General features: G+C 39.1%; 12 protein-coding genes across 16 annotated transcripts; 9 read left to right on the top strand and 3 right to left on the bottom strand.

Moving 5' to 3' along the window:
- The first annotated feature begins 34,535 nt into the window (after positions 1–34,535).
- Positions 34,536–35,746, top strand: LOC111594867 (rhythmically expressed gene 2 protein). Its single transcript, XM_023308347.2, has 3 exons — positions 34,536–34,955; positions 35,008–35,096; positions 35,177–35,746. The coding sequence occupies exons 1-3, from the start codon at positions 34,798–34,800 to the stop codon at positions 35,713–35,715; spliced, it is 786 nt and encodes a 261-aa protein (XP_023164115.2). The 5' UTR covers positions 34,536–34,797; the 3' UTR covers positions 35,716–35,746.
- LOC111594868 (mitochondrial assembly of ribosomal large subunit protein 1) lies at positions 35,740–36,589 on the bottom strand. The gene is made up of 3 exons (XM_023308348.2): positions 36,299–36,589; positions 35,985–36,245; positions 35,740–35,927 (listed from the first exon to the last, which is right to left on the bottom strand). Exons 1-3 carry the CDS (start codon positions 36,576–36,578, stop codon positions 35,770–35,772), a joined length of 699 nt encoding a protein of 232 aa, XP_023164116.1. The 5' UTR covers positions 36,579–36,589; the 3' UTR covers positions 35,740–35,769.
- Positions 36,590–36,720: 131 nt separating this feature from the next.
- Positions 36,721–44,810, top strand: LOC111594866 (tyrosine-protein phosphatase non-receptor type 61F). 2 transcript variants are annotated; one of them, XM_023308346.2, is made up of 7 exons: positions 36,721–37,256; positions 40,518–40,691; positions 40,771–41,033; positions 41,096–41,462; positions 41,845–42,407; positions 42,477–42,602; positions 44,665–44,810. In XM_023308346.2, the coding sequence occupies exons 1-7, from the start codon at positions 37,143–37,145 to the stop codon at positions 44,699–44,701; spliced, it is 1,644 nt and encodes a 547-aa protein (XP_023164114.2). In that variant the 5' UTR covers positions 36,721–37,142; the 3' UTR covers positions 44,702–44,810. The 2 variants fall into 2 exon arrangements, with proteins under 2 accessions (XP_023164114.2, XP_023164113.2); XM_023308345.2 differs by lacking the exon at positions 44,665–44,810 and having other exon boundaries at positions 37,098–37,256; positions 42,477–43,201.
- Positions 44,811–44,957: 147 nt separating this feature from the next.
- LOC111594883 (tumor susceptibility gene 101 protein) lies at positions 44,958–46,926 on the top strand. Its single transcript, XM_023308369.2, has 7 exons — positions 44,958–45,127; positions 45,225–45,309; positions 45,386–45,451; positions 45,512–45,787; positions 45,843–46,060; positions 46,131–46,486; positions 46,548–46,926. Exons 1-7 carry the CDS (start codon positions 45,083–45,085, stop codon positions 46,732–46,734), a joined length of 1,233 nt encoding a protein of 410 aa, XP_023164137.1. The 5' UTR covers positions 44,958–45,082; the 3' UTR covers positions 46,735–46,926.
- LOC111594885 (transmembrane protein 258) lies at positions 46,915–47,403 on the bottom strand. The gene is made up of 2 exons (XM_023308371.2): positions 47,311–47,403; positions 46,915–47,245 (listed from the first exon to the last, which is right to left on the bottom strand). Exon 2 carries the CDS (start codon positions 47,242–47,244, stop codon positions 47,008–47,010), a length of 237 nt encoding a protein of 78 aa, XP_023164139.1. The 5' UTR covers position 47,245; positions 47,311–47,403; the 3' UTR covers positions 46,915–47,007.
- A 77-nt stretch (positions 47,404–47,480) lies between these two features.
- On the top strand, positions 47,481–54,213 carry LOC111594881. Its single transcript, XM_023308367.2, has 6 exons — positions 47,481–47,615; positions 47,677–47,989; positions 49,159–51,168; positions 51,232–51,431; positions 51,577–51,714; positions 51,771–54,213. The coding sequence occupies exons 1-6, from the start codon at positions 47,604–47,606 to the stop codon at positions 54,099–54,101; spliced, it is 5,004 nt and encodes a 1,667-aa protein (XP_023164135.2). The 5' UTR covers positions 47,481–47,603; the 3' UTR covers positions 54,102–54,213.
- Positions 48,302–49,123, top strand: LOC111594884. The gene has a single exon (XM_023308370.2). It carries the CDS (start codon positions 48,363–48,365, stop codon positions 49,038–49,040), a length of 678 nt encoding a protein of 225 aa, XP_023164138.1. The 5' UTR covers positions 48,302–48,362; the 3' UTR covers positions 49,041–49,123.
- An 80-nt stretch (positions 54,214–54,293) lies between the features above and the next one.
- LOC111594882 (dnaJ homolog subfamily C member 16) lies at positions 54,294–57,112 on the bottom strand. Its single transcript, XM_023308368.2, has one exon. It carries the CDS (start codon positions 56,803–56,805, stop codon positions 54,466–54,468), a length of 2,340 nt encoding a protein of 779 aa, XP_023164136.1. The 5' UTR covers positions 56,806–57,112; the 3' UTR covers positions 54,294–54,465.
- A 252-nt stretch (positions 57,113–57,364) lies between these two features.
- Positions 57,365–61,425, top strand: LOC111594874 (E3 ubiquitin-protein ligase sina). Of its 3 annotated transcripts, none has more exons than XM_023308356.2 (2): positions 57,365–57,811; positions 60,014–61,425. In XM_023308356.2, exon 2 carries the CDS (start codon positions 60,152–60,154, stop codon positions 61,094–61,096), a length of 945 nt encoding a protein of 314 aa, XP_023164124.1. In that variant the 5' UTR covers positions 57,365–57,811; positions 60,014–60,151; the 3' UTR covers positions 61,097–61,425. The 3 variants fall into 3 exon arrangements, with proteins under 3 accessions (XP_023164124.1, XP_023164122.1, XP_023164123.1); XM_023308354.2 differs by lacking the exon at positions 57,365–57,811 and adding an exon at positions 58,006–58,311; XM_023308355.2 differs by lacking the exon at positions 57,365–57,811 and adding an exon at positions 59,643–59,735.
- A 1,193-nt stretch (positions 61,426–62,618) lies between these two features.
- Positions 62,619–64,746, top strand: LOC111594873 (probable E3 ubiquitin-protein ligase sinah). Of its 2 annotated transcripts, none has more exons than XM_023308352.2 (2): positions 62,619–62,739; positions 63,682–64,746. In XM_023308352.2, the coding sequence occupies exon 2, from the start codon at positions 63,703–63,705 to the stop codon at positions 64,720–64,722; it is 1,020 nt and encodes a 339-aa protein (XP_023164120.1). In that variant the 5' UTR covers positions 62,619–62,739; positions 63,682–63,702; the 3' UTR covers positions 64,723–64,746. The 2 variants fall into 2 exon arrangements, with proteins under 2 accessions (XP_023164120.1, XP_023164119.1); XM_023308351.2 differs by lacking the exon at positions 62,619–62,739 and adding an exon at positions 62,919–63,170 and having other exon boundaries at positions 63,682–64,745.
- A 651-nt stretch (positions 64,747–65,397) lies between these two features.
- LOC111594872 (coiled-coil domain-containing protein 22 homolog) lies at positions 65,398–67,260 on the top strand. The gene has a single exon (XM_023308350.2). The coding sequence runs from the start codon at positions 65,418–65,420 to the stop codon at positions 67,092–67,094; it is 1,677 nt and encodes a 558-aa protein (XP_023164118.1). The 5' UTR covers positions 65,398–65,417; the 3' UTR covers positions 67,095–67,260.
- An 18,662-nt stretch (positions 67,261–85,922) lies between these two features.
- Positions 85,923–87,680, top strand: LOC115483476 (peptidyl-prolyl cis-trans isomerase CYP95). Its single transcript, XM_030225605.1, has one exon. The coding sequence runs from the start codon at positions 86,030–86,032 to the stop codon at positions 87,557–87,559; it is 1,530 nt and encodes a 509-aa protein (XP_030081465.1). The 5' UTR covers positions 85,923–86,029; the 3' UTR covers positions 87,560–87,680.
- The last annotated feature ends 17,453 nt before the right edge of the window (positions 87,681–105,133 follow it).

Consider the following 105,133-nt stretch of genomic DNA (forward strand, 5'->3'; position numbering starts at 1 on the left):
ATATTTTGAAGCTGCGCATATTGCGCCTTGAGCTATTTATTATGTATTATAGTTTATGGGCTTTGCAAACAATACAGAAGCGCAGTGCAAGAAAACAACAACAATGGCAAAAACGTTTTTTGCGCACTACTACAATTCAGAGCGTCAGGTGGCAACGCCGCGCCATCAAAGCACGTGTGGCTAATTATAAAATAAATGCAAATAAATTTATATGCATATCGTCTGCTAAATGCGATTAATTGATTTCCTTTAATCAATCATTAATAATTTATATTAAGCATCGTCAACTGTCTGGCAACGCCACGAAAAGAGCGTAAGAGAACGGCAGCAAAAAAAAAAATGAGCGACAAACACAACGACAACTTGTTGCGCCTGCGACTGTGTGGGTGAGCGTATGTATGAATGTGTGTGAGAGTATGTATGTGTATATGTGTGTGAGAGCGTGAGAGCGTGTTTTTTGGCAGGCTGGCCTTGCTATTGTCTGGGCTGTATGTCTGTTCACTTTGTACATGTGTATATGTGCGTATTAATTTTTTGGTGCGCAAAAAACACAAGCAGCGCATAGTTCAGGACACATGGCCAGCGCAATGTGCGCACGTGTGAGCGTGTGAACGTTTGAGTGTGTGAGTGTGGAGGACTCGCTGTCTGGCTGCTTAAGCTGCGCTGTGCTGCGCCGCTGCGCAGCTGCTGCACAAACAGCTGTTTTCTGTTGTCAGTTTTGTACTGCATGGCCGGACAAACGCAGTCAAAAACAGCTGTTGCGCTGCCGCAGCTGCATTCACATATGTATCTAGATATATGTATGTTTATATATATGCAAATGTTAGATATATATATTTATATATATATATATATATATATATATATGCGTATGTGTATGTAAGTAAAAAAGAACAAGTAAAAGTTTAAACAAATTGCTTGATACTTACATACAAAGCCATTAGTCGGCCAGGCGATGGCGATGTCGCTAGATTATATAAGCACCGCACTCATACACACATAGACAGCAGTCGCGCTAGTGTGGAGCTGGGCCTGTGTTGGTGTGCTGTACTGTGCTGTGTGCGTTTGTATTGGTGTGCCAGTTTAGTAAATACTCAGCACACGCACCAAGTGTAACGTCGACGTAAGCGGAGACAGCGGCAGCGGCAGAAGCAGCGGCAGCACTGACAGATAGTCGAGTTTGACTTTGTTGTTGTTGTTGTTTCTGTTGCTGTTTGTGTTGTTGACTTTGTTGTTGTCGTTGTTGTTTTTGTTGGTGTCGGTGTTGGCGGCGGCGACATTTGTGTCGTATCTAAAACATTTGCGCTTTAAATAAATATATAGAGGTATTATAAAAAAATAGAGGTAACTACAACAAATTGGTTCAATGCACGCCGCCAAAAGAGGACAAATGCTTATCACAGATGATATCAGCCATTGGGAGGAGACAAGGGGCGGGGCTCTGACTTGACTTGTCTGTAGAGTTGCTTCCCGTTTCCAATTGGAATTGAAGTATTAATTTTTTGATTTAGCCATCATCACGATCATCACGATCATCAAGATCATCATCGTCATTTGTCACTTGGCCAAAGTTCACTTGTTTTTCTTTTATATGCAGCACATGCAAATATTTAAATTTAATTTAAATTTTTTTTTATATTTTTCCTGTTTTTTTTTTGATTGTATAATGCGCCATTTTTTTTTGCATGTCTATTTGCTTCTATTTCGATTCTTTTATTTTTTTAAATATTTTTTTATTTACTTTTCCGCTTCTAATTTTAATTATTCAGTTGCGAAGCTCAAAAGTCGCGCGCCAGTTTGTTTTTAATGCTTCTTCTTGTTATTATTGTGTTTTCCCTCTTTCCATCTTATATACATATATTTTTTATATTTAAAACGTCGTTTAAGCATTTACGTTACGTGAGGCTACGTCTTTTGGTGGAGAGGGGGCCTTAAAACTGCGTCGCAAAATTGCAAATTATTTTTTTTCTCTTCTTTTTTTGTTCGTTTAACTCGATCGAGTTGAAATGGAATTCAGTTTTTAATTTTCTTTATGTTTGTTTAGCAATATAATTAAAGTTAACTTAAATGGCGACACACACATACATACACACACACACAAAGAAGCTAAAATACACACTCACACACACACACATGCACAGACGCCAACACCAACACCTTTGCACAGTTTTAATTGAAAATAACTTTGATGCCGCCGCCGTTGCCGTTGCCGTTGCCGTTGCCGTCGCTGCTGGTGCTGCAGAAACCAGGAGAAGAGCCCAAGCAGCTTAGCGCCCAGGCAGAGCAGTTCACCGCCTCCTCCTTCTTGACGTTGGCGCTGTCGGTGACGTACTGAAAGTTTTACCCAAAGTTTAGTTTGCGCCGCATGGTTACGCTGACGGCGCACACATAGGCAGAGCACACAAACCCACACACACAGCTATAGCAATAGCAAGAGAGCAGCAGAGGCCGAGAGAGAGAGAGAGAGAAAGAGACGCCGTGAGCAACCGCAACAAGGTCCCTTAGTATCAATGAATTGCTTCGAGTTGTTTTAGCTTTTGATTTCGATTAGCTCTGACAGCCGCTGCTGCAGTCGCAGTCGCAGTCGCAGCAGCAGCAGCAAGTACAAGTATTGGACGCATAGATGAAGCGAAGTTTTTTGAACGACGCGCGTTTCTTGAGTTTTTTTGAATATTGAATGAATGCGCTGAGCAGAAGCTGCTAGCACTGTTAGTGTGACTTTGCATGTAATGGCTATCTGTCGCGAACAATAGCAAAACAAACACACACACACGCATACACATACGCACACATACAAGCAAATCCATGCTCTGGCGCTCTCAAAAGCTTGAGCCGTTTGAGCGTGTGCGTGAGCGAGAGCGATTGCCTTGGCACGGTAAAAAATTTTATTATCAAAGCAAGAAAGAAAATGGCGGCGACTAACAAATATCGCAATTTTATAATACAAAATGGCATTTTAAAAACATTATATATACATATATATTAATATTAAATATTTATTGGAATATATTTTTTATACGTAACAACATCATACGAATATATATTATTAAAAAAAATAATTATACTAACTGCAGCGATCGCGTGAAAATTAAGCTAAGCAAGTTGCATTTTCAATTGCATTAAGCTAAATAAATCCGTTTTTAAATGTTAGAATTAATTGTCTATAGTTGAAGCATAATTAATTTATTTATATAAATAAATAATGATTTTTTTTTTAATTTAAGCTATTGTTATTTATAGTCCCAGGTTAATATTTGGGCCATAAAGTTGCTGGAATATAGTTACATGATTTATGTACATTATTTGTACCACGTTTTAAGCTAAATAAACAACAAAAATACTGTCTGAAACTATTTAGATATTTTCGAAATTGACACCAACAAAAAACATGAATTCAACCGATTTTGAAGTAAATTCCAACTTCATTTAACTTTTAACTCAGCACATTCAGTTTGAAACCAAGCCAAGTTTTGTGCACAGTGTAAATCAAAGATATTCACTCGAAGCACACACGCACATATACGATCGAAATCAACGAAAAAACACAAAAAAGAGCAGCCAAAACACTAACGAAATCTGTAGAAAACAAGTAAGAGTGTGGAGTAGACACAGAAGGCCCAACTAAGAGATGCCCTGTAATTGCAATCGCAGATTGAAAACAGTTTTCGAAGCGATTTTTATATCATTTATTGTTCATTTTTCAACTTTATTCACGCCTCATTCGCATTTTTCCTAGGTGCAAAAAGTCTTCTTCTCCTTTTTCGGCTTCTTCTGCTTCATCTCCTGGTTGGTTATACCTCTTTTTACGTTTACAATTCCTGAGCTAGAAAAGCCTATGCGCGTGTGTGTGTACGTGTAGAGCAAGCCAAGAGGAGCGAGCAGCGACTCTATGTGTGTGTGTGTATTATATGAAATGTATAACATCCACAATACTCAAAAATACATAGATACACGCTATATGTGAGTGTGTGTCTGCTGCGAGAGCTGCCTGATATGCCTACGAGTGTGCGTGTGTATGCCATGGGGGCAATTTTTAATTTCATGAAATTGAAATGAATTTAATATCAAAAAAATGTACTTACATTCGAATATGCAATTAAATGGGTACAATTATTTAAGCCGAAAATGAGCAACACTTTAACAAGCGACAAATGCTGATACGGAAAACGGAACTAAAACGCACACTTATAAACATATATAATAAAAACTTATGTATATATATATATGTGTGTGTGTGTGTATTTGTGCCTATTATGAACGACTTGGGCCCAACCTTTAACCGCACAACTGATATCATTTTACGAGTTGTCATCCTCCAGCTTAGAGTCAAATCAATGCGAGACAGAGAGCTAGTGAAGCAGCCCTTGACAGCAGAAGCAGCAGCAACAACAGCAGCAACAAACATTGCTCCCCCCTTTTCGGCCTTTCGGTTACATTGTCTCTTGACACTTTCAATTATGCATTAATTTGATCCTAAATGCTCAAAAGTTAATTAATAATAGTCCACGCTTTAATAATAGTCCACGTGCTAATGCTGACGTAAGGGTCGACAGTCTACTCAACTTGTAGGGGCGTGCACAATATCACACACACACACACATGCACACACACTTATAAAAGTGAACGTTTTGAACGCAGCTATTTCAAAAACGTAACATTTCTCTCTCACTCACACAACAAAGATCAGCAAATTTCTTTCTATAAAGATCGACACACACAAACACACACAGACATACATATATATATATATACTATATGCATATATATATATACAAAATGAAGAGAGCCTCCACATGACGTGCCCAATATCGAGCATAACTAATAGACAAAATGTCGTCGTTTTGCAGCCAAAGGTCAGACTAACTTGGGCAAGCAGCAAATATGATTAACCAATATACTTAAGCAATATCCTTATCCTATGCCACAGGAAACTCCTGTTTCCATGCGCAATAGCTACTCACATATATATATATATATCTACTTTTTTGCATGACTTTTTTTGGCGAGCACCAGAAAGAGAGACAAAGAGCAAGACATAGCGCAAGTGCCAAAAAAAAAAACCAAAAAAAAATCACATGTTTTCTATAGCATTTTACACTATGCTCAGCAACAGCAAAAAGAAGAGCGCAAAAAAATTATATATATATGTATATAAATATACATATGTGTATACAAATGTACCAATGTATATATAAAACGAAAACAAAATGGCCGCCAGGTGGATTTGGTTGACGTGGTTTTTGTGTGCTTTTTCGCATTCAATTTTTCAACTATATTTAAAATTTATTAAATCGATAATAATAATAAATTTCAACTTGTTTTGCTTGCGTGGAAAATAAAGTTTAGAGTTTAAATTTGTTAAATAAACAAAATGGCGTTCGTCTAGTATACGAAAAAAAAAACATTTTCGATGATTTTCGCTACTTTTTAAAGTTAAAATTGAATATATTTTATTTAAATATTTTAAAATGAATTCATATTATTTTAATTATTTGCATGTGAACATAAGGCTTGAGTAATGATATCAGCTATACTTATATAAATTCGTTAACTTGGGGCAAAAATTATGAAAACGTATTCAAAATTCTGTTGAACTAAGCTAAAGCTTAAATTTTTAAATTAAATTTTAAATAATTTCAAACTTTTTGCTAATTGTTTTTACTTGAAAGTTCGCTTATTAATAATTGAATACATTTATTAAGATTATTTTTAAGCATAAGAGTTCCAATTTCTATTTCTAAAAGCTTAAATTTTTATTTTAATATCTCTTTTACCTGATTTTGAGAACTTTTAACTAGCAAAAGACATTATCACCATTAAAATGCATACCTGATTCAAAGTTTGAAAAGATGTTCTTCAAATATTATAGATTAGTATTTAAAGTATTAAGGAACTTTATTTTTATTTTATTTCTATTTGTAATTTAAAAATTTTGTTGTCTTCATATTTTTTATTATCATATATTCATATTTTTTATTATCATATATTATAATATAAAAATTGTAATATAATATAATAAATATTGATCTACAAAGGCTACACATTCTGTAACTCAAAACCTTTAAAAATCCCTTTAAATCCCATTACTTAAATCCTACATACCTTAACGAATTCTAGTAATTTCGTAAAGAAAACCTTCAAGACAATCAGATAGAGTCGAATTCCTATAGATAACATCCAAGAGCTGATATCAAAGAGATATTCAATTAGATTTGGCCTCAATTGTGTGTTTGCTAGCCTAAGCGCTCAACGTGGCTGGGGCACCTTCGCTGGCATGATGGGGCGGAGGTGGAGGCTAGGGCGCCATCTAAGCGAGCGACAGCGTCCATTAAAGAGGCTGCACTAGCTGCATTCCAAGAATTCATAAGTCAAAGATCGAATGTGCGGCGCTGCAACGATAGTGACGCAGCACGCCACAGATACCCCCGGTCAAATAATAACCCCACAACACGCTGCGCCTGTTGCAAGTAAATGTTGCATTGTAGCTGACCAGCAGCAGCAGCAGCAGCAGACAACAAAGACTCAAATTGAATAAAAAACTGCGCAAGATTTATGCATACGAAATTAATAAATTGATAAATGTTTGTGTTGTACATAACTCTATATATATATATATGTATATATATATATGTATATATATGTATATAAATATGTATATATATGTCTATATATCATGTGTGTTTATATTAGACAAGTGCATTGGGCATTTAATTTTAATGCCTGCTTCGCTTTATCTGTGCCCGTTGCCACCCAAGAACCCCCCAGGCTGAGGCAACCCACAGCAACGACAAAGGAGATTAACAAGAGTAACCATCAACCAGATATGAAATATGCGCGATAAGACCAAAGTGCATTGGTGTCAAAAAAAGAAGAAAAAGAAGAAAGACAACAACAACAACAACAACAACAACAACAACAAATAAAAAAATACTTACCAGAAGAATGCAGGCCAACTGCTACGAGTACCAATACTTATATACCCATTCATTTTATACGCTCTCTAGAGGGTATCATCAGTTCGCCAAGCAGCGTGTAGCACTTGAACTGAGGAGAGGAGAGGAAGTAGTTGAAGTTTCTTATAGCTGCTATATAGAGTAGATCTGTTCAGTCTATTAAGCTTGCTTGTCTAGAAGTTGTCTTTGTTTCTCATTAAACACATTGAACTGTTTATCTTATAGATAGTTTTATGCAACTTGATATTTCCAAGTTTTTTAATTCACGAACTTCACATTTACCCAATCTGCTGTCTATATCAAGCAATATATAAAACAAAAACAGTTAAAAATTGGAAATTCTAGACTAAATATAAAGCCAATCCTATACAGTTTAGTCTACTAGATCTTTAGTTTCTTATAAAGATAAGTTGCAGAAATTCATGGCTTATAAGCACTATAATGCGCTGCCTGAATATCAAGCAAATCTTATACAATTCAAGCTACAAGATCTATAGTTCCCTATATTTTATTACTTATTCTATTTAGGATATTATGATTAAACGTACTCTATAAGAGTTTGGATTGGCTTGTGCTACATAAATCAAATTTTAATGAGTTCAGAATAGTTCAGATCTGATTAGTTTAGTTTAGCCTTATACATTATTATATAAATTCATTATGATATAATAAATGATATTTTATCTACAAGAATTTCTACATCAAATTTCAATAGAAATCGAGCTGTTATAACTATATTCTAATAAGAAGATTTTTTCTTTAAAACCCTTAATTTTCAATATATCTTAAACAACATTTTTCAATAACAGTTTTACCATAAAGCAATACCTATAAAAATTATATAATTTATATTGGCTTATTCAATGTTCCAATTATACCAATCTTAAGTATACCAAATACTAATTCCATTTATCACATGAACTTTATAATGAATTCACATAGTTCTTCAGCTGTGATAAATGTCTAAACACAGTTGTGAAGTTCATCTATAAGGTCATCGCAGAGTTCACAGTGTGCTCGTGTTAACCCTCATCAGTTCTAGGCCCTATATAAGAGCATATAATCTTCGGCCTACCTCCGATAGTGTTTGATTCTTGTGTTATTTTGTGTTGAGTGGCAAAGTGATGAAATGCACTGCCACATACTACGTGCTCACACACACACACACACAGAGTCTCACTCACACACACACACACACACAGACAGACATATGAACCAAGCAAGCCCCGTTCACAGTCACAGTCACAGTCACAGTCTTGTTTGTTGATTTCATGAATGGGCCCTGGGAGCTGCAGCTATAGCTGAGCTGTTGCTGCTGCTGCTGCTGCTGCTGCTGCTGCTGTTGGTTGCATGAATGAATTGCCATGGCGCCCGGGTGCATAGATCGAACTTTTGTAATTACTATGAGATTATGCAAAATGCATATGCAATTAGTTGTGGCTGCTGCTAGAGTCTCGTATTCGAGTCTGAGACCTGGCCACCGCAGTCAGTCACAGTCGGCGTCTCCATCGGCGTCGCAGTCTCACTCTGAGTCATGGGTGCAACTGGTTTGACTTGACTGAGAACAAGTACCATCGAACTTACTAGCACTTGCATTGCAAATAAGAAGTTGCCAGACATGGCTGTAGTTGCATAACTTCAAGATCGAAGGGGTATTAAATGGCAGATATCGTTTGCCTGGGCTCAGCTGTGCTCGTAGCCTAAGGTATGCCAACTCCTTAGTTTATGTGGTATGTTTAAGGCAAACTGCATTTACCTACACGACTTTTCCTCAGATCTTCAATTGGAAAACTTTAGATCTAACATATTTTAGCTCGTCCTCAAATGCTCTGACTCTGAAATTTGTGACATTTATTCCACTTATAGAAAGCCTACATTAAATTTCTATAAGAACTACATGTCTTGGTTAGTTAGTTATAAAATAGTTCTTTCAAATTTGTGCTAAAATATCAATCATTCATAGCATTCTCCTTTAGCAGCTGACTCTGTAGACTCTGAACTTTCACTAAGGAAAACTTTTTTGATATGAGATCAAAAATTTTAACTCTTTTTGCAGCTAAAAATTTGAGCTTTGCTTAAATTCTGCGCAAGCTTTCATACGATCTTCGACTAGGCGCTGCTACGTGTTCCTTGTCTTTAATGTTTACTCCTGTAAAGTATACATAATTAGCTTATATAACCTTGCAGCTCATAGCCTTTAAAGTAAATTCTTAATGAAAGTGCTTTAAATATTGCTTGATCTTTATTAAATTTAGACCACATCGCTGCTAGCCATAGGTTGTCCCACCAGTTTTTAGTATAGTATAGTTAAAGTATATAGTATAAGTCTGCTTGCCTGTATAGTTAAATATGTGAAGGATTCCCAAGTGCAATTCTGCTGTTATGCCCCTCTTAAGTATATAGAAAATGTAGAATATCTATAAAATTTGTTCATAATAGCAAAGCTTTCAAATCTATAAAATTCAGGTCTTATTTGCTCATCCAACCAGTTAGTAAAACTATAGCATCTATAATATATCTAAACTGATCTTTCTAGCTGAAGATATGACTAATGTGCGCATTCCAAGTCACAAATTCTTCGATTCTTTTCATCACGCTTCATTCTCTCTCACCTGATCTGCAGCTCTTGAGAAACCCCTTCGCTCAGTCGTGCCATTTCTAAAACAACGCCTCTGTGCAAGCTGTGATTGTGATATGAAGTCACGATATTGGAATGTGTGTGTGTCTTGATGATGATGATGACGATGATGACGAACGAATTGTGTTGTGCAAGCCACAGAACTGCAACCTGTTGGCATTTAGCAATTAAAGCGTCTGAGCCCAGGTCCACTGAGTGTCTATCTATAGAGTTTGTAGAGTAAGCCAATATAATTAATTTGATGGTCCATTCTATTGTTTGTCGACATAAGCATTTAGATATGCATCCATAAGCATATGCCGGCATTCCAAGCCTCATTCTCCATTCATACATAATATGAAACGGCGTTCGCCGCTGGGAACCGAGCTGCAAATGTCATCAGCATCAATATCGACATTGACTGCATCGACTCCATCAACTGCAGCGCGTTGGCTATCAGTAAGTAAAATAATGTCTGTCCCATAAAGAAAGAGCAGAGAGAAGAAATGAAAAAAAAAAAAAAAAACTGATAATAATGTCGCCTGCGGGAAATTCCTTTAGCGGCATTTAAGGCCACTTAATTATGGCCCAAACCGAACGCCGCGCACTGATCGGGCCCGCTGCTCAAGCCGAAAAACCAATCCTAAATTCCTGGAATTTTGACTCTTGTTAAATATCAACTGCTGTATTTGTACACGCCGGCTCTACGTCTCGCTGTCCCTGCTGTGTCTGCTCTGTCTGCCCTCAGTCCCTCTCTCTCTCTCTCTCTGTCTGTCTGCTCTGTGTCTGTATCTCTCAGCTCTCCCCCGCCTTGCTGCATTTCGCCTTTGCTCCGTCCGTCTGTCTATCTGTTTATCTGTCTTATGGCGCTCCCTGCAATGCATTTTGATTAGTAGAGTTCTAGATGATATAACCTATTGTTAGAGCATCTCAAATTCGACTTGAATTCCTTGGGCAAATAGTCTGAAGAAGTTTATTTTGATTGCAATTTCAGGCATTTTGATGAACAAAAACAATTTGGCTTAAATAGTAATGGAATATGCATCTTAGGTTAGTAATATAACTGTAAATAGTATATATAGTATGCCGTCTATAGCTTTTAAGCAAAGAAATTTCAGAGTGTAAGTTAATACTCAAGTAATTTCTATATACTTCTCCATTATATCGATTTTTTAAAGTCACTGAATTTTAGGCTTACTTATAGCTGAAAAAAGAATGTGTTATGTAAGTTTATGGATTTTGGATTTAGTTTTGGCAAAAAAATGAAGAGCTCAAAAGCTAAAGTAAATGCTCTTTAAGTTCAGTTAAGATAAAGTCAAGTGATCTATGATGCTAAACAGATCAGCTATAGTTATTTGATTTTTATGTTTAAGTAATGTTATGACAGAAGCTGATACTAAAGATATATTTATACAACATCACTGAAAATGCTCCACATATTCACTGAATTTTAGGCTTACTTATAGCTGTAAAAGTAATGTGATTTGCAAGTTTGCCTAAATCAATGGCTAATCTAGAATTTTACTGCTCTTGAATCCAAAGAATGTATTATTATAAATACTCTATTAGCACAGCACCTCGAGTTGGCACTATGAAATTGGCCAAGTTCATTGGCTGCAAAAGGAAATTTGCTTTAAGCTGCTATTAACATTTCTAGCAAATGCTTAGCAGGTAGATGCAAACGCAACTTCCAGCAAATCAGCTGCAATTTTTTACATACAGCTAAAGATCATGAAAGATCGCCCCGAAGAGCTCGATGAGCGAGCGAACCAATTAGATCAAACGTTTACTCCTGAGTGGCAACAACTCATGCAACAGCAGCAGACCATCTCAGCCCCCAACGTTCAAGCCAGCAATGTAAATATGTGCACACACACACACCACACACACACACACACACACTACGGTCATCAACATTCAAGAGGGACGGCAGAGGCATCGATGATAATATTCATTCATTTGATCAAACCGCCGAAGACGTCAACAGCAACAACAACGAAACGAACGACGACGACGACGACGACGACGACGACGACGACTTTCATTATTTCATTCATTTCAACTCCCCACGTAACCCTCGGCCAGCGCCAACTCCTCGTTCCTCTGGCAGAGCAGGCGAACGGAGGATCGCCCGAATGCAGCTCAACATCAAATTGAAGCAACGATAAGAAATAACAAAATCAGATTGCCAAAGTACAACAACAACAATAACTGCAGCAGCAGCAACAACAGCAACAAAATCAACATCAACAACCGCGCTGCACGTCATTACACTGCGAGAAATGCAGCGGCGTAAGCCAAACTGAAGCTGCTCTTTTCTGTTAGCTAAAATTGCTGCAGCATCTGTATTTTGCTATAGATATTACTTATCTAGCTGATAATACCTAGGCATATAATCAGTGCAATTTCTGTCAATTGCTTTCGGCTTGAGCTTGGCTTGTCAATCTAAAACTTTTCTGCATGAAGTCCTGAAGGCTGCTAAAAACTTTTTATGCTCTTGAATAAATTTATAACTTGCATAATTTGTATAGTAAAAAACATTAGACGTTGATCTTCAAGGATCCTTTCGATTAGCTTAGTATATACCAAGTGTAGCTACTGTCATTATTCTCTAACTGTCTTTTAATAAGGCTGTGGACAAGTAGATCTAAGCTTTGAGTAAATAGAGGTTAGAGTCGGGAGCTATAAAGCTTGTCCTTCTGCAATCGCAAAGCACTTCTCTGCCTCTGCTCTTTCTTTGACTCTCTGTCTCTGTTCATATATCTCTGTCTCCCTCTCTTCCGCTTTCACGCTTTCTAACCTCTTTCGCCTTCTGTTTTTCACCTTTTCTTTCTCTTTCTTCTCACTCTCTGTCTTAGTCTCACTCTATCTCTCCCTCTTTTACTTTCTGTTTTTGCTCTTTCTCTTTCTGTCTCTTTCCCTCATTCTCGCTTTTACTCTCTCATTCTCTCTCTTTCTCTCTCTCACTCTCACTCTCTCTTTCCCCCTCTCTCTCTCTCTCTCTCTCTCTCTCTCCCTCTCTCGCTCTCTCTCTCTCCCTCTCTCTCTCTCTCTTGCTCCCTCTCTCTTCTTTAACTCTTTCATTCCCAGTCTCACTCTATCATCACTCTCCATCTCTTTCTCCCTTGCCCTTTTACTTAGCTACTGCAACTTTTCTCTCAGTGCAACACATTCACTTATAGATTTAAAAATCGATGAGAAAAGGAATATGTTGAACGGGCGTATGGTCTGTAGCACGGCTCAAAAGTGCTCTCCGTTGTCCGCCCATGCACACACCACACACACACACACACACACACACTCACACACACACAATCAGACGAAGCAAAGACCTCTTTTTAATGTATTGCGATTCCAAGAATTTAGGAAAACGAACGTGAGAAACTTTGTTTTTTTTTATTTTCTTTTCATTGCATTTCATTTCAAGATACGAAGCCTGTGTGCTCCAACCTTATAGCAGACATACATATACATACACAGACACAGACACACACACAGACACATACACATATATATCTGCGTCTCTGCAGCTCGCTGCAGTCCCTAACCAAAAGTCGACGTCGTCGTTGGCGGCGGTCCTCTGCATTGGGCTCGGGCCATGGCCAATGTTTGATTGCAGTCGCTGCCGCAGCCGCTGTCGCTGTCGCTGTCGCTGCTGGAGTCGCATTCGCAGTCGCTGCTGCTGCTGCTGCGGTTTGTTGTTGTTCTTGTGGAATTTCGTATGGCAGCAGCCAAAACGTTCGCATTTCAAAGGTGCAAAGCGTGCGGGGGCAAGTTGTTGTTGCTGCTGTTGTTGCAGTTGCAGCACTGTGCCAGACTTGGCTAATAAAGCCGGCTGATCGGGAGAAAGCCACAAAAATTCCGCGACAACATTGTGGCACTTCTGCTTTGGGTAGCAAACCCAAAGTTGGGGGCGGCATTCGGGGCATGCAACAGCCGCAGCAGCAGCAGGGCTTTAGTTATTCTGTTTGCTTGCCACAATTTGTTTGTATTGTGCCTGTCTGTGTGTGTGTGTTGCAAGCAGTCCATTTCTTTTGGGGCTCTGCTGCTGCCGCCTCTGGAATGTGCGCGCCATCGACGATGGCTGCATAATTTTTAGCTGCTGTGGCGCAGGGCAGCGACAAAATAGCAGAATCCTGTTGCCATGATCGTTAACAAGATGCCAAGACAACAGCGAGAGGGCGTGCAGAGGGGATCGACTGCTGCTGCTGCTGCTGCTGCTGCGGCCCAAGCAGGAATCTGGAATCTGTGGGAGCTTCGAACTGGCAGCCAAATTAAATAGGCGCAAGCGCTTCAGTTAGCCACGAGAGCAGCCACGTTATTGTTGTTGTTGTTGTTGTTCTTCATCTGCTTCTTCCTTCTTTGCTGTTTCCTCTTGTTGCCATTTTTGTTGTCGGCCGAGTTGATTGTCCTCTCACCTCAAGTTTTTGGCCCGAGTCTTTGAGGCTCTCGCACTCTGCCTCTGCCTCTGCCTCAGCCTCTGCCTCTGCCACTGCTGATGCTGTTGTTGTTGCTTTTTGCATGGAATGCTGCCTTACGAGTAGAGAAAATCTTCTCACCTCCAGCAGGTATCATTGCATTGCATTTGCGAGCCATGTAGATCCGGATTCCGCAGCAGCAGCAGCAGCGGCAAAAGCTGATTTATTACTTAAGCCAAATAGTAATCCAATAGGCTTTAATTAGCACTTTGATTTCTATCGGCTATGTTTTTTGTGGAATTCCTAACTGGGTTAGAGAAGAATTTTTAAATATATTTTAAAGGTGACCAACTTTTACTACAGATCTCTACAAAGCAAGGTGTAAGCTATAAAATCTTTAAAGATCTTTTAGCTGTAGTTGAAGGAAGTATCATGTCTACTTTTATAACTACTGCCAAAAACTATGTTTTCACGCCTCACTCTAAGATAACTCCCTCAAGAACTGCTCCAACAACAGCAAAGTATATGCAGCTCTAGCTTTGAGCTCTTTAGATCAACATCTATTTGTATAATAATAAATATATATTTTATTATCAACGATAAAGTGCTGAATGCTATAAAGCATCTATGGCATGTATAACTAACTGAAATACCTCAGAATAGGGAATCAGGTGGAGCAGTAAAGCAGCAAAGATTAGAAGAAATTGCACAGCTTGAGCTATGTAGCACGATTCTGGCTAAGGATTGCCTGGGGCAATGCTTGAGCTAAATTTGATGACAGACAAAATACAAAAAATAAACATGGATCTAAGGATCTATATATAACTTTAAGGATTCAATACAAACAATTCTTAATATAAACAATTCTGGCTTTTGCTTTATATTATTGAAATATTATGGAAAACTTATTCGATATATAAGATATAGTTTACGAGCTATGCACCCAATCATTCACAAAGGATTCAAGCCTGGAGGCTGTTAAGCTCAATCACAGATTCGTCTGTGAATGGTTAGATAAGAAGTCAGATGAATCATTCAAACTGTAGATCCTTGACTGATGATGACTGATGATGATCATCAATCAGCTGTAATGTTCTAATATATTTATGCCATTGATGATTTCGATTTAGAAATCCAATCTATGTTTAAGATAGTTAATATGGCTGTTCTTAACTGCATATCATACTCCTTCTTATAGAGTATATATGCTATATAAACTTGCAGAGTATAAAAACAAAGTATTCAAGCTAACACAGTGTGATCGATCCACTGGATATAGTGCTGTATAGTATTAGTATATACAGTCTATGTACTATATATATACTATATACTATATACTATATATATGTATATAGCATATAACAACAATATTTTCCAGCTTATACAGTATTAGTAATATATATTTTAGACCTGTTTATGCAGTCCATATTCTATAGTATAAGAACCATATACTAAAGCTTATACAGTATAAGCTGCGCATATACAGCTGCAGCTTATACTTTACAAGTTCTAGCAGTATAAGAGTAATGTATTCCTGCGCATACTGTATAAGATCTATATGCTGTACGCCTGCTGACACAGCATCACTACAGATACCTCGCCTATTATATAAAATCAAGATGATTCGACTTGATTCCCGAAACCCGCAATTATCACATTGATAGACAAACTAGGATGTGCCGTCTAATGTGTGTTCATTATGGCCATCAACGGGTTTAGGTGCTGTTCATTAGGCAATTAAAGCCGTGCAGTTACTCAGCCAGAAAAACGGGACGTAATGAACTGCAAGGAGCCGCAGCAGAGGCATCTGTAGAGACAGCAGCAGCAGCAGCAGCTGAGACAGGAGCCGGAGCAGCAGGCAGCAGGCAGCAGGCAGCAGGCAGCTAGGCATTCCAGTTTTTCTTTTGAATTCGGCTTTTGGCGCATGATTCGAATGGTCCAAATGGTTGGTCAATCGGTTAGGTCTGTCGGTCTGCTGTTCCCGTGGCTTCTGGTCCGGCATATTGTTCATTATGATTATTTGTGGCAGGCATTTATTTAATTTTTTTTTGGCCTGTAACGGCGGCTGCGACGCCGACTGCAAAAATCCGCACATAATCTGGCAAAACCAGTAGAACAACAACAACAACAACAAAAGCAACGAGGAGCTGAAGTTGTGAACGTGGACTTGGACTTGGAGTTGGACGTGGATTGCGTTGGATGAATGCGAACGCAGCGCCTCGGCTCATTTATAATGGGAAATGTGTGAGGCGAGGCGCAGGCGCAAATCCCTTTTCGTTACCTTTTCTGTCAGCTCTTGTTGTTGTTGTTGTTGTTGTGGTCGTCGGGGTCGGCGCTTCTTGTTGTTGTTATTTGTTGTTATTGTTGTGCGTCTTCGGTCTTGTCTGCTTGTGTCTGCAGCTCAGACTGAACAGCATCAGCAGCATTCGCAGCATCAGCTTCGGATGCGGCTGCGACTGCGGCTGCGGCTTTGGCTTTGGCTTTGGCTTTGGGTCTTTTGTCCTGCGCATCGTTCATTCGAATTTTCCCAGAAATGTTAATTATAATTCACATACATAACACACACACAGACACAGACACTCACACATATCTTCATACATAATTACTCGCATTTTTGCCATGTGCATATCCTGTTTATGCCTGAGTTTTGTTAATGCGCTAAATAAATTTGCATGCTATGCGATTTTTTGTTGCTTTGGTTTTTTGTTTATTTTCTCAGCTTTTTTTGCGCATTAAAAACAAAATAAAAAAGGGGCGATCGCAGCTTGTTTCTTGGTCCGGAATTCGGGTTTGTTTTGTTCTTCGAAATTCTTTCAATTTCTGCCCAAAGGTGTTCACATAGTTCTATTATCAAATTTGGCTATGGGAAAAGGATGTGAAATGCCGTTATAGCTAGTTTTTAAGTGAATTCATTTACCTGATTGCCACATGTCAATCAAATCTAATGAGCAATTGTTCAAAAAACTCAGTGAAAATAGTCTGCCAGTGATTCCCAAAGAAAAGAAAAGTGAAGAAATTAAAGATAATAATGAACTATTTAATTATGATGTAATTCTTGGGGAACTCAAATCTCGCCTGAAAGACATTAGCTGAAGTCAACGAAAAATGTATTTCAAAATATAAACAAGTCAGCATATGTATAGTATTAATTAATATAAATAAATTAATATAAAAATTACACTTTAATACGCTTTTTATGTAATCTTACAAGTTTCATTAATGTAAAAATAAATATTTTTAAGTGAACTTTAAACATGTTCTAAGTATTAAAAACATAAAAAATTGGACACTAAAAAATATTAAGTGAAAAAATAGAGCAATAAAAAATATATATAAAATGTGCATGTAAATAAGCAAGTAATTTAATTACGTTGTAAATAATGTGAAATAAAATTTCCAAATCTTGCTTTTCATATATGCGCATATTATTAAGCCTGAATAATTTGAGAACTTTTCTTAGGTCGTAAACATTTAATTATATAGAAAATATATAAAGCGCTGACAAAAATGAAAAAGTTTAAACAATTTGCCACAACGCAATTTTTAAATTTTTCTATAACATTATAAAATTTCCGCCATTATGTTTTTTTGTCGCTCTCGAAAAGAACAACAACAGCAGCAACAAGCTTAGCAGCAGAGAGCGAATGTGAAGCCCTCCCACTTCTCGTGCACCCTATGTCTAAAAACGACAACAAATGTCAAAACTAAATCTATCTCGTACTCACAAACACACACACAATTCGCTCCCGCACACGACAGCACAAATACATGCAATCATATACCCACACACACACACGCATTGCGCTAGCGCCAATTGATCGCTCACACGCGCACATGTGTGCCAATTTCTCACCTATACAAGCGTACGCTCTTTCACACATACAGACATGCGCGCGCACGCATACCAAAGCGCACTCTCTCATGCTCATACTGAACGCAGTGGGAGCGAAACAGTGGTGGAAGGGAGAAGGAGCGCGAACCTTTGACTGCGAAGCACACAATAATGGAGAGCGCAATACATACATACAAGCGCGCGCGCATAGGGGCCAACGCCACCCAAAACACGATCAAAGCTGCGACAGCGACGGCGACGGCGACGGCGACGACAACGGCGACTGCGACGTCGATTGCGACGACCAGTGACACATCGCACAATACTGCATTCCAAGAGAAAGAGGTTAGACCTCTGCCGTCATTTCATTCACACTTTTCAACATTGCAAGCGGCAGCCGCAGCCGCAGCCGCAGAGGCAGCAGCAGCAGCAGTAGCAGGCGCAGGCGCAGCAGCAGAATGCACATTTTTAAAGTGGTGGCTAGTGCTGGCACTTGGCTTGGCGCTTGGCATGCGACAGCAGCTGAGGAAGGCATATATATATATATATATAAAGAGAGAAAGAGAGACGGAGATAGAGGGAAGCTATTTTAACTATGCTTTTAATCACTCTCTCATCTATCGATCTATCGATATTTGTTGAATGTTTTTATTTCTTCTTCTGATTTTGAAATGTTTCTCGTCCGTTGCGTTGCCTGTGGCTTGGGTTTGGCCAATTCTTTGCACAACCTGCGAATTACAATAAATTCCTTAACCAGCCGTGTAATCGCGTTATCATCATTATCTACAATTACAACAATACAATAAATAAGTGCGCACACTGAGCGAAAGGCAAGGGTTGAAAATAAACTATGTAAATAATTTATTTCACATTATTGTATTTGGCTGACAAAATCTTATATAAAAGTTGCTAATATAATATTAGCAAATACGAAATATTTTAATTTTAATTAAATTTCATTTGGAAGGTGTGAAATTTTTTAATAATTAAATTCCTATTTTTGGCTTGAGCTGAGCTTTTCAATGTGATTTACTTAAATGTTAGTAGAAACAGTTCTTCATTATCTAGGTATAAGTCAGCTTAATCCTATAGATAGATAAGAATATATAATATATAACAATAAACTGATAGATGAGAAGCAGAGATATAGATAGAGAGATAGATAAAATATATAAATAAATAATAGTAAATAGATAGAGAAAATATAGTTAGAAGGATGGTTAAATAGCTTGTAGTATTTGGAAAAATATAAATAAAAATATTAAATACTATATAGATAATATAAATATATAGCTATTGGTTAGACAAATAGATACATATATAGATATATGAATTGGTTAGATTATATAGAAAGAGAATTGTAATAGCTTGATGGACATATAGATTGATTGAAAGATGGATACACCTATAGATAAATATATATATATAGATTAATTAATAGATATAGGGAAACATCTATAGATGGATAGATAGATAGATATAAATTGATAAACAGATACGTCTATAGATAGATATATCTGTAGATGGCTAATAAGATAGGTACATAGATACATATATACAAAGATAAGTAGAGATATAATGGTTTGATTAATAGATCAATAGATGAATACATCTATAGTTTAATAGATAGATAGAGAGTTAGACAGCTAAAGATAGTTAAACAGATTGGAAATTATAATATGTATAGTTGAAATGCATTATATAGAAATATATTGCACTTCAATGCTATATTAGATTTCTGAGCTGCATTTTCCACACATTTTCGCTCAGTGTAGACATGCGTATCTCTATTAGATACTAGGTCTTCGTTTTCATGCGTTAGCTGCGTGCTAAGAAGCAGTCGCTGCAATTTGTGGCGACTCTTGAAAGCTACACAACAACAACAAGCAAGGCATGCCAGACGTGTGTACATACCTACACATACTTCAATGTTACCTAATTAGAGTTTACAAGTAGAAGTAGACGCTGTCGCAGTTAAAGCAACAGCAACAGCAACAACAGCATGATTCATTGGAATGCGAAGAATTTTTATATGTTTCTATCTACATATGTACACACGCACCTACATATGTGTGTGCGTGTGCGTGAGCGTGTGTGTGCTGTTGCCTTTTACAATTTTAATATGTACGATGAATGATTTTGTAACAGAAAAAAAATATAGGCAAAAGAAGCATAAAAACAGCAACAATATCAACACCCTAAAAACATCAAGGCAAACACTGCGCATGTGGAATGCAGTAATGTGGCCCAACCATACGCAGACGCAAGAGAGTGCGACAGAGACAGGGGCAGAGTGAGAGAGAGAGAGAGTGGGGCAGAGACAAAGATCGGGTGGTGGTAACCAAGCCCCAACCAGGCTGATAGACACGCAGACAGACAATCAAACTGACAACAGTTAGGCAAATAGACAAGACACACAGACAGACAGAGAGAGACAGACTGAGAGACAGTCAAACGAGACAAACAGCCCGCAATAGATAGACAAATATTCATCATGGCATCAACGCTTGTAACTTTCAGATGCCACACATGTCGAGAAGAGCCAAGAGTTTCACAATTCCAATTGGAATTACTGGATTCCTATTGGCAAAGTAGTTCAGTGCAAGAATCTAAGCTTTACCTAAGCTTAGGACACTATGGCTAGTGAGTAACAGAGAAGAGGCAGAGAGTTTATATGGGATAGAGAGAGATAGATATGAGGCATATTCCTCTATATATGCATTGATCCTTGATGGAGTTACTATTTGACAGCCAAAGCTTAGCCCTTAGCTACGCAAGATATAGCACAATTATGTGTAGAACATTAGTTTTATGCTCAACAGTTGGTTTAACTCAAGCCTTGAACTGACTTATGAAAATTTACAGACAGAAAAGTGGAAAATTTCTGAAAATTTTATAAAAAAATCTTCAATTCTATTTATCAAAAATCAATTCAAATGTTTGAAATTAATTTTTATACATTATATTAATTATTCATTATTGGTAAGCTTTGAGCTTTATCAATCTTACGCCCTACTCTGCGATTCTCAAGCTTGCAAGCTAGGTCATACTTTTTATATGTAAAGTAGAATATACTTGGAGTCAAAGAGCAAGAAAAAGGAATTGTTTTTAGAGAGCTGGAGAGGTTAGAGGGTTAGGCTTAGGGGATGAAAAATTTCCAAAGCTAACGCGGATATCAGAGGAGTTCGATAGATTGATAATGAAACATTATTTTTATTATTTATTTATTATTATTTATGAATATATTTTTTAGAAAACTATCTAAGGGAATGCCCTATATATAATGCCTGAAATTGAAGATACAGTAATGACAACTAGACAGATTTATGCACATTCTTTAATTAAAACTTCAGTTCAACTTTTATTATATTTCATAGAATTATCACTTACCAATTGATTCTAACTTATGTTCATTTTTAGCCAGCTGAATGAAAGTAGTAAGACTAAGACAACGATTCAGCTATTCCTGAGACACAGCCAGGAATTTGTTTAGCCTGTGAATCGCAGTTGGGCATCAAAGACACAAACTCAACTTGCCTTGAAATTAATTCGAATTACAATATTTTTTGCTTTTATGATTCACTTTAAGTGGTCTCGAGGCATGCCAGCATTCAGTTGTGCAGTGGGAACTCCCAAGAATTTTCAAGAAACCATAATGCCAAAGAGATACGATTGCCATAGTGGGAAATCCCAGCATCAGCTTTCCACACAGAGCCACAGAGACAAACAAGCAGACGATCGACGACCTAGAACGGTCCAGACTATAGAAAACTCAAGTGTCTGGCTTTAATAATGGCATTGCATTGTAGGCGGCGTAACTTCAAAACAAAAATAAAACTGCATAACAAACAAATTGGGCATATTTCTAGATAGTTTTTTTTTTTTTTGGCCTGCGTGCGACAGGCCAAGTGGCTGGTGGCTGCTGTCTGCTGGCTGGTCAGCACTCAATTTGGCATTTAGCATTAGGATAGGGTATCCGGGGTATCGGGCCGGCATCGCCAACGCCAGCGGCATCGATGCATTTTGCAAAATTCGTAGAACCCATTGAGGCAGGCCAGGCCAGGCCAGGCAGACGAGGCAGGCAGGCAGGCATTTGAAATAGGAGGCGCAACTGCCAACTGGGATTTTCTTGAGAAGAGGCAGCGGTCAGTTGCATTTTTGTTGCTGTTGTTGTTGTTGTTGTTTTTCTTTCAGTTTTGAATGCATCGATTCCTGGAAGAGACCACCACCAGGGGCCATTCCATTTAGTCAGCCAGGCCTGCAATCATTTCTGCTGACAACAACTTCCTGTGTGCCACAGATTACCCTACAACACATAAATGTCAAGCGATTAGTGTGCGACTCAGTCTCTGCGTGTCTGTGTGTGTGCGTGTGTGCGTGTGTGCGTGTGTGGGTGGGTGTGCCAATATCAAAGTGAGAATGCCGCAATATTGTGTCCTTGTCGCCCTGTCTCAAGTGTGGGAAGTGATGTGTTGATTACCAAACAAAGCGAATGGGAACAAGTTGAGCTGCTCTAGTTCGAGGTGAACGACTAGGCGATGCCCTGGCTCGAGCTATGTCCTCTATATGTAGTATTTCTTATCTGAGCAAGCCTTACAACTGGGCTTACAAATACTTATCAAGCTTATACAAATGGGGAAATTATAGAGGGCCTTTTGTAATTACTCTTCTTTTATCTTCTGTTTTTCTTTCTTTCTTCTTTTTCTTTTCTTTCTTTCTTTTCTCTAAATATTTTTTTTATTTATATTATTTATTTTCTTCTTTTTTTTCTTTTCTATTTCTTTTTCTTTCTTCATTTTTTTCTCTTTAGAGTCTTTGCTTTTCGTCTCTTTCCTTTCCTTTTCCTTTTCTTTTCTTGCCTCTTTTCTACTCTTCTCTTTTCCTCTTCCTTTTCCTGCTTTTTATAGTCTTATCTTTTCTTCTCCTTACTTTTATTCCTTTACCCACCTATTTTATTTCTAGTCCTTTGTCTGCTCTTCCTCTGTCGTTCTCTTCTCTGCTCTTTCCTTTATTCCTTTCTTCCTCTTTTAGTTGTTTCTTCTCTTCTTCCTCTTCTATTTCCTTTCCCACACTTCTTTGTTCTTTTCCCATTTCATCTTTCACTTCTATTCGATTCTCTTCACTTTCCATATTTTCGCCCGCCTTCCTTACGCCTATCTTTCGCCTTCCTTTCTCTTCAGTCAGACGTAGAAGTCTAGATCGGCTCGGCATACGATCGTGATATATATATTAATATATACTGTATGGAATCTGTCCTACTCCCTCGCCTGTTACATACATGACAAACAAATCAATATACCCTGCGAACACATGCAATCAATGACCGACTTAAGAAGGACATCAAAAAGTTAACCGTTCGCATTTCCAGGAACTGCCCTAGATAGGGAGGAGTTTACTGTAAATACAGTAAATACAGCAAATATGCAATCAATTCTTATCGATCGCTGCAGCGTGAGACACTTTCAATTCTCACCAAAGAAGTTGAAGAAAAATCTATTGCAAGAGAAACCATTCATGGGCTCTAGAAATCTTGGAACTAATTTGTGCTCTGTTATCGACTCGACTCGACTCGACTCAACACAATAGCCTCGATCTATCAGCCCTAATAAAACATGTGCTATGGGGGAACAAAGATGCTGCAGCAACAATGCAATCTTAACACTATGAAAGGGCCCATTTAAACGTTTGTAATCCAATATTTGGCTGCTTGGCTCAAATGTGGGAAGCCAAGCTAAGTACTCAGCGCTGCAACGTTACATAAATATGTAAAAAATATAAAAATAGAAATATAAAAAAAATAAAAAAATATATATAAAATTCAGTTTATTATCAGTGTTGAAAGATTTTGCCTGTTGCACATCAATATATGTTAATGAAACTGTATAGCAGGTCAGTAGATCAACTACTTAAGCTAGTCAGTGCAGCTCTTAAGACAGAGCTTGCCACGCTCAAAGCTAGCACAGTGAAGCCTTTAAACTGGTTAAAGGTTCAACTTAGGTTTGGAACAGCTAGTCAGCAGTTAGCTCTATGGCTTGCTTATAAGCCATATATAGGAAAAGGCTCAATGAGAGTGGTTTCTGCTTTAGCTTAACATAAATTTGTATTATTTTTATATACAATTTATATTTCTATATATTTTATAAATATTTATTTAATTGCATATGGCGCTGAACTACAACAGCTCTCTGGAACAATTTTGTTTAGTGATTTACCAAGGCATGTGTGCTAGCTGCATTCATAGAGCCACTGGCTGAGCAGCTAATAAACTTAAACTCTTCAAAGGCACAATGCCTAGTCATAGAATGCACAAACAATATTTTCAGTTTACTTCTAGAAATATTTAAAACTTCTTTGTCAAACATTAACAAAATCAAAAGCTTGCACTGAAGTTTAGTTACAATAATTTCCATGAATCATTTAGCATATAGAACAAGATAGAGCAGAATAAGCAGATATAGTCTTTGGGTATGAGGCTCATGCACCTGCCTGTCATGCGAGCTCAGCTGCCTCTAATAACTAAGCCAGCTCAGACAATTCATCTATCCAGGATATAGCCTAGCTTAGCTTAGCTCTTATAGAACGCATTTTCAGTCTTCTTTTAGAGATCTTCAGGCTGAGCTTTGATCAGTTCCACATCAATCAACTAGTTCTAGCTGCTTTGCCTGCAACACAATTTTGCCTCTAGACGCCACATGAGCCAGCTGCAGCTACATCATCCTCTCTCTCTCTCTCTGACGCTCTTCTATTTGCTTAACTTTTGAAGTTGAAGCGACAACATCATCAGCATTGCCAACGCCATCAGCAGCAGAGACTGCGTCTCCATTTGTCCACTGGAGTGCATTGTTGTTGTTGCTGTTGCTGTTGCTGTTGCTGTTGTTGTTATGTTAAGTGCGTAGCGCGTTGGGTCTGGGCCACGTCGCATTTGAATATGAAAAGCATGTGATATGCGGTCGGCTGGTATGCCTGGAATGCAGTCAGGCTGTCAGCTCGCTCCGCTTTGCTCGACTCTGTGCTGAGCTCTCATTGTTATCAGCCAGCATTAGGGAGTGCCACATAGTTTTGCCTACCTTAAGCAACCTGCAACTGGCAACTGGCAACATGCAACGGCCACTGCCACTGCCACAGCAATGGCAACACCAACAACTGCATCTGCCATCTGCATACAATGGCTCGCACAAAGGCATTGGTAATTTTTGCCAAATAAGGCTGGCCACATCAGTAGCTGCACTTGGATACCAGTATTGCTGACCAGGTCCACACACAGCCACAGCCGCAGCCACATCCACATTCAAGTCCAACGGTCATTTTCATCCAAGAATGCGGAAGAATGACTCAAGAAACTCGGCGCAATAATTCCAAAATAAATGCTCAAGCAAAACCAAAGAAAAAGCAAAGAAAAGAAAAGCGCTTAGCGTTTCCATCTGCATTTTCACAAGCAGACAAACGTACACACATGCTCTTGTGTGTGTGTGTGTGTGTGTGCCAAGAGTTATGCAGACTGCTAACTAATGGCTTCTTGACAAGCGTTAGCTGTGGCATCTATAGCTGAAAGCTTAAGACGATTTTTTAGCTAACTTACATTAAATGTAGAATATTTATATATTATAACAAATATAATAATATATTAAATAATATAATATATTCTATTATTTTTATTTTTATACCAATTTCAATTCTCATGCTGCTGAGCATCTGTGTTAATAGACCATAAAGTTGAATCAGGCTGTAAGCCTTGGTTAACAACTTTGCTTGAGTATATATCTATATATAATGATGTCTATAAGTAACTAACATATCTGTAATGCAATTATAAAAGCTTAGAACTCAAGGCTTGTAGTTTCTCTCAGATTCGCAAGCTGCTTTCAGGATCATCTAAGCAAAGATCATCTGTCAAAAATCATTGAAAAAAATTTCCAAAAAAAGATAAATTCGCTGCTTTTTTATACATCTCTAATCAACTTTAAAATTAGCAATATTTTAGGCCCATTTTTATATATACATTTAAAAATCCACAAATTACATATGTAATAGAATTTTTATCTAGTTTATTTCAAGCTTATTTTGCTCTGTTAAGCTCTGATCCCCACTGATCCCTAGGCATACAAAGCTTGAATTATTTGCAGCAAAGCTTTGATCTGGCCTGTGCTTTTGGGGCCAACTAAAAGCTCGCCTTGTAGCCAACTCTGCTTGCAGTTGCTGTTGAGTTCTTCAATTGGAGCCTGTGGAGCGCCACCTTGGGGCAGCTGCGCTGTTGTCTGCCCAACAATCAATCAAAACATCAACAGTAGCAGCAGCGGCAGCTCTGCTACGGCTCCCGTCGCCCATCTCCTGCTGTTGGCTATGTTTAGCCAAACACTCAGACACACACACAGACACACACACACACACACACAGGGAGACAGCGATGTACATCTGTGATCTAACAGTCTGTGACAAATTTTATTTCTGTAGCGGATCGGCGACGTCTGTCTCGTTCCGTTCAACCCCTCGCCACGCCCCGCCGCCTCCTTGAAAAGCGCTCAAAAGCTAATGTCACTTCGCAGCATATTTAAAAGCACATAAAGATGTTTATACCAAAAATAACATGCACAGCCAAGAAGAACGACCAGCCCAGCACACACACACACACACACACTCATACACATATAGAGCACACCAACCCCCACCCCAGCGGCAGACGTGAACGAAAAAGTCAAAAAATAGCCTAGCGACAGGCCGAAAATAAACGAAGCAGCAGACGATGCCAACGTCGCTGTCGCTGTCGCTGCTAACGATGCAGTCGACGTCAGCGTCGGACCTGGCGATAATGTCGCAATGGTGGCGCTTGCCGTGCACATGAACTGCGCCAGCTGCGCCAGTTGCGCCAGGGCTGCTATCCACCCAAAGAGGTGACTCATCCCATCAGGAGACTGCGACACGCCTCGCCAGATCCTTGCCAGCATGCGCTCTGACCCACATTCGTTGCCTACTTATGGGCGTGCCCAGCAGCTCATATAAGCTGGCTAGCCTGGCCCTAGCCTAGCCCTGGCCGCCTGCAAATTGGATTCTGTCTGGCGTCGCCTCGCCTGGCCCGGTCCGGTCTCGTCTGGTCGCGCCAGCTATTCAGCTCGTGTGTATCTGCTTTTTGAGTAATGGACTCTGCGACTGCGACGAGCGTCGGGATACGGAGCAGATCTCTGGGGCAGACACAGACGCGTACGTTTGCGGACAGTGAAGCGGCGCTAGATGGAATCGAAGACAATTGAGAAAACCTAAGCTGCTATAGGGATATGGATATGCAAGAAGATCCTTTGACAGCAGAGACTAAATCTTGGAACTTGTAAAACATTTTTTAAATAAGTTTAGTTAATTATTTTTTATAGATTGGAAAATGCAGAAAATATTAAAAATATATTGAATAAATGAATGCTAAATAAACTTAATATTATAAGAAGGGATAACTCTTCTTCACTTATGGTGAGCAGCTGCTTTGAGAAGTATTGCTAATGTATATAAAGACATTATAGAGAAACTTGATGCTTAGCTGGAGTCGAATATGCATTAAGATTTGTGATGTGAACCGACTTTTCAACCTAATCAATTCAGATTTTGGCTTAAGTCTTTATTTAGAATTAATATATAATATTAGATATATATTTTCAATACATTTTTTTATATAAATGCTATATTTATATATACACCCTCATATAATTTTTGCTTATTATTTTGATATATATTTGGAGCAACTATTGGTGTTAGCATGGAAATATATGCTACTCATGCTTTGAAGCTTGATTCTTTAACTCAAAAGTTTTCTTGATTAAATAAAAAATATTTAAAATCTCAGTTTGGGATTCAAGTTGATTATAGTATTCAAGTAGACTCTGATATACAATGACTCGACTTAACTGATCAAGCTTGAATTATTATTATATATTTTATAAATAAAACTTTGTAAATTGTATCTAGAAATATTATATCTCTTTCTGCTAAATCTATAACTAAATAATATTATATTCATATATTTACATCCATATCTTTTATACTTATATCTGTTATATCTATATTTAAATTTACATAGGAATTTAGAAGTGTATCTATATCATTATCTATATCTATATCTATATTTATATCTATATCTATATCTATATCTATATCTATATCTATATCTATATCTATATCTATATTTATATCTATATCTATATCTATATCTATATCTATATCTATATCTGTATCTATATCTATATCTATATCTATATCTATATCTATATCTATATCTATATCTATATCTATATCTATATCTATATCTATATCTATATCTATATCTATATCTATATCTATATCTATATCTATAACTATATCTATATCTATATCTATATCTATATCTATATCTATATCTATATCTATATCTATATCCATATTTAGTATATATATATATATCTATATATCCCTCTCATTATACATAAAAGAAATCAAATTTATAATCAAATTCTAAGCACTTTTCATATTACACCCTAAAATCGCATTACAAAGAGAAATTCCTGAGATTTTTCAATATCAGTTTGAATTTCTCAAGCATTCGCCATAGCCATGTCACACTGTACATCCATATGTATGTATGTAGACTACATGCTAGATCATTTCTACAGCGTAAATTCAAATTCAGATTCACTTGCCCACAAAATTAGAAATTTAAACCAGCAGCAACAGCAACAATAACAACAACAACAATAACAAAATAGCAACATTTTTGAGCGTCTAAATAAAGTAGCGAAAAAGAAAGAAACTAGGAAGAAGCAGAGAGCGGCAAACAGAATAGAAGATCCGAACAGAACTAGAAAATTGAGGAGAAAGCTAAAGAAATCAACAACAGGGAAAATCCATCCTAAGCAAACAAAAATTTGTTGTGCGTGTGTGCGAGTGTGTGTTGCACAGCAAGCAAAAGTTTTATTTAAAGTTATATGGTATACATATATATATATAGAAGCTATAAGCAGACTATATAGATCGCACAACCTTTGCCTCTCTTACTCACTCTCGCTCTCCCGCTCGCACACACTCAGTCTGTCCCGCTCTGGCTAGCTGCGTGGCGTTGTCTATTGGGGCATTGTCTGGGAATGCCCAGTGCCCGCCGTATTGTGGCAACCGGAATGCGGCGTCTGTCGCTGTCTGCCCGTGCCGTGGCAGGCCCTTTGTTTGAAGAAGAACTGGGGGCCGCAGCAATCGAGAGTCGAGACAGACAAAGTCGTACATATGCATTCCATATAGCTATAGCTATATGGGCTATATACCCTTAATCATTGCAACTCAATCATCGCTCGAAAATAGCAAAGCACACACACCCACCCACCCACACACACACACACACACACACGGAAATCTCTAAACGCATTTCCGTTTATTTTTGGGTTGCCATTCAACGAGGGGGAGGCCCCACTGTGCCGTGTTTCCAGCGAGAATGAAAGAAATCCCAAATGGAATTTCATTTCAACTAAAAGCTCTCAAGTATAAGCCTTAAGTAGGGGACTTACATATCCATTCTCTCTAATATTGTTTGTCTTTCGATTTGGCTGATCGTGCAATGGGCATTAGGGTGGACCGCACAGAATACTAAAAACTCCTAATCACCTGTCCACCCTAAATCAGCTCAAAGTCCCGACTTGAGTACGTTTTTCTTGTGCAACTACAAGTTCAGCTACAGCTCTGCCTTTGGGCCACTTTTCTGGTCGCGAGTGCAGCAACCAGCAGCAGCAGCAGCAGCAGTCGCCGCACCAGAGCGCAAAACAAAACAAGAAAAAAACTCAGCGGCCAAAGACAAATTCTTGCGTTTTTCCAGGAATTCTCTCAATAAACTCAAACAAAACCCAAACATTTAACAAACGAACGAACCGGCAACAACAACAAGCTGCAACAACAGCAGCAACAGCAGCAGCAGCAGCAGCAGCATCAGCGGCACTCAGACAAAGGCCAAGATAGAAGAGCAAGTCACAGACCAAGAAAAAGTCCAAGACGCAGCCGAAGTTGCAGACGTAGCCAAAGTCGCAGACGAGTTGCGAGCAAAGCACAAAAAAAGAATACAAAAAATGAGAAAAAACAAAGCAAAACAAAACAAAAACAAAAACAAAACGAAACCTTAAAGGCGAGCCAGGAATTTCAGTGAAGAAGACCAAAGAGAGTTCCACTTGGAGTTGGAATGGAGAGGCTGGAGTTGAAGCTGTAATAAGAAACATATACAAATTATATACTTAATTATAGATTAAATATTAAATTTCATAAAAATAATAAACAAAAGTAAAATGAATCCAGCTCTTTAATCAGTTAAGCTTTTAAAATTTTTTGTCTAATTTTAGCCATAAAAATATTGACAAAAATTTTGAAAAAAAAAAAATTTGGTCACAAAAATGTTAAAATTATATTAAGAATTGTAGATTAAAATTTGAATGCTAGAGTGTAAAAGCAAACAAAAAATGGGTTCAATTTAGATCAGGTAGTGCAAGTTTGTAAGGATTTGAAAATTTTAGAAGAAATTTCAAAACATTTTTGAAATTTTCAAATTAAATGAAGAATCGATGGATAGCTTTAAGGATATACCTATTAATATTGAAGCGTATTTAACAGAGTTATAGAGTTTTGAAATTTGTTTTCTAAAGAACTTGCTCAAGTGTTTTGATCCAGTTGTATATTTTTCAATTTAAGTGCAGAGTAAAAATTAAGGTGGAAAATATTATTTGTTATTAAAGTTGATTTAAGATGATGAAGTTACAAAAGAATAAAATAAATTGGATATGCTTAGTTCAAAAATGTTGAGCGAGAAAAATTGAAAAATAATTTTATTTGCATTTTGATTAAGTCTAAATAAATCTGACAATATCTTGGCATAGCTATGATCGTTTAAGGGCCTTAACTAAGCACTGGAACTAATTATGTTCGATAATTCTTACCTATAATAAAATTATATATAGCATTTGTCTGAAAATTTTGACAATTGACCTTTAGACTTGATTGATATTACAATTTAGGCAAAGCTATAAAAGTTTTAAATTTCAAATTACATGGAAGAATGAATATGCATTAAATAAACTTACGAATCGAAAAAGTTTGAAAACTTTTGATATTTATATAATATAATATAATATAATATAATTTAATATAATATAATATAATATAATACAATATAATATAATATAATATAATATAAACTGATTGATTAAATATTTTAATCTTTGCTGTTTTTCCTAGCATACTTTTGGGCGAGCTTTTCACAGCATAGTTTTGAGCATGAGAAAAATCTTTGTGAAAATTGCTCCAAATTTTACTTTTGATTAATAGCTTGAAAAACTGAGAATCTATCGAAAAAGCCTGCAATATAGTTAGATATTATGGATATGAAACTGAATTATATATATTTGAATTATACGAATCGGAATCTGCTATAAATACAGAGTTTATAGACGAATGAACATATAAATATAGAGTGAGGCCTTATAATATTGGGTCGTATCGAATATTTTAAATGGGTTTTATGATGTGGATGCTAAAGCGTGAATTGGACTGCTTGGACATGATGTGTGGACAATGAGTGTGGAATTTATGTGGATATAGTTTCCATACTGAGTGTGGATTATATAGTGTAGAGGAAGTGTTTTGGATGTGAAGAAAATGAGCTGTGATTATGAAGTATGTATTAAGTAGAAAATATGAAATCTGACTATGGAAATTTAAATGTGTAGTTCGAGTGTGGACTATGAGGAATGCATGTGCAGTCTGAAGTCTAGAAGTTGTGGCACACATAATCAGCAAGCATAACAAACTGAGCCAAGAACTGCCCATAGCCAGAGGAATCTAAGCTGTATTCCAAGTCGAAGACGAAGTCGAAGTCGAAGTCTAAGTCAATGTCATCGCCGTCGTCGTCGTCGTCATCGTCATCTGCGCTTGCTACTGATGGCGCTCCTGTTGCTGGCTGACTCCTAAGCGCACCAGGCGAATCCTCTAAAAATTATTTATTAACATGGTAGAAATTCGCAAACAGGTTAAAACGACCAATCAAAACAACAACAACAACAAACTGCAACGACAACAACAACAAAAAGCGGCGGCAGCCAAAGACCCAAAGTGCAGATAATATTAAAAGGCAGTCAGGCAGCCAGTCAGACAGACAAACAGACAGAGAGACAGAGAGACAGACGGGCAGACGGCCAAGCAGCCAAGTTGGAGTTGGAGTTGGAGTCGGAGTTGGGCCGACCGACTGGCAGACACATTTCGAAAAGGGCCAACATGAAATTCCATGAGAGTCATTGACTTTATTATTATTGGTTGGCTGGCTGGCTGGCTGCTTGACTTGGCTTGGTTTGGTTTGCTTTGGCTCGCCTTCGCCTTCGCCTTGCCTTGGCTTTGAGTCGAGTTGAGTTGAGTTGAGTTGACTTGGTTGAGCTGCTTGCTTACTTAATTTTCTTGGGAAAGTTTTTGTTGAAAGTTGGGCGGCCTTTTTATTATTTTTTATTTCTTATATATAACTATATATATAGGTTTTTTGCAACTGAAGTAGTTGGCGAAACGTACTTAAATACCTTGTAATCATTGGTTATGGGACATGTGTCTGTAGATATCTAGCTTAGCTTTATTTAAGTGCAAATATTTGCAGTTATCAGTCAAAGTGGGCTTTTAGTGTTATTTCGGTGGGGGCATATGCCTCTAGTAAGAAAGATTGTAGTGCTTAGACTGAGATATAAGATACGAGAGATATTTATAGGCTTACTTCTGTACACAGGAAAAATTGTTCTGTGTAGACCTTACCCTAAGATTTGCTTGTTGAACTTGACTTAGTAAACGCAGAAATCGTGTTTACAGTATATATATATATATACCTATAACTGTTGCAGTTTAACTATTTATATATTAAGCTGTACTATATTGCCTCTAGATTTTATTATATACATTTTTTTAATAAAAATAAATTTGATTTTCTTTAACTATTTTCACATTTTTAAAACTATTTACAAGCTTTCATTGTATATTAATATTTTATAAATTGTCAAACCACCCTCGCTCTATTTTGACAATCATACCTCTGAAATATTTAAGGTAGTCAAGGCCTTACTAAAGCTGCTTCTGTAGCCTTCAACTGCCAGCCTCTAGCCTCCAGGTCAAGCCCTCTTTCTAATTAATTAGTTCACAATAGATAAAAATCTTCAACTGCCCTTACTTACTATAAAAACCTTTAAATATAATTTATAAACATTTTAAAAAGCCATATAAAGAATATTTCATGCTGGCAAACAAGCATCTGCCGCATCTCTCGTCCATTCCTCTTGCATCCCTCTGAAAATGAAGTTTTTAGCAAATTCCATTCATACCACGCCTCATTTTTCCTGGTATCGCTGATTTGGCCCAAATAAATAAAAGGCTGCATTTCGTGGCCCTGCAAACGAATGACAGCCAAAGGAAAAAAGCACATTCCCTAACGATCTTTGGCATTTATGGAATTTACAGAGTATTTGCGCCCTCACCCTCGCCCTTCCATAGAAATCCGAAGCCCGAAACTCTGAACGAGGGAAATTGATACTTTATTTATATTTATTTATATATAAATTGGGCGCAGCAACGAAAGCTTAAATAAGCAGAAAGTTCGACGTTTTTTGCAGCTCTCCTTCTTTTTTTTGTGGGCGCGCAAGTCAACAGAAATCAGCGTTGCGATTCGATACCCTGCACCAAGCCCCGCATGAAGCGTGTGAGTGTGTGAGTCCGATTTGGCCAAGCACTTTTGGTCCATTGGGTTTTAGGGGGAGCTGCCTCTATTGTTGATGGTAGCTGTCGGTGTCGCTGCAGACGCAACCGTCGTCGCTTCGGGTGTATGAATGAATTTATGCTTTTGTTATGTTTTTATGTGTTTGTCTTTTCACCGGAATTTCATTCGAATACCTTATATGGCATTTTATTTGTACAGCTGTGTGCGTCTGTGTGTGTGTTTACCTTTAGTTATTATGTTTTATGTTTGATTCCTCTCATTTTGCCGCAGCTCATCAATAAAAGGATACAAATTTGGATCTGCCGCTACTTTAGCCTCGGCAACTGTCTTAATTTCTTCATTTTAAATAACTTAAATATCAATAAATTACCAAAACTAATACTAAAAACATATTAAATGTCACGCAAATACCTTACTAACTACCAAGCTTGGCTGGTCACACTTCTTCCAAATCACTCACTGTTTACTGCAAAAACAAAAACGAACACAAAAAAACAAAAAGTAATCAGCAATTCCGCAACTTGAGGCAGGTAGTCAGACACTTTGCTAGGTCAAAACAACAGATACGTGCAAGCATTGCTGTTGTTGTATGCGCCTTGTTATTGCTTCCCACGAGCATTAATAAAACTGACACGTCTTCCATATGCCAAACTTCAGCTGCGCCGAATATTTTGGCAAAAACGTAGTCGACCTCGAAATGACAGCACGTTGCAGCTTGAACTTGAACGTTACAAGTTTCAAATTGTAATTCAAATCTGCGCGCGCAAAGCCGACGGGTTGTTGTCTTCGCTAAACGTAATCATTTGAAGCTGGTGAGACCGTTGCCAATGGCTGCCACTAACTGCAACCAGTCTGGCAACACCACGCTACCACTCGCGCGCTTTTCAAGCAAAAAGCTTAGCTGATAACAGCATTTAATCAATATTATTTGTAATACAAATCAATATTATTAAAATTGAGTTCCGATAAGCTCAGTACTTTAATAACAAGAGACAGTTATGTGAATTGTCAGTCGTAAAATTACTAACCAGCTGTTGATATACAGGCACAACAAATAGCCAACATACACATACAAAGATTTATACAAATCTGTAGCTGATAAGAAAAACAGCAGCAGCAGCAGCAGCAGCATATATACAAAACAATTATGACCGCTGCTCACGTAGTACACAAACAGCGGTCGTTCGCAACGCAACAAGTTTAATCGCTATCAGCATATTATTGAGAGGGACCCCACCGGACAAAGCAAAACGATGCGCAGCCTGAATCGCTTTCGTTTGATAACCTTCGATGTGACCAATACGCTGCTGCAATTTCGCACAAGCCCCGGCAAACAATATGGCGAAATCGGAGCGTTGTTTGGTGCGCGCTGCGATAACAATGACTTGGCCAAGAACTATAAAGCCAATTGGTAAGCGCAGCTGAACTACGCTTGATCCACAATTTAGTATTCCTTTTGGCAGGTATAAAATGAATCGTGATTATCCTAATTTTGGCGTGGACACATCGCCGCGACTTGAGTGGCAGCAATGGTGGCGTCAGCTGATAGCAGGTAAGCGATAAACTGTGGCTGCCCCTCAGCTCTAGTTCAAAGTTCAAGAGCTTAAAATACATTCTTTCTGCTCTTGCCAGGCACCTTCGCAGAGAGCGGCGCAGCCATACCCGATGAGAAATTAGATAATTTCGTTAGCCATTTGCTGGAACTGTATAAAACGACGATTTGCTGGCAGCCATGTAATGGCAGCGTGGAGCTGCTCCAACAGCTGCGCAAACACAATCTAGCGGATAAACAGCTTAAAGTAGGCGTCATAGCCAACTTTGATCCGCGACTTGACGCGCTGCTGCGCAACACAAAGCTCGATCGTTACCTGGACTTTGCGCTGAACTCATATACGGCAAAAGCGGAGAAGCCACAGTTGGCTATCTTTCAGCGCGCCATGGAGGACTCGAAGCTGGCAAATCTGAAGCCAGCTGAGTGTCTGCACATTGGGGATGGGCCCACGACAGATTATCTGGGCGCCAAAGAAGCCGGCTGGCATGCAGCACTGGTGCACGAGAAAAGCTACTCCTATCTATCCAAGAAATACGGCACGGACATCAAGCGCAATCATGTCTTTCCCAGTCTCTATGACTTTCACAAAAAGTTAACAGACGATGCTGTCGTCTGGTGATGAACAATAATAAAATTCTGCGCTTAAAAAACAGCTTCATATGTATTTAACAAACTACGTTTCGGGCTTGGGCAGCTGGGCCATAAATATGTTGCCTAATGGATCCTGAGGCTTCTGGCTTTCATGATCGTATTGAGGGCCAATGGCCCATAGGGATTCCAGATCGTAATCTTCGCGAGCTTTGGGCGAAAAAATGTGCAGTGCAATGTTACCTAAGGAAGAACACCGGTATAAAAAGTGTAGTTTTAGAAAGCATACTGACTACTTACCCAAATCCATGGCCATCCAATCGCGACTTTTCTCGCCCTCAATGCGAGGCAGAATATCTCCTTTAGAACGCTTAATCTTAAACATGCGACGTACAAATTCTGCCGTGGCCAACATGTGGCGATAGCTGCGTGCGCTGCAAACAACCAGATGATCCACATACTTCAGCTCCTCTGGCACATAGCAAACAAATATATCATCTACATTCTCCTTGCGCAGCAGCTCAACCAAATCCTCAACATCGAAAACGCCGCGAATACCTCCTTGAAAGGAATAGGTATAAGCAATATGTAGTCAAGCTTTACAGCTGACTTACTCTTCAAATTAAGACCCATATATTGATCCTCTTCGGCATCCAGAGGCAGCTCTTGCTCCTGGTAGCGCGCCTCCTCTACATCGAAAATTTCCATTGCTTCCTCATCGCGAAAGACTTTGTATTTATTTTGCACGCCACCGGCCACAAACGATTGTTCTTTCACATCAATTTTTCCATTTTTTTGCGGTTCGGGTTTGCTAAATTCGTGATGAAAGCCACGCAAAATAGGCACGCTTAAGCGTTTGTCACGAATTAATCGAAAAATGCGCGTTTTTATCATATTTATTTTAGCCAACAATTATTACGCGACTAAAAACAGCTGTTTGCAAATTGGGCATGCCAACTTGCTTCACTTCTTCATCAGTGTGACCGTGTCACTGAACAATATTTTGCCAATCGATAGTGCGATAGGTTTTGTTCTCATCGAAACATCAATTACTGCTAATTTTGCGGAAAGAAAAAAGGCGAGAAGGAGAAAAACATTACTAATCAAGACTAAACGCACGCATTTGGTGTTTTAACGCAATATACATTGAATAATGTGGCAAGTGCTGACCGTTTATAGTTAGTTATTTATATACAATCGCCACCAGCATTCGCGCTATAGCGTGTTAGCAACAGACGAACAACCAACCAACCGTCAGACCGTCGCCGCAGTAGTCAAATTTTCTTACGCACTATTTGCTCGGTTGTTTCAGAGTCGTTTCTGTCTGTTGGTGTGTCGGTGTGTCGAAAACAAAACGCAAAACGTAAGGAAAAGAAAAGCAAAGCAGCAGTAGCAGACATTACAAATAAATCCAAATTCTAAAATAACAACCAACACACAAACATAATTAAGTGTACCATGAGTGAGAAACGGGCAGCAACGCCGACAAAGGATAATACGCCCGCCAGGCTCAAAATCGAACAGGAATATAATGACAAAAAAAATGGATCGGGTTGGAATCGATACTACAAGGTAAGTGTACCACCATATCATTGTACACCTAAAGAGGAACAGCTACATACAGGCAAGAAGCAGAGCACGAGCAAACACGCGCACATGCATGTACCTTACACACACATGCATACACACTCGGGCGCACACATACTATTTTATTCCTTTTTTCATTCGATTTCCACGAAAATGTGATGAGTGCGCAAAAGGCTTCTGCAGATGCCGATGCCTCCAACACCACCACCAATACACACGCACATACACGGCAAAAAAAAACAACTACACATGTATGCGTGTGTATTTGTGTAGTGTCTGTGTAGACACGCCGCTCACGGTCAGACCCACTGCGCTATTATTTATATTGTTGTTGCCATCGCTGTCATGTGAACGTGCGCCTGTATTTGTAGCTTTTGGTGTCGGCGTTGGTCAGCAGCCGCAGCAGCAGCCCAACTCCGGTCTTTGGCTTTAGTTTGTGGCGCTCGCGCAACGTTTGGCCGAAAATTTCACAGGCACATTCTCTCAAACACACACACACACATGCACAGACATTGAGTCGCTCACTCACGCACACATGCATGCAAAGCAATGCTAGCGCTCACCTGCTGCACTTTGCATGCGCTCTCGCTTGTTGCTCTTGGATGCTGTTGCTGTTGCTGCTGCGCTGCTTCTTCTTTTCCTTCCCTGAAATTCGCTTCAATTCTGATTACCTTGGTCATTTTCTGCACTCGAATTTTGAATGGGCATGCAGTGAAGCGGACTGTTACGATTAGGATTGCCAAAAATTGTTTCGTTATTACTATTATTGATAAAAACAAAAAATAAAGAAAAATAAAATCGACGTACGCGTCGCGAGCGTTTGGAGTTCTGCGAATTTGTTGTCGGTATTTGTACACAATTCTTGGAAATACATACGTATTTGTGTATGTATATGTATGTTTTGAATTTCAATTGTTTTGATTGCGGCCCACAGATATTTGTAACTTTTGCTTACATATCTGCAAATGCATTAAACAACACTTACCACCCATTCATAGTGTTGTAAAGCAGGAGAACAGATTGATGGAAAATCCGTCAGTGTAAATAAGATTGGCAATGCACAGGACTTGCCAATGCAAGTTGTTGTAGAAGTCTCTCTCTCTTTCTTTTTCCCCTCACACACACACGCAAATACATATAGAATGGGCAGAAGTCTCGGTGTCTGGGCCTGGGTTTCTCTTCGGGTTCCAGTGCTGCTGCTGCTGCTTCGTCTGCCAGAGCTGGAGTTTCTGCTTTATGGCCAGTTCCGGCGAATTGTGTCTTCAGCTGTTGCTTCAGCCCGCTTCTTCTTCTGTGGCACTCACTTGAATTTGGATTTCACGGAATTTAACTTCGCAGTTAGGATGACATTGCCTGCTGCGTATCTGTGTGTGCGTGTGTATAAATTTTTGTGTAATGAACTCAATTTGTTCTGTGCCAGCTCATCCTTTGTGCGAATGTGTGTGTTGTATGTGTGTATGTATGGGTCCTTTGTGCGCTGTGAGGATAATCTAACTTTCCCACTAACTCGACGGCAGCGACTGCCAAGCTTGATGAAATATCCAAATTGTTTTTCGCTTGAAAGCATTTCCTTTGTACAAACGAACATTTCCATTTAATTATGGTCCTCCTCCTTCTCCGCCACCTCCTACAGAAACATCAAAAATATATGTATAATAATAATAGTAGCAGAAAATGTTTTTAAATTGTTTGTTATGCTTTATGGGCACTTTAAGCCACAATTATTTACCGTATTGTGCTGCTTTCTTATGTTTGTATTTGGTTTTTGCCTTTCTTTTATCACCTTTGCTTCGGCTCATTATGAAAGTAACACCAACAACAATCGCACAGACTGTGACGAGCTCGTTGCCCACATTCTATGTTGTACGTTATTTGTTGCAATGAAATTCATGCAGCATGCAATTCCCATACCCCGTAAAACATGTGGCTACAGAAGGTGTATATTAGCTGTAAAGCTTTGTCGATTTTTAAGCGAAAAGTGAACGCAGTTCTCCAAGATTCATTTAGAAGCCGTATATGTAGCCGGTATTCAATGGAAAGAAACCATATTTGTTGAGCTGCGAATGCAATTCAACAGATATATTGGAAAAACAAATTGTACATCCTTTCTTTGCGATTCTCATGAATTGTAGTAAGAGGAAACGAACAATGCTAATATTAAATGTAAAAATCTTCTGAAACGTAGTTTAAATAGACCTGGCTGGTGATTGGTATTCATACCTATTATACCACACACACACAGAAATGCATATATGGTTGCTAAATTGGGTATATAAATTGAATCTGGGTTTTTTTCTTTTCGGATAAACAGTTGCTGATAAGCAAGGAGTGCGCTGGTAACAGTTACACTACTGATAAGAGTATTGATGCTTATCGCAGATATTTTTGGCTTATACGCATATATTGTATTGTTCCTGTGCCGCTTATCTCTTCTCTCGCTCTCCTCTGTCAGTGTCTGTCTCGGCCCTCTCGTGCCTCTCTTTCGCACTCAAGGCGTTATCGGACAATGTTCTTTTCAATTAAATTTCATAACACTCGCCGCAGTCGTCAGCCTCAATTTGTGCTGATTATCGAGGAGTGGCTTGACGACTTAATATAACTGATTCACCTACTTAATGACGAACTGACAATTAGCAACTGATTTTATTTTTTCGCACTGCAATCAAAAAATACAAAAAACTGCGTCGCATACAATGCTACAAAAAGAAAAACTGGAACATCGGCAATAAAAAAGTAACTGCATTAATGCCGCATGCCTCGTTAGTCATAACTCATCTGCCTCCCCTCTCACTCACTCCCAGATTTACTCATCATACAGACTGAATGCAAATTGCACTACTTAGCCAAGTGGGCAGCAATTGGCTTTGAGCTAAACTAGAGTGGATCAGTGGCATTGAACTTGTTGTTAGGGGTGGGTATGATATGAAGAGTGGGCTTATAGCTGCGCCAATTGATAACAAATAACAGTTATCAAGATGATACCGTTGGCCAAGCAATTAGTCATGGCAGCTTTCTCGACCTGGCAAAGAAAATCGAGACAGGCAAGCCAATCAGTCGTTAGGCTAAGATAACAGAACTTGTTAGAGAATAACGGCTGGCGAACACGCTATGTATGGGCAACCCCCAAAAAAAAAAAAGAAACAAAAACACTATCTATGTGCATTTTACTCTCCGCATAATCATGAATCACACTGCGAAAATCCACAATGTCATAATTGATTGTATTCATTTTATGTCTGCTTACAGGAAATATGTGAAATATGCGAACGCGTGGCCAAATCGCAAGAGTATACCACGCTGGAATCGGAGCGTTCACAGAATCGAGGACTGAACCGATATAGAGATGTCAATCCCTATGATCATTCGCGCATTGTGCTGAAACGCGGTAGCGTTGATTACATCAATGCCAACCTGGTGAAGGTAAGTGTGAGACATACCAATGAACTATCCGAAATCAAACTAATGTCTGTCCCTTCCTTGTTGTATATATAATCTACAGCTGGATCGTGCTGATCGTCAATATATACTGACACAGGGTCCGCTGCAGGATACGGTGGGTCACTTTTGGCTTATGGTCTGGGAGCAAAAATCACGCGGGATTCTAATGCTTAACAAGCTAAAGGAGAAGAAGCAGATTAAATGCCATCCCTATTGGCCAGATCAGCTGGGAGCCAACAATGCGCTTAATCTAAAGGATGTCAATCTATCTGTGGAACTTATTCGCTGCGAGAACTATCAGAACTTTGTGCGGCGGTGGTTCAAGTGAGATAACCTTACCAAGAAGCCAACTGTAACAACATTTATTAACATATCTCTTATCTTAGGTTAACTGATCTCGAAACGAAGAAGAGCCGTGAAGTTATGCAATTCCATTATACAACCTGGCCGGACTTTGGTATACCTAGTTCACCGGATGCATTTCTAAAGTTCTTACAGCAGGTGCGCGACTCAGGTGCACTCAAGGCGGATGTCGGTCCAGCTGTGGTCCATTGTAGTGCCGGTATCGGACGATCTGGCACATTTTGCTTGGTCGATTGCTGTCTGGTACTGGTGGACAAGTATGGCGAGTGCAATGTGTCGGAAGTACTGTGCGAGTTGCGCACCTACCGACTGGGACTAATACAAACGGCCGATCAGTTGGACTTTTCATATCAGGCAATAATCGAGGGCATAAAAAAACTCAACGATCCTGTACGTATATTAAGCACCAATAAGAAATTACGCCTGAATTTCAATTTCAATTAGACAAAGAGTTCATAAGAGCAAGCCACATCGACCATCACAATTTAAACAGACCTTTGATGTGTTAATGACTATATTGTATAGAAATTGTGTTGCAAAACTAAAATGTTATGAATTAATAATTGATGAAATGTAGGTAAATGTTTAAAACAAAATCAAACATTTGTTTTATAAAACCATATGCTTTATATCAAATATGTTGATAATTTGTAATTTTTTTAGCTTTGCTAAACGCTTTTTTGAACTTTTTAAGTTTTTGAGTGAAGCTTGGACGAAGTTGCTTAGTTCATTAGAGAAAGCTTTCCCTAATTTTCCGTCTTTATATTTACAGAGTTTTCTTGGTGCTGAGGAGCCAATCATTAGCAATGAGACGGATCCCCACGTGCAGGATGAGCAACCGCCTCCATTGCCTCCACGTTCTCATTCGCTTAACTTGCCTCTGGCGCCCAATACAGGTGGAGTACTCTCACTGGACATGCGTGCAGCGCAGGCCAATGGCGAAAATGTGCTCATAGGAGAGGACAATGGCATCATTACCACCGATAAGCAGACGCTAAACAGCAAGGATGCTCTCAACAATATCATAAGCAGTCAGCCTGAGATCATAAATGCCGAAGTGGCAGATAGTTTGCTTAACAATCGTCCTCTGCCGCCACTGCCCAAGTTGCCAAAGCATAGTGAACTGGAATCGGATAGTGAGGACGACGACGAAGCCTATGATGAGAACGAGGATGATGAGGATGAAGAATATGAGAATATTAATGAACACAAATTGGAGCCAGCCAATGGTGATGTCACAATCCTACAGCCACATGAAGATGATGTGAATGCCAACAGCGAAAAGCCAACGGCAATGGATCAGCATAAGGTCAACGGCATTGATTTGACAACGAGGTATATATATATATATATATATATTGATATTGTTAAATAAAATTATAATTCTTATTAAAATCTTTTTAGTACCGGGGACGAGCTGAAGCGGCGAAAACGTAATGAATACCAATCAAATCTGGAACAGAAAGTCAACGAAATTAAGCGCAAACAACGTGAGAACGAGGACAATCAGCAGGCGGCGAAAAAACGAAGGTCATTACTCACATATATTGCCGCTGGTGTTGTTGTGGGCGTTATTGCCGCCTACGCGTACACAAAGCTAGGTTAAGTCCTTGCCGTAGCCACAAACGAAAGTAGTAGCCTGTAGTAGTTGTAGCAATTGAATCAGAATGTAGTGGCATAGTAGCGTGACAGTGATTCCCAGTTCTGGGCATATGTATCTATGTATGTGTATGTATATGTATGTATGTAGGTCTTATCGAGCTAACATCAAATGTCAGCGCGACACAAATTCTTGCACACACACACACACAGACGGTGACAGACAGAGACACACCCACACAATCACGAGTTGGACAGCGAACAATGCGAAAATAGTCGCATTAATTAAAACGATAATGACAATGCATATTAGGGAATTTTTTTATATATAAAAAAAAAACAAAACAAATGAAAAAACAAGACAAAAACAAAACTACAGCAACATTTAAAACTTAGGAAAGCACAAAAGTTAGATTCTTGCGCAATAGACTGACATTTTAGAACAAATTTTTTCTCGATACACTTAACAAAGAAAAAAAGATGAAAAACTATAATAATGAATGAAATACACATAAACAAAAAAGGAACAGAACAAACCTTAAAAAAATCATATATACATATATATCTATATATCGACTTGAAATATTCGTGCAAATGCATTTTTATTTTGCGCTCGCTAACCTATGTACAATTTTTTCACTTATTTGATACAAAATAAAACAAGAAGATAAAGAAGAAGAAGAGAAAGAAACGTTGCTATCTAAAATATTTTATATGTATATTGTGCACGAACGACCACGCCCACGCCCACGCTTCACTTGTTGTTAAACACTTACGTTTCGTAAACATTTTCAAATATCAGACTGTGCATGCATATATATACATTTATATCTATGCATATATGTATATGTATGTGTATCTGTATGCGATGTGTTGTTATTTATGAAGAATTATGATGAAACACGCTTGTTTTACTAATCTAACGGCAATGAATGCATTAATGTGCCAAAAGAAAAACCAAACAATTGAATGGAAAATTAATTGAAATTATGAAGAAAATTAAAATAATTGGACAGCTAATTTGCGCGCTATTTTTAAATTTACTTTACCAAAAAAAGGAGGAATATAAAAATGAAATGAGCAAATTAAATTTAAATTGGAAAATGCAAACGCCGATTAAAGCAATAAAAATAATGCAAATATGTAGCACAAAAAATAACATAAAATTTATATATATATATTATACATATATAAAATAATGGAAAATCTATATATAAAATAATATATGATTCGAGGGAAACCATTTTGTATTCTAACAATAGCATTAAAATTAATGTGAACTTAAAACATATAAGATGATAAAAACAAAACAAAAGAATGAGTTAAACTATTTAATGGTTTTTAGTAGTAAGATACTATCTCTGACCTCCTCCCTCCTTCACATTTTCCAGCATATACAAGAACATAATTGTATATTATTAAAATACACATAAATTACGTGTAGCGTAAGAGCGTCAGAGAAGGAGTAACACAAGTAAAACAAAATGAATTATTTTTATATGTGTAATTCACAAATTTAACAACTAAAATCTAACCAACCACCCACAATGAGAAAGCGAGTGCGCTTAGAACGACGGCGACGGCGACGACGACGATGATGATTTTTATAATATACATACATATATAAACCTATTGAAAAAATACATATTTATATAAAATATATATATATATTTAAAAACAAAAGTAACAAATGAACAATACCTATAGTAATGCCTAGTTAACTGAACATTGGCTAAGTACACTGACACAAATCCAACAAAACACACGTAATATATATATATATATATATATATATATATATATATATATATATATATATATATATATATATATATATATATATATATATATATGCCTAATGAGTAAAGAGACAAAAAAACGAAAGTATTCAAATAAAGTTACATTTAAGATACAAAGCCAAGCCAATGAGGTGACGTTTTCTTTTTTACTATTATTAAAAAATTATGATTTAAATGCTCTTATTTGTTTACAGACGCCCCAAACGCCACAATATGAATAAGACAAAGTAAACTGCCTGCGAACTATTTGTCAGTGAGAGGCATCTACAGCAAGAAACGCGATGAACATATCATTTCCCATATCTGTAGCAATTAATTAGAAGAGAAACAAAACAATAAACAAGCATTTTAAAAACATCGTTTCTTAAATTTGTTTAAAATCTAAAATATAACGTTTTGCAAACTATCACGTAACGCAATGAATATCGATGCCTTTAAATGTTATCGAATATGTGCGATAAGAATAGGCATGTACTCGATTCTATCTGAACTCTAAAAATACTCAATTGACGACTTTGTTTTCGTTTAGCGACTGTAAAGAAATTTATTTTAAAATAATTGTTAAAGTAGCAGGTGCTGATTCTAAATTCGATTTAATAACTACGAAGTAGAATGCCTGCAATAGAAGAGGCACAACTAACTAAATATCTATCCAAGGTACGATGAGTCATAATTTTTGTCTGTGTGCCTTATCCATCCTCTACTGTCCAACACGCAGTAATAAAATATTTGATTAATTGAATCTCGTTAACAGTATAAAAATGTTGCGGCCACTAGGAAAGATGTTGTGGATGTCGTTACCTCATACCGCAGCTTGACATACAATCTAGAAAAATTTGGTGAGATTAAGCAAAATTTTCTGCTGAATAAGACTTACAAACACAAACAAATAAACAATTTTTTATTGTCCCTTAGTTTTCAACGATGGCAGTGTAAAAGATTTGCTTGCGTTGCAAGGCACAATACCGGTAGTCTACAAAAGTAAGTATTGGTTTTAGTCTATTAGACAAGCTTTTGTACTGAAAACACTTGACTTCACAGACAACACATACTACATTCCGATATGTATATGGCTGATGGACACCCATCCGCAAAATGCTCCAATGTGCTTTGTGAAGCCAACGCCAACAATGCAGATCAAGGTATCCATGTATGTGGATCACAATGGCAAGGTGTATTTGCCGTATTTGCACGACTGGCAGCCACATTACTCGGATCTGCTATCGCTAATACAAGTTATGATTGTGACATTCGGTGATCATCCGCCCGTTTATTCCAAGCCTAAAGAACAAGTCGCTGTGCCATATCCAGCGAATTGTAAGTGTAAAGGAAACTATCTTTGATTTTTAATTTTTAAGCTTATCATTCGCAGCTTACATGCCTCAGCCAGGAGGCCCTAGTGCGTCCAATCAGTTTCTACCTTATCCAAACGCAACTGGTGCTAGTGGTGGCAATTTCCCGCCTTATCCTACTGGGGGCGGTAACTTTATGCCTTATCCACCGACTGGTGGCCAGTCAGGCAGCTCTGCTGGCTATCCGCCATACATGAATTATCCCCAGCCTGGCGGATATCCTGGCGGTGTTGGATATGTAAGACCTATGATATACTACAAAGCAATTCATTCATAGATAGATAAATGTATTAATATTCTCGGCATAGAATCCAGCTGGAGTTACCACTCCTAGCTCAACAGGCACCATAACGGAAGAGCATATCAAAGCATCACTTATTAGCGCCGTTGAGGACAAGTTAAAACGTCGTATACAGGAGAAGGTGAATCAGTATCAAGCTGAAATCGAAACATTGAATCGCACCAAACAAGAGTTAGTAGAAGGTAGTGTCAAAATAGATGCCATCGTTGCTCGACTGGAACGCGAGGAAATTGATCTGCAAAAGAACATAACTGTACTGCGAGACAAGGAGGAGGAATTAAAGAAAAGTCTAGAGAACCTTGAGAATGCGGAAGCCATTGATCCAGATGAGGCAGTAACCACAACTGCGCCTTTATATAGACAGTAAGTAATTGAAACTATATTTAACTTTTTCCATTGGGTAAACGATTATTTTATTTTATAGATTACTTAATGCCTACGCTGATGAAGCTGCCACAGAGGATGCCATTTATTATTTGGGAGAAGGTCTGCGTGGTGGTGTCATCGATCTGGAGACGTTTCTGAAGCATGTGCGCCAACTTTCTCGCAAGCAATTCATTTTGCGGGCCACAATGCAAAAGTGTAGACAAAAAGCTGGATTGGCTGGCTAATCGGATGAAATGGAATGCGTAGGCCAGTCTGTTGCAGTTATTATTTCATTTGCAGTTTTTCAAGTGCAACTAATTATTCAAGCCGCACACAATTTGATATGTTATTATAATATATTCGGTATTGCTTTAAGTTAAAATTGAATCTTTGAAATTATATATGTATATGAATAAAACCCAACGTACGTTCACACATCCTCATACCATTTTATTCAATCATGCACATTAATATATATATATATCTTAAAAACGGAATGCTTGCTCTTGTCTAGCCTCTCATACGTAAATACCAACGGTTAACAAGAGGAACAAAATTCCAAATCCTAGGAAAATCGAAGCGCACAGACTAATCAGAAGCTCCTTAATTAATGTGCTTTCCTTTGAGCTCTTCCGCGAGACAACAAATACGAAAAACCAAGCAGTGAAGAATGTTCCAATTATGAGTAAAACTGTGGCTAGGTGTGGAAAGACCGCTGGATTGACAGGTGAAACGTAGCGCTGCATTTGCTCCATTCTGTTAAAGCAAGTAAAAACGTTATTTCATTTGTTATAACGGAACAATTAGTTTGTTTAGCTTACATTTAATTTGTTTTTTTTTTTTTTGAGTTTTTGTTAATTTCCTGCACTTGTACGTGGCCCGGCTTGCAAACAGTTAGGGTTGCTGTTTTGCTTATCGGGTACGTAAGTTGCCCCACAATCGTGTTATATCGATATGATTGATAATATTGCCGATATATCGTAACAAGAACAACAATTCATTCATCTCTAGTCAAAACGTGGTTTTGTGTAAAATTATAAAAAGGATTAAAATAAGATTTGCTTTTTAATGTTCAAAATAAACATAGCAGTAGGAAACTACTACAAGCACTGGCATGATGAGCGATGTAAGTATATGCATGCTATAATAAGTATACTGTGTAAGCAAATTGTTTTCTTTGTTTGCAGCTTGAAGAAATGGACAGCGAGCAATTGAATGAGCTGGAATCAATTCTTTACGCCTCCATACACTACAATGATACAACCAGCGAACAACAACAGCACACACTGGATGTGCATGTGGATGTGGATATGGACGCACAGAGTATGCCACCACCACAACAGCAAATAGAACAACAGCAAAAGCAACAACAGCGATTTGTTAGCAACAAGCGAATTATCAATAATGCAACTGCAAAACCTCGCTACTGGTCTGATAACAATACCGAAACTGCAACGGCAAATGATAATTGGAAATCAAAGGCAAAAACCACAGCAGAAAGTGAGTTTAAATTTGTTTACATGTACATATGCGTATACTATGATATAAACATGAAAGAATTCGCTGTCAAATGCTTTACATATATATATATATATATATATATATATATATATATGTATATTTATATATATATGTATATATATGTATATATATATATATATATATATATATATGTGTGTGTATGTATATGTATATATATATATATATATATATATTTATTTATATATAATTATGTGCTTGTACATTATATCAGCAATTTGAGCGAGTTTTTTGGGGAAGATACCGAATTTCGTATCGACGTTGCTTAGCAATTTGAAATTAATTTTTGTAAAACAAGCATCAAAATTACGTATTGAATTCTCAGGCTAGCGTCATGCTCCGTCAGATAAGGGCCATTTCACGTTTTCTATTTAATCATATAAGTGACATTAATTACAATATTATTGTTCTAATAATGCTGAAGGTGCTGTGCACTATTATATTAATGGACTATTATTATGTTTATTATGGATATGATCTGCTATATTGGTTGGATGAGATAGGCCAAAATCCAGTAGAGTATCTATTTTCTGGCATTGTCCTCACTGTGGCCGTTCATGTTGTGATGTCGTGTGTGGAGGTTATAATACTCTCGACATTAATTAGGCGCAACACGTGCCGTTATAATAAGCCGAGGCAACATTTTGAGGAGCGATATAGGCGATTTGTTTTGATGCGTCTGGTGCAGCAACTGGAGAATGCATTGCAAATTCAGAAACGTTGTTCGGGGCAACAGGACCAACATAATCAGCAAGAAGACATGACAATGCTTGAAGATTTGCATTCATCACATCAGCAGATCCATCTTGCTGTAAACGCTTTTCGCACTTCAGTGGCTGTGTTGTTGTGGCCCAATCGAGCAGATCTACAAATGGACGCATTTATACTTTATCATATCGATGAGGGACAGCTGACTGAGCTTAAACGTCACGGCTACAGCTTAAGTCAACCCGATAACAGGGATATTCGTAATGAGCACCTCAAACGCTTACTCAATCCGCCAGGATATTAAGTAAAACCCAACTTATAATTGTATTTCAATGATTTTGGCTCTAATAGTTCTCAGCAATAAAAATATGTGTCCCATAAAAATTAATACTATATATCTTACTCTCTCACCATTGTAACAGCTCCTACCACAGATGAGCCGGGCGCAACTACCGAGCAGGATAAGCGAGATGCTGTTCCCACAAAGAAGCTCAATAATGCCAAGAAGTCGTCTCTTTTGCCTAAACAAACAAAAGCTCTCAATCCTGTTCAACAATTGCTGCAGCAACAACAACAAATGCGTCAACAACCGAAAATGCCGCATAAAAAACAGCCACAAGTACAAAAACCACCGAAATCACAGCAAACCTCAAACCCAAAAATTGAGGACGATGAACCTGAACGTTTTGATCAACGCCTTCTGGTGGCCATACCATCCAATTTCCCAACCGGCAAACATGAGCGGCATGGCCCATTTGCGAAAGCAAATCGTAAGCTCGAGCAGCATCAGCGTCTTGCAGAGAAGCGTCAAAAATCGAAGCGTGTGCAAGCAAACAAGAAACTTAGGCAAAACAAAGAGCAACCCATGGAACTAATCAATCTTGTTGACAGTGAGAAATCGTCAGATGCAGACGATGTGGTGATTGTACCGCTCCCACCGGTACCCATTATAGACGTGGATTCAAGCGATGAGGAACAGGAGCCGCAGACGCCAGCAGTTTCCTATTTGGAAGAGAACGCAATGGATGCAGCGGATGTAAGCTTAACCGGAGAGCAAATCACAGATCAAGTCACAATGGCTTCGCAGCTCAATTCACCTTCGAGTTCCGTTTTATCCAGTGATGATTTCATTGTACAAAAGGATACGAGTCGCCTGCTCGCCGAACGTGCCCGAGCTACAGATGAAGACTTGCTAGTGCTTACAGAGAACGCCATACGAGATGCAGCCGAGCCTGCCAGCCAAGAAAAGGAGCAGCCGGCAGACACCTCCTCGGAATATGAGTTTGTGCCGCCTTCCAGGCTTGAGGAGATCAAACAAAACTATCGTGTGGATGAACAACAATTCCGTGCTCTGGATGTCTATGAGAGCGAATCAGATCTCACGGAAAGCGGCGTCTACTGCAAAGCAAAACAGAAGTCTGTGCCAACAATTATACGCAACGTGGACTCCGACTCGGATTCGACAGACATCGAACGTGTCGTAGAACCCACCGTGAACAAAACTAAACGTTTACGCAAGCGACGCGCTTCAAGCACCAACCAAAGCCAATCGGATCCCAACAACGAGTGTGATCAGGGTGACACAGAGAGCGATGATGCAGGTGTGCAAGCAACAGGTGTGCCAGGCATAGCACGTGGTATGGCTGTGGAGCGTTGCAAGCGCAAAATACGTCGCATAAGTCAAATGCGCAACTCAGAAAGTGTAGCTCCAGCAGGGCAGCATAAGAAGACATCCGTTGATGACGCCAGCTCAGAGTCAGGTGCTGAAGAGACGCTGCCCACAGCGCGTCAAATCGCTGAACGATTGCTCCAACAGGAGCAGGGCAAGAAACAGGCTACACCTGAGCAACATCTTCCACAGAACGGCGAGCCAATGGACAGCGTTGGCTCTGATGCAAACACAGAAGATGAAGCTGAGATGAGTAATGCGATAATCGAAGTCTGTACGATTGATGATGATGAAAGCCGCGCAAAAGCCGATCAACATCTTCCGCAGAACGGCGAGCCAATGGACAACGTTGGCTCTGATGCAAACGCAGAATATGAAGCTGACATGAGTGATGCGATAATTGATGTCTGTATGATTGATGATGATCAAAGCCCTGCAAAACCCAATCTGAATACCGAGAATACCAAGCAGATGCAGGAGGTAAGCACTACTAACACGGACCCGGACCCGGACTCTGAACCGGAAACAGAAGCGGAGAATACTGAAGAGAATGAAGCTGCAGCTGAAGTAAATAATATGGAAATACAGCGGAAAATGAAAAAAGTATTGGCTGAAGTTCAAGTGGAGCCCAATTTGCCGGAGCTGGAAGAGCAGCTACGTGTGAAGGATTTGATTGGCTGGAATGAAGAAATGTGTCGTTTTTATAATGATAGTTGGCATGGAGAGAATTTTAATCTACAAAAGATACTGAAGGGCATGTCGGGTAGGTGTTTCACTTTATTAAGTGAAGGATGCTAATTTTAAAATATTCTTTGTAACTTTTTAGGCCAACGCAGCGAGTGGCGCATTAACCACGCAGATCGCTTTCCGCCTGCCCGCAAACGTTCAAATCTGAAGTGCAGTAATTGCTTTGAAATGGGACATATACGCTCCAAATGTCCACGTCCACGAAAGCCCGTCATTTGTTATATGTGCGGCATGACGGGGCATGCAGAACCCCGCTGTCCAAATGCCATTTGTCTGGGTGTAAGTCGCGCATTTGAATGAAATATACGAATAGCAACGGAAGCTTAAATAGTAGCAAAAGTTGATATGATATAGCTATGTATTCCGTATTTTTATATTTTCATTGTTCTATGTTCATTATACTTATATATCTTATCTCTTACAGTGTGGCTCCAAGCAGTCTATCTATGTGCAGACGTGCAACAAATGTTCGTTTCATAGCCGGATGATCTGTCAGCTGTGCAAGGTGCGTGGCCATAGCAGCGACAAGTGTCCCGACCTGTGGCGTCGTTACCACTCCACAGTAAGCTAAAGTAATGTAATTCAAATGCAAAAACAATAACCTCTGTTTATCCTTAGACTCGCAGCAATGCAGTCCTAAATAGCAAAGTGCAATATCGCCCAAAGCACTGCAGCTATTGCTCCTTACGTGGTCATCTCTTTGAGGAGTGTCGTCACCGCTTTGGCGAATTTCGGAATATGAACCATACCAGCCGTATTATATCACATCAGAAGGTTTGCAAGGATCGCAGCGAACCCATCAGCTATTTGACTGATTTGCGGTCCTCCTTTGCCATCGATTTGCATTTCCACTTTAATTGGACTTCAGAGTTTTCAAAAAATAGCTGCTACGCACGTTTTCTCATAGCAGTTGGTTTGGCTAAGCCGGCAGAGAAACGCAAGAAGAATGCCTCAGTTCAGCAGTTAAAAGTCTATACAAATGATTATGTGCCCAATCCGCAGGCCAGAGCAGCCCGTCGCATTACATCAGCTACAACTTCCTCTACGATAGTAGAGGAGCTGCCAGTAGAGGATAAGCCCGACTCTGCTTCGGTAGTAGATGCAGAAGTTCTAAAAGTAGCGGAACCAGAACCTGCTCCTGTACAAATACAGCAGGAGGAGATTAGCAGCAATTTTGACAACAAGTCTCCAACACCGAACAAATCCATCAGCAACAGTAGTCTGACAGCCAGCAAATCTACTGTCACACCACATGACTTGGACTCGGATTCGAACTACAGCTTTTCGGAACATTTTGAGCTGCCTAGCTCGACGACTAGGCCAAATGAGCAGGAGAATGAACCGGAACAAGCAAAAACAAGACCTATGGAAAATCTGCCCGACATAATACCACTCAGCACAACATCTAATGAACAAGATGAAGACAATGACATGACCATCGGCACGAAAAGTCAGGGTATTTCGATGTGCGTGAATAACAAGGCGCCTCCAGCAACAACAACGCCGCTGCCGGAAAGTTTGCCAGATGTACCATCAGAAGCGAAGATTCTCATGGCGCGCGACCAAACCGAATATCTATTCAGTCCAGAGGGTCGGGAGTTTTTGACTGCTTCGGCCAAGCAATGTAATGTCAATGTCCGCATGGACTTCAAGGAATACGGCTATGTACTGGTTATATATGGTATGAAGAAGAACCAGGAGGCTCTTCAGCTCATGTTGTTGCGTCGCAACCAGGATGTGAAGCGCAAGAGCAACGAATTTCAAAGCCAAAAACCACCAAAGCGTATCGATGTGCTCATACGTTTTATACGTGATGGCATCACCAGTTTAGCTGGAGATTTGGGTAATGCCAAGACCCATTATTTCCGCATAAAGGAGCTGGAGCAAATGAATACCAAAAATGGCTACAAGCTGGCCGAACGCAAGCGTCGCCTGCTCAATATGATATTATTTGGACAGGCTGGCTTGAGCAATGGCAACATGCATTTAGATCAGCTACTGATCATACTGAAGCGTCTGTTGAATGAGCATGCGGGCGATGAGAATGCCACAGCTGCGATGCGCAATGAAATCGAAGAGCATTGGCGCATAATATTCAGTGCCTATCCGCATCCTAATTATGAAACGCTGCTTCAGAGCTATGTCAAGTTAGATGTTAAGAATCGCATGTCAACGCTTAATATAGAGCCTGCTCTGCTGGGCCAGCAAATGATCAATAAGAAAAGAGAACGTCTTGCCTCACCACCACCTGCTGCAACCGCTGAGCCTAGCAAGACTTCCTCGCCTAACAAACGTTCGCTGCTTACTGCCAAATGGTCTGATCAGCAGCAGAAGCAACCACCGCCGCCGCCTTTATGGAAACATGATGAGCGCGCACAATTATCATCACCTGCCATGCAGCCAAATAGTAATTCTCGCACAGCTAAGCAACGCGCACAGCCACATGCCAAGTCGCTGGGGCAACAGAAGAGGCAGCTGCGTCCTCTGCCGCCCGTTTGGCAGCACGAGGAGCAGCACAATAATAACAACAAGCAACGCATACCAAAGCAGCAGCGAGACAAATCTCGCCCCGTCCCACAACAGTCGCAACAACAGCAAAAGCTTTTATTACCCTGCAACAATATGCAGCAACGTACGCCAGCTGGCAAACTGCAGTTGCAACGCAATCGTCCACTGCAATCTGAATGCGTTCGCCTGCTGGCTGGCATGGAACGTGGTGATTCCCGCATCAACACAGATGCCTCGAAGCCCTCTATGTTCTGGTCACGTGAATCGCTTAAATATCTTGATGATCTGTTCAAGCTAACGACAAATCCGGAGACTTTGGAACGCCTGCAGCGCGTGCTAGATCGTTCGCGTCGAGGACAGCTGTCGCACAACGATTATCGCGCTGTCATACGGCTGCACTCGCTTATGGGCGGGGGATCATCTTATCAACGGGGGACTTAGTTTAAGAAAGCTTAAATAATGGAATAATTATATGGGTATATATCAAAGATAATAAATACCCAGCAGCGAATAAAAGAAATCTTGACTTAAGTTCGTCTAATGTTATAATGCACTTAACTTTTATTTATTCTTTGGTTATTAAACATAGATTATGCTTAGATTGATAATACAAATAGTTAATACACCATCATGTGGCAGATTTCTTGCTCTAATCCAAATCAATTGCAGCGCAGCATAATTATTTTTCAAGGAAAGAGTTGATAATACGTAGATTGTTCTTTTTATTGACTAGAAAGGATTTACAAGAAATTGCAGGGTGACAAAGTAATTTACACATACTTTAATACTTTACGCGAACTTTTCTTTACTTTGTGGGAAAATCGGGCCAATAGTTGATGTAATATCTGTGTGTTGTTCCCTCGAATAAACGATCTAGCCAGTTGCTGAGGCCATCTAACAAATTGTCTTCGAATAGCACATTCGATTCGGTATCTGATTCTTCGGAGTAATTAACACCAAGGAAGTTGCCAATTTCTGGGTCATCGTTACGATCCAGCAATTGTTTGGTCATCTTGATCATTCGCTTGGTGCCGCGTGCGCATTCTGGATGCTTGGCATGATATACGCAGAAATACTTGCGGTGCCCATTTAGGGCTATAACAGTTCCAACACAATTTCTGGGATTGATTTGTAGGCTTTGATTTGTGCATAACGATAAGCGTAACAGTTCTGAGTACCAGGACAAGCCCTTTTCAATGAGCATGTGGCCAAAGAGAAGGGTTTTGGTCCGCCTATATGGCCAAACAGCGCGATGATAAGGTGGAATTAACTTGGTACGGCTCTGCATATCAGTTATTAATAGTATAGTACGACATCCGGGCTTTAGCAGGCGGACGAGACCATTATATTTCTCTGCCCTCAGCTCGTACAGCTTTAGCTCCGGCACGTGTTTGCTTTGCTTATTGCATTGTCCCTCATTCAGCTGTCCTTGAGCTTTAAGAGACTCCTCCTCTGCGCGCACAAAGTACATCATAACATAGCCAATGCCAAACATAAACGCAATCGTGCCCAATAGCGATAAGGCAGCAAAGAGATGTTCGTCTTCGATATTATCAGATAAATAATCGACCAGATAGAGTAGTCTTGTGATCCATTTACTCAACATGCCTTGTGCATGCTCATCTAGCAAATTCTGCACGAATGCCTCATAGGTTAATGCCTCTGATGTCTTTAACAGCCTTTGTATAGTAAGATTAATCTCATGTTTTGTGGCATTGATGGCACTATTGTTCAAATAGTCGGCTGTTTTAATGTCCAACTTGGCACCGTCGACCCATTCGTATTTGATTTGTGTGCTATCACGCCTCCAGATGACGACGAGCCTCAATAGATTGTCCTCAAAGGAGCCCTTCGAAATGGCATTAAGGAAATCTGCCTGCTTCTCCTTAAACATGTACGCAAATCGAACTCTCTCCAAACTATAGCCAGATTCTAAAGCTATATGTCGTAGTGCTCCTCTGGCTATATCATATTCGGGAGAGTTTTCTGTAATAAGTATTACACACAAACGCTTTCTAGGCCTATTCCATTCAGCTGGACAAACACCTTCGAGCACATCTTGGGAGGATAGTCGGGGTAGGGAGAGAAATTGATTTGTTGAGATGATATTGTCCAAGGTTTGTGTGGGTATATCGGCCATGGAAATGCTGGCAACAGCTCGCACGGAATCCTCATTGAACAGAAAGAGTGTGTCTAATTTGGGATTAACTTTATAGCGATCTGCCATGAGGCTGGAAGCCTTGCTCGTTAGATCCACAAAGCCAAAAGCCACACGATCATGGAAAGCAAAGGCGCTTATCAAATATCTCAGTCTGGTTACGCTTCTGGGCTCTAAGACCAGAGCACGTACCCGATTATCTGTCCAACCGTTCAAAAATTCATCAACATTCTCGTCATTGATGCGCTGACCAATCTTAAAGGGCATCTTCTTGCGAATAAACTCCGCCAACTTCTGTTGGGTGTAAATATTCTCTCTATAGACATAGCTATGCCCACCAAGAACCAAAACCATTCTTGGTATATCATCTGCTCCAGTTTTACGCAAAATGCTTGGCTCATGTGCTGCATTGATGGTGACAAAAGATATTCCCAATGGCTCGAAGGTATCAATCAACTTCTTAAATGCTCCCACAATTCGTATACAGCCAAAGCACCAATCGTTGTAGAACATGATAATATGCAACTTAGTCTTGCTCTTTGGTACGATGGTATGCTCAAAGTAGTTGGACGTCACCGAGAGTTTGTGATATAAGCTGATGTCTTGGTCAAATCCAAATTGCTTACCAAAGAACTCTTCAACTGGATCGAAGCCAAATCGATTATAGCCGCTATAATCGTGCTTTTGCTTTAAATAATGAGAGTCCTCGCTGGTAATGCCATGCCTATCATAAATACGCCGCCGATCGATGTCACTCAACAATTCGTAGGCCTTTTTGATCTGTACAAATTTTCGCTCAGCATCCGGATGATCACTTTTATCAGGATGCCACTCCTTGGCCAATTGTTTATACGCCCGTCGAATTTCCTGTGTGGATGCTGTAGAGCTTACACCGAGCTCCTTGTACGGATCACTAAAGGCAGCCACACAGATGGCAATTAATGTGCAAAATACTAGCACATTGAATATGCAAATTTGCTTCATCATGACGAAAGTTTTCTCACACAATTTATACAATTTATATTTTTTTTTCGGTTTTTTTGCAGGCCTCCGTCTTTGGGGGTTGGTCCGTGCTCCAGATTCAAAGAATGACAGATGAGCTTATTGATTTTTAATGGAATATATATTATACATATATTGAAACGTTTAGTCTGTGCTGGTAACGCACATGGCGTTCCAATTAAATTTGTTTTGTCTTTAACGCTTAGCAAAATCTTTTGAATTAGTTTTCTGACAGATAAATTATTACGCTACACCCGACAGGGTTGCCGCGGAGTATGAAACTGCATTATTTTGATACCATTAACAAGAGCAGGGTACGCTGTTCATTGAGTAAGCTTAATAAGCTTTTTGCGCATAGGTAATTCATAATTTCTTAAAAACTTCTTAACTTCTTAAAAGTATTTATTTTTTTAGTATGTTTATATACCATATAATTTTTAAATTTGGTAAGCATTTGACACAACTCTATAATTTACATTTAGCATTGTTGCCACCATGCTATCAGAGTGGTATTGTTATTAATATACCAAAAATACCGAATACAACGTTAGTCAACACTGTTACGCTTGCCCAACACTAGGCAAATTAAAGATAAAATTAAATAGCCAGAAATACGCGTGTGTGACGTGCTAATAGTTAAATAGTTGCGCTTGCGATTGTAATAGCCTAAATAGACAACATTTTAAGCAAGAGCTTGGTGCAATAAAAATACGAACAGCGTTTGCAAAGTGCAGAATAACACACACATACATTAGAAACAAATTTTCAAGCTACGGCTACGGCTACGGCTACTGGCTACAGCACAAGCCACTGCCCCCGCCCCCGTTGTCGTCGTCGTGTGTCTGCCTTTAGCGTTGCGTCTCCCGTATGTAAATTGTAACCCGATGGACGACGAAGGCGACCCAAACAGATGATATTCACGCTGAGAAAAAAAACAAAAACAGCAACTACAAAGCGCAGCAAAAACAGCAGCCGCAGCAGCAGCAAACATGTACATATAGCCATATTATTCAATGAGTGTGTGTGTGCGCGAGCGTATAAAAGAAAAATTAGATAAAAAATAAAATGAAATTAGCGCACGCCTGAATTTCGAGTTTGGCGCAAGGTGAACTGAACCGAACCGAACCGAACTGTGAATGTATATAAAATAAAAAATTAAATATAAAAAAATACCGCTGGTGGCTAAAGACGAAAACAATTTTCAATTTTCTCCCTCTCTTTGTTGTACGTTTGTTGTTGTTGTGCGTGTGCGAACCTGAAAGTGCGGCCACCTGCGATTGCAATTGTAAATGCATTGATTTACGCACACATGTATATCGTCGAGGATACACATATGTATATGCATATATACAGTGGTATATAAATACATACACTCACACATTCACACACATGCTGGCTAACTGACTGATAAAAGCCTCACACACACACACACGCAAACAAAAACACAAACACACACACACAGATACAGTGACGCCTCACATACAGAGCTTTGTAAGTTTACGTTTATGATTATTTTGTAGCTGTTTATTTTTACATACAATTTCATTGTTGTTGTTCCGTTTTAGTTGTTGTTGCTAACGTATCTGCTCTGCTTTCCGTTTTCTATTTGATTTTGCAAACTCATTGAAAAAAAAATAACTTAATTACATTCGTGGCTGCAATAGCAGCAGCAGCAGCAGCAGCAGCAGCGGCAACAGCAATAGTAGTCGCAGTAATTGCCCCCGCCGCATGGAAATTTCTTACGGTACGCAACCAACAGAGCCAAATGTTAATTATGTGCCGCTACCAACTAGGCCCTCGTACCCCTCTCTCTTTGTCCTCTGCCTTCTACTCCTACTCACTGCTCATTGCTGCCACAAAACAAAAATGAAGCCCATATTGTTGACGCAGCTCGCGTCACTTCTTATTTGTTTATGCTCCACACACGCACACACATTCAAAAAACACTCACATATGCAGCCACCAATTTTGGATTGTTGCACAGTGGATTCCTAGTTCAGAAAGCAATATATCGATTTTCTTATAGGTCATTAAATGTTAAAAAATTTGATGAAGGCTCCACTCTTTTAATGATTTTCATATATCGGTTTAAAAAACGATATATAATAATTTAAACTGGTATTCTCTCTAAAGAGCTTTTACTGTACATTCTCAACTTGCTAAGCAAAATTTCCCATGATGAAATTCCCATGCAAATCTAGAATGCATTGAATCTGCATTTTTCAACACTAGAAACTGATGTTTCAAATATTCGTAAACACTTCTCAACACAGCATTAGATGTTATTAAATCGTTGTTTGAATCTTGCACCACTGTGCAACACTTGCTCCTGCTTTCGCCTTGGACACACCAGCCAGCCTAATGAGCTGCATTTGTCATCGGCTCTGATAAGACGAGTTTGTGCGACATACGTGTATTTGCGCGTTTCTACACACGCGTAAACCCGTCCAACTCTTGAGCAGTTTGAACCTTGGCACAACAACAATAAGCATAACATCAGCAATAACAAAGAAAGCCCAAATCAAATTGTTAATCGTGTCGAATATTTCGACATTTGTGTTAATGATAGCTGAGCATTGTCAAGAGAATTGGTCGACTTTAAGGTCGGTTAGGATTCATTGCGGAAAGGCCTTGAGCAAGGTTACCATTAATGGAACATATAGCGTATTTGACAGGCTTAGCTTAGCTAAAGTGTTTGTTTTCGATATGTATAAATATATGTTTTTAAGTGCAGTTGGAAAAACAGAAATGTTTCATTTTTTCATTTGATTTTCGACTACGAAAGCTGAAGTGTCTAAATGATTTATTCTATAGATTTTTCTATACATATTGGCTGCGAGTGGTGTCAATTAGTTACAAAGTTTTACTCCTGTTTTCACATACAATTTTCGACGGGCAAGGGCTGGTTTTACAACGTGCGTAAAACATGTTTATTATTATATCTATTTCTCAGGACTGCAAAACCTGTTTCGCCGAGTTTTTACTTTCAATTTCTGTTCTGGCACATGGCAAAAATCCATTCAGTCGCTGTAACTGCCATATGCAGCTAGCTTTCATTAGACAATTCATTTAATAATAGCATTCTGGCTGGATATTGCATGACTAAAAGAAATATTATCAATATATATAAATCATGTTTGAAACAGTCACTGTAATTAATATGACACATTTGTTATTACCTATCCCATTGCAGTGACCCAGAGGCAGGTGACGTTAGAAGACTTCGATTGACTGGATTCGTCGGGTCGTCGCAATTGCTGCAGTTGCTTTTGCACTGGCATTTGAAGTGGAGGCAGACCCATCTGGTAGATAGAGCAAGCAAGCAAGTCCAATGTCAAATAAAATCAATCCAAAACGCCGTGAACCGACAGCAGCAGCAGCAGTAGCAGCAGCCACGGCAGTGGTGGCCACCAACACGAGCAGCTCGACCGGCTCCAGTGCTGGGAATACATCATCAGCAAACACATCGTCCTCATCCAGCTCTTCACTGTCGTCCGCCGGTGGCGGTGATGCAGGCATGTCCGCCGATCTGACATCACTGTTCGAATGTCCCGTTTGCTTCGATTATGTGCTGCCACCGATATTGCAATGCTCGAGTGGGCATTTGGTCTGCGTATCGTGCCGATCAAAGCTCACATGCTGCCCCACATGCCGTGGCCCGTTGGCCAACATACGCAATCTGGCCATGGAAAAGGTCGCCTCCAATGTGAAATTTCCGTGCAAACATTCGGGCTACGGCTGCACAGCCTCACTCGTTTATACAGAGAAGACCGAGCACGAGGAGACCTGCGAATGCCGGCCATACCTTTGTCCCTGTCCGGGCGCCTCATGTAAATGGCAGGGACCGCTCGATCTAGTCATGCAGCATCTGATGATGTCCCACAAGAGCATTACCACGCTGCAGGGCGAAGATATTGTATTTCTGGCCACCGATATCAATCTGCCCGGCGCCGTCGACTGGGTTATGATGCAGTCCTGCTTCGGCCATCATTTCATGCTCGTGCTGGAGAAGCAAGAGAAATATGATGGACATCAACAGTTCTTTGCCATCGTCCAACTGATTGGCTCGCGGAAGGAGGCTGAGAACTTTGTCTATCGACTGGAATTAAATGGCAATCGACGCCGCCTCACCTGGGAGGCAATGCCGCGTTCCATACACGAAGGTGTTGCCTCTGCTATACACAATTCGGATTGTCTGGTGTTTGATACATCGATTGCGCAACTGTTTGCCGAGAATGGGAATCTGGGCATCAATGTAACCATATCTCTCGTCTAAGATGTGTGGCGTCTGTTGGGTACTAGAGTAACTAAGATGAATGAATATGGAATATGAATCGTTTCTAAAACGATTATTAACTCGATATAATTATACAAGAACATGTTATGTATGTGCGACATCATTGGTACATCATCAGTTTACATCATGTCATGTATGTACGTATGTATGTATGTATGTATGTAGTAAGGTCGGTTAGGTCAGGTCAGGTCTGTCTGTTTCAGTGTCAGTCTCTTAATTGCTAGATTCTAGGGTATTCTTTTTTCCAAAAACAAAAAAGGAAGAAAGAGTGAAACAAAAGAAAGAAAACACAAACACACACATTTAAATATATATATATTCAAGATCGATTTAATAAGATTTTTTTGTGGGTTTTTTCTTAGTTTAATTTTAGTTTGTAAGACGAGCGAACACACAAACAGCCAACACAGAACGTACATCCATAGCATTCATACATCATCCATACATCCACAAATACATACCAATACACACAAACACACACATAAACACACACACATTTACACTATGCAGCCTAAGTTTAGTTAATGTAAATTATTTTATACAAAAATAAAAACAAAAGAGAAATACTTGTAAATGCTATAAAAGTAAACATCACTTTTAACGAAATTAACAAGAATAAAACAAAATAAAAATATATATATGTATATATATATACATAAATAATAAAAATATAAATATGTAATAACTCGAGAGTTGTAAGCGATTGCGACAATTTTTGTTCATGCCAAAACGAAACGTAAAACACAGACACCTACACCTACACCTACACACACACGCAACGTTTTCTTTTATAACAATAACAATTACAGTGTGCCCCCTCTCCACATACAAAAAAGACAGTAAAAAAGAAAAGCAATCTAATATGTTTAAATTTTATATAATTTAGATCGATCTCCCGTACAAGTTGAATTTTTGTTGTCTCTGAATTGCAATTGGAAGTTGTGAATGAACTGGTTTCTGCCCAAACTTTTACTGCTTGATCATGCAACTGCAATGTATTTAGTTTTAATAACAAAATGAAACACACACACACACACACACTCAAATACACACACACAAATGCGACAACTACAGAAGAAAAATAAACGTGATTAGTAAAAAAAGTTGTAAATTTTTATCAATGAAATGAAAGCAATACATTAAACAAAAGTTCTAACTGTAATATGCTGACAGCCAGTTACAGTAAAGACTGCCTATATAAGTTACTTAAAATGTGGATAATGTACATAATTTCAATTTATTTTACTTAACTTTTAACATTTAGAAATTGCTAAAATTGTAATGCTTAGCACGTTATTTTAAGGTAAGTAAGAACTATAAGAACTATAGCTAAAATTTGAACTGTATATCTACATGATGTAGTAGGCAGATGTTAAGATTTTAAGACGGGGCTTGGATATTTTCACATTTTCTATGAGAATAACTTGCACAACTTTAGTTTACACTGCCTAAATTTCTTATATTATTTAACTTTCACATTCATTAACCTTGTCTATATGTCTGATTCATACTAAAGCTTTTCTTAATTCGAAAATTGTGTCTCCTTTCTTATACTGCTGGGATGCCTCTCCTTGATATCTTCTATACAAATTGTTCTTAAAAGAAATTGTGGAGTAGACGAGGTGTATTTCAAAAGTTAATTACTTATCATAAATGAATATATATATTTTCCAATTCTTGGTCAGCTCCTCCCTCCATGCCCCAATCGTCGGGTAGCGTCAGCGTGCCTTCGGCTTAGGCAATGCTCCACTTAGATACCTTAGGCTGGGATTCGAACTTCTAGCCAGTTCTAGTTCTTCACTTGTCAGTATCTGATACTTTCTTTTTTGTTTCCTTTAATTGTAGTTGTCCCTTAGTTGTTTCCTTTGGAAACACTTTCATGATCATGATCCTTGTTTGCTGTGGGAGTGTGTGAGGTGGGACAGGAAAACAATGACATTTGATTAGAGCAGGCCAGGCCATTTCCATGAATCCATTGCCACAAATCAGACGAACAAATTTTAGTTTTCTTGAATTCCAATATAATTTTTTTAACAGAACTAAATTGCCAAGCGTACGAAAAATTAACTCTGAAACTTTCGATTTTATTTTTTAAAGACCCCCGCCTCATCCCCCAAATACCCCGCCTCATTTTTCGGTAGATAGGCATACGAAAATACCGTAACGCATGTACTAATCGCGCCGCGCTAAATTATAAAGTGCTTCCACTTTTAGTCTAACGAATAAACACACACATACAAGCCGATACTCCCACACACACACACACATACACACACACATACACACACACATACACACACACACACATACACACACACATACACACACACACACACACACATACACACACACACATACACATACACACATACACATACACACACATACACACATACAGACATACAGACACATACATACAGACAAATGCACACACAATTACACTTATATACATAAGCATACACACACATACACTCTCTGACACACACACACATAATATATATATATATATATATATATATATTTATATATATATCTATAAATATATATATATATATATATTTTAGAGGGACAATCGAAGACAAATTATGCAGCAACGTCGTCAGCGTCCTGCCACGGATGCCTCACAGGCAGCAACTGTTGCGCTGCCCAAGGACAACAGCAACCAGGAGCAAGAGGCGACGTCGCCGCTCGACCAGATCGATAGCAGCAGCAGCAACAACAACACCAATGCCAGCAACAGCACCAGCAGCAACAGCAATAGCAGCAGCAGCAACAACAGTAGCAGCAGCAGCTGCAGCGGCGGCAGCAGCGACTGCGAAAAGCCATCTGAGACGGCAACGAGAGAATTTCTGGTCTCTCTTTTGGAATGTCCCGTTTGCTTTGGCTATATGATGCCACCGATAATGCAATGCTCGCGAGGTCACCTCATTTGCTCACAGTGCCGAAATAAGCTAAGTGTCTGTCCCGTCTGTCGTGTTCCGATGAGCAACATACGAAATTTGGCGATGGAGAAGGTGGGCTCAAAGTTGATATTTCCCTGTAAGCACGCCTGCTATGGTTGTCGAGCGCGTCTCTCGTATTCTGATAAGAAATCACACGAGGAAGACTGCGAGTTTCGTCCATATTTCTGCCCCTATCCGGATGAGAAGTGCGTTTGGCAAGGTGCCCTGAAGGATGTGTACAAGCATTTTGTTAGTACGCATCAGAATGTGATCACAATGGAAGGCACCGACATCATTTTTCTGGCTACCAATGTCAATCAGGTGGGCGCACTCGATTGGACGATGATACAGTCGTGTCACGGCCGCCATTTTCTGCTGTCGCTAGAGAAGGTGCAATTGGGCGAGGGCTGCCAGCAATATTTCGCCGCCTGTCGCATGATCGGCACAATGCGCGATGCGGCCGACTTTGACTATCTGATTTCGTTGGAGGCCAACAATCGCACTCTCAAATGGAAGTCCAAGCCACGCTCTATACGCGAAAGTTTCGTAACCTACACAAATGCCGATTTTCTGGTACTCAACAAATCAACGGTGGAACTGTTTTCTGAGGATGGAAATTTGGCGTTAAACATCATAATCAAAAAGGCAAACAACAACGACTAGAATATAGAACAACTCTGTATATATATATATGTGTATATATATACATATATATATAATCATTTGATCTGCCATCGGTCTAGTTCAGTCTCTGCAGTCTGTATATCTATATATGTATATATATTTATATATATATCTATATATATATTTATACATATATATATATATATATATATAACTCTATATCTCTATATATCTATTCTCTATGTTCTCGCAAATGTATATAAATTGTAAATGCTCCGTGGCCAGATGTCATTTAATATTCTACCATGTCTGGGTGGCAAACAATAACTAAACAAAAAAATGAAAAACAACAAAATGGATAAACGCCGATAGCAAAACATATATGTATAAATTTCACTTGATCCAAAAACCAGATGATAATAAAATATTGGACAAGTTGGAAAACAATATTTGTCAACTGTAACCCACTTCCCCAATTTGTGTACTTCTTTTTTCTTCAGTAAACTTCTTTAATCTTACCCCGCTTTCAGTAATGCATTTAGAGTTGAAAATAGTTTCGTTTTTAAATTTAACCGCCAATGTGCAGTGCTGTAAAATATGCAATTAGTATTTCATTCTCTGTGCTTCGTAGTGAATGTCTAATTTTAGTTAATATTATCGATAACTACCTGCTGGCTATCGAAAAATAAACTAATTTAACTAAAATGCCAAAATAAACGTAAATAAATACAATAATGGACGAAGTGGATAAAATAATTATGCACCAGCTGCAGCAAATCGATGACAGCATCGAGCCCACGGATCAATTGGCAAATTTCACACCGGAACAGGTAGTACGTGCCGTTTCTAGCTGTTTGCTGGAAATCAATCCTTCGATGCAGGAGCTGCCACGATTCTTGCCAGGTGGAGCTATGGCTCAGCGTTTCAGTGTGGCAACTACATTGGCTGAGCGCTGCAAGGACCAGGGTTATCGTGGTGATATTGGCTACCAGATATTTCTCTACCCCAACGCCGTGGAGCTGCGTCGCCTGCTAATGCATTTAATTGAGCGTCTGCCACGCGAGCGACAACAATTAGATTTATCCGATAAGTCCCATTCCCTAAGTGCCCGAGAGCAACTGCAGCGGGAAGTGCGTAGGCAGCTTTCGGAGCAATTGAAATCGCCTTGGGTGCCTCAGTATTGCCGCACTGTGGCGAATAGAAGGAGGCAAGGATGCAGCTGCCAGTGCATTGAGTTCAAACCACACCTTAATCTAAATGTGCCTGGAGCCAATTTCTTGGACCGTAGCAAGGAAGTGCAACAATATTTCGAACAGCTGGCGCCCAATCTATTCCAACAAGTGGATGGCAGCGCTTTCGATCTCATTGCCTCGGTGCTGCACAAAAATGATTTGGAACGCTGCGGGGAGCAGGTTCCAAAGGCTGTGATGGCTATGCCGACAAAAGAGGAGGTGGAGGAGGTGGCACCTAGTCCTGCTCCGCTGCCAGTTGAGAAGCAAGTGACAAACAGTGCGGAGACGGCGGCAACCCCAGTGCAGCAGCTGACGGATGAAGTGCAGCAGCTGCGGTCGCAATCCGAACTATTGTTAAAGCAGCGCAAGACGTTGAGCAACTGCATCGCTGCATTAAAGGCCCGGGAATCTGCAGCCGAGCTGGATCTAGAGCGTTTGCAAGCTGTGGCAAAGCTGCACGAGCGCAGTTCCCTGGTGCTGGCGGAGCCGGAGCAAAACGTGGCCAAGCTCGAAGCGCTGCTGCAAGCAACAAAAGCGAAGCGACAGACGTTGACGCAACAGTGGGAAGACTATCGTAATCCCCTACTGAAAACTCTAGAAAGCCTTAAGTCAGCGAAGGAAACGCAGCAAGTGCAGCGTGTGCGCCTGGACATTGAACAGCTGGAGCAAGAACTGCTGGCCAGAACACAGCTGCACAACGAACTGACCCTGCGCAGTGCCACACAAACGCAGCTGGCGCCGCGCAAGGAATACACTCGACGCATTCACGAATTCATTGGAAATATACGCAAGCAGCGTGAGGACATCTTCCGAGTGCTCGACGACACACGGCAGCTGCAGAAGCAGCTCAATGTGGTTGCAGCGCAGCTGGAACGTCAATTCAACTACACAGATGATTTGCTCTTCCAGAGCGCCAAACATGATCTGCACGCAAAGAAGGCATACAAGTTGCTCGCACAGCTACATGGGCATTGTAGCGAGCTGGTCGAGTGTGTCTCGAACACGGGCAGCGTTAGTAAAGAGATACGCGAGCTGGAGGTCCAGATTGACAGTGAGAAGATGAAGAATGTGCTAATCAGTCTGCAGCAAATAACAGGCGACATTCAAAAGTTCGAACAGCACATTCAGGAGCTGCAAACGCAAATACGCACAGTGGAGAATGCAATAACAATCGCTTAACAATAACAATAACAATAACAATAACGATAAACGATTAGCGATATTAGTATATTACCATATTACTTATGTATTAGTGCCAATTAAAACAGATCACTCTCGCATAGCGTAGTTTCTTGTAGCCAATTCTCAATATTTATGCATTTTTTTGTAAAACGCTAAATAAACGAACCTGATCATATATATTAAACTAGATTTTGGTTTTTCTGTATTTATATATTGATAATCTGTTTAGTTTTTCATCTTAAGCGTTTTCGTTCACTGTGCAGCACTTGCTTAACCAGTGTGAATGGGCTACGCTCTCGCTTTTACGCTCTTTGAGCATGCGCTCTTTATACCCTACTGGAATAGTCAATACGCTGTGAACTGTGAATATGTAACGCTTTGAACTTATGCTTGTTTGATTATATGTATTATTAAAAATTAATAATCATATTCTATTGTAATTTCTGAAAATATATAATAATTGTTGATAGGTTTTGCATATTGGCTAAACTCGTATATAAACTTAGTTCACTTATATAGTAATCATAATTCTTAGAGTGTTCATAGTTCGCCATGTTCGACTCATTTGTTGTTCTCTTGCTTTACTCCCTCTGGCTTTTGAATGTGAAGCGGCAGTTATAACTGCCGGCCCTGGACCCGGCTGTTAGTTGTTGCTCGCCTTTTGAAGTGTTTGAAGCTGCAGCGCGTTGGCGGACGGTCGCGTCGTGTTTTCGTTTCATTTTTGTTGTTGATTTACTTTCGTTTGTTTTTAATTTAAAGTAAATTTCCAAGCAACAGGCACTTGGCCTGGACCAAAGTGCCCAGGCCTAGTGCTTAAGGGTTCCCCTTTTTTTCTTCCTTCTAAAATAAAACTTTAATTAAACTAAACAACAAGAGGCAGCATGTATCAAAATAAAGTTTTGTTGTGTTGGTGCTGGGTGCTTCTTGTTGTTGTTGCTGGTGCCGCTCCAGAACTCGTTTGTGGCCCAGAGTTTTAGGTTCTTTTGCATGCTGCCGCGATAACAAGTTTAACCGGTGTGCGTGTGTGCCGTGTGTGTAATTGTGTGTGACTGTGCTAGTGAGGCTGTGTGTGTGTGCTCTCCCTGTGTGCCTGTGTGTGTAAGCATTTCGCCTTCAACAAACTGTTGCGCTTGGTCGCTGATGACGTTGCCGGCCCTTTTGCCGCTGCTGCAGGCCACAATTACAACAAGAAATACCAAAAAACAAAAAAAAACGACGCTTAACCAATTGACTTCCCAATTAGAATGGCAAAAAATTCAAGCTGAAGGTCGTGAGTGTCCAAAACGAATTCGACTCCAATTGGCATTAAGCCGGCCGGCGTCGGGTTTCGATATCGAATGATTTGTGCACTAAAAATAATTATGAAAACACGGTGAAAAAAGAACTAACGGTACACGTCACACCAGCACTAGCACGAAGGCCATAATTAAAATGTCAATAATATATATTTATATATATATATATACATAATTAAAAAAATACGTTAGCGACATTTTTAACCGACTACGCAATAATTTGCTTGAAGCAAAAAACCCTAAAGATGATAATGTTAAAAAAGTGTGCCAATTGGAATATTTTAATAATATTTTAATATTTTTAAAAAAATATATATAGTAAACATATATATATATATATATATATATATATATATATATATATATATATATATATATTATATGTTTATTTATAAAATAAACCTATAATTTAATTAAAAATAAAGCATCAAATTTTTTGGTGCAATTTGAATGCCTGAAAGTTGCCTTTAGCGAGCGACTACTGTAAATGAAATTATTCTTCTAACAGCTCTCAATTCAATTGAACGCCTTGTAGCAAAGTGTAACTAAAAGCAATAATACAAATTAAACATCAGCAATAAGAATTAAAATTGCACTCAATAACCTGAGTGCTAAAATTACAAAAAAAAAGAGAAAAAGTAAAAAGTGAAAGTGAAAGGAAACGGAAAATAGAAAATTATTAACAATGACACCATCGCCCACGAAGGAGCTCATGAATGCGCCCACAATTTCACGGCGTCCGCGCGAGGAGTTTGCCGAGAAGGTGAGTCCCCGTCCACCGAGTTCTCAGGGCCAAGTGCTAAGTGGCAAGTGCTTAGTCCCGAGTCCTTTGGGATAGTTGCCTTCAATTTAATAGCTAGCTATTTTTAAATGCTACCAAATGTATGTGTTTCCTGTGCTTTTTATTGATCGACCTCAAAGAGCAAAAAGCGAGCCAAATACAACAAGAAATAACAGCAATTTAGAATGCTGCAGGCGGGCGTAAACGACTGCGAAATACTTGCTTTTAGTGTCAAAACAGGTACATTGTTGGCACACTTCGGAGTTCCGCCGGTATCAAATAGATCTACTGGTCTACTATCATATAGATCTCTATAGCTCATAGGTTTGTCAGTAGCTGTGCTCTCTAGTTTCACCTGCTCTTGCAGTGTCAGAGCAGAAGTCCATATGCCCAATTTTAAGCCTGTACACAGTTGTATACAAATACGAACATTTAGCAGCAACCAAAATGCTCGTTTTCCACATGTCGAGCGGGCATCAAAAAAGAAGTGGAAATGTGCTTTGTATTCTTGGCATGGCTAAAAAATATAAACATTTGGCGGGCTTTTGTTTGATTCGATTTGTTTGTGCAATGTTCAATGTATATATACACTCCACACCATATCTAAATATATAGTATATATATATATACGTACAGACCGCATCTGTATACATGGTACACAGATAGAGGAATAAATCCATCTGTCTGCCCTATGTCGTAATTTAGCCAGTTGCCAGGTAATCGAAATGTTATTCATGTCTTAAATCACATGCCACATCAGATTTGTCTTTATTGGGGCCTCTCCACGCTCTCTGACTAATCGCGTGGCATTTGCTCTGGCTCAAATCGATATCGCTCTTGATAAGATACAGGCAGATACCGTTAACTGATAATCGATTGCTGCGAACCCGTTGGCTCATTTCAAACGTTTCCTTTATGGCTTTTTGTGTCTATATGAATATTGTTTATAGATAAAGTGCCAGTTAATATTAATTCCATCAGCGATGGATCATTTTATTTCTGATGTTAAATCAGAAAATTCAATGGAAATATCATTAATGTTCGAGTTTTTTGATTTATTAGCCACTTATAAAAATTAATAAAAAAATTAAGTTTCTGCTTAAATCAAAAGATATTAAAGATCAAGTAATATTACAATCATCGCAGTTATCGATAATAACGTAGCTTAAGATTGCAGAGTTTAGGCTAGATTATTATGTATATTAAATATTTTCTTTGAGATGATAAGATAATAAGATAAGAAACCAAATAGGCTTTAGTAAAAGTGCAAATTCGAATATAAACGTAACAGTTATCGATAACAGCACAGTTATAAATAATGTGTCAAATGATTAGAGAAGTATTTTTATTGCCCATTTGAAGAAGAGCGAATTGAAACCTAAGCATTTTACTGTTATACTGAAAGCTTTTTTAGAGGGAATACCATTAACTTAATATATATATAATGCTATATTTTAGAATTCTTCAAACTTAAATATAACTAATTTAGCACAGGCATAGATTCCGTTTTTGCCAATATATAAAGATTTTTTAGAGGGAATGTCATTTATATATATGTTATATTTAAGGAAGTTAAAAAGTTTTTTGCTTATATCAAAAGCTTTTTATCTAGAATGTGTAATATATACAAAAAAGTACTTTTTTTTTGTTGGTGGGAATGCCACTAATATTATAAATCAGTATATACGAAGCGAGTTGCTTTAAGGGAATACCCTATCGAAATATAAATAACTTGTAGGCAACGTAACAGTTTAACGCATTTCATAAAGGCTCTTTCCAATTAGTTGTTTAACTAATTTAAGATTATATTTTCCCCTCCCTTTAGAGTACACCCTGCCATTAGTAGTAAATCATCTGTGCAATATCATTAACCATGGACACATTCCATGCAATTTGTGCTGTTATTTTTTTGTTTTATGTGCACTGCATTTGCACTGACGTCAAAAATTCATTTGGTATGCAAAATACAAAATACAATACGTATATCTATATATAATATATATATATACAAAAGTATAACAACAACAAAAGCAAGCGAGCAACAAATTCCAATTCGAAGCTTGACTTAAGCGAGAGGTCAATGAGTTACAATAAATAAAATTTAACGAAAAACAAATGGAGAGAACTTGACTTGTGGCGATATGCTTTGATTATAATAAGAATATACTGCGATATATTTGATCTCAATATGGGTGTATTTTCTATAGATTTTTACAGTTAAAATTTGATATGTTAATCTGTTTATTTATGGCTGTTTCTTACCTTTCACAGTGCTGTCAGAACTTTATATAGAATATAGCGATTCGTATGACAAGAGGTAAAAATAACTGTGTTAACATATGAGAGAAATTATAAAAGTAGTTTGCAACTGACTGAGAGATACGCGCTTAAGCGTCTTCGGAAAGTTCTCAAGTCAGGCAATAATCTATGGAAGAGCTCATTAGCCTGTCCTTCTCTGGAACATTTGTTAACTCTCGCTGTAAAACTCTGCTTGATATTGATTTCGCTTAGCTAGCCACGCCTAGATTAGGCCTTAGCTGCGTTTGATAATCTGCTTTGTCACCTTCAAGTTTATAGATTTGTTAAGCAGTTATTCAGTTAGATTTCTGCATTATTTTTAGACTAGAGTGGAAGCTATAGATATGCAAGAAAGCTCCATAGAAATACATATAGTGAGACCGAAATTGTTTTTTATGTATTGATATGTGTATTGCTATGGGCTGCAATAGAATTTTATATGTAAGACTTTAAGCTTCAATTTAGATTGGTCTACAGCAAAAAAATATTCCTGAGCTTCCCGCCGTTGCATAATCTGATGAGAGTTCTAGCTTCTGGCAGAAATTAGTACGGAGCTTGGAGACGCTTAGATAGAGACTCTCCAGTCCCATTCGCCCCATCATTCAAAGCTGTGGTTATGCTGCATAAACCTAAAAATCTGCTTCAAGTTTCAAGTTTTATATTGAATCTATCTACACATAATGCTACTAAGCTAACAAGCAATGCTCGGATTAAAAAGTGTGACTATGGCTGAAAGGTTCCTTCTTATGCCATGCCTACAGCAGCGTCTAAATACATAAGTTCTTAAGCCCAACTTTCAGCTGCTCAATCCAATAGGTAGTCCACCATATATGCCCGCTTCACTTGGCTAAGCGAGCATAACGAAAGAAGTCGAGGCAATCAGCAAAGTTTTTGTTTTTATATATTTTATTTGGCTGATTGATTTGCAACACTGCGAAGTCGTGAGGCGCAGTGTTAATTTCATTTGAACCTGAATGCAGATCAATCAATTTCTCAGGGACCTGTGCAAAGTTTTAAGCGAAGTTGTTTTCCTCCACATATATATAAGCTGTCCATATATATATATATATATTCAATTTTTGTTGTTGTTTTTTATAGCCACATAGGTTGTTTTTATAGTCCAATGCAGCAAAGTTTTGATGGCATTGGCCATGAAGAAATATTTGGCGCGCCTTTAATGCGTTTCGCTATGTAGGTTTATTTTTTATATAAATATATATATTTGTATGTATGTGTAGCTCGGCTATCATCAACGCGATTGTCGTGCTAACAGCTAATTTTGAATATTCTGCATATGTGTTTTACAAAGAAACAAAATAAAAAAAGAGAACAGAAACAAAATAAAAAACATCAACAAGAATTTCAGTTTAAATTCTGAGCCACATAACGACATGCCGTGCGAAATCTGATGCAATCGATGAGATCATCAGCAGAACCTACAGAAAACAAGAACAACAACAAGAGAAATAACAACAACAACAACAATTATATATATATATATATATATATATAGAGCCTTAACATATCCGTACCAGAATCGTACGTTAAAATCACACGCGCGTAATGAGCCGGGGCAATAACAATAATGCTAATGACAATAATAATGATAATGTTAATGTTAATAATGAAAAGCTCGTTTAATTGCATAATTTAGCGAGGCGTTCAAGTTAAAGATTTTCGATTTCCTAACCAGCGCACTTAGAGTTTATCTGCAACAGAATTTGACTCGTTTTACACTTGAAGCTGTTATACCCTGTACTTGCAGTTTTGCGGGTATACTCGTTTGGCGGTGGCAGTGCATCTTAAAAGCAGTTCTAGAGAGAAACTGGTGAGATATCTAAAAATTATTTCTTGAAAAATGAATATTATTTTCTGCATCAAGTCTTCAAGGAAACTGTTCATAATTCCAATAAGTCTTCGAAGTCTTATCTTCGCGTAGTACAGCCCTGAGTTAGTAACTCTAACACTTTTTCATATCATATTCATTTCTATATCATGAATTTGGATTCGTTCTACTAAAAATGTGTACAAATTTGATGATATTTGCTAAATTAAACCTTAAATTTGATGAGCTATGCAAAGTTTGCTAAAAAGCTATTGAGCTACAGCACAATCTAAAATCTTTCCTTGATCGAAATGTTGACATCTAGTCAAACATGCGATGAACTTTGCTGAATTTAATGCAAATTTGTTGATATAGGCAAAAAGTTTTAAGTGTTGATCTAAATTTGAATCCATTGATCATATATTAAGATTGATGTATATGAAATATGCTTAAGGCAAGCGTTAGGTACCTAGAATAAGATCTCTCTTAAGTAAGGCATATGCAGCTAAAGCAAGTTTTAAAGAAACTTATTTATATAGTATATGTATTATATTAAGCATAATTTATAAATATATGTTTCATTTATATTATATTTAATTTTAGCTTAAAGTTTTGTGGTCAGCCATACCTAAGAATTTCCGCTTTAAGACAAATTATGTATATTATATATATATATATATAATACACTTATGCCAAAACTAAATCTATTACACATTGCAAATCTTAAGATTAACAAACGACCTTTGTCGCTTTAAAACAAACATAACTAAAGAATTTTGTTTTATAACTTTTATACTTAAGTTTTTTTTCTTAAATTTTTTGCTAGTTAAAATATTTTGTGGTACATTGAACTGTCTCTTTTTGGTTGATTTAGCATTGCGAGCTGTCGTCTTTGCATATTTTGGGTATTTTGTAGTCAAGCAGCCTTTGCTGCTGCAGCGTCGTGTTGCATGACTCGCCGTCAGCCCTCGCTCTTGCAACAGTGGCTGCAACTTTCAATTTCAGTCGCCAGTTCGCGTTTTTTCTTTTCGCTGTTCTTGTTGGCATTTCTGCTGAAAAACTATGGCTATGCCATAACTGAGTCATCAGCAGCAAGCAGCACAGCCTCCAATGGCAGAGCAGAAGAAGCAGCAGCACAGTCTCGCAGCTCATATTCAGCATGAAATATATAGCTAAGTTGAGGTCTGTAATGTGTTTAGCTCAAGTGGATATTGCGCGTTTTGTGGCTTAGCTAGCGAGCTGATATGTATTAGCATATATAACTATATATACATATATATACGGTATGTATATACCTTTGTATATATGTATGCATAGATGCTTATTTGCGTTTTAAAAACCTTGCACTTTGCTGAGTTACGTCTGGCAAATTGACAACTTTGACAACTTTGTCAACTTTTTAATTGCATTATTAGTTTTCATAGAACCAGCTTCAGCTACAACTTGATACAAACTAACAAGCTATATATATATAAATTATATGTTTTCCAGTCCTGTGGTGACTGAAAGTTAGGTTGAGAGGCGACTGTGCCTCTTATTGCTGGCCTCGGGCTCAGACAATGAAATAAGCCATTTAACGAGCAAATGACGGAGTGAATATTTATTTAAGCGGTTTACTGGAAGAACGCTTTTTAACCCTGCTTTTAATTGTTCTTTTTTGAATAATCGAAACAGTTAATTTTATTGGTTTTTCTTATTATATTCACTATTTTTAGTTTTACTTATATGACACCAATTTTTAGCATGTCCTATCAGTACGAGTTAAAACACGAGACTGATCTATATTTTTACAAATCATAGCCTCACCGGCGTAAGTAGAGTTGCTCTTGCCAGGGCTGTTCCTTAACTTGTCTAGCACCCGATAATAAGTGTTGAATAATACCTTATATTAAGTGTTATAAGCTAACTAAGTGTTATAAGTTAACTACCCCCCCCTCAAGTGTAAGGTCGTCCTCGACCGACCCAATTCCAGCGACGACTCCTCGCAAGTGCTTCGCGGACTTCTTTGCGTCGATGATCCACCAAAGAGTGAGGCCAATGCAGATTAAAGTACAGCATATGGCTCCTCTTTCGGAGTGCCGTACAACGACACATCATCAAAGTGCACCATTTCGGTTCCTTGGTCGCATATTAGCAGCGGTGACCAGCGAGTCGGTGCAGGTGTTCTCGAATGAAATCCGCAAGTCGTTCTCATTCACATTCAATACGGAGCAGTATGAGCAGCGTACTGATTCTTCGCTATCGCCGTTCAGCAGGCGCTTACTAAGCTTGCTCTTGCGCCTACGTATGTGGCGTCTGTTGAAGCTGTTGGTGCCCGACGTGGACGTGAGCCTTGGCATCGGATGATGCACACCAAAGTTGTGCAGCTGCAGCGACTTGAGTGTGGCTGGCGCCGTCGATGACTGGCCGTGCACGTGCCCGTGATGGCCGTGATGACTGTGTCCCACCACTCCAGCGATGCTATGAGCCGTTACTGGACGAGTGATGTGTGTAGTCTGTCGGCGCGCTCAGCTGGCGATTGAATTCGGCCTTGCGGCGCGTCAAGTCCGTCAGGCAGTATTTGTTCAGATGGCCGTTGCTGGAGACAGGGCTCTTGGGCGATGATGCCAGATGCTGCGTATAGGCCGAAGGAGTTGCTGCTCACGCTTAGCTTATTGCCGGCGTTGTGCAGCAGATTGTTACAGTTCTTGCCGCTGATCTTGGCTGCCAGCGACTGCGACACCGGCCGACTTTTTGCTAGGCGCCCTGTACTCCTTGTCGTCGCTCTCGCTGCGCACCGATGCTCGATACGCAGGAAATGTCTTCGTCTTGCTCTTCAGCGAGCCGTTCAGCAGTAGCTGCTGTTGCCGTGCGGCAACTGCCGACAATGCCGGCCGCTGCAGTTGACGTGACGCCGCTGCCGATGAGGATGAGGATGAGCCGGCAGCTGTGGAAGGTGCCGACAGAGATGGACAGCGGTTGGAGCAACCTGTGGCTGTGAAACTTCTTGAATTAATGCAGTTGGCGGTGTTTTGGGGATTTCTTGACTTGGTTCTAGTATGGATGAAGAGTCGCTTGGCTCTGCCGCCGCGAAGAACTCGTTAGTTGTTGCTTCTACTGTTGGTGGTGGTGCCGTGAACAAGGGGATTTCCTCAACGATTCCGCTTGTAGATTTGCCTGCTGTGGTTCTGGCTTAGCATCCAACTGTGGTGCGAATAGAGCTGTTGCTGGTCCTTGTGAAAATATGGGCAAACTCTGTGATGTTGGGAATAATGGAACTTCCGAAACAGGTGCAGTTGACGGTGGTGCAAATAGTGTAACCTCCTGATTTTGATTTGAAGAGCTCTTTAGCTCTTCCCTCTGAGTCGGTGACTTAAAAAGGTTGTTGCTTGTATCTGGTGTAAGTCCTTGTGTTGCGTTAGTCGGACTGGAAAAGAGAGGAACCTCCTGAAGTGTATCGGATAGTGCTGGTGCAAAAAGCGATGTAGTTGCTTCGTGAGTCTGAAAGAGGCCCGTCGATGCCTGTGGTGTAAACAGCGATGTTGCTGGCCCAGTTGGGGGTGGTGCAGCCGCAACAGAGGAACTTCCTGGCTTGGCGCTGGTGCAGCTGACGGAGCTGGCGCTGTAAATAGGGCAACTTCTGTAGGCTGTGCTCCAAAAGGATTAAAAATAGCAGCAGGTGCTGCGAAGGGTGCAAAGGGCGTGGCTGTTAAAGCTGTTTGCTGGCCACAGCCTGTTGCGGGCACTGCAGTTTCCTGAGCTGTCAGTGGACTCTTGTAGAGTCTGGTACCCTTCTGCAGGCGGTACGAGGAGTGTGCAGGTCCTGCCGCTGGTGGTGGTGCTGCTACTGCCGCTGGTGGGGGAGTTGCTGCAGCCACTGATGGCGGTGCAAACGTTGGAGTACTCTCGATTAAACCAGGTGCTTGAGCAGCTGTCAGTGGCTGAGGGACAGTGGCTACTTGGGTGACTGTCGGAATCTGAGCGTATGTCGCTGGCGGAGCAGTTGCCCCAGGCTGAGTAAATGTCGGTGGTACCGCGGCTGGCGTTGGCTGAACACCGGTTGATTGCCCAGAAACAGCTGGTGCTGGCGTAAAGAAGTTACCAACAGACGGAGCTGCAGCAACTACGGAAGGATTGATGTAACCACCTACAGTGGGTGGTGCTACAGTGGGCGAAAAATAATCAGCAGCAGCAGGCGGAGCTGCAGGCGTAAAAAAGTTTGCAGGCGGCTGCGGTACGGCAGCGCCGGATGTGCTTATGTCAAAGTAGCCACCAGAATCAGCTGGATTGTAGCTGGCTGGTGGGGGTGGCGCAGGTTCGTTGGTTCTGCCTGTGGCCGATTGCACTAGACCCGAAATATTCTGTAACACGCCAGTGGGCTCTAGACTAGTGAGTGAGAAGAGACCACCGCTCTTGCGTTCCTCTTGAACGGCTGGTGGTGCAGGCTGCTCGAATGCTGCTGCTGCCGCCGCTGCCGATGGCTGTGTGGGATATGGCGGTGCTTGGAAGGGATCAACAGCTGGCACTGGCTGCTGTTGCTGCTCGGAGAGACCTGGTATGGGTGCGTATAGCTTCTTTCTGGCACTAATGCGATAAGTGTTCTGTCCGGCCCCACGTTGGGCGCCAATTATATGTTTTCCAGTCCTGTGGTGACTGAAAGTTAGGTTGAGAGGCGACTGTGCCTCTTATTGCTGGCCTCGGGCTCAGACAATGAAATAAGCCATTTAACGAGCAAATGACGGAGTGAATATTTATTTAAGCGGTTTACTGGAAGAACGCTTTTTAACCCTGCTTTTAATTGTTCTTTTTTGAATAATCGAAACAGTTAATTTTATTGGTTTTTCTTATTATATTCACTATTTTTAGTTTTACTTATATGACACCAATTTTTAGCATGTCCTATCAGTACGAGTTAAAACACGAGACTGATCTATATTTTTACAAATCATAGCCTCACCGGCGTAAGTAGAGTTGCTCTTGCCAGGGCTGTTCCTTAACTTGTCTAGCACCCGATAATAAGTGTTGAATAATACCTTATATTAAGTGTTATAAGCTAACTAAGTGTTATAAGTTAACTTATATATCTATATATCTATATATATATCTATGTCTACCTTAAATAGAACTTAACACTCGCCCCTCTTTTTTTGAGTGTGGGCATGGCTCGCTCTCAGCATAATCATTTGCTGGCCTGGTAATTGTTGCGTGTCGCTCTTATATTTCCCCTGGGTGTGTTAGTCCAAAAACTACGTTCATTTACGCACTGCCTGGCTGCACGGGGCATGTGGCAGTGGCTGTGGCGGGGGCGGGGGTTTTATATCAGTTAGATAGAGCGCACCTTTTAGTCGTTTTTTGCCAGGTGGCCAGTGGCACGGCGTTTTTCTTTCCTCTTATGGCCAGTTTGGCTTGTGCCTCGACCCGGTCATATCATGTGGCAGTGTTTGCGCAACGAGCTGGTTGCACGAACAGCGACTAGCCTACCCTTCAAAGAGTGCGTGCGCTAGTGATGGACGCGTGCCTTCAGATAGATCAATTTGTTTAGGCATGTTAAATAAATGAATTTGTTCCCTAAGACTATGACAGCTAAATCTATGAACTAGTTCCATTTTAAGGGCTGTTTGATTTCAAATTAAACTATTCTACTATATTTTCTGTTGACATTTTCAGCTGCAACTAGTTCATATTATTAAAAATTATATTTACTTAAAAAAAAAATACTTTTAAAAAATAAAATTACTTTTAAAAAAATATAATTGACATAGAAAAAAAAGGTTAATATAGCAATTTGAAGCATTTAAAAAGTCTTGTTACACTTCACATAAAAAAATAAAATATTTTTGACATGTATACCCCATAGAGCTCTTGAAAACTAAACAGATTTCTTACAATTTAGATTATTTGCATCATGATTTGTTTGCCTGAATATTTATTTGTATTATTTTTATTTTTATTTTTATTTTTATTACTAAGGAACTAAAGGTGACTATACCTTAAGCTGTCTATAGCTAGTTTCACAAATCAAAGTGCAGTATTTCTTTACCATGTTCTGAGCTTCCTTCACTTCGTTTCTACATCAAATATTTATTAATTTAGCTTAAGTACATTTTGCTTAGCTCAAATCCCATCGACAAACAAATTTGTGCACGAATCTCCAATGGTCTCGTGTCACGTTTGTCTCATCTCTCGTTTATTTATTGCCCAGCCGAGTCACATTTGTCAACTGGGCGTGGCATTTGGCGTGCGTGCCGCCCAGAGCAGCGCAGCTCAGCTCAGATATGCATATATAAATAGTATATATAAATATTATGATATTCATAATTTAATTGATTTTTATTCTGAACGCGCTGATTGCCTTCTGAGCAGCTGGCCCACATTTCGCTAGTTAATTGCACTTTTTCGTTTGTTTCTTATTTTTAGACACTTTTAAGTTCAATCCAGCGAGCATTAAGAATAGCAAATTTATGTTAAATTCATTCGATCATTCGACCAGCTGTTTGGCATTATCATTATCCATATAGTTTGATTCGCATTCAATTCACGTTACTCCCCCGAGTGCCAAATGGCGTCAATTAGCATTAGTTGAACATTTATGGGACGTAAACTGTTTTCAATTCTTTTTGCAATATTCTCGCAATTTGTTTTGCTTAAAATACGCTTTAAATATTGCTAATCACCTGCGAAGTCAACGCCAAAATAGGTGAGCGTTAAAGTGCGCTTCGCATCGAACTTGGAATACTCTATAAATGATAAAAATTAAAGAACTGTCAATGACAATGACAATGACAATGACAATGACAATGACAATGACAATGACAATGACAATGACAATGACAATGACAATGACAATGACAATGACAATGACAATGACAATGACAATGACAATGACAATGACAATGACAATGACAATGACAATGACAATGACAATGACAATGACAATGACAATGACAATGACAATGACAATGACAATGACAATGACAATGACAATGACAATGACAATGACAATGACAATGACAATGACAATGACAATGACAATGACAATGACAATGACAATGACAATGACAATGACAATGACAATGACAATGACAATGACAATGACAATGACAATGACAATGACAATGACAATGACAATGACAATGACAATGACAATGACAATGACAATGACAATGACAATGACAATGACAATGACAATGACAATGACAATGACAATGACAATGACAATGACAATGACAATGACAATGACAATGACAATGATCTATGCATTCCTAGAAATAATATTAATACTAGTACTAATAATGATAAAGGCGATGCTTGCGCTAATATTTATACCCAATTGTGAATGAACACCAAAAAGTAGGGGGCCTTATCTATAAAGTCTAATAATAACTGTGCGTAAACAGTTTTCTTTTCTTTCATTTCTCAATTGAGCTTTTCGCTGTGGCCTTTGATAATTGGCAAAGTTTCGCCGCCGTCGCGAGGCACAGAGATAACGGCTAAGGAAACGAGTTATGTTTGCCAATAAGTAAATTAAACAAAATTGTTTTACTTTTTGTTTTTCTGCTGCTTCTCTTGTTGTTGTTGCAGTTTGTTGTTAAAAATAAAGCTCGACGTCATCGCAAACGCAAACGCGCACTGCTAACTGGGCAAAGACTGGGGAAAACATTTGGATTTCGTTAATGGTCCAACTACTCGAACAGCACTCGAAGCCGGCAACAACTCAACAACAGCAACAACTCAGCGGCTTCAACAATTCGAGTCGAGTGTCTGCAGCGCTTGCTGCAGCTGCTACAACCTCCAAGTCTCGTCTCATCTCCTCTAGTCTCCATCTCTTTCTACAGTTAAATGCCATATGGCCTTTCTCCAAAAATTCAAATAAAACAGTCATGAGGCACGTCATGAGGCTAACCCCCTGTCCGTGTGTTGCCCCCTGCTCCATGTGGCCATAGAGCGCTGCAAGCCACTCGTCATGCGTGCCACTTGGCACCTATGTAGATAAGAGGTGTGTGTGTAAGTGGCAAGAGGGTGGCTTGATGAGTTCGGGGATAGGGATAGAAGATAAAATAGATATGTATAAGACGTATGTAAGATAAAATATAAGATGTATAAGAATGAAAATAAAAACATAAATACATATATATAACTTGGCTAAATTTAATCGAACTTTTTTATATATGAAATCTTATGAAAGTAAAATATTTTTTTTTTTAAATATTCTGAAGTGACATGTTATTGAAATAGTTATAAATATAATACTCTATATATGCTCTTGAATTTGAAAGTTTATATGTATAATAATAGTGTGAGTCTCTTCTGACTTTTTATGCTAAACATTTGGCTTTTATTATTTATAAATGGAGTCTTGTCTGCTTTATATTGGTAACAGATCAGTATCAATATATTTTAATCAAATTATTTTTCGTTAGGTCTTCAGCTAAGGCAACATTATATCCATATCGGGCCTTTATTCAAACTGCCTAAATAACTTTGTCATCTGTCATCATTATCAGTATCATGTGCTCATAATATTTTAGTACTTTAATTATTATTATCATGCCAATTGCTTAAGCTACCCTCGCTTGCAACTATCTCTATGTGCGAGTCTATTTTGTGCGCCGGCTCGCTGAGGCTACGTGCAGTGCCGGCAACCGGTCACGTTTATTGCTGTTGCTGTTGCTGTTGTCCAAGTCCGAGTCCGAGTCGTAGGCAGTATCTGTGGCTGCGGCCTCAGTGGTGGCCCCATGGAGACCGACTGATTGTGTAGCTGACTAGCTCTGGCTGGCTGGCTGGCTGCTTGACCAGCTGTGCCCGCTGCTCATAACTGTAAAAACACGCTCGCCCACTTCCTTGGAGCATGGAAAGTGGTGACTGTAAAAGAGGGGCAAGGGGTAGAGGCAGCGGCAGGGGCAGGGGCAGCGCATTGTCCATGTGGCATGTGTTTGATTTTTTTGGTTTCATTTATTGCTTCATTTCTAGCATTGTTGTGCGTGTGTGCCAGAGTGTGTGGGCATGTCATTGGCAGGCCATATGCATGTGTGTATGTCTGTGTGTGTGTGTGTTAATTTTTAATTGTGCTAAATGTGCACATAAATATCAACACAGATAAATACAAAAGCACGATATATATAACTGCAGCAACAACAGCAACAGCAGCAACAATGGAGACAATATTCACAATATACAATTCACAATTTTCAATTTCAACACCCACCCATGATTTGGCTTATTTGCGATTGTTGTTGTGGCATGAATGGGAGACTATGTGCTGCCTTTTGTTAGCTGACATTGGCACCAGCAGCTGTCAAATGTATCCATGTGTGGGTGGGTGTGTGTGTGCGCCTGGGTATGACTTAATAGCTGATAAATAATGGCAGACGCCAGCGTGAATGGTCGTCACATGTGCGTCTGTCTTGTGTGGGCAAAATGCATTTCGAATGTGTCAAATGTTCATTGGGGCCCAATCATTGCCGATTCGAGCAGATACAATTCTATCTCAAGGGATAACAAGATACATTCTTGTTGTGTATTGTAAAATAAATAGAAGAAAGCAATCAAAAAAGATTTTGTTGTTTGTTGTTCAGTTGATGGGGCCATTCACGAAAATTGGCCACATTTTGGGATAAATAAAATATACAAATAAATAAAGATATATATATATATATATATATATATATATATATATATATATATATATATATATATAAATGTCTGACTGTTTACCTAATACATGTTTATCGATGTTTTAATTTATTGCATTTCGTTTTCGATCAATCAATATTTTTCTGTTCATTTAAGCAAAATTATTTGTGTTTTATTTATTGTTTCAGCTGATTTGAGGAAAACCTCATTTTTTTTTTTAATTTTAAATAATTCAACAAACATTTGAAATATTCGCATAAACAATTTTGATTGCACTCCGTTGTGCTTCGTAATAAACACATTTGGCCTTTCGTATTATTTCTTTGGCTGCGCGCTTTTTTGACCCACTGCTGCGTGAGGCATGAACTGCGTGAGGCATGTGGCAAGAGCCACAAATTGAAGAAATTTTTATTCAATTGTGGGTTGCATCGAAAGTTGTGGTTGGAAGTTGGGGCAGTTGTTGAATGCTTTCTAACTTCTAGTAGTATTTTGCAATTTTTATTCAAGGGAAAAAACTTTTTAACTGCATTTATTAAGATTTTATTTTTTTAAATAATTTCCAATTACTTTAGTTATTAAAAAATTTTGTAAGGCTTGTGAAGTAGCTGAGTTGTGATTTGTATTGAATATAAAAAATAGTTTTTTTTTATAGAATATAACTAAATTTAATAAAAAGTGAATATAAATTGAATAGAAAATGGATAGAAATTTTATAGAAATTTGGTAAGATTTTGTTAGAAATTTGATAAAAGTTTGTGAAAAAATTTAATTTTTTTAAATTTCATATAATATTTTTAAAGCATTTATTTTTTCATTTATTTCATTATTCATTTTTTTTAAGTTTTTATTTTCATATTAATTTTGCGCATGACTTGAGCTCTCTTTCTTTGAACTTGTCTAGTTTAGCTTCGCTTAGGCGACGCCTCTTGAAAATAGTTTGAAATTTACTTTCTGTGGCATATCCTTTTGTTACGCAGTCAAAAATGCATGTTTCTTAAACACACCTCGCTCTTTACATATTTGTAAGCGCTATTGTGTGTGCGTGTGTGAGCCTGCTCCCTTTTTTGGGATATGCGTGTGCGTGTTTATGGCTCTGCAAATGGCGTGAACTTGTTCGCAGCGCCCGCTGTGATTCTCAGATTGCTCGAGTGTGTAGATGACTTGATTTTTCTAATGGCAGCTGGCCTCCCGTTTGCCATTTCCCATTTTCCATTTCACGCTTAACATTTCGAATTACATTGCCTACTTTGGGGCCGTTGTGGTCGGGCCAAAAGCGCGCGCCTAAAAGCAGGCAACGATAAATTTGATATGAGATCGACTTATCGAAGAGCTGCAAATGCGAATAAATAAATAAATATTTTGCTGCTGGTCAGCGAATTGGCGTAATTTAATGTCTTCTATAGGCATTAATATTCATGTGGGACTGAAACAGGTGTACTTAATCTGCTTAATCATCAGCATTAATAATTAAATACAAACAGCTGCTGCATTTAGCACTCGCCTCTCTGAAGATACAATCTAATGACTGCTATAAGCTGTTTATTTGGCTTTTCTGTTGCTGTTGTTGCCTTTGTTGCTGTTGTTGTTTGCGGAATCGGAAGCGAAACAAATCGAATGGCAGACAAACGTGTGCTCACACTAAACTCAATCACTCATTAAGGCGAACAATGAAGCGTCTAGCATCAAAAGCCAGCGATAAGTGTAGACCAGAACGCGGCACAGTGTGGCAATGTTGTGCGCCAAAGTGATTATTATAACAAATTATAGTAATCATCGAGACAAATCTAAAGTATCAAATTAATGCACCGAATAAATTGTGTAGTTTGTTTTTGTGTTTGTGCCACAGTGGGATATATTTTGTTTAATCAAGTGAAATGAATAAATTTAAAAAAATAAAATAAAAAATCGCTATGTTATACCAACTGGTATAAATTATAATAGACATTCAGATATGTATATCTAACTTATTGTCACACTCAATTTTGTGTTCTACTTCTTTCTCTCTGATTTTTTTTCCTACTTTCTCACTCTCGCTTACTTATTCATGTCTCTTTTCTTATACATATATCTCGCTCTTTATTCCAATCTCTCTTTTAATATGTCTCTGTCTCACTCTCTTTGACACTGTCTGACTTTGTCTTCCTCTGTCTCTGTCTCTCACTCTTTTTCTTTATCTGTCTCTTTCCGTGTCTTTTTACCTCTATCTGTCTCTACTTGTATGTCTCTCTCTTTCTTTATACATCTCTTTTCTTATACATCTCTCTCGCTCTTTATTCCACTCTCTCTTTTAATATGTCTCTGTCTCACTCTCTTTGAATCTGTCTGACTCTGTCTTCCTCTGTCTCTGTCTCTCACTCATTCTTTATCTGTCTCTTCTTATATGTCTCTCTCTCTTTCTTATCTGCCTTTTATTGCTTTTACTTCTCTCTGCTAAATACTAAAATATCTTTGAGACATATTATATACAAAAACATATTTCACAGTCTGTTCAACCAGCTCGAACCACTGTGCAGTGTTTTGTCATACATTTAACTTTGCTTTAGTTCGCACTTCACACAAGTAAACAAAGACCCTAAATACAGCTAAGGTGTTGCTGTTGTTGCAGCTGTTGTTGTTATTGTTGTTGCACTTGTGGTAAATGAGCTGTTGATGCTTTGCATCAGATAACTAATTAGAGCGCTTTCTGCTTGCATAAATTACGAAATAAAGCATCTGAGCTGAGATTTGGGCACAGAAACAAGTTTTGGTTATTTTGGATATGTAACGCCCACACCAACAGCTGCTGATCGAGGCACACACACACAGAGAGAGAGAGCGAAGTATAGCCACTCGAAATGTGGCCATAATAATAAGCACGATAATGACGTTAAGTATACGCCAAATTGGTCAAAACAAAAGTGGAAAAACAGCGCCGAGCGCGAAACGAAATGAAACGAAGTATGAAACCCGACTGCCGCAGAAATTCTAGTGATCCGCGTAATGGCTGAGCCGATTCAGCCAGTTGCTCCGTGGCAGTTGGCTGAGCCAGACCGAACCGAAGACTCGTTCCGCGTCGCGACTTTTTCGCTTGTAGAGTGTAGACTTTGCGCGGGCTGAAACCCCGGCACGAGCTGAAAGTACAATGTCATTTTTTCGCAACATACGCTCCACGCTGGCCTCGTCCAGAAAGAGTTCATCGCGCGATACGACGCCCGTGCGCAGCTGCAGTTCTCGGCCAGCGAGTGTGATTAGCTCGCGAAGGGATTCCACAACGAGCTCAGGCTTACAGCGCGGCGACACCTTCATACTGAATGGCTCCGATGAGGAGGAGCAGCAGCAGCGAGGCAACGAGTCCAACAGCAGCACGCTGGAAAAGAAGTCGAAGAAGTCGAAGGTGTTTAGCAAATTTAGCACGTTCACGAAACGCAAGAAGCAGCCCTCGCCCGAGGAGCTGGCCAGCTATGAGCACCATCCAAGCGACACGGCCACAAATACCTATTACAAATGGCGCAACGACGGCGATCGCATGCTCGACTACGATGCGCATGCAGATCCGTTCAACTTTCTGTACGAGCAGCAGGGCAAGGGCAAGCAGGCGGCGACGTCTGCGGATGCCGCAGCGAGCGGCATGCAACGGCAGCCGAGTCTGGGCTCCAGCTCCAGCGGCAGCTTCGATTCGAGCACCTATCGCAAGAGCAAGACGCCAACGCATCTGCGTGAGCAGTTGGAGCAGCTGAAAACCCACTCGAATGACGATTTGCTCGAGGAGGAGGAGCGCGATAAATACAAAACGGTCACCCTAAACAGCTTCCGCAAATCGTTTCGCGATCGCCTGCTGCAGCAGCAGCAACAGCAGCCACACAATCCCGCCTGGTTCGTCGAGGTGCCCCCGCCGGCCGCTGCGCCGCAGGCCAGTAGCCAACGCAGCGCCTCCAAGGAGAATCGTCCAGACTTTCTGGTCTTCGATAACGATAACTATCGGCCGCAATCGCGTTCGCCGCTGCGCGACCGACCCTCGCGCTCGGCCACCCGTTCGCCCGTCAAGCGCAACGAGACCTTTCGTGTGGCCCAGCCCATGCTGCGTCGTATGTCGCCGTCGCCCACGCCGCCCTCCTCAGCCATACGCATCGAGATCAAGAATTCCATATTGCCACACTCGCCGGGCAGGCTGGTGCCAGTGGGCGTGGCCAAGCCCATGCCCACCACGGAGTATTACGCACAGCGGCTGCTGGCGAGCAGCCTGGCCAGGCAAACGCCGCCGGCGAGCAAATGGCGGCAACAAAGTCAGCAGCAACAACAGCAGCAGCCGCAGCAACAGTCGCCGCAGCAGCGCAGCGGGCGCTATCAAACTCTGGTGCACATTGGCAGCGAGCAGGGCAAACTGTCGCCGGCGCCCGCGCGAGGACGTGCACCCACCCGCGTACAGCTGTACGGCAGCAAGCCGAGCAGCCGACAGCCGCCAACGCCCACCTACTTTGGCGGCCACTATAATGCACCTGTGCCAGTCTCTGTGCGACCCCTGTCCAGCTCTAGGCAAAGTTCTGGGGGCGTGGGTGGCAATTGGGGGCGTCGCGAACAGCAATACCAGCAGCAGTCGTCGCCGCAGCCAATGCCACGAGTCGCCCCCGCACGGCAACGCAATCGCTCGCCAATCAAGATTCCATGGCGTTAGATCGAACACTCGACTGATCCAGCTACAGCTAGAGCTGAGCGCGTGACACGAACACGAAACGAGACGAAGCTCTAAAGCAAACAAAATAAATAAGTCTAAAATAATATAAAATTAACTAATAAATGAATTTTAATTTATGAAAATAACAAAATGAAATTTTACGTTTTTATTAGAAATTTGGTTCGGTTTGATTTGCCTGTGCTTTTCGTGCAGTGTAAGGAGTAAAGAGTGAAGATCTGTGGCATCTGCAAGCTCAGCTGAGTTTGTCATGCGAGCGACACGCGCTCATCCCCAGTTAGGGGCAGATCATGAGCTGCGACGCCAACAATTTGCGTCATTCCAGGCGAATATTATTTATTTTTCTCTATGAATTGTGCTAACAACTGATTCATGTCCAAAGTGTCCAAGTCCAAAAATTTCTTTGCCTAGCCAATTTCAGTTTTTCATTATTTATGGCTGTTGTATGTAAAAAAGTTAAGATCAAGTCAATAAGCGCACAGACAAGGTAAAAATAGATAGAGTAGAGCAGGGGGAGAGTGAGAGAGAGAGAGGAAGGGCGGGGGAGAGAGAAAACAAATATAAAGCTTGTTGTGTAAATTGTTAATTATCATTTATTTCGAAGTCGAAAATCTTTTTGACCCGCGGCAACATTGCCGCCCAGTTGCCTTGAGCAACAACTATATATATATATATATATATATATATATATATATATTGATATTGTAGTATATATATATATTATAGTTGCAGGGCCATTAACAAAAATAAATATGTGGAACGCACATGCAAAAACACATTCATTCAGTTATATATATATATATATATATATATATATATATATATATATATATATATCTATATATATGCACATTCACATGAAATCGACTTGGTTCGCGCAATTTTATTTGATCATTAATTATGGCTGGCTTTAATGCTTTGGCTTTATTAAAACTCTAAATATTTAACATACTTAACTTTGTTATTAAAATAATATTTTTTTTTATAAATATTTATCATGCTGAGCTAAGTGACATATTTCCTGTTAACTTTTGGTCAATTTGTTTTTAACTTTTGATTTTGCCAAGCTAAACTTCAGCTTTGGCTTTCTTCAACTTTCTTTTAAGCCTTTTAAATCTAGTTTTTAAGATTATTATATATATATTTTTTTTCATATAAATATTTCATAAATCAATCGATAAAGCTTTAACTTTATAGTAAAATAAATTTGAATACTAATTATATTCTATAGTGTATTTTTTCAGTTTTTTTTAAATTAGAGTTGTATATTTGTTTTTATTTTTAAAAAATATTTAACGTTTTTCGAAATATTTTTATATGGAATTTTAATTGTTTTATTTTCTAGATTTATATAGTAATTTATATTTGAAAGTTATTTTTTTGTTTTATTTTTTTTTTAAATTAATTTTTTAATTAAATATATAAATTTTTTTTATTAACAAAATGGTTTTTTTTAAGTATTTTTTATTGTTTTAATATTTTATTTTAAATTTTAAAATCCTTTTTTATGTAATGGTTTTTAATGTGTTTAATATATTTTTATTTTAAATTTAATAAAAGTTATTTTAATTATAGTTTTTAATGCATTTCTTAAATTTGCCCCAAATTGTTTTATTCATATTTTTCTTAAACTTCTCTTTCAATACTTGCAATATTTTTATGTAAACAATGTTGAAATTTTTGGTCAATATTGAGCGTCGTAAGTGTCGGAGTTATTGGGTCTCTCGGCTGACTAACTGTGCATGACAATGGATGAGCGTTACGTGACGAGCATGCGACTCAATTTGACTGCCCGACCATATTCTGTGGGGGTTGGTTAGAAAGCAGATGCGCTTGTTGTGTGGCCCTATTTGGCTTTCCAGAGTTCTACGCGTAACGGCATATATATTATAGATATAGCATGTATGTCTATATAGATATATGGCATGACGTCAACAGTTGATTTGTTTGTGCGCCTTTTTAAGCTGTGGCATCAAGCGAAATACGGATATCTGTGCTTTTATATACATATGGATGAGGGCATAAATGATTTAAGCCAAATAAGTATGTTTATTGGAGCTAAATGAATCATAGATATTATACGATTATAATATATATATGTATTTTTCTATTAGATTGTTGTTTGATTGCTCGAATAATAAGTTGAGTCGATCGATCGCTCGATTCATTCAAAGTTATTCAATGAATGCATAATCCATAGGCTCATTTACAAGCAATTAACTAGCAGCTACATTGAGGGCATTCCTTTAATTTATTTTTTATTAGTGGTATTCCCTTAAATGACGTTTCTTGCGTAAGACGCCAGACTCAGGCTGTTTGCAATCGATTGGAACTATGTGTTATGCAATTTATGTAGATATATTCTATGTTAGGGGCATTCCCTGAACGAAAACGTTTCTCAATTGACTTTAATTATTCGAAATTCTCAGAAGCGGATTTGTTCATGGGACACAATGCTTAAAGGTAATTGAACTACAACCTTTCGTGGAATTATTATAAATGTATTTTTCGCATTGTTTGCGCTCAAATTCGTTTAATTTCGTAAACCCACATCCGATAATTTTTTTATAAGACACCTTCGTGGCCGCAACTCTTGACGTGTCACTCAAACATAACAAAAACGATTTCCGCTCATCTTTAAAAATATCAAAATGCTCAAGTAATATTTAGATACTAAAACTCTTCTTAAACAATGGAAACTTCAAGTCCAAGATTCAAGATCTTCGAGAAATTAATAATTATATATTGGCCTAAAAGCGGAAACATTTATAAAGTTATTAGTATCTTAGGCGAATGGCATATCTACTGGATAATAAATAAGGCTTGTAAATAATAATAATGATATTACTGATGATCATCTATTATAGCATATCAATATCATTATCATATATTGTTAATGAAGTTGAAAAGGAGAATCTAATGATAAATAAGAATCAAAATGCTGATGACAATGATAATGAGTGTCATAATGATAATGATTATGATAAGGCTAATGAAAATCAGAATGATAATGATAAGGATAATGAGTATCATACTAATAATCATAATTGTGATGGCATAGATAATGATGCTTGATAATAGTAATAATGATGATGCTTATTATAATATTTAGCTAAAATTTGTAGATTTACATTGATAACTTCCGAAATGTCCATTGCATCTTCGCCTATAGATGTTTTCTTTCCATCTCGCTCTTTCACTCTCTCTCCCTCTGTCTCTATCTCAATCTAGCTTTCCTTCGTCATGTCTCTTTCCTGTCATTGATTCTATTTCTCTGTGTCTCTCTTTCTCTCCCTCAATCTTTCTTTCTCTCTCTCTCTCTCTCTCTCTCTCAATTTTTCTCTCTCTCTATGTCTCTTTCACTCTCTTTGATTCTCTCTCTCTCTCTCGCTCTCTCTCAATTTTTCTCTCTCTCTCTCTATGTCTCTTTCACTCTCTTTGATTCTCCCTCTCTCTCTCTTTGATTTTCACTCTCTCTTTCTCTCTCTCTTTCTCTCTCTCTCTCTCTTTCTCTCTCTCTCTCTCTCTCTCTCTCTCTCTCTCTCTCTCTCTCTCTATCTCTCACTCTCTTTCTCTCTCTCTCTCCCCCCCTCTCTCTCTCTCTTTTTCTGTCTCCCTCACTCTCTCCCTTTAATAGTTTGTTGGAAATATTCTTCGCCTCTAGCTGTCTCTTTCCCCACGCTCTCTGTCCCTCTCCCTTCCTCTAAGCTAACTTAGTAGCAAATCTTTGCTCTACTATCATCAGCTTTAAACTTGAGCTTTGACTATGCATATATACGTAGATGTCTATATACACATTTATCTATTTATCTATACCAAATACACTTTCTAATGTGGTCACAACGGGGTCGTTGGCAATTTAGACGTATTCGCTTTGAGCTTAGGCCAGACTTCTCCGACTCAAGTCGCCAGCTAGAAACTTGGCAACAGCAACTAAAGCAACAAACAGCTAAAATGGAGGCAGCCACTAAACGTAGTCAAAGATCTACTGCATTTGATCTTGAACTAGTTGAGTAGATGCCCAAGTTTGTTACCATTTTACATTCAGTTAGGCTTAACACATTTGCTCTGTGGCAAGCTTAACTAGACTGTGAAAAATAAATGTAATGTAAACTTGGCTCAGCTTTGGAGTCGTAGCCTTGCTCTGCGTCTATCTATGTGGATGGGTTGGCCTATTGCGTGGCTCTGCAAACAGGTTAAGTAGTTAAAATCATCAGCCCCAGACTAAATCGTGTTAATTAATGCCAAAATTTGATGAACTTTGTCGAAGAAAACGAGCCAGTGCAGGCTGATAGACTAGGCATTACCCTGTAAACAGAGATCAGCTAACATGGAATTAGTTTTATTTAGCTTCCTTGCTTCTTTCTTTATCTGAATTTATTATTATATTATAATTATGCTTTTTAAATGCTAAGATATGCACATATCGATATTTATCGATTGTTTATGAAGCCTAAAGTATTATAAGAGCTTTACTCTCATGGATCTACACTTCGTAAAGTTCAAGGCAGAGTTGATGCTGAGCGACAAGCTGTCTAATGTCTAGCTGTTTAATGGCTCTCACAGCTCTCTCTGTCTGCTAGACATGCCTTCTCAGTCTATGTCTTACAGGGTATAGCTAAAACAGATCCAACACAAAACTGATTTCTGCGAAATTCGGCGCCTGTGTAAATTGTTAACTTTGTACTTGAAGTAAGCGTTGTTCTTTGTCTCTCGCTCGCTTTCTCTCTATCTCTCTCTCTCTCTCTCAGTGTCTGTCTGTTTGTCTTGCTGTCCCTTTTCTTTTATTATTGCTATGTATTTTGCAATAAGCAAACACTTGCGGGTTCTGTTGTTGATTTTGTTGTTCTGCCAGCTTTTTGACGATATGTGGCTCATACGTAGATTGTTTTCCGAGTAACTTGGAGCCGGTTTTTAAAAACTTGTTGTTGTTGTTGTCGACCTACGGTCTCTTATACACACACATATATATACATATATTTTTTATTATTATTTATTTTGCTAACGCAGTCAAACACTTGCATCGCGTCATAGTTTCTAAGCTGTAGCTCAGAGTTGACTGAGCTGCTTGGCCAGTTACAAATCTTTTCGACAATTTGTTAGCCCAGAACTTTGGCAGCTCAAGTGCGCGGGCGTGACCCACTGTGCGTGTGTGTGTGTGGGTCGAACTAGTTCTCGGTTCGCATTGGAAGTAGCCTCCAATACATATTACGTATACGTCTTACAGCTGACACCTTAAATAGTTTCCCAGCTTTAGTTTGGAAACTGCTTTACATTCGAAATTGGTTTCGTTCTTGCCTTTGTTTTCCTCCATTTCGCACTCGAATTTCGGTTGATGACATCATTCTGCATAGCGCAGCAAATAAATTATAAATCTTGAAGATTTCTTTTAAAAGATATTTTGCTTTGTCATGCGCTGTCTTCTAATTGCTAATGATTATATTTTCGACTTCAATTGGAGTGGAAGCCCCTTGGCTGTGAATCGATAACATTAGAGGTGTTCCTGCTCGACTGTATGGGTGCTATTTTCTTTTTTATGTATTACAAAAAGTCTTCTAGCAGCATTGCAGTTCTGTCTTCTCTTCACAATAACATTAAGGGTATTCCATGAGTCATTTAAAGTATTCGAATGCACAAATAGTCGAAGTCTTGCTTCATTGTTAAATATAGTAAATATATAAAGGAGTATGGCTAAATTTTAAGTCTATAGCATGGAATTTATTGTATATCGATAACATTAAAGGCATTCCCTTTGACTACAATGTATGATAAAAGCAGAGTGTACATTGCTTTATTTTTTAATACTAAGAAATAGCAAACTAAAAAATAGCAATTTTATTTATTTCTTGCTTTATCGATAACATTAATGGCATTCCCTATGACTTCTGGCTTACTCAACCACATTGGAAGTATGCTCTATGTATTTTCTAAATATCAAAAATATTTTTGTATCTCAAACACTCGAGTTTTGCTATTGTTTGAGCTGTCAGAGTAGTTTCTTAAAATACATTAGGGATATTCCTTGAATATATTAAGCAAATATTTGCCTTGTCTTGTATTCTTTTCGGTTTTTATTGTTTCTCGATAAGCATAAACTGTCTAAGCTTAATAATACCCTGTAATATACCCTTTTATTCAGCTAAGAGCGCAAGCAAGGTCTATGAATACCCTGTAATTTATAGCAATGGTTGGCGAAGGTCTTCTTCCCATTTCTGTACAGTTCGTGCTGAAATTTGATCTTTTGTTTGCTCAAAAATTTGAGAAATTATCATTATTTCGCTATTAATATTTGTGCTCAAACACATTTGGGGCCTTCCCTTTATGGCTGGCCCGCATTTCGCAGCCAAATTTGTCAAATGTCAGTTCGTTAATTTGTGGCAAATACATTTGCATATTTGCCTAACTTTGAGATACTTTTTTACATCTTTCAGATACTTTTTTATGCTGTTTATGAAAAGCTTTCGCCGTGTGGCAGCAACAGCAGCTGTTTGTTTGTTGTTTGTTTGTTGTTTTCATATGCATTAGAGATATATTTATAATTGTCAGATCATTAATCTGAAGAGGGCTTAGTGCTGGGGGTGGGGGGCGGGGAGGTGTGCGCTGCTCAGCTGTGGCGCCTCTTAAGTGCCCGTCAAATATTTGCTGCCACTTGCAACTTAATGCCCACATCCGTCAGCCAGAGTTGTCGCCCCGCCGTCTGGCGTGTAGGGTTGCCTCGCGAACTGGGTCAGCATCGATTTTCGTTTGTTGTGGCTGCCAATGAAAACGTTCGACCCGAATGGACAGCGCGCCAAAAAGGACAAACGCAGCCGACAAAGGACTAAGGACACGATATCCTTTGCATATTAATGCCAGCAAAAGTCAACTTTTTGCAGTTGCAATAAAAAAGGAATTGCCAAATGAAATGCCTGCACAGTGGCCATACCCCGCATGAATGCAAAAGCGGGCATATTCGCCTGCCAAAGAGACTTCAACTGGGCAGCAATTGCTCTTAAGTATTAATTGGCATTGCTTGCTCAAATGGCATATCTTATGGAAGACTTTAACAACTCTCACTGATCGATAACTTTAACAGCTGCTGCACTATAGTTCGATAACTAACTATAACGTGGTATCACTGTTGTCTGGTGAGCTAAGGCTTGCCTCATTTAGCAGCTGCATTGCTGTTAAGCTGGGCTGAAGTAGGGCCTTTGCATCCTTTGGGGCGTGGCTAAACAGTATTTATCGATTGCTGAATAAATTTAGCTGTTTTTGGTTTTATGAACGTGTATTGAGCAGTTGGTTATGCCCGTTAGAAGTGGTCTTAGTGGATTCTTTTTTAGCTGCAGTCAAACGCACGCACACACACACACACACACACACACACACACACGCACACACACACACACACACACACAGCATATAGAGCTGTAAACATGGCCAGAATTGGAATGGAAACGTGCCAAGTTGTTGTTTTTTTCCATTATTGTTGTTGTTGTTGGTTTTCTTTTGTTCCACATATATTTGAACGTAATTTTGGAACAAGTGTCGCTTCTGCACCACAACAGCAACAGCAGCAGCCGCATCAGCAGCAGCAGCAGCAGCAGCCAAAGCCTTCGCCTTTCTGACTTTTGACCTCTCGGGCAAATGTTTTATTTTTTTTTTTTGTTTTTGCAGAATTCAAATTTCTGGCTTCTAGCAATGGCAATGGCTGTGCCACGCCCTGTTCTGGGCGCAAATGAGCAAAGTACGAATTTCTGTTGTGTAATCGCAAATTGCATTTTGCTGTTAAAATACCCTGTAATTGGCAATTAATTGGGCGTGCTGGGCTGAACAAGAATCTCGAAGCAAGAATTATAAGCTGAAACAAAAATTGTTAAAAGGCGTATCAGGCTTAGGGCATACCCTGTAATTTATGACTTTACTTACTTACCTGATTACCCTATATAATGTGTAAGCGGCGTTAGAGTAGGACTCTAGGCAACATGGATGTGCAAATAATTCCGATTTTTGCAGCTTTATTAAGCATAAAAACTTCGTTTTACAGTAAGTTTAGTTTTCAGCTTAGAAAATACCCTGTAATATAAAAATAAAGCTGTTCTATTGTTGTGTATTTAGTAGTTGAAAATACCCTGTAATATATGTAATCAATTTTCAATCATGGACAGTTTGTCTAGTTTTATATTCTCTATTTTTTGTCTAGGGTATACCATAGTCGAGTTCAGCTCTAACTGACTAACTGTTTTTGTGTCTAGTTCCCCTTTATGTTGGCTTTGTTGACAGACAAAAACCTTTTGTAATTGCCTATGAAATCAGTGTTATACACATCTATATATACAGGTACATACAGGTATATATAGCTATATATATACACACCTGTGTCTGACGTATCTTAAGTGTTCTTTGTGTAGTTCCATAAGCTTCTTCAAAGTGCAACTAATATCGTCTATAGAGCCGAGTGAACGATTATCTAATTTATTATTCTCAAGCAGCACTTTTATCTAAGACACGCAATTATCTAACAGCCAGAAAAACATTATTGCAAAACATATTTATATATATATACATATTTAGCATTTATTTAATTGTCTAATTGGAAATTTACTTTTTTGCAGGGTGTCATAATTCGAGAAGTGGATGACGGTGTGCGCTGCGAGCAATGCAAAACAGAGTGCCCCGGTTTTGCGGCGCACGATTGGAGGTGAGTGGCACAAGGAAAATTTAGAAAATTTAAATCTAAAGTTGGGCAAGTAATGCTAGCTTAACTGTGAAATGTCAGCTGATATGCTCAAGTAAATAAGTTATATAGGAGTTAAAATATCTTAAAAACTAATTTATAAACTAAATTTACTTTAATTAATGCCAAAAGTACATTTAAATTGAAAATATTTAACATAGTTAAAGACTACGTTACTTAAATCAAGCTGTCTCAATATTTTGAGCTGTACTGTAAAAGCTATACGTAAGCTTTCAGAGCGTTTGCCTGTGCAAACAAACGCTAGATGGCGCTCTATGAAGCATTCGTTTTGTCTATTTTCAAAATTTGCCACAAATCGTTTTAAATAGTGAAATCAATAACATTTTGGCGTATTTCCGCTGTCAATACATGCAAACACGCCCCCAGCTACCAGCCCCATTTCACCTGCCAAGAAAAACACATTTTTGCCATCATTAAAACTGGCTAAGCAAAAAGAAAACATTAAACATTGGCCAAAATACCAAGTTGAAGGCTTAAATAAAATGTGAATATTAAATTCGAATTTGTTTAACAATTGAGCTGCATTTAATTGATGCGCGTAATAATTATGCCCTTGGCCGAGTGAATTATGTGGGAATGCAAATTGGAATCGCAATTGGAAATGTGAATCGGAGTGCGTGTTGCCAATTGGGAAATGCACTTAACGGTCAACGCGACCGCAAATTCGAATCCAAATTGTGCTATTAATTTGTAAAATTAGTTTGTCCGTCGTTTGTGTCTGACTTTTTGTCTAACTGCGGTTTTAGTTTGCAATTTCATTTCGAACGCTGGCTGAAAGCCAATTTGAAGAGAGATATATATATAGAGAGAGAGAGAGAGGGGGAGAGACGCAATCGCAACTTCTGCTTGATGTGCGGGGCGTATGCGCGTTTTGTTCCAATTCGCTGTGGTCGTGTGTGAGTGTATGTGTTTGTGTGTGTTTTGCTATAATTCAGTTGTTTTTTCATTTTATTGTGTTTTGTTTTTATAGCATTCTGTTTGACTTTAATGGCAAAAAACGCTGGGTATAAATTATAATTGAAAAATATATAAATATACAGAGCAGTCGTATATATACATATACATATATATAATCTTCTACGTAATTATACAAATATATTATATTTACATTTTTTTTAGTTTATATTAATTTATTGAAAATGCCCATTTATAACGCCAACAGCTTTATAAATAGTTCAGATCGAGATCGTAAATCTCACTGTCCAGAAAAAGAGCTCAGCATGACAAACAGTTATAATTTCATTGAATTTTTTTGCACATGTTTTTCATGGGGCGTAACATGATAAAGCGCTGCGTGCGATCATTCCAATCCACTCAAGCCAACGCTTGTTCGCACTTGGCGCCAGCCATTGGCTCCTCTTCAGTTGCTGCAACGGTAATTAAATTGCTTGCAAAGACCTTGACTTGCTTTATTTGTTGTCTACTCTGCGCTCTTCTCTCTCTCACACACATGCACAAGCACACACACACACACACAGTGGAAGCTTCGGTTCTAAATTGATGCCGATTGCGCCAATAAAAAGCTTGCGCTTCCATTGAAATGTTGTAATTGCGCTCAGCTGTTGAGGTTCAGCCGAAGTTCAAGCTGTTAAAAAGGCAGCGTTTGCAATTTTTTTTTGGTTCACTCAGGGCTTGAGCAATGAACTGACATTGACTAACTGACTGAGTGGCTGACTGACTGAATGACAGCCGACTTCGTGCTTATACTTGGCCTATTAAGCTTTATATTTTATGCAGCCGACGCTGCCTAACGGCGCTTCGTGTTTTTGCTTTTGAGTTTCGTTGCGACGTTGCTGTTGCCGTTGTTGTTGCCGCTGCTGCTTCTGCCTGCGTCTTCGCGCTTGACTCACGCTCAATTCCAGGCTTAGTTTTTTTTTTTTTTTTTTTTTTTTTTTTTTCGTTTTTATTTCTTTATTTTGTTGCAGCTTATTGTCTTAGACTCTATAGCGCATTTAGCTCTAAACCTTAACTAATGGGAGGGCAGATATGCCAATTATTCTGCACTTGTAGCTACTATCTTAATTAGTTCTAATATTGTCTAGAGGATGCAATCTCTTCAGTCTTCGCCTATTGTTGTTTATAGCCAGGTTGCTTGCGAGATGGTTAGGATGCGCTGCAAGTCTGTCCGCGTATCTTGAACTGTGTCGCCCAATGAGTTCAGCAACTGTGGGAATTGCTAAATCCCTATGTAAGACTGAGTTTCTTACAAACCAGCTGGCTCCAGTCCATCTGCGTAGTGCTTTATTCTGCAGGGTCTGAATTTTGTTCCTTGTAGTCTTCGCCGAGGAGCCCCATAGAGAGATACCATATACGAAGGTTGGGACAACTATTGCCTTGTAGATGGCGGCCTTGCTGCTGTAAGACAACTTGCTTGAAGCTCTCAGCATCCAGTCGAGGGTTTTTAGCTTGCTTTTGCATTTTGAGGTTACTTGACTTATGTGCGCTTTAAAAGTCAGCCTTCTGTCAAGAGTGATACCAAGGTACTTTACTTTTGAGGCTTTGGGAATAGTGGGCCCCAATGCAACGCTTGGGCAATCTCCTCTTCTAGTGGCGAAGGTAGTATGTACAGACTTTTGTGCATTAATGGTGATACACCACCGTTTTGCCCAGCGTCCGAAAGAGTCCAGATATTTTTGTAGTGAGTCTGAAGCTTCTTGCGCAGATACGTGACGTGATAAGATGGCGGTGTCATCTGCATAGGTCGCTATGAGTACTGCATCTGTACTTCCTATATTTGGCTCGGGAGTTGGCATATCTCCTGTGAATAAAGTATAAAGTGTTGGGCCTAGAACACTACCCTGTGGTACTCCAGCCATAATTGGTCTAGTCAAGGATACTGTTTGCCCCCTTGACACTTGGAAGGTTCTTCCAATAAGGTATGAGGATAGCAACGCGAAAAATGGGGCTGGAAGGGTGGTCCTCACTTTCTGCAGCAGTCCCAGGTGCCAAACTCGATCAAACGCCTGTTTGATGTCTAAAAAGACGGCAGAGCAGTACATCTTTTCTTCAAAGGCTCCAAGGATATGGTGCACAACTCTGTGAACCTGTTCCGGTGTTCCATGCTGTCTCCTGAAGCCAAACTGATGGTTTGGAATGGCCTCCTGGCGTCCCAGATGTGTCAGTACTCGTTCCAGAAATATTCTTTCGAATATTTTGGAGAGTAGGCTTAGTTTTTAGCAGTTCGTTTTTTAGTTGCTCTGCAACACTTGTGCGTTGCCCACGCGATCAAGCGGTGAATTTTGTTAGTTAATGAGCTGCAGCTGCATAAAATCAAAACTCAACGAATAGAGAGCGAGAGAGAGCAAGAGCGCATTTCTGAGTGAGAGCAGCTTGTTGCAGTTTATTTATACACTCTCTCTTTCGGGGCTATTTGCGGAGAGCAACCGTGCTTGTGTATGTGTGTGTGTTGGTGTATTTGAGTGTGCTTGGCTTATCGGTATCTGTCACACGCATTAAATATGACCGCTATAGATAGCTGTCAACTGTTGTATTTGTTTACGTTTTAACTTGCGAGCTCAGTTGTGCTCGCATTCGCGCTCAACAACAACTGAACCTTATGTAAGATGCAGTTGAAGATGCGGAACTGCGCGTCGCGTGATGTCTTCGAGGTGCAGCCAGTGTTGGTCAAGAAACAGCCAAAGTTTCCCACACGCGAACGTCACATGGCAATCAGACGTAAGAAGTCTGCCGGACTGACGTTAAACCTGACGCCATCTGGCGGCAGTGATGACAAACAGCACAACGAGCGGTGAGTGCTAAGCGACATTTGTGGTTTCAGAGGAAGATAGAAAACTTTTAATTATAGTTTGAAAAACTGGAAAATTAGCTACAAAAAATATATATTTCGGGACAACTTATTATTCAGTAAAATTAAAAATTTCATCGCATAAGCTGATCAACTGTCTAAAACTGTTTAAATGTTCACATAATTAATTAAAATCTCATAGAAATTAATTGTATATACATGAATTATAGAATAACGATATTCATCGTGCCACAGTATTCATCGTATTAGCTAATAAGTTACCAAACACAATTTGGAAATCGAGAAAATCAACTGAAAACCTCATAAATATATATTTGGGACAAGTTGTTGCTCGCTGTAAAATTGTAAAAATAATTCTCAAGATCGTTAAACGATAATTTGTGCATGTTTTCACGTTTCTAAACACTAATCGAACTATGCCTAATGGGGCAGCGTATAAACGCCCAGAGGCGCAATTTATAAATTATTGTTACGATAATTATGAGCGAAATGAATTCTCGCTGGCAAATCGAAAAACTATTTTAATTGATCGTCAATCTTTCTTTCCATTTTTTGGCAATCGTTGAAATAAATGAAAGATGGAGAGATGGAAAATATATGTTTCTGTGATTTCAAGTTCGCATGCTTTGGATCAATTCGCACTCAATCGAGTTTTCGTTAATTATTATTCATATTGAAGTTTCAAGGATATCGGGAAAGAGCTCTAGCTATTCTGCTAGTGTTGGTAAACGTGCGCAGCTGACGCATGTCAAATAAATCGCATAGCTTCGAGGCATGACCCCCATTAAACTCAATTAGTTTGCTCGTCTCGTGTACCAAATTAATGGCCAGGCGTGAATTAGAACCCGTAAAAACCAAACGCACACAGACGCACACACATTTATCGACGATTTGCCAAAGAAATATTCAAACAAATGATATTTTACTTGGAATAAACACAGTAAAAAAACAATTTCGAGTCTGTTCATGTGATGTTTTCCACAAATCAAGTCTGAGAAATATATAAAAATAAATATGAGTGTAGGGAAATACAATACAAAAAGAAAAACAACAACAACAACAAAGTAGCTACCTGTTAGACGATAAACACAGTACATTATCTAATGTAATGGCCTTAATGGCAGCTAGGCAGAGGCAGCTCCAAATAAATGTATCTGTAAGATACATTTATTTTAATGTATCCACAAGTACGTCTCTGCGTATATGCCACACAGATGTAATTAAAAGAGCAAATGACAGCCACATGTATCATAGCCAGACAGGTAAATAAACATACCCAAATGAACCCACATTGATTCTTTCAAAGGTTCACACTAACAAATGTTTGTGTTGCTTTTGTAGCGGTATTTATGGTCCGTAAGATCTATTGATAGATAGCTTTTGTAATAAACACAGTTCGCCTTTGGCTAAAATCTAGAAAATATATGTATTTCGCTTCGTATGTATGTCTGTCTGTATCTGCGCCAACTTATCTATAGTTGGTCAATTTATAGACCAAGTCAAGTCCAAGGTTTCATCAAACTGAAAAGTTCCAGAAAATAAATACAAATTCGCTTTTATTTACATTTCTTGTGGAATTATATTAAAAAGAAAACGAAAAGAAAATATATTGCTAATTGAGCTATTTATAAGGCGTAATGCTCCACAATTTATCTAACATCTTACTTATTTTTGCCTAAATTTACTTGTTTTTGTTCATTTTTTATTTAACAATTTATTTAACAATTAGATACCCTGTATACCATCTAAGAGTACCACGTGGAGTATCACAGAGGATTAATCTAATATGTATATATATTTGATTATAATGGTAATGACAATGACAATGACAATGACAATGACAATGACAATGACAATGACAATGACAATGACAATGACAATGACAATGACAATGACAATGACAATGACAATGACAATGACAATGACAATGACAATGACAATGACAATGACAATGACAATGACAATGACAATGACAATGACAATGACAATGACAATGACAATGACAATGACAATGACAATGACAATGACAATGACAATGACAATGACAATGACAATGACAATGACAATGACAATGACAATGACAATGACAATGACAATGACAATGACAATGACAATGACAATGACAATGACAATGACAATGACAATGACAATGACAATGACAATGACAATGACAATGACAATGACAATGACCAATGACAATGACAATGACAATGACAATGACAATGACAATGACAATGACAATGACAATGACAATGACAATGACAATGACAATGACAATGACAATGACAATGACAATGACAATGACAATGACAATGACAATGACAATGACAATGACAATGACAATGACAATGACAATGACAATGACAATGACAATGACAATGACAATGACAATGACAATGACAATGACAATGACAATGACAATGACAATGACAATGACAATGACAATGACAATGACAATGACAATGACAATGACAATGACAATGACAATGACAATGACAATGACATTGACAATGACAATGACAATGACAATGTTCAGACCTGTACATAGGCACCTATATATAATCTCTAGAATCTTGCAATAAATTGGTATTATTTATTAGATGATTTCTTATTCCATGTGCATGAAGCTGAAAATGAAACCTTAAAGAAAAGCTTGAAATTACATTTTAAATCATTCCATATCCGCGTTCGGTCGCTATTTATTACCTCTTGGTATCATCACTTTTTGCTTAGCCACTGCATCAAGCGATATCTGTTTTTTTTGCTTCCATTTTTTTCGCTATGCAGCGCCAACTTTTTCCGGCATTTACCTGTCCGCTCCCTCGGCCCTCGCCACGTCAATTAATCAGCCGTGTTGACGAAGTCACGTTTTGCATTTCGTAATCGAATATGAATACGTACATGCATAGGATTACCTGATACAGGTAGATACATATATACAGATACTTTTAATGGTGCTGCTTATCAAGTTGATGGATAGTTGGCACAGTGGCAGCTGCCACCTTGTGGCACCTACTTGGTCCAGACTCAATAATGCATGCAATTTGCGAGACCTCTAATTAAAAGAGAAGGGAGAACGGGCTGCGGGGACTTCGAGAGGGGGTGTCATCAATCTTGAGTACACCTACGAGTCAGCCTGATAGCTGGCGCGCTGACATGTTTTATATTGTACGAGTGGATACATTTGCCTGTCTCGATGGCCCCTCTTTTTCCAATTGGAAGCCAATTAATCATTTTTGTTTGCATTAAAGCAAAATCTCATAAATTATGAGCAAAAACCAAAAAACCAAGCAATGAATCGCTTGTCGTGCTCTTTGTTGATCCGGGCAAGGGAATCGTATCTTTTTTTTGCTGACGTCACAGCGAAAATGTTTCTGGGAAACTGAGCTAAACGTAGGGGCTACCAGATATATAAATATATAGGTATACACTGATATATATATATATCCATGCGTGCACTGTCCATCACAGTTGTTGAGAGACTCTTGAGGGTCTGTTGACTTTTGGCCGCGTACGCCATGAATGAAAAACACTTGGCCAAAGATGAACCGACGGTCGAGCCATACTGCCACGCCCTCGCCGCTCAAAGTCCCCCGCTTCATTTGTCTATTTGTAGTGCAAATATACAAATCAAAGTGGCGGCAAAGTGAGCTGAGGAAAAACAAAAACAATGCGAGAAGCAAAATACAAGTTGCAGCATAGATACCCTGTACACAAGTATAGATGGGGTATTATATTATGTATTCTATATTCTATATTCTATATTTTTTATTCAGTATTCCCTCTTTTCTCTTCTTTTTGCCCTCTTCATTCTTTTGTCTATCTTCTCTCTTCTGTCATCTCTTTAGTATCTTCCCTCTTCACTCTTCTGCCTTCCCTCTTTTATCTTCTTTCCTCTCTCCTCTATCTCCTCTCCTTACTCTTCTGTATTCCCTTTTCTGTTTCCCCATTCTCTCTCTCTCTCTTCACTCTCCCTTCTTCTCTTATCTCTCTTCTTTCACCTCTACCCTCCCTTAAATCTTCTCTCGTCTTTCTTCTCTACTTCCTTCATTGTTCATTTTCTTCTCTTCTCTATTCTCTGTTATACATCTACCTTCTAACTTTTACAGGGTATACAGTTAGCTGCTCAACAACTTTGTTGCGCATTATCTCACTGGCAACTCGTGCCACATTCAATGGCATCATAATATTTTTACGGGCCATTTGCGTTGTCTTTATGGATTTCGTATAGCTGCTGACAATGTTTGGCCCCCACTTCCCCATTGCCACGCCCCCTCGGTATGCCCCGCCCCTTCCCAACGCTAGTTAAATGAGAAGTAAAACATTTCAATTGGTCTTTCGGATACTTAGTTGCCGCTTTGCCGCTTTGTTTATAAATACGTGTAATTTGTTGCATGTGGCAATCAAAGCGAAGGCACTTTGATAAATGTGGCTGCCACAGTTGGGCGACTCGAGTTGACTCTGACCTTGGCCGCCTTTCTCCACATGCTGCATGCCGCCTGTCGCCTGCCGGCTGCTGCCTGCCACATCCCTGAGCCACATTTGTATAATTTAATGCAGCGCCCGTTGGCCATTAATTAGCCCCGCCCACTTGGCGCCCCCCGTTTCGGAAAACTGCAGCTGCGGCTCCACTCGAAAATTGTTCGACTCCACTTTGGGGCAGCCAAGCGGACAACCTGTTGACTCATTAGCCAATTCTCACACGTGTGTGCAGCATGCGTTGCATTAGTGAAGAAACGAAGCAGAGATAAGTTTATCAACAATGATCGACTAGCAGATAACCTGTAATACGCAGATAGCATTCAGAAAAAGGAAGTAAATTGTATATTATTTATATTAATAATAAGAGAAACAAGTGAGGGTCTTGCCATGGAAGTAGTCGACTACTAGATACCCTATAAATAATTGCGAGCATGTCAAAGTTGAATTATCTTAAAAATGCATGTGACTATATGTGGATTAATATAAAAACAACTAATTTATAAAAATATCCGACTAACAGTTACTCCATTTTAGTCATACATACATACTTTACTACACACATCTCATATGA

This window comes from Drosophila hydei, unplaced genomic scaffold (assembly GCF_003285905.1).
Source record: "Drosophila hydei strain 15085-1641.00,03,60 unplaced genomic scaffold, DhydRS2 tig00008135-arrow-pilon, whole genome shotgun sequence".
Taxonomy (NCBI): domain Eukaryota; kingdom Metazoa; phylum Arthropoda; class Insecta; order Diptera; family Drosophilidae; genus Drosophila; species Drosophila hydei.

Excerpts from the sequence above, each read along its gene's own strand:
- LOC111594881 (XM_023308367.2), top strand. Across the intron at positions 51,432-51,576 it reads CAAATGCCATTTGTCTGGGT|TGTGGCTCCAAGCAGTCTAT; the intron begins GTAAGTCGCGCA and ends TATCTCTTACAG. Across the intron at positions 51,715-51,770 it reads GGCGTCGTTACCACTCCACA|ACTCGCAGCAATGCAGTCCT; the intron begins GTAAGCTAAAGT and ends GTTTATCCTTAG.
- LOC111594868 (XM_023308348.2), bottom strand. The coding sequence starts at position 36,578 with ATGATAAAAACGCGCATTTTTCGATTAATTCGTGACAAACGCTTAAGC. Across the intron at positions 36,246-36,298 it reads TATGGGTCTTAATTTGAAGA|GAGGTATTCGCGGCGTTTTC; the intron begins GTAAGTCAGCTG and ends ATTCCTTTCAAG. Across the intron at positions 35,928-35,984 it reads TTGGATGGCCATGGATTTGG|GTAACATTGCACTGCACATT; the intron begins GTAAGTAGTCAG and ends GTTCTTCCTTAG.
- LOC111594867 (XM_023308347.2), top strand. The coding sequence starts at position 34,798 with ATGCGCAGCCTGAATCGCTTTCGTTTGATAACCTTCGATGTGACCAAT. Across the intron at positions 34,956-35,007 it reads AAGAACTATAAAGCCAATTG|GTATAAAATGAATCGTGATT; the intron begins GTAAGCGCAGCT and ends TCCTTTTGGCAG. Across the intron at positions 35,097-35,176 it reads GTGGCGTCAGCTGATAGCAG|GCACCTTCGCAGAGAGCGGC; the intron begins GTAAGCGATAAA and ends TGCTCTTGCCAG.
- LOC111594884 (XM_023308370.2), top strand. The coding sequence starts at position 48,363 with ATGCTCCGTCAGATAAGGGCCATTTCACGTTTTCTATTTAATCATATA.
- LOC111594883 (XM_023308369.2), top strand. The coding sequence starts at position 45,083 with ATGCCTGCAATAGAAGAGGCACAACTAACTAAATATCTATCCAAG. Across the intron at positions 45,128-45,224 it reads TAACTAAATATCTATCCAAG|TATAAAAATGTTGCGGCCAC; the intron begins GTACGATGAGTC and ends TCTCGTTAACAG. Across the intron at positions 45,452-45,511 it reads AATACCGGTAGTCTACAAAA|ACAACACATACTACATTCCG; the intron begins GTAAGTATTGGT and ends TTGACTTCACAG.
- LOC111594885 (XM_023308371.2), bottom strand. The coding sequence starts at position 47,244 with ATGGAGCAAATGCAGCGCTACGTTTCACCTGTCAATCCAGCGGTCTTT.
- LOC111594873 (XM_023308351.2), top strand. The coding sequence starts at position 63,084 with ATGAATCCATTGCCACAAATCAGACGAACAAATTTTAGTTTTCTTGAA. Across the intron at positions 63,171-63,681 it reads ACAGAACTAAATTGCCAAGC|AGGGACAATCGAAGACAAAT; the intron begins GTACGAAAAATT and ends TATATATTTTAG.
- LOC111594874 (XM_023308356.2), top strand. The coding sequence starts at position 60,152 with ATGTCAAATAAAATCAATCCAAAACGCCGTGAACCGACAGCAGCAGCA.
- LOC111594882 (XM_023308368.2), bottom strand. The coding sequence starts at position 56,805 with ATGATGAAGCAAATTTGCATATTCAATGTGCTAGTATTTTGCACATTA.
- LOC111594872 (XM_023308350.2), top strand. The coding sequence starts at position 65,418 with ATGGACGAAGTGGATAAAATAATTATGCACCAGCTGCAGCAAATCGAT.
- LOC111594866 (XM_023308345.2), top strand. The coding sequence starts at position 37,143 with ATGAGTGAGAAACGGGCAGCAACGCCGACAAAGGATAATACGCCCGCC. Across the intron at positions 37,257-40,517 it reads GTTGGAATCGATACTACAAG|GAAATATGTGAAATATGCGA; the intron begins GTAAGTGTACCA and ends GTCTGCTTACAG. Across the intron at positions 42,408-42,476 it reads GGCATTGATTTGACAACGAG|TACCGGGGACGAGCTGAAGC; the intron begins GTATATATATAT and ends AAATCTTTTTAG.
- LOC115483476 (XM_030225605.1), top strand. The coding sequence starts at position 86,030 with ATGTCATTTTTTCGCAACATACGCTCCACGCTGGCCTCGTCCAGAAAG.